General features: G+C 42.0%; 13 protein-coding genes across 20 annotated transcripts; 8 read left to right on the top strand and 5 right to left on the bottom strand.

Moving 5' to 3' along the window:
* Positions 1-8,460: 8,460 nt before the first annotated feature.
* On the bottom strand, positions 8,461-14,773 carry jam2b (junctional adhesion molecule 2b). 2 transcript variants are annotated; one of them, XM_071919747.2, is made up of 10 exons: positions 14,658-14,773; positions 11,757-11,822; positions 11,374-11,484; positions 11,027-11,176; positions 10,543-10,724; positions 10,280-10,388; positions 10,071-10,178; positions 9,846-9,864; positions 9,691-9,742; positions 8,461-9,534 (listed from the first exon to the last, which is right to left on the bottom strand). In XM_071919747.2, the coding sequence occupies exons 1-10, from the start codon at positions 14,707-14,709 to the stop codon at positions 9,496-9,498; spliced, it is 888 nt and encodes a 295-aa protein (XP_071775848.2). In that variant the 5' UTR covers positions 14,710-14,773; the 3' UTR covers positions 8,461-9,495. The 2 variants fall into 2 exon arrangements, with proteins under 2 accessions (XP_071775848.2, XP_071775849.2); XM_071919748.2 differs by having other exon boundaries at positions 9,691-9,739.
* Positions 14,774-25,078: 10,305 nt separating this feature from the next.
* Positions 25,079-29,052, top strand: LOC139927586 (protein-lysine methyltransferase METTL21C). The gene is made up of 5 exons (XM_071919780.2): positions 25,079-25,178; positions 26,457-26,601; positions 26,703-26,866; positions 26,955-27,072; positions 28,340-29,052. The coding sequence occupies exons 2-5, from the start codon at positions 26,469-26,471 to the stop codon at positions 28,735-28,737; spliced, it is 813 nt and encodes a 270-aa protein (XP_071775881.2). The 5' UTR covers positions 25,079-25,178; positions 26,457-26,468; the 3' UTR covers positions 28,738-29,052.
* Positions 29,053-30,767: 1,715 nt separating this feature from the next.
* LOC139927537 (rhodopsin kinase GRK1-like) lies at positions 30,768-35,414 on the bottom strand. Its single transcript, XM_071919710.2, has 7 exons — positions 34,716-35,414; positions 33,073-33,200; positions 31,975-32,132; positions 31,809-31,892; positions 31,579-31,703; positions 31,261-31,462; positions 30,768-31,057 (listed from the first exon to the last, which is right to left on the bottom strand). Exons 1-7 carry the CDS (start codon positions 35,412-35,414, stop codon positions 30,768-30,770), a joined length of 1,686 nt encoding a protein of 561 aa, XP_071775811.1.
* A 1,356-nt stretch (positions 35,415-36,770) lies between these two features.
* Positions 36,771-45,656, bottom strand: LOC139927541 (transcription factor Dp-1). Its single transcript, XM_071919716.2, has 12 exons — positions 45,589-45,656; positions 44,652-44,737; positions 44,306-44,372; positions 43,948-44,069; positions 43,212-43,333; positions 42,878-43,043; positions 41,095-41,241; positions 40,881-40,949; positions 40,392-40,543; positions 38,505-38,671; positions 38,153-38,231; positions 36,771-38,004 (listed from the first exon to the last, which is right to left on the bottom strand). The coding sequence occupies exons 2-12, from the start codon at positions 44,661-44,663 to the stop codon at positions 37,866-37,868; spliced, it is 1,242 nt and encodes a 413-aa protein (XP_071775817.1). The 5' UTR covers positions 44,664-44,737; positions 45,589-45,656; the 3' UTR covers positions 36,771-37,865.
* Positions 45,657-49,604: 3,948 nt separating this feature from the next.
* Positions 49,605-54,450, top strand: LOC139927542 (DCN1-like protein 1). 2 transcript variants are annotated; one of them, XM_071919718.2, is made up of 7 exons: positions 49,605-49,641; positions 50,755-50,971; positions 51,165-51,333; positions 51,670-51,800; positions 51,925-52,007; positions 52,649-52,745; positions 52,891-54,450. In XM_071919718.2, exons 1-7 carry the CDS (start codon positions 49,639-49,641, stop codon positions 52,968-52,970), a joined length of 780 nt encoding a protein of 259 aa, XP_071775819.1. In that variant the 5' UTR covers positions 49,605-49,638; the 3' UTR covers positions 52,971-54,450. The 2 variants fall into 2 exon arrangements, with proteins under 2 accessions (XP_071775819.1, XP_071775818.1); XM_071919717.2 differs by lacking the exon at positions 49,605-49,641 and having other exon boundaries at positions 50,626-50,971.
* Positions 54,451-55,595: 1,145 nt separating this feature from the next.
* On the top strand, positions 55,596-58,786 carry LOC139927585 (growth hormone-regulated TBC protein 1-A-like). Its single transcript, XM_071919779.2, has 8 exons — positions 55,596-55,657; positions 56,321-56,466; positions 56,806-56,964; positions 57,106-57,230; positions 57,795-57,891; positions 57,998-58,170; positions 58,271-58,456; positions 58,586-58,786. Exons 1-8 carry the CDS (start codon positions 55,596-55,598, stop codon positions 58,685-58,687), a joined length of 1,050 nt encoding a protein of 349 aa, XP_071775880.1. The 3' UTR covers positions 58,688-58,786.
* Positions 58,787-59,619: 833 nt separating this feature from the next.
* Positions 59,620-66,123, bottom strand: lamp1b (lysosomal associated membrane protein 1b). Of its 2 annotated transcripts, none has more exons than XM_071919739.2 (6): positions 65,774-66,123; positions 64,143-64,339; positions 62,761-62,889; positions 62,428-62,494; positions 62,003-62,170; positions 59,620-61,301 (listed from the first exon to the last, which is right to left on the bottom strand). In XM_071919739.2, the coding sequence occupies exons 1-6, from the start codon at positions 65,829-65,831 to the stop codon at positions 61,162-61,164; spliced, it is 759 nt and encodes a 252-aa protein (XP_071775840.1). In that variant the 5' UTR covers positions 65,832-66,123; the 3' UTR covers positions 59,620-61,161. The 2 variants fall into 2 exon arrangements, with proteins under 2 accessions (XP_071775840.1, XP_071775841.1); XM_071919740.2 differs by having other exon boundaries at positions 64,143-64,336.
* A 2,184-nt stretch (positions 66,124-68,307) lies between these two features.
* LOC144539849 (uncharacterized) lies at positions 68,308-75,130 on the top strand. Of its 2 annotated transcripts, none has more exons than XM_078285992.1 (7): positions 68,308-68,546; positions 72,936-73,030; positions 73,212-73,253; positions 73,476-73,508; positions 73,647-73,703; positions 73,800-73,838; positions 74,775-75,130. In XM_078285992.1, the coding sequence occupies exons 1-7, from the start codon at positions 68,483-68,485 to the stop codon at positions 74,856-74,858; spliced, it is 414 nt and encodes a 137-aa protein (XP_078142118.1). In that variant the 5' UTR covers positions 68,308-68,482; the 3' UTR covers positions 74,859-75,130. The 2 variants fall into 2 exon arrangements, with proteins under 2 accessions (XP_078142118.1, XP_078142117.1); XM_078285991.1 differs by having other exon boundaries at positions 68,309-68,546; positions 73,473-73,508; positions 74,775-75,126.
* A 20-nt stretch (positions 75,131-75,150) lies between these two features.
* On the bottom strand, positions 75,151-97,699 carry pou2f1b (POU class 2 homeobox 1b). Of its 2 annotated transcripts, XM_078285994.1 has the most exons (14): positions 97,654-97,699; positions 91,046-91,111; positions 90,096-90,187; positions 87,744-87,923; positions 86,195-86,324; positions 85,986-86,077; positions 85,435-85,608; positions 84,885-85,021; positions 84,589-84,745; positions 83,267-83,452; positions 82,930-83,041; positions 82,456-82,795; positions 82,246-82,334; positions 75,151-82,078 (listed from the first exon to the last, which is right to left on the bottom strand). In XM_078285994.1, the coding sequence occupies exons 1-14, from the start codon at positions 97,697-97,699 to the stop codon at positions 81,795-81,797; spliced, it is 2,085 nt and encodes a 694-aa protein (XP_078142120.1). In that variant the 3' UTR covers positions 75,151-81,794. The 2 variants fall into 2 exon arrangements, with proteins under 2 accessions (XP_078142120.1, XP_078142119.1); XM_078285993.1 differs by lacking the exon at positions 91,046-91,111.
* Positions 97,700-99,355: 1,656 nt separating this feature from the next.
* LOC139927529 (V-set and immunoglobulin domain-containing protein 2-like) lies at positions 99,356-105,407 on the top strand. The gene is made up of 7 exons (XM_071919702.2): positions 99,356-99,363; positions 101,455-101,650; positions 102,582-102,795; positions 102,967-103,131; positions 103,306-103,422; positions 103,982-104,105; positions 104,708-105,407. The coding sequence occupies exons 1-7, from the start codon at positions 99,356-99,358 to the stop codon at positions 105,405-105,407; spliced, it is 1,524 nt and encodes a 507-aa protein (XP_071775803.2).
* Positions 105,408-107,266: 1,859 nt separating this feature from the next.
* Positions 107,267-118,893, top strand: LOC139927555 (immunoglobulin-like domain-containing receptor 2). Of its 3 annotated transcripts, XM_078286070.1 has the most exons (10): positions 107,267-107,362; positions 110,117-110,446; positions 111,510-111,629; positions 114,025-114,081; positions 114,858-115,004; positions 115,088-115,249; positions 115,607-115,720; positions 116,505-116,706; positions 116,849-117,533; positions 118,097-118,893. In XM_078286070.1, exons 1-10 carry the CDS (start codon positions 107,323-107,325, stop codon positions 118,130-118,132), a joined length of 1,893 nt encoding a protein of 630 aa, XP_078142196.1. In that variant the 5' UTR covers positions 107,267-107,322; the 3' UTR covers positions 118,133-118,893. The 3 variants fall into 3 exon arrangements, with proteins under 3 accessions (XP_078142196.1, XP_078142197.1, XP_071775842.1); XM_078286071.1 differs by lacking the exon at positions 114,025-114,081; XM_071919741.2 differs by lacking the exon at positions 115,607-115,720.
* Positions 118,894-120,258: 1,365 nt separating this feature from the next.
* Positions 120,259-126,934, top strand: LOC139927556 (immunoglobulin-like domain-containing receptor 1). Its single transcript, XM_071919743.2, has 8 exons — positions 120,259-120,511; positions 121,090-121,260; positions 123,038-123,187; positions 123,839-123,958; positions 124,103-124,249; positions 124,615-124,740; positions 124,888-125,870; positions 126,076-126,934. Exons 1-8 carry the CDS (start codon positions 120,463-120,465, stop codon positions 126,112-126,114), a joined length of 1,785 nt encoding a protein of 594 aa, XP_071775844.2. The 5' UTR covers positions 120,259-120,462; the 3' UTR covers positions 126,115-126,934.
* Positions 126,935-127,659: 725 nt separating this feature from the next.
* me3 (malic enzyme 3, NADP(+)-dependent, mitochondrial) lies at positions 127,660-139,483 on the top strand. The gene is made up of 15 exons (XM_071919711.2): positions 127,660-127,806; positions 128,307-128,536; positions 131,532-131,665; positions 132,737-132,886; positions 133,488-133,563; positions 133,670-133,831; positions 134,091-134,194; positions 134,276-134,385; positions 135,065-135,162; positions 135,350-135,463; positions 135,616-135,721; positions 136,558-136,700; positions 136,958-137,131; positions 137,699-137,797; positions 137,985-139,483. Exons 2-15 carry the CDS (start codon positions 128,312-128,314, stop codon positions 138,144-138,146), a joined length of 1,857 nt encoding a protein of 618 aa, XP_071775812.1. The 5' UTR covers positions 127,660-127,806; positions 128,307-128,311; the 3' UTR covers positions 138,147-139,483.
* The last annotated feature ends 746 nt before the right edge of the window (positions 139,484-140,229 follow it).

Below are 140,229 nucleotides of genomic sequence, written 5' to 3'. Positions count from 1 at the left end.
TAAATCTGCCCTGACTTCAAGCCGGCGGGGAGTGTGTGTGTGTGCGTGTGTGTGTGTGTGTGTGTGTGTGTGGGGGGGGGGGGGGGGGGTCTTAACCCGTTAGGGCTAAGATTAGAGAGCAGATGGGGAGAAAGAAAGTGGTTGATCAAGTCGGGACGTATGGCCGAGTTTAACAACCACGTTCTGTCTGTTCAAAGATCTGAATGGTGTTATGGAGTGGTGGGTCAGAGGAGCGGGGGGTGGAGCAGACACAAAAGGAGATGTGGGATAGGGGAGAAAGAGGGGGTCAGAGCCCCCACACAGAGACACGACAAAAGGGTGAAAGTTGCGGTGGTTTAAGGGGGGAGGAAGAGGGAGGGGGGGGAGGAGGGAGGGGGGGGGGGGGGGGGGGGGAGGGGGGTGCTATCAGTCAGGGTTATAGATGGGGGCGGGGGGGGTCGTAACACAGACTTATCCTGTGATTAAGCTCAAACTGCACGCCTGTTTTCCAAATCTTGTGTCGCAAGGGAGAGGAGTCAGAGCTCAGGGAAGAGACAGATTCATATTATCCATAAATACTCTTTGCAATGCCTGGAAACCATGTGTGGTGTGTGTGTGTGTGTGTGTGTGTGTGTGTGTGTGTGTGTGTGTGTGTCTGTCTGTGTGTGTCTGTGTGTGTCTATCCGTTCAAGATCAAAACATCTCTGAAGAGCAAGAAAACAACACAAACATAAAGGAAGAGATTAAATACACTGACAAGTAGGCTACCAAAAAATACAGAGAGATACATATAGAAAGAGAGATAGTGCTTGAAAAGGCAGCGCACACTAAAACACACAAGGCAGACTTGTGGAATGAGAGAGGCAGGCGGTGACAGTGATTGAAGGGTGCAGGGAGATGGATATGATGGATGGAGGGAGGGAGAAAAGGAAAAAGTTTGATAACATACGTCCATCCCCGCTGAAAGCATGATAAATGATTTCCATTTACGGGGGGAGAGTGACTTCCTTTTGAACGGCCTCCCTGTGGGTCTGCACCTCTCTTGTCCTCTCACGGTCACTTCCCTTTTCTCTATCCATCCCTCACATTCCTTGTCTTTGTTGGTTTTTTTTCCCAGCAAGATGAAAACAGTAAGAAAGCACAGACATATGTAAAAGAGATGTGTCTCTGTCTGTCTGTCAGGGAGGACAAAAAGTGTGCTAAGATTGATGTTGTCTGTACCCATCATGGCCTGCATAGTAATCCTGCTTTGATCGAACCTGCAGAAACAAGCGCACACTGAGGAGCAAGACATGCATCACCGCCTGGAGACATACAGCACATAATCTCTGCACAAGCTCTCTTTCCCGGTTGCTTTTTTTGTTTTTCAAATCCGGTATTTTTTGAATGACACATGCAGCAGTTTGCAGTTCATCTGCAGTCTGCATCTGCATAACCAATTAGCCAAGTCATGCACAACGATGAAAGCAACGGATCTCATCACACATGCAGCCGTGTACTGTGCGCTGCGCAGATAGTTATTCAGTGGCGTATTCATCACTTTTCTTCTCTGGATGAATAGCAGGTACGGGGAGAGGAGGTAAAGTAATCCCTCTGGGCAAACATTAATTTTCTACGCTCTCATTCTCTCCCGTGACACGGTTTGTAGACATAACACACAGTTCTGGTGTTGTCCTTGATGCGATGGATTTCTGCCTGCGCTGCGGTGGAATCATAAGTCTGGAAGTGCAATCAGCAGGAGAGGCGGCTGAGAGGGAAGAGAGAGAGACAGAGGAAGAGAGAGAGAGGGAGAGAGAGAGGGAGGGAGGGGGAGGCCGTGTGCTCACATTCCTAGGCCCTGTTTCCAAAAGATGCATTCATAAGCTATATTTAATTACTTCCGTACACTGATGCTAGCTTGATGCTGTAGGCTGATAGTAGCAGTTAATAGGCTGATGAGACTATTCAGTGAATAAAAACAGGCAGCTATGACTCTCTGATTTTTGAAGAAAATGCCACCTGTTCAAGGGATATCATCTATTTTCTACTGTGCATCCAATATGCCTTTATACCATGCAGGGTGTTTAGGTCTGCAACCATTCAAAACCTACAAATTATATTAAATACCATGCATGTCCCAAGAGTCCCATACTCCAATTAGGCAAAACGTCACTAGACCATTTACATAATTTCCCGGTCTCATATCCTTTCTCTGTAGTCAATTGCTTTTTAATAACTTGACATGAAACAAGACTTTGCTCATTGATGTTTAAAAATCATTTTGATACATTGGCTCGGATTTGAAAATACAAAATTCCTGCGTTAATGGAATACATTTCTTTCCACCAGTAGTTCATTTCTGCGCTTTTGTTGGAGTGTTTCTCATTTGGAACGAGATATATTTTGACGTACTCGGTCGCCAAGGTCACTCTGACTGATGGGGAGGGAGAGGAGAGCACCGGGAAGACGACACTGCACACAAAGACAAGAGGTCATAATCAGAGAGAGAGAAGTTATAATCACACATAGACTTCTGGCAGAGAATAGTCAAAGTGTGACAAAAGAAAGAAAAACACATCACAATCATAGCAAGGCAGGGAGGAATTTGCTAAAAATACATCTGAAGTAGAGGCTGCGAGCACAGCGGGAGAGGGGGGAGAAAGGCGAGGGGAAAGCGACACGGACAAGGAGTTAGAGGAATAAAGCAGAGTAGAGGCAGAGTGGGTGAGATGGACAGAGAGAGGAGAGAGTAGAGAGAGTAGAGAGAGAGAGTAGACAGGGTGGATGGAGCGGGGTAGAGTGGTGGTATTTTTAACTTGTAATCAGGGGGAGCACATCAAAGAGGGCCTGCAGTGAATACGCCCTCTCAGTTAGTCAGAGAGAAACAGAGAGAGAGAGAAAGAAAGAAAGAAAGAAAGAAAGAAAGAAAGAAGATGGGGACCGAGAAGCAGATAGATAGGTACTTAGGTATAGGCTGGTTGGTTGGTTACTGATCCCAGGGGAAAATTGGGAAAAGCCTGGGCTCTGAGATATACTGCATGAAGAAAAGGATACAGAAATGAGGACAAAATTGAGGAAGCTGTCTGCCTCACCTAAATCTCTTCTGCATGAAATGCTCTTCCTGTAGACTCCGGGGTTTAATAAGTGTGGAGGTTGTTTTCCCCCCAGTCTGCCTTCAACTGGCTCAACGGTCTGAGGAGGGCTGAGCCAGGAGAAAGTGAGAGGAGATGAGCTGAGGCTGAAGGCAGGGTGAGGATGGAGGGGCGTGTGTGTGTGTGTGTGTGTGTGTGTGTGTGTGTGTGTGTGTGTGTGTGTGTGTCTGCTCACCTGTACCTTGGTTGAAAGCCACATTGGGGTTTTCTGGGTTGTCAGGGTTGAGTTGTGAGATGAAGTCCCCTAAAGACCTAGTGATCCCTATAGTCATAAATTTTAGATTTAAAACATATTTTCGTTACCAGGTCGGTCATGTCAGCATGTGCATGATAGACAAGTTGTCCTTCATTAAATTTTGTCAATAAACCCCTCCATAGTGTAATCATTGATTAGCTATACCATAACACTGAATAAAATCAGACTTTCTTTATTGCTTGCTTGCTTCTGGAAATGTGCTGCTCTCTCTTCACCTCACAAGCCTCGGGCCGGGACAGTCGGGGCTCTCTTATCAGACCTTTCTAAACAATCCCAGCGGATTAGCAGAGACAATTATTCTAATCCACTGGATGCTCACCCCAACTTGGTGCTCTTTTCATTCACTTCGCAAATCAACTGCAACATCCGACAAAGTACCGGGGAATGTGCAAACTACATCAGTGAGAATGAATGATCTCATATTTAAAATTCCCTGGAAGGCCTCGTGTTTGAATTATAGCATTGTTTTCAAAATGTAGCGAGGAGAGTTTTGGCCTCTGCCTGTTTGTGTGACTAATGAATTGTTTCTGGTGCCTTTTTATGCCTTTGATAAATATTCATCTTGGTGGAGCCTGTGTGCCGCTGCAGTGCAGCGCGTTGCAGTGCTGAGCGGTGAGGGATATTGATGAGCTGTGGGTCTGAGGATGCTCAAATCACACAGCAATCAGGCCTCATCATGGCTCCTGTGGCCAGATGATCAGTCCGGGCGAACGCTCAGGTACGGCTCCCCTCCTCTCCTCCTGGGATCTAACGGGCCGTGAACTTGTGTACCCAGCTAGTGGATGCTCAAAATGGCTGCCGCTCAGCGTATCACAAATTGATGGGATGAATCGTGGTGTTTTCTGCGCTCTGCTCCAGGGACAGCAAGCCTACTTTGGGACCATTCTAATACAGACATTCAGTAGTACCTGGCAAGTGGTAGGACTCTACAGTGGCTACTTTGCAGTAACACACTCCCTGCCAATGAAATCACATGGGAGAGGGGTTTTGCAAGCATTTAAATGTGTCTAGGGGCCGGCATAGCGGAGGTTATTATCCAAAGGATCATGACAGGAATTCAATAACTGGCTTTTGTCCTGTGAAATTTCACTCTTCCCATAAGGATTCCTCTCTTTCTGCCTCCCTTTCGACTCTCTCCTCTCTCTATCCCTCCGCTCCTCTGGGGGAATGAGTTAAAAGCATATTACTGGGAGTACTTGAGTGCTGAGGGTTCCTCTTGAATGCTAAACAGTCTTATCAAATAGCACTGCAGCACAGGATCTGAGGTACTGATGGGCAGTGAGAAGCCGAGCGGACATCTGCCGAATCTGCATACGTAAAGATAAAGGTATAGATGCTCCATCGAAACAACAACATACAGTAGGAATAGACTTTGTTATCATTTCAGTGCTGGGTTACAAACGATGTATTAGTTAGAAAATTAAGTCTGTTAATTGCGTTCAAAGAAACATCACAGACATCAGAAAGACCACTTTTGTTCATAAATTCTTCTTGTTTTCAAACTTAATACAAATGATGGGTGAACCTGGTGAACCTTGACCTTTTTTTCAAAATAAAATATTTTTCACAATAAAAAAAATAGAATCATTAAAGATAAACTATTCATTATAAAAAAAAGTTTACAGCAAACTATTTGAAAACACAAGACAAATGTATTGAATTACATACTTTCAAATTGACAAAATGCACATCCTGCTTATAAACATTCTGCATGAGTAAATGGGTAAATTGGTTTGTTGGCCACAATCCAGACTTTTGTGTCAACATGTTAGTCAATCAATTTGATGGTGAAAAAAAATCTCATCTGATCACTGCACTCTTGCATTTTCAAAATTACAATGATTGTCCCAAGGGAGCGTTATATTTACGTGTGTCAACATTACAAATTTTAATAACCAGTCCTATATATCAGATATCCTTGCTCTACAAACTTGCCATTAATACCACCATTACAGTGTACCATTAATGTATACTGTATTGGATTTTCCTCCATTTTGAGCCTTTTTATAGGCTTTTTCATTTATTTACTGACTGGCCCAAAGGATGACTTCATCATTTGTACAACCAACCAATGTGGGACACCACAAATAGATAATATAAAACACTATCAGACAATGCAAACGATCCAACCAAATGTATTTGCATTGTTACATAACAGATTGGAAACTGTGACGCTTTTCACATTTGTATAACTTGTTACTCATTGGCCCATAGGGTTACTGCATCATTTGTGGATACGGCATTTTTATGTTTTTCCTTGTCTACATGGGATTAATTACCACTAGTCTAGTAACTGCACTTATCTGTGGTCTGTTTATTATGCAGTGTGGAGTGTGTCACCATAAACAGTGACCAGTTATGCTCTGATGCAGAAGAAAGTGCTGTAAGAACTGCAAAATGACCAATGCAATGGGCAACAAACCTTCAGATCCTCATATAACCTTCCACTTAACTGACAAACTGACATATGCAGTGGAGTCCTGCACTAAATCCTGTCATGTTTCACCAGCTTCTCCCCAAGACCTTGAGAAATCAAGAATATTCTATTGCAAGTCATTTTTTCAGTCAAAAAAGTCAGTCATTTTTCATTCAGACTTCTAAAACTTAGAGGAGCGGATCTCTCTTGAGTGGATGTGTTAACCAATTCATTAATTTTGCCATGTATTTTGAATGCATCTTCCATCAGCAAGCCTGCTTAGTATTCAGTGCTCAGATATTGTGGAATGTCTTCAAATTACAGTCTCCCACACTTGTGGTGCAGACACATACGCACACACACACACAAAGGCATTTCATCTACACACCAATCTACCTACACACACTGTCCCTGTTTGCACTCAGATATGTTGCATAGCGCTGCTGTGGTAGTTTAACACCTGACTTATTGACAGGACGCTGTGTGTGTAGTGGCAAAACCATTCTGATGAATACTCTTCCAATTCTGCTGTAGCCTAATTATAAACAAAGTTCTTGTCTGTGGATGTTGCACAGAATTCAGACTGTGGACAGAGAAGAAAACAGAGAGCTCATACTTTCTGTCTCCTGTCCCTCTCTGTGCCTCACACACACACACACACACACACACACACACACACACAGTACATGCCCACACAGAAGGACTGTTGGCATTGTGAGAGAACCTGAGTATAAAGATTTAATAGGACTGTAGGGGATGTCGTCTGGCAGGGTTTAAATGTTTAAATGTTGCTATTTCTCACTGCTAGACTGGGAAGAGAGAATTTCCTGTGCAAATGCCTGTGTCAGTGGTCGTCTTCCTGTGCCCTTTGCCATAATGCTTTCCCCCGCAGCACAAACACATCACTGCCTGTGTGATTTAAGTTTAACTCAGGAGCTATTGAAGTGGAGGACTAAGAGGACTGAAGGGTAACTAGGCAGAGAAGCAACAACAGAAACACAGAAACAAAAATAACAAATAAGTGCTTGCAGAAATAACTGTTGGGCGGAAAGGAGTTGTGAAAATGAGAACGGCAACTCCCTGAGGTTTGTGCTATGAGCCGTGAGCATCATGCCACCTGTTCACAGATAAGAACGAGTGAAGCTGAAGGTTTCTGGTGAGCTCAGCTCACGGCGTGCATTGTGGGTAAGGCATTGCTTAGCATGGCCTGTTTAGTAGGAGTAGAGGAAGGACATGGCTTGGAGGAAACCTGGTTTGAGGCTTAATTTAACATCTAAGAAACAGTGGTACTGACACAGATTCTATTTGACAGCCGCCGCCACCCACACACACACTCAACCACTCTCTCTCTCTCTCTCTCACTTATTTTCACACTCAACCTCTCTCTCTTGCCTGTCTCTCTCTGACAGACACACACTCACAGACACATTTACAGGATGTGATATAACAGTCCCTTAGGACATAATCCGGGGTGAGCATACAGAAGCTGAATTCAGATGTTCAATGAATGATGCACTAATCTACAAACGGTGACTATAGAGAACATCAGAGTCCACCGTCATAAATCTACAGGTGCATCAGACAGGCAGCACCATTCACCAGCCACCTAATGTAAATGTAACAAGGTTCAGTGAGTGTCTGTCACTGGGGTTATCAAGTGCGCTCATCCCATCACAGATGTTTTGTTAAATTAGACCCATGACACCCACAGAAGGCTCAACGGTGATTTCTGGTGTCCCAGAACCCCCTGCACACCAAATACAGCTAAAACCACTTCCACCACCCTGGACCTAGACTTAGGCTGATCTTAGGTTCCCAACATTATAGTAAAAATTTTAATTATAGGTCTCAAAAACAATAGGCTCTACAACAATGGGCTAATGGGACGGCTGACCCTGCTGGCTTGAAACGGCCCACTCAGCAGTTCAGAAATTGAACTGTATCAGCATACAGTACAGCTTAGTTATGCAAGACAATTCTACCAAGAGCTGAGAAAAGAATATGAAGACTCACTGCGGCTACCATATCTATACTGGCATATCGCTGTTGTCACTGCATTCCAATTTTGGTGATTTTCATGTTTTAATTTCAATTTAATTAGATGGTTCTCTATGAGTTGAGAAAATTCTTCAACCTCTTGGGAATATTGAAATCTTTCAAAACCCCATTGGATAAACACAAAAATGCATTGTAATTAAGCACAAAACAAGGCTGTTATTCTTCGTTCCTGTCATTTTGAAGATACAAGGTTTTCACACAGCAATGATATAACTACTTAGTCATAAAATAGATTTGCATATTTTGGACTCCAGCTGACATCCTTTTTTTTCCAGCCAAAGTGGCTAAGGTACGAAGAAGGGTTAGGAATGTTACTAAGCCACCGTACTGCAGACCAGTAACCCAGCAAAAATCCACCTGTCAACAGAGACAAGTAAAGAATACGGTTGTGCTACCAAACCAATATGCTACTACACCGTTTCCCTCATTGAGTCCTCACACTATCGGCATTGTGTTATTTCCAAGCTACACAGCCAAGGACACACAAGCCAGGTGCAGAAACCTGCAAATTATGCATTATCTCTTAAAATACTGTACAAACACACACACACACACACACACACACACACACAATAACAGCTCCTTTCAGAACCGCATCGAAATGAAGCTCAGAAAAACAGTGCATTTCAAGACCTTTAATTTATGGGCACCAGAATGAGGAGAACAACGAGAACAAAAGGAAAAGAACAATAGTGCCACTGTTCATAGACAAATAATGGATAGAGGCTGGCATCCTGTAGCTATGGTCTTGTGCCCAATTGGTATCAAGAGATAGGAGCCAGTAATACGGTGCCATCTAGTGGTCAGTGATCACAGCCAACTACATTGTTGTCTGGTCAGGAGACATAAACTCAAGAAAAAAATTGTCAGTATCAACCTTTAAGAAGCTTCTGAAGTAACATACAGTGTGTATAGACACCTGTTCATTTGTTGCTCAATTCATTTGTACACACAAGTTTGTACAACCAAAGATAAAACATAACAATGACTACATGATATCAATATAGAAAAAAGATAAAAGAATACATGAAAAACGATAGCAAAAACAAAATTCAATATAAAACAATAATTCACATCTCTGCTTCTAAATATCAATAAAAGGCAATAAGGAAAATAGTCATTTGTGGCCCAATCTATGCAGTGTTTGCCATAAGCAATGTAGACATATAATGGTGGTTGGCCTGTAGGCGGCGTAATAGAGCTAAAATTAAAGTTTACTGTCACCCTGAACTTAGCCCTTAAAACCTGGCAAGACTTGGAGAATGACTTGACAAACTCCACTAAAATAAACAAGAACAAATGAGATGTGTTTATTTCATAGCATCTGAAAGATGTGTGGTCCATAAAGGATTCAGAGGAATAGTTGAGCCCTGAATGTTTGTAGTAAAGTTGGTAATAGGAGCCTCTTCCAAAGGCAATACATGAATGCCAGTGTCTAGGAAACAGACATGTGGGACTCCTGTTGGGATGTTTTTGCAGCGTATTTTTTGCTTTCCTATCTGAATTTCAGTCCTCCTGTGTGTCCATCCAGGATACAGTGGGCAGGCGTCCAAAAGCAAAGCTGACAGTCTTGACTGAGTAATGTTCCAGTGCTTTTTAAGTCGACATCTTAGTGTGTGGATGCTCAGACTTGGGGGTTGAGGAGTGCTTCGCCCTCAAATCATGAAGGACTGAGTTTGTTTATAGTGCTTGAGCTGTGGAGAGTGGAAAGACACACAATGAATCATTTCCTTTAATTAGCTAGAGACCGTTGTTATCAGCTACTTATCAACAACAGTTAGTAGCAACCCAAATTCATGGCAGCAACCAAAACAAGCATTGACACGATAGCGATCACTTTGATCACTCACATTACGAGTGGGAGGAGGAGGAGGAGGAGGAGGAGAACTGAAGGACTTGCTGCTGAAAGACAAAGAGTTCCAGTTTAGTTTAAGCTCACTGCCAGTCAATAACACACATAGAGGCAGACAAGAGTGATCATTAAACTGAAAAGTGAAACACTAACCTTTTTGCTTTCTTTTCCTCTGTTCAAAGAAACAACAAAAGGGAAATAGGCTATTAAAACCAGCAGAGGTAACAGTTTTCTATATTTTGGAAATTTGCCCCACTATCCGGAGGTTAGCACACATACTGTAGCCTATACACAGACCAGCCTCTCTCTCACATACACAGAGACACACACACACAAACACACACACACACAAACAGATGGCAGCAGCAGCCTACTTACTCTTGCAGCAGCCCCGGCGTCGGCAGAGACACACACCAAGGCAGCACATGAAGATGAGCAGGAAAAGACCTGCAGCGCCTGCTATCAGAGTCGTCAAACTCAACTGATCTGGGAGGGAGACAGAGAGTATTTGCACAGTATATTATGTAAGCACCAATGAGCAGTCTCTTACCCCAGGCCTTTGCCTTATAGCTAACAGAAATACTTACATTCAATGACTTTCAGGTGTTGGGCCACACAGCTCTTGGGCGCCCCCACGCTGTTGGAGGACTCACAGCGGTACATTCCTGAGTCCGCCTTGGACACACTCTTAAACTTCTGCTCCAGAGAGACGGACACAACGACAGAGTGAAGAGAGTATGTCTGTATGTGTGCTTGTAGAACAAGGAATGTGTCCATGAGCATTTGTGTTTGTCTATTGTGTGTGCATGTTTACATACCTACATGCATGCATACATTAGTGTGTACTCACCAGTGTGCCCTTGTGTGTGTCGATGCTGTAGGGAGTGTCTGCTGAGGCGGTCAGGGCCTTGTTGTCTTTGTACCAGCGGTAGGTGGCAGGAGGCACACTGAGCTTGTCCTTACAGAGAAGCTCCAGGCCCGAGCCCGCAAACACAGAGCCAGGCACCTCGCAGGACGGGACATGAGGAGGCACTGGGGGGGGGGGGGGGGGGACATCAGGTTTTGGTGTCAGTCACTCAGAATCAAAGACCAAGGACTTCTTTCTAGATTCACCACCGTTCAACAACCATACAGGGAGAAATCCACTGTAGAAGTGGAAGAGATACCAATTTCTCCACCAACAGTAGCCTCAATAGACCAGAATGCAATGCAGCCAAAAGACATAGTAAGAAGCGTGACTCTCACTTTTTTCTCGACTTGAAGTCTCCTGTCGACTTGTCTCACACACACACACACGCATACACACACAAGAACATACACCCTCGCTGTCTTACCAAGTACATTGAGGGACACACTAGTCTCTCCCAGGTTGACGTGGTCCTCGCTGGCAGTGACCTCACAGCGGTATTCCCCTGAGTCTTTCTGGGTAACGGAGTGTATCGTCAACGTCGCCCCCTCTATCTTGGCCCGTCCCGCATAGGATCCTAGAGGGGAGGGAACAAGGGTCATAGAAAGGTGATGGGGGCGTGGGGGCTTAATTAAGTGGTGGAATGCTGGGAAAAATGGAAGGAATCAAAGAGGACAAGGAAGAAGGAACGATGCAAAGAAAGGCAGCAAAATATCAGCAAGGCGGTGTTGGAATAAAAGGGGAGGAAGGATGCAGGAAGGATCTGTCGCTCACCACTAAATTTACGATCAAAGTAAACAAATGTCACCCCCTTTCCTTTCTTCTTCCACTCGATACGAGGGTTCGGGTCCTTCTCCGTCTTGAACTCACAGGCCAGGACGGCATCTGGGAGGGCAGGGAACAGAGCGGGAGAAAGGCATTTGTAAAAAAAAAAAGGAGAGAAAAAGAACAAACACAATACACAGCAGATATAGACCCCGATGTCATTGCTGTTCAATTATATTCCCCCCATCAGCTGTTGCACTAAATTTGCTGTTTGTGTACACATGAGTCAAAGTGATGTTGGCAGTGATGTGCTGATGTGGCTCAAAGTCGTAGTTTAAGGTAAAGCTATTGATCCAGAAATGCTGCTGAACACCTTTTATCCCGGCTCTCACCTGTGTGCTCATGGACTTCCACTTTGGGCTTACTGCTGCTTACTGTCACCGACAGGCAGGCCGGACCTGGGGTAAGAGGATCAGTTGTGTTAGGCCTTGAGTAGTTTTGACTACGTCAGGTCAACACATAGCCTATAGTGCAATCTTAAAAAATCTTTCTGGTTGTGTTCTGGAAGACAAAAACAATTACATCTGTTGGTATATAACATGTTAAATATATCTTAAATTTTCAAACAAGAAAATACAATACCAGTCAAATGTTGGGACACACCTGATTGAATGTACTATGTTTTTCCATTATCTTAAAGCCATTTTGATCTAAAGGCTTATGCTTAAATGCTTGAAATTAGTTTCTTAGACAAATATTAAATAGTGAAGTTGATGCCTATGTGTGAATTTCTTTCCAAAGCCTTTGCCTTTCCATCAAGGCAAAGGGTGGCTCCTTTAAAGAATCTAAAATATAAGATGGTTTTGATTTGTTTAACACTTTTTTGGTCACTGCATAATTCCATTTGTGATATTTTATAGTCTTGATGTCTTCACTATTATTCTAAAATGTGGAAAATAGTAAAAATAAAGAAAAATGTGGTGTATCCAAACTTTTGACTGGTGGTGTACGTGCTGTGAATTTACAGATTTGGGGCATGCTAGAGCTTTGTAGATTCCCTTGCAATGAGAGAGACCAGACGCACAAACAGACATGCAGGCGGGGGATAAAGGAGGGCATGGGAGTGAGTATGGAATGACATCACGACCTACACACACAAGACATGGATGTTCCCACATCGAAATCCACTCTCTCCCCCACATCACCAACATAAATAAAGTCACGCCTACATTTAATTCCTACAGCAGAATATGTGCACATGCATCATTTTTGTGTGGACGCACACAGACAGACGCACACTGGGAAAGCCACAGAATGTGAACGTCCTGGTGGTGCCAGGAGCGGTGGAGCGGAGGAATGCAGGTGATGGATGGCTCTCTGACAAGCTGCTGCAGAGTGGGTCTATCCTGACCTGATAACCCCCTCTTGTGATCTGTCCCTTAAACAAGCACACACACACACTTGCAGCACACACTCAGGCACACACACACACGACACACACACGTGCACGTTTGCTCACACAAATATATGCAGATATACGTACATATGTACAAATTAAATTAAATATATTGTGAAAAAATACATAAAACACCTCTAAAGTAAATCTAAAGTGAATGTAAATGAGCTTTCACTGACAACTGAGAACACTTGCATACCATCTGGTTCTTCTTTGGTAGTATGAAGAGAGCATTAGGCAGGAGAAAACTTCAAGGATACTGTGTGTGTGTGTGTGTGTGTGTGTGTGCGTGTGTGTGTGTGGGGGTGGGTGGGTGCGTGTGGCACACACATGCATCGAAAGCATGGTTTTCCACACACAAAGCCCCTCTTTATCACAGTAACCTTACCCAGCTCAGCTGGCCCAACAGAGGGTATCAACACAATCACACTTGTACATATCTCTCTCTTCGATACCCCCCACTCCCCCAGGACATACACACACACACACACACACACACACGCACACACACGTTTGTAGTACTATAGTTATGAGGACCTTCATTGACTCCATTCATTCTCTAACACCAAACACTATACACACATTTTAACCTTCTCCACTAACTCTAAACACCCCTTAAAGAAGTGAGGAGCAGCAAAATGTCCTCACTTTGGAGGGTTTTCCTCATCTTTCTATACTTGTGAAGACATTTGGTCCTCATGAGTAGGGAATACAAGAACACACACACACACGCACACACACACACACACACACGCACACACACATGCACGTCTACACTGCAATTATCGGCTGCATAAAACATGTTGTTGGAACATAGCCTCTGCCTCTTAAGATTCCCTCAGCAACTTCAAATGCATTTTCCAGATAGTAAACGGTTGGTTTCATCTCTGTCCAATTAACAACAGGGTTAATCAGAGGCTATCTTCAAACTGAAACGGTGGGATCTCCTCCAGAGGGCCATGCGATCCGCCTCATCAGTCTCTGGATCTCGGGTTCAAACAGCATCAGAGAGGGTCCAATGTAAACATGAAGCCCCACCACTCCCTGCACCAGCCCAGCCCAGTGCCAAACATCACACATCAAAGTCCTTACATCACACCTCCCCTATAGGCTACATGTGTTTACTCAAATACATGATGAACCTTATTATTAATTATGAGATCAAATTCAATCAGTCTGCCTCGCATCAAATACATAAGGAGTTATCAATACCATCCATTTTTACAGAATATCAATCAAGTCTGCCTTCCGAGATTCACTCTGCCTTTTTCAGAACCACTCCAAAGTCAAAATCTATGTTCATTTTGGAAAACTGCACAAGGCCACTTAGAAAAACATTTTTAAAAATCAGTTTAATCAAAACTGTTATTTTATTAGGATTTTTCAAAAGTCTTTTAATTCTCCTGCATTTTCAATGGTATCTAATCATCTTGTCTTGCTCTAGGAGAGTTTTCACAATTTTTTGTTTCATCGCCTTCGTTCACTCTTTTTGAAACTTTTTCTCTTTTTTTTTTATCTGAAATCCAATGTGCATCCCTTATGAAAAATGATAAGTCCCTATAGGAATATTATAGGAATATTACAAGAATAATAGCGATAGCATGGGAGATTAAGAGATCAGAAGTACCAGTAGGTAATAGTCACTAGAAAATCAGTATTGAATAACAGACACACTAAGTTTACACTTTATACATTACACACTCTAATATCCCTATAATATTCCTATAGGGACTTAGAAGGATATTATAGTGTGTGATAGGCTATTAGGCTATAGTAATTTCCCGACGGGGATAACGGCAGCTAATAGTCAAGTTTGCAAAATCAGAGAATATCTCACTGTGCAGCACGGTGATGAGAAGAGGTAGAGCCAAAATCTTCATGGTGTTCATGTTCTGTCGACCTTCATGGAGAGTTCAGTCAGTTTTGGGAGCAGTGTGTCCGGTGACCCTGACCGCCGGGATGCAACTGGTTTTATTCCAGACTCTGCTGAGCTATACTTCAAGTTTCAGCAACAGCACGCGCGTTCTCGTTAAGTTGGACAAAATGATAGGGGGCGCGCGCACACGTGGGAGTGCTGATATCCCGAGAGAGGGGTTCAAGGAGGCATTTGAGGTCTGTAGACCACTTTCTTCTCAGCAAGGCCATGCAGAGAAAAGATGCGGTCGTTTTATTTTGACGTGAAACAGTTGTTTGGTTTAATATTATGCAGGAGCATTTTGTGAAACACCTCTAATACATGATAATGACAAAAATCGATCAGCTGTTTCATTCCTGCTTGGTGGTAATTAACTAAGCAGCTGTATACTAAACTCTCAAACTGTACAATATGGAAGATTTTAAAATAAAATTTGCAGCAGCTTTGCAAGACCTGAGCGGAGCGCTGAGAGCCCACAGCAGGCCTCCCCACTGTTGTTTAGGTGACACACTGTTGGTATATATCCTGTCTGGTGAAAACATTGTATCTCCAGTATACAGGAGGAACTACAGTAAGAAGCAGTTTGGAGTTTATCCAGGGGGTTTTGAAAGGGTTTCATAAGGCCAAGGGTGGTAGAAATGTATGAACCCGTAGAGGAGCATGTAATCCTTTAACTGAAGCTAAATCATGAAAATCACCAAGATTTTGAGTTATGAGGTTGTCACATGTTGTATGTTGTAATAGGAGGTGGTGTTGGAGGGACCACAGAGAGTCAGGGGGGGACAGCTGGGTGAGCTACTGTGTCCTTGCTCCTCAATATCATGGCTATTAAGTTTCTCACCAGCAGCAGCCACACAACGGCACATTGTCACTCACTGAGGTTCATGTGCGCACATGCTTACATTTGTGGCCATATGCGCACACATGCACACACACACACACACACACACACACACTGGGCCCATATGCAGGCATGAACACACAGAGACAGAGAGACACAAACTCTCACAAAATCTCTGCTGCAGCACCTGTTCAAAAGTAGCAATCCCAGCTGCTATACCATGAGCTGGACCCACTGCTGTCAAGTACCACACACACACACACACACACACACACACACACACACACACACACACACACACTCGAACATACACAAGCACATGTACCACTCAGTGCCCACTTTATTAGACACGTTCCCTTTTACAATGAGTCCTGTATAAATAAAGCATAAATATAACGCGTGCAGACCGGGTAAAAAGGTTCAGTTACTGTTTGACTAAATATTAGAATAGACAAGACACATGATCTAAGTGACTTTGATCACAGCATGATCTTTGATGCTGGATACACGGGTTCCAGCATCTCAGAAACAGCTGCCCTCCTGGGATTTTCATGCACTACAGTGTCCAAGTTGATAAAAAAAATGGTGATAAACAAAAACCTCCAGTCAGCAGCAGTCCTGTGGGTGAACACAGCTTGTTAAAGAGAGAGGTCAGAGGAGAAAGGTGAGACTCCTTCAAGCTAACAGGCGGGCCACAGCTCAGTACAACAGTGATGTGCAGAGGGACATGTCAGGATGCACAACATGTCGAACCTTGAAGTGGACTGGTTACAGCAGCACAGGACCAAAATGAGGCCACAGATCACCAAAACTGGATGACTGAAGAGTGGAAAAACATTGCCTAGTCTGGTGAATCCTGGACTCTGTTGTGACATGCTGATGGATTCCTCCTGTCTGGTGTCTGCGGTGCAGGCTGCTGGTGGCGTAATGGTGTGGGGAATGTTTTCTTCACACACATTAGACCTCTCAGTGCCAGTGAATCATCGTTTGAGCGCTGCAGCAAATATAAACATTGTTGCTGACAAGGTCCATCCCTTCAATGCCACAGTCTAACCTTGATTTTGGGGGATATTTCTAGCAGGATAATGTGCCATCATCTCATGATCATTCCATGAACACTGACAGTGACTTAACAGTAGTTTTCTGTAAATGGCCTGCAAGAACGAAAGAAAGAAAGAAAAAATCAAAGCAAAACAAAGCATAATTTCTGGACTTTACCCATCGCGTCAGGTGATTAATGTATTACTAAGTACCGCTGAAAAGGGGCAGATATCTTCTGTAATTTAGCAGGTCAAAGTTCACATCTAATGGGGCTAGATAAATGTGTGTAAGCTGATCACATGGCAGGTTGTTGTAAGAAATATACATTTCTTCAGTACTGAACTTTCTTCTATCTCTTCTGAAAGCAAGCCCCTGTCTGGTATTAGTTTGTGTGGTAGATATAGTATGACCTATCTTATCTATCTATAAATATATATTTTATTTCTATCCTTCATTTCCTTGTAAATCATTAATTGCCTTCCTACTCTTTGTTCTCCAATCTACATCCCTATTCTTTGCTGCTGCAATAACCCAGTGTCACTTAACTTTATCTTATCTTACATGTCTTGTTTTCTAAGACCGTTAAACATTTGTAAAATATAGGCAAAGGCTGAGACTGAATCATCTCACTTAGCACCTAAAACAGATCAATTTGAAAATGACATTATATTGATCAATTAACAGTGAAACACAATTATTACTAACACTATACTGAGAATCTACATGGATGTACTGTATTGATCTGTCTTGAGGAATGCCTAGCAGCCCAGATTATTATGTATTTTTTAATGAAGTTGTTTCCTTATTTGAAAAGACCTTGGTATTGTGGACTTTCTACTTGCTTAATTATGATGGAGCATACGCCAACAGGAAACAAAAGGGAAAATATGGGGCTTTTGACAAGATAAGGTTGCTGGGAAGGGCCACAGACAAGGACTACTTTATAACTTACTGAAAGAGAGAGGAAATAAAGGGGGGAAGGCTAGAGTTGTTTATAAAGATCAGGAGAATCATAACCAAGCAGAGAGAAACAGCGGTCACTAAGAGAAGACGGTCATAGAGCCACATACAGGTAAGGCAATGACAACAGGCACAATCAACAGAAACAGTAATGATAGATAGTGATAGACTGTTAATGAATTCCAACAAAGACTCTCATTATTCATTATCAGTCATTATTAATTTGCTTTCATTGCAACTTAAGTGTTTTTAATTATATTCTGATTATTCTCCCAACTCTTTGCCTAGATCAAAATGAAGACATTAGCATTGCTCTCACTGAGCCTCGCAGGTAAGGGATTTCACTGGAGCCTTTTGAAGGGTGATCTTCAAAAGGCTGATTTCTAATTCTAATTTTAGATTGTGTTGCTAATTTGTTCTGTTAAAATGTAAATGTATGAAGTTGTCTTTTCCTTTAAACACTACTCTATCATTATAGACTTTGAGTATAGTCTCAGCAAGAATAATTTTCTCAAGTGTGATCTTCCAGAGCTAAGTCACTTGCTGTAGTGGCTGAGAAAGACAAAGCATTAATGTGTGCCAGTTAGTTGGTCTATGTGCCTTCGCACACCACTTTGTAGGTTTATGACAGATTGTGTTTTGTTTACTATCAGTGTCACGTTTCTCTTATCATATCACGTGCTAAATTTTGTTGTTGTGATAGTGTTGCAAAATTCAACCTTAAAAGACTGCACACTTCACATTAACTTATTCGAAGTGAATTTTCTCTAACAATAAACAATAGAGAATGATTAGACAAACTTAAGCAAAGCATGTTTGTTTTTTTGCTTTTTAAAATTAACATCTCAGAAAGTAAAGGTAAGCACACAAGGGTTTAGAAACTCATCTGTCAGGTTCAGTATGAATTAATGGACTAAAAACAACGCATAAATTAGCCAAAATAAATGCACAATCAAAAAAAAAACAACCATTTCCTCTAAAAATTCATTCTATTGCTGTTTATGGATGCTAATACTTCGATCCTCAAAAGGGTTTAGTCAGGTCTAAATCTCATATTCATGTTCTACTCCAAGTCAAGCATGCCAACATGATCTAGTTTTCTGCATTATCAAAAGAGGGGGCCAGGTAGGAGAATCCACTTATATCAATTCAACCAGTGTTTGTTTGTTTGTTTTTTCCGGTATCTTGCAGTGGCTCTAGGGATGCCACGATTTGAGCATGATGTAGCACAAAAACCTGTTTTACCTCAGGAAGACAGGGGCCCTCTGCTGGGAGATTGGGTTCCAGTACAGGGTCATGTGGTGATGGAGGAACCTGCACCACAGGCCAGACTAGACTCCAAGGAGCAGGAAAAAGCATCTGTGGTCCCAGTGAAAGTAGAGCAGAGTCCTCTGGTGGAGGCCAAGGTGGAGCCAGAGGTTCAGGTGGAGCCAGAAGTTCAGATGAAGCAAGAGGTTAAGGTGGAGCCACAGGTTCACATGGAACAAAAGGCTCAGGTGGAGCCAGAAGTCAAGGTGGAGCCAGAAGTTAAGGTGGAGCCAGAGGTTAAGGTGGAGCCAGAGGTTCACATTGAGAAAGAGGTCAAAGTGGAGCCAGAGGTTAAGGTGGAGCCAGAGGTTCACATGGAGAAAGAGGTCAAAGTGGAGCCAGAGGTTAAGGTGGAGCCAGAGGTTCACATGGAGAAAGAGGCTCAGGTGGAGCCAGAAGTCAAGGTGGAGCCAGAAGTTAAGGTGGAGCCACAGGTTAAGGTGGAGCCAGAGGTTCACATGGAGAAAGAGGTCAAAGTGGAGCCAGAGGTTAAGGTGGATCCAGAGGTTCACATGGAGAAAGAGGTCAAAGTGGAGCCAGAGGTTAAGGTGGAGCCAGAAATTAAGGTGGAGCCAGAAGTTAAGGTGGAGCCAGAGGTTAAGGTGGAGCCAGAGATTCACATGGAGAAAGAGGTTCACATGGAGCCAGAGGTTAAAGTAAACCAAGAGGTTGAAATGCAGGAGGACTACGAGGTAGAGACTGACTCAGGCCTGGAGGGTGAAGAAAGGAACCTTGACATGGAGGGGGAATACAACATGATAGAGGAGCCAATCATGGAGTTGGAGCCACTGGATCAGGACATCCTGATTGGAGAGGAACTGAGTGAGGATGAGTTGTCACCAGAGGAAAAGGCTTTGAGGGCACAATTTCTTGGTCAAGAAGAGCCTATAATTTCACTGGAACCACTGCCAGAGGAGGAGGGGCTTGTGGGTAAGAGAGACTACATCTTAGCTGAAGAACCAGTCATGCTACTGGAGCCTGAGATAAGGGAAGAGCCCTTTGTAAATCACCCAGTCATGCCAGATGCTGCCATGCTGGAGGAGGAGCTGGCGGTGGGAGTTATGGAGGATCAGAGCCTACCTCTGGAGAACTACTTCCCAGGTGAAGAACCAATCATGGGGCTGGAGCCTGAAATACAGCAAGACTATTACACAGTGGAGGACTTTGGCTCTCTGGGGATCGAGGAGCCAGGTAACGGGTTTCTCGGGGAGGAAGAGCTGACTTCAGTGGTTGACATGCCTCTATTTGAGGAGCCAGTGATGGAAGAGGACCCAGTGCTTGATGGAGGTGCTCAGATTGGTTTGGTGCATGAAAGAGAAAACAGGGCTTTGGTGGAGGAGGGAGAAGAGAACCCCATAGAGAATAATCCCCTACCAGAACAAGTTCACAAAGGTAAAGCCTGAAGGAAAGATTATATGCACGCACACTCACACATGGTCAGCAATTTTGTGCAGTGATTAGGTACACTTATAAAAGAGCATTAACATGTAAACTGTTGTAATGTCATCTGTTAGCCACAGAGAGGAGCTCTTGCACTGGTGTCGTCCTTGAGGGGAAGTGTTACCAATTCTTCCAAGGACCAAAACGGGCTGCAGAGGCTGAGGTGTGTGACTTTCACATTTTCCACGATCCTGAACATTCCCTATCAAATCTTTGTAAAAGTTAGATTTATCTAAGAAAACACTAACGGTACTGTGCAATAATCATAATCATGATTGTCTTCTCTGTTCCCTTACAGTTCTTCTGCCAGGCCCACTTCCCTAATGGCCACCTGGCCTCCATCACAAGCCAACACATCCACAGACAGGTGATGAACATGATGCAGGAGAAAAACGGAGCATATACACGCACCTGGGTTGGAGGACTACGCTACCTGGAGGTGTGTGTGTGTGTGTGTGTGTGTGTGTGTGATGTAGACTTTTGTCATATATCATACATTATACTGCAAACCTTGACACCGACTTATGGTTCTTATTTCCATGTCAATACCATGTTTGTACCCAGAGAATGACTAGAATGAATGACTCCTGCATCTCAATGTACCTTATTCATCTCCTCTTATCTATCAGACAAGTCACTTTATCTGGTTGGACGGATCCAGCTGGGGCTATGCTGATTGGCTGCCAGGGGAACCCAACAGCCCAGCAGGTGTGGAGGACTGTGTGGAACTGCTGGCAGTCGGTATGAGACACACAGGATACAGTTTTCTGTTAAAATCTGTCCTGTACACACACATACACTGATGTTTTTTAACAAATCTGATTAGTCAAAACTGTGTCGCTGGATTTCTGATTTGTAGTTTCCTTTTCTTATCTTTCAGATAATGGGAAGTTCAATGACTACCGGTGCTCGAACACTCTGGCGTTCATCTGCTCCTATCCTTATTAGTGAGTGTACAGTGAGCTCCCAATCTGCTTCTATGTCTGATTTGATGTTAGATGTACAGAATGTTTTTTTTGCTTTTTTAAGTTAACAATCACATCTTGGAAAAAGTAATAGTACCTACATAAAGGTTTAGAAACTCATCTCTCAGGTCCAGTATGAATTAATGGACTGAACGCAATGCATGAAAATCAGCAGTCCTAAGAATATTCTACATCATATTAAACTATAGTAACCCCTCAGTGGAAATTTGCTTTTAAGTAAAATATGAGAACAGTCTTTTCTTCTTTTGATAACAAGCTGTTGTGGCATGTAATGTGACATTCTGTAAATAAAGACAACATCACTTTGATATTTTGTTCTTGGGCTTGTTGTGATTGTGACAAAATGTGCTTGTTTCACCGTGACATGGCTCCACTTTTTCACTCTCAGTAAGAGCAACACTTTTGGTCGAGAGCAGAGGGCTCTGATGGGCTTTAGATGTTGAGTGTTTACCAGACAACAGTGATACAACCATCAGTGTATGCTCCATATCTGGCCCCAAACCCATCCAGGACCCATATACGGTCTGCTATCCTCATCCAACCCATGGAGTCCAGGCATTCTGACTCATTTCGCAGGATCAGGGAAGAGTCCCTCTGTCCAAGAGAATGATCTGTTCCCGTGCCAATAATCTCTCATGGCGGCAAAGGCTGCTCACACCCAGATCTTATATTTCGCGTTCACTGTCTGCCACATTGATGGCTGGATGTGTGTGTTTGATTGTGTTTGGGTTCTTCTGTCAACGTGGCATTCAGAGCCATTGAATTCCCGTCCTCACCTACCCTTCAAAATTAGAGGAGCTTATCACCCATTAACTGACGCGTTCTCACACTGCACATGCTGCTACTGTAAAGCCTGCAGGGACTCACATGTTGCTCTGTGTGGGTATGACTCACCTTCCACTGGCCTACACAGCCTTTTTTATGACCTCTGTAGGTAGAGGTGAGGATTATCAACTCTTAGCCGACGACTGTCAGCTCTTTATCCTTCTATTTTAATTGCTAACTGTTCCCCACATACATACCCCCCCCACCACCACCACCACCACATACACACATACACACACACACACACATACACACACACACTTCCAGGTAGTGTAGTCCTCCAACCCAGGTATATGCTCCGTTCTGCTACTCATTACTCATTCTCTACTATGAATGCTTAAAGAATACAGTCCTACATAAGCCAACATATTACATTCTCCACACAATGCAGACACACACTCTTTAACCCTGACAAGTGAGCCTAAGAGACTCTCATTGTTCCCGTACCAGGAAATGTGACTTTTGCTGGATTTAAGAGATCACAGTTGGAAGTGCATCCCCAGTCTATTACTGGAGCGATATCTCCAACAGCTTCACTGTGCACTCTGTGGCTACATTACAAAATCATATTTTTAGACTGAGCACATAATCAGATCTGGTAAGTCATGGTCACTAAGAGGATATCTGTGTCCGACATTAAAACTGATGCTATGCCAAACCATTCGCACAAGAGATTTACAAAACGAGATTGATATTGGCAAAACAAGACCGTCTGTGCTGCGCGTCCTCGACCACAGCGGGATTGAGGAATGAAATAGAGGAGAGGAGGATTGCCAGGGGCCGGGCCGTGCTGTTCTGTTGCAATGGAAATCCCCTAATACCTTGACTGAGGTGGCATGGTTATTAGAGTTGCTGTTCTGATGAGAGTGAGTCAGTGGTGCTGCTTGCTGTCTGTCAGTTCAAGTCATTTTCTAGCTTCATGGGGCATAGACAGTTGTTCGCTTGCTTCTCTGTGTGTGTGCGTGTGTGTGTGTGTGTGTGTGTGTGTGTCAAGCACTGAGGCTCTGAATCCAGACACACCTGTTCCTCACTGAGCCCTACAGCCAGGCAACAATACCAACAATACTCAGTAGACTGAATACCACACTATCCATACGGAGTCATAAACTTTTCACTACAGGCTTGACTCTGTCGATGGTTCAAAAACAGACTAAACTGTAGTTACACCACAGTCTTGTATAGCGTGGCGACATATCGGGATTAATCTGTGTGCTTTTCAGCATGTAGGTGTACATGACAGTGTCCTAGAGATATACAGGGGATGGACAAATAACAGAAAAACCTAACAATACATAAATGTCAGATAGCTAATAAGGAATAGAGCTACCCTTTTGCTTCCAGAACAGCTTCAGTCCTCCTTGAAATGCTTTCATCCAAGTCCCTAAGTGTGTTGTGGGATAATGGACCATTTTCCCATAAAGGTTCAATGTTTAGATCTGGTGACTGGGGCCATGGAAGGTGTTTGACCTCATCCTGGTACTTGAAACCACTCTTGCATTTGTTTGGCAGTGTTTATGGGAACAATATCATCTTGGAACATGGGAACATCATGAGGGAACAGTGTTTTACCCCACAGGGTCACCTGGTCCCGGAAAATGGCCTCATATTCCTTGTCTGGTATTCAAGCATGCAGGGAAATCATTGTACCTACTGACTCCCACAATATGGCTACTGAAACCATTCCAGATCCACCACCATTTTCAACAGCTGGCAAAAGTTCTCTGCTTCTTACACCATTTACACATTTGTTTGCACTGGCTTTGGATGCAAATGGCAGCTCTGCTAAAAAAAATAAACAACTTTATGAAACTCATGGCACAGTTTTTGTTGAGACTGAATCACAGAGGTGTTGATTCAATTCTGTGTTCATTTTTGAGGCCTGTTGCTGTCCATCTATCCCAGTCAGTGAGATTTGACTTGTGTCTACTGTTCCTCTTTGCTGATGCAGTTTGTCTATGTTTGGCATATGTTGTCATGATTTTCAAGACTGTTGCCACATTAAAATTGTTTTGCAGTTTTTGTGACCGATCCTCCTGCAATTCAGACACAGACTGAAAAAAATCAGTCCAGTGTGTTTAAGTGCAACACAGTATGTAAGGGAAGGAGAGAGAACGCAAGGTGCACAGGATGAGAGACAGCACATGTCAGGGGGATGGAGAGGAGCAGGATAACTGCTACTGAAGTGAGTGAAGCTGGAGAGTGAACCAGAGGTATAGCTGAAAAGGTGTAAGTGTCAGGTCCAGGTGAGGCCTGGGTCAGCATTACCTGAAGTATTACCTGATCACACGCATTCATTTCCTCAGTCCTCTGCTGATTACATAGTACCTACTTCAGAAATGGACAGTAGCCACCTTGGGAATGCAGGTGGCTTGCACATCCGCTTTAGTGACGACAAACCTCATACTAGTTAGATCCCTGATAGCTTGGTTAGTTTGGTGAATGACAATGATAAACATCTTTACTATATGTTTCATAAATCTGGAGAGATATTGGCATCGTATCCAGTATGCATACATTTTGTTCTCAAATGTGTGCTTGTCCCCCGTGTCTGACCCCTCCTGCTGAAAAGCAGATGTCGGGTTAGATGGGGTTGAGAGGAGGGAATTCTGGGATGCTGACCTCAGAGGCTGTAAAAAACTTTCGGAGAAACAAAATGCTGCTGGATTTGATTTTATGGCCACATTAATCCTATCGACCTATGACCTATACACTCTGAACATTTTTTGTTCAAAAGAACACATCACTTTGACAGCAAACACTTAACATTATTGGGAGGGGCCATGTGTGAAGAGATTGGCAGGGAGGGGTCCAGTTTAACTTCACATGTGTCTGCATTCATGCATCTCTCTCTCTCTGCCATTATAAATCTGTTTCTCTGCCTCAGTCTCTCAGTCTCTCTCTCATTTCTGGCTGCCAGTGGCCCCCAGCCTCCCCAGCCTCTTCAGGGGTGTGTCAGAAATCATTCTATAAACACAAGACCGCAACAGAGAGGCGCAGACACAACGAGCGAGAGAAAGAAGGACGAGAGACCACTTCATACAGGTATGTATCACTGAAGAGCAGCATGTTGTGAAGCCTTATGAGTGCATTGTCTGTAAAACTAAAGAGGGAGAAGATGGAGAGGAAAATCAGTGTGAGTATTGATTTAATAATGTTTTTCAGATCACAGCTATGTTTTGAATTACTAGCCATTTGAAGCCATTTGAGTGACATCAAACTGTGACCTGCATGTATGCATGGAGATATGGATGCGATATGGATGTGAGGTGTGGAGTGAATTTATGTATCCCCTGTATGTAGCTTGTTGGCCGGGGGTTTTAAGCAGCTGTGTCTCTGGGCTCCAACCCAGAGTCCAATGACAGCCAAAGGGACTAGCAGACTAAATCTAGCCCATTCTGAATCCATTCCAACTTCTGCTGGGCTTAAAGCCTTCACACACACACAAATCATTTTAACCGTTTAACAAGCTCACCAAGAAATACATTTATGATACATTAAAAAAAAAAGAAAAATGTTAGACCTTGTGATACTGTAAATATTGGACACATTCTGAAGATATGTATCTCATCCACACAGTTAAGAAGTCTGATTTAAGTAAATCCCCATTTTGTAATGATGTGAAACATATTAAGTCATTCATAATTGGCTATTATGGCATGTATTCAGTGCTTCATAACTCTTAAAATGTAATATGGACAGACCTGGAGAGTTTTATAGAAAGCTTTTATATATTAATGTAAAATTAAAATACATAATGCCCTTTGATCTGTTTACAGTTCATAGGCTTTTATTATTGCTTCAAGAGTTGGACAAACTAAACTTTTAGAATATACCAATGATAAATGCTAATAAGCATATATAACTGTGCTTTTGCTGTAATAAATTATTTATTGGTCTGCTCTGAGTTTTCCCTAAACATGCAACTCAGCATGTTTTTTTCTGTTTGTTTCTGTACAGTGTGTGTGTGTGTGTGGGGCGGGGGGGGGGGTTAACACAAAGGACATGTAGCTGACTATTTTGAACTGTCTTAACTTAAGATAGTTTGTCCATTTATCTGTTTTTTTTCCATAAAATGTTCTATGTGTGGCTTTTGATTGGGTTTGATTTGGCAGAGCCCCATTACATGGTTTTTGGCTCTCTTTGGATATAGTTGAGTTAAAACCACGCCAATACTCAAACACCTTTGGTAGATACGGTAAAAATCATGCAAAAGGCCATATTTATCTCCACCGTGCAGCTGACCTGCTGATGGGCTGATCACTTACTCAGTTCAGTATCCCAATGAATGAAAATGAAAACAAGCTGTGTTAATTTCCACAGTAACTTGTGCTCATGGAGAGATCGTCCACAGGCAGCCAACCCGTCCAGCAGAAGCACCCCAGACAGGAGAGGGTGGGGGACGAGGCTGGGAGGGACAAGACTCAGGATGGGAAGCTACATGTGGAGAAGGGAACCACAGATGAAGGTAACTAATAGCAACATGAACATCATTCTAATACATTCTGATATATTTTGACAGTAAGATGGTGATCAGTGCTGCAGGGATATTAATCCTCTCCTCTGCAGCGGCGACTGACCGTAAAGCGATGGCAGGAGAGGCATTGGACAGGAGGAATGTCTGGGAGCCTGGTGTTTACTACTCACTGGGAAAGGAGTCCTTCTTCTTTGCTGGTCATGACATCAGCATCCGCGAGTCTCTGGACACTTATGGCGCTCTCATCTGGCCTGGGGTAAGTCCTGCCATGACTGTATAGGAACATATCTCTAGATTCAGTAACATGGGTATGGTAGTTGTGATAATGAGAATTTGTTTTGCAGGCAGTAGCTTTGTGCCAGTTCTTGGAGAATAACCAGCAACAAGTGAACATGATGGATAAAGCAGTACTAGAGATTGGAGCTGGAACTGGCTTGCTGTCCATTGTGGCCAGTCTGCTCGGTGAGTCTATTAAAGGACTGTGCCGAGTTTTGGGGAGTTTGGCCAATTGGTCACCTTACCCAATACCAATATCTGATGAGAGGATTGGCACCAAAATCATCTCTGTGTCTCTGGTGGAAAGCTCTGTCTGGTGAGCATGCTAACACTTTAGCATACAGTATGTTAAGTAAACAAAGGCGACTAGCATTATCCATCGTATGAAGAAAGACCTTTTAGTAATCCAAAATTGGTATTGGTTTTCATTCTATGACCTGTAGATTCAAACAAAATCCTAAGCTTCATCATTAGTGAAGTCCATTACAAATCAACAGTGCAAACAGGTCTTGCAGGAAGAGAAAGCAGTTTCAAAGGGATCATTTTTTGGCAAATTTAATGTCTATTTTACCAAACCCTAAACAAGCCTGGTAGGTTTAGACATGTGTCATCAGAATTAACACACATAGGATGCGATAACTCCACCCCTGTGCTCTAAAACCCAGTATTTCCACTGGCTTGCACTACGTATGAACAATGTGTGGTGTTGCGTTCAGCTTCGCACCCTTGTTCAACCTGGTTGAGCTTTTGCACTGCGCATTGTGATGAAACCCTCATGCGTCCAATAGAAACAAGGCCAGGAAGGAAAAGAACATGGAGAAAAAATTGATAGTGACAGTGTCAGAATTTATCCAACATAATTCTGAAGTTGTACAGGGACCTTGACAGAAAAGCTCTCTCCTGAAAGCATGTTTCCTTTTTACCAAGTGGGTATACCGGGTGTGTTTAAAATCACACTGGAAATTAGTAATCTCTGACCACTGTATGTGATATTTTAGATGTTATATCGTACGTTATATACACATACATCACTAACAAGGCAACGAGCTGGGAGTGGCTCCTCTCCCTGCTTCTCCAATTTTTTTCACATCACTCCAACTTCCGTAAGCATCGAGTCAAAAGTTGCGCTGTACCAAGCAGCAAGGTCCGAGCAAACTGCTTCCTATGTGAAAGACCCATTAGAGTCGCAACAAGTTCTCATTTTCTCACTTATAGGATAAAGCTAGCCGCCTATAAGATTACTTAACATACTTTATGCTAAAGCATTAGCATGCACACCAGACAGAACTATCTACTGGACTCAAAGAGATGTTGGTGCCAATCCTCTCGTCAGATATTGGGTGGTGACCAATGGGCAAAACTCACAAGAAGTCGGTGTGGTCCTTTAAGAGTCTGTCCACGGCTCTTCCTCTGTCTTTCAGTTGCCTTATTGTTGTCCTGTACCCTTTTCCAGGTGCTTGGGTAACAGCCACTGACCTGCCAGACATCATGTCTAATCTGACCTTTAACCTTTTGCGGAACACCAAGGGCCGCTGCCGCTACACGCCTCAGGTGGCTGCCCTTACCTGGGGTCAAGACCTGGAGCGAGACTTCCCCTACACATCCTGTCGCTATGACTACGTGCTAGCAGCGGATGTGGTCTATCACCATGACTACCTGGAGGAACTGCTGGCAACTATGCGTCACTTCTGCCGACCGGGAAGTAGAACAACGCTGCTGTGGGCCAACAAGGTTCGGTTCCAGTCAGACCTGAGGTTCACAGAGAGTTTTAAGAGCAGTTTTAACACCACGCTGCTGTCTGAGCTGCCACAGGAGGAGGTGAGGATATACAAGGCCACAGCAAAGGAGTGACGGAGAGAGAAAAGGAGGGATGTGAGAGGTGATGGAGAAACAACGAAGGGGATAAATTGATATTGTACATTTGACACAGGAAAGAGTCCTGAAAAGTAAAAGGGAAAAAAATTGCGCTAAAATGTATTAATTTAGAGGACCACTTGTGATTCAAGAATGAAGGAAAACAGGGAAATCAATTTCCCTCTTGCTGATTTGACTGAATAGAGAAAAGTCCAGGCTTTGAGTTGTGCTTAAATGACATTCCTGAGCAGTGCTATAACCTTTGTTAAGCAGAAAGCAGAAAAGAAGTTCTAGACTCAAATTTCCAGTTCAAAAAGCTATTTTATTTGCCAGTACTTTTTCATACATTTGATACTTTTGACATTATTCAACTTTTATTCCACAATTTATTTTTTAAAATAAATTGCTTTTGCTTTAAACGTGTGGAACAAATTTCTCCTATATTCACGTTTCTCCTATATTAACTAACCTTTAAATAAACACTTAAAGGGTCTATGTGTAATTTCTGGTCCAATGCTGGCCTCTATCGTTCAGCGTTGTCATGACAACAACATTCTGCCCTAGAGCGAGACCATGGTGGCACCGGTTGGACTGTTTCAGAATCAACAACAATAAATCATCATGTTTTAGTGCAGTTTTTTGTTCAATGGACGCTTGCCGTGATTAAGATATGGACATTACCGCGATTCCTGTTGTCTGTGGATTTTTTGAACATATCGAAGGTTAAGGAGTCGCTATTTTGTGTATGAAGTAACACCACTTCCCCACAGCATAAATGGGCCGGTCCATTAAAATTCGAGCTGTTTGGAGGATTATATACATGCCGAATTTACCAGAACACCCTACCGATTAGTAATAAAGTCTCAAATTATATTTTCCGATGTGTGTATTTGTTGATAAGCAAATTGCCAAATTTTTTAATGGACCTTGGCGTGGTAGGAGGGCCTTCAAACAACAGAAGCACAGGCTCGGCCCGCTCCTGTGTTTTTGAATACAGAAATCTCTGCAGCGCGCGCGCCGTGGCTCTTCACTTTGTTTTACTCACTACTATTCGGGAACCTCTGCTGATATTTACTAGTCATACTATGCTTCAGTAAAGCAGAAATATTACACATTTACCCTTTAAGAAAATGTATTTCTGTTTCACAGAAATATGAAACTGCAGTTCTTGTCTCTTAGCTTTTGGTAATAGTATCCAGGAGTTATTGGGTAATAGTACATATACTGACAGCAGCGTTTAATTTATCTAAATATAGTAAAAACTAAGGGACATTAAACTCAATTTAAAGAAACAAAAGTATTTTCCATTAAATGGCATACACTACATAGCAGCGGACATGAGGTGAGGGGAATAAACTTTAAATTACATGTTAAACATGTTAAAATGTGTATTGGTCACTTAGCACCAAAGTTACCACATAACTAAAAACCTGCTTAAAATGTACATGTTGTATTTTGAGTCTAAAAGCATTACAATGATTAGACATTCCTACACATGCACACATACACCCATACACACGCACGCACACACACACACACACACGCACACACAGAGAAAGGGAGAGCGAGAGAGAGACAGAGAGAGAGACAGAGAGAGCGAGAGAGAGAGAGCGAGAGAGAGCGAGAGAGAGACAGAGAGAGAGAGCGAGAGAGAGCGAGAGAGAGACAGAGAGAGAGAGAGAGAGAGAGAAAGAGAGAGAGAAAGAGAGATAGTATAATCACAGAATTCAAAGATGTAAAGAATATTCATTTTTTCATCTCTTCATCTCATCATCTTTCATCTCAAACCTATCCACTAAAGTCCTCTCCAAGTTGTTCTTGTCATTTCCTGTTCCCACTGATCAAAGAAAGTGTGTCTCTGTTTCCAGTGTCAAATTGTTGTAATTCTCTAATTAAAAGTTCAGAGGAGACTTCTGTCTGTCCTGAGTGTCGGACTCTTCCATCCTGTGTGTTCTAAAGACCTGAGAGTCTGTACACTGTGGAGGGCTACACCTGGTGTGTGTTGGACGGGTCTCAATGACACGACTCTACGATACGCAGCAGGTTGATGACTTGGGCTGCTCTAGTATGGACTCCCTCCGCAGGTCGTTAGGAATGGTGCCTTCGGGACCCCACACGTTGAGCTCCCCATAGATGCCCATATCGATCATCTCCTCCTGCCAGGGGATGGAGATGTTGCCTGAGGAAAACTCATCAAAGAAGACCTTGTCGGGCTCGTCCAAGGCCACCCCCTTCACTGAGGAGAAAGCCCCCACGTCATCCAGACTTTTAGCGTACACCACTTTGGGGTCAGGAACAAATGGAGGAGATAGGATACCTGGACAGGTGAGACGCACGGGTTAGAAACTACATCAAACTCTGTTGGAGGGTTGAAATTATCACCAGGGCCAGATGCCTTCATTTAACAAATTTAAGAAGGCCATGCAGAAAATGCAATAAAGGAATTATAACTAGGATTATTTATTTGGGACACAGCACTAAATCGTGACTATGTAAATCTCAAGTTCATAGATAAGGTACCTGCATTCAGTTTCCTCCAGTTGATGTCACTGAAGAAGGGGTGCGCTCTGATATCATCACAGGTGTCATTCTTAAAACCCATTCGCTTATCAACTTCTTTGGCTAGCAGCCCAGCACAGAGGGACTTTGCATTCTCACTGAAAGTCTCTGGATAAACCACTACCCGATTCACGATTCGCTCTTTCATATCGTCACGTTCAACCTGAACAGAAGACAAAGAACAAAGTGAGCTCAAATGTGACTCTTAGACTCAATTCCACTCATTGATTTCACTAAGTTACCCATTCTGAGCCCATAATTGGATAAAAGACAAATAACCTTCTCCCCTCGTTCCCTGAAGGGGTTCTTGGCAGCAATGAACTCGTACAGCGTCACTCCCAGGGTGAAGTAGTCCACTGAGGTGTCATACTTCTCCCCTTTCACCATCTCTGGTGGCATGTACCCTGCAAGGAGCAAAGTCAAATAGTGACAAAAAATCGAATTAACTCTGATATGGGTGACGTTACACCTATAAATGTGATACAGTATTTGGTACAGTTGAGACACACCTGGGGTTCCAGCGTAGCCTTTGGTCATCGTTTTGCCTTCTTTTAACTCCACAGCAAGCCCCAGGTCAGATATACGCACATTCCCTGGTCGAAGACATAAAGATATCAGCCAGTATTTATGGATGGACAGATATATATGTGCCTGTATTTGCCTCAAAATTGGTACCTTCATTATCTAGCAGCACATTCTCTGGTTTGAGATCTCTGTAGATGATTCTTTTCTGGTGGAGGTGCTCCAAGCCCTGGATGATCTGAGCGGCGTAGAAACAGGCTCTGGGCTCGTCGAACCCCGGGTTGTTCTCATCCACCAGGTAGATGTGGTACCTGAGGCAGAGCAGGAGAGAGACAGCAGGCGTGTTACATCTGCACTCATGTTTAAAACAATTTGTAATCTACATACATGTGCAATACCATACATATGCATCTTGCCAATATGTAGGAGAGACAGTTGTAACATGGGTTTCTGTTATAATATGCTAATTTCTCCATGCTGGAGCAAACTAGAATCATGTAATTAGTTGTGTATATGCCTAGTGTCCTGGCTATGCAAACATTACTTCTTTTTTTTTTCATTTTTTGCTGAATGTGTGTGTGCTTTTTCAATAATGGTCCAGTATATTGGGTTAAATTTGGAGAGTTGCCTCATCAAAATGAATTTCTAGCCCTCAGAGAGTTATGTCACTGTGGTCACTGTGAATAAATGTTTGTTTAAAGCCTGTAGTCCAGTGTATATCCTCAGCAACTGTGATTCTGAATTTTGAACACCTGCACTCATGAATGTTATTGGAAGATACTGAATATGACTGGTGACTCGCTGTTTTCTCCACATGTGTAGCCATGCCCATGTGCTTGCTTACAGAGACACGCAGCATGGTTCAGCTGTTGAAAACACCCAAATGAGCATATTATTATGTCTAATTCATTCCATTGTAATTATACTGTAATTAGGAATTATCAGTGTGGGCTCCATTTTAGCACATTTGGGTGATGACACATTTAGCTCCAGCTGGCATCACAGCTCATTATGGGAGAAATGCAACATGCCTCTTACATCAGTCTTTGAGACGACGGCACACCTTCTGTTGGCATTGGAGATGCTGAAAAGATCATTTGTGATCGGTGTTGTGTGCCAAGTTTTGAAGGTTGTAGATAAAACAACCAGAATAGCAGGGGGAAGAGGTGTTACAACTGTCTCCTCTGGGAGCTCGTCTGCGTATGTTTGTGTATGTTTGAGATGTGAGCATGTTTCAGACTGTGAAGTTACTTGAGATCCCCTCCGTTCATGATGGTCATGACCAGGCAAAGTTCCTCCTTTGTCTGGAAAGCGTACGCCAATGACACAATGAAGCGGCTGTGAACCCTGGCAAGAATCCTCTTCTCCACCATTGCCCCCTGCAGGAGAAAATCATGACAGACACAATTTTGAACACTACATTTCTAATAAGGCCATCTTGAAAAGAAAAATTAAAAGGTTAGTTGAAGGAGGAACTCATACACGCTCCATTCTACCACTGGGTTAATGAAAAATGGATGTAATAGTGTTAAATTGCTTATTTCTCCTCTCCATTTTGAAAAACTATTAAGAGGTGAGAGTAGTTTTCAAACAATGACCCCCAAACAAGTCAAGGGCAAGATATAACCATGCCAAGCAGTTCCATTCAGAACGGCTTTTCACTAAAGCTCCCAGTAATCACTCTATCCCTGTCTCAGTGTTTAATACCAGGGGCTAAGGCCAGAAGAGACAGAGGCAGGGACAAAGATGATTAGCACCATCGCAGCCTGCTCGTTGCAGGGCACCAGGGCACTTTCTCTGTAACAACTTTATTAATCAAGATGATTGAATGTCACCTAAAAAACATTTTCATCCAGGGAAACACAACAATGTCCAATACTATACTCGTGTTGCAGCAAGCTATGTAAACCAAGGCCAGGGACAAATGTCAAATTTTGATCATCCAAACAATTCCAGAAAGTAAAAAAAGAATCTCCCATTTGGTCTATTTTGATCCAATTTAATCCTATTTAATTGATTTTGAGATAACTTGCTTATAGTTGGCTCAGGCATATTAACAAAGACCAAGGGTGGAGGTAACTAATTACATTTACTCCAGTTACTGTAATTGAGTAGCTGTTTTGTGTACTTGTACTTTTTAAAGTACTTTTTTTTATTGTGTCTACATTTTAAATCACATCCATTACAGAGTACAAATTCTGTGGCTCTCCATAAGCAACACAAACTGGACAGTTGTAAATTGGCCAATCGTGAAGCCAGTCAACAAAGAAGAGTAATCTTACTTTGCTTTGTTTGTGCACTTTATTTTGTAATTTCTAATTCTTCCAGTTAAAAGAAATTAGTTTGATCTCTGTCCTCTCGTCCTTTTAAAATTGCATGGAAAAGATCACATCTAACAGCGTTTTCTTTTCTAATAAGTAACTCAGTAACTTTTACATTGAGTACATTTTAAATGAGCTACATTTTACTTTTACTTAAGTAGATTTTTAGCAAGGTAACAGTACCTCTACTTGAGTAGGATGTTTTAGTACTCTCTCCACCCCTGACAAAGACCATCTTAATATAAGACACCAGAAACTAATTGCAACATACTACATTTCTAAATCAATGTCCAGTGCCTGTGGAATACCATCCACGTTTCATTTTAGTCCTTGGCTTGGCAAAAAGTTTGGCACACCTGCTATAAACCGTAACAGCTTCAATGTCAGCAGTCTCCCTTAAAACCATAATGTCTTCATTCAAACTACCCAAACTGGCCTAATGGTCCAAGGAGCAACGCTTGTAGAGACTTAAAGTTTAAGGCTAAAGGCACATAGGACTCATCAGTGGAGGCATGATGACTGAGTAATGATGGAGCATAGTTAAGTGAAAATTACTGCCATTTATTCTCTCACCTCAAAGCCTTTCCTCTTCTTCAGCCGCTTCTTGTTGAGTTTCTTACAAGCATATAGTTTTCCTGTGGCTTTCGTCTGACAGGCGGACACCTCCCCGAACCCTCCTTTCCCCAGCACACGGAAGTCTAGGAACCAGTCTGCATCCATAGGCTGCATTTCAAGCCACTTCCACTGCAGGAACCTCTTCAGGTACATGCTCTCCAGGAAGAAAGTATAGGGGGCCTCTTGGAGGAAATTCAGAGTTTGGGCCAATGCCGCGGCAAACAGTCCGTCCCCGGCTGCCTCCAGGCCTTCCTTCACCTTAGTTATGATGTCCTCAGGCAGGTGGGGGCAGTAGTGCTTGGCAGCGGGGTCCATGTAGCGCTGGACAATCTTCGAGGCCTTCTTCGCCCTGTCAGAGTCCTCCGCCAGGTCATAGACGTCGATGTCCTTCCAAAGACGGCAAGCCCCATTATAGTCCGGAGTTGCATCCAAGAATTCCCTGAAGAGGCGCTTGCCGATAGGCTGGTCCACACAGACTGAGTCAAAGGCCAAGTCCAGGGTTTCCCTCAGGTCCTCGCACACGGTGATGTGGGGTAGTTTGAGGCGAGCGTGGTACTTCTTGTCCCGTGCAGCTGCTGGATTGGAGCCATCAATGCTCCCTCGGGCGTTAATGTAAGCAGAATTGGCTACCACTGTGGTCAGGCCTCCAATATCCATGTTGAGGGCAGGTGACTGCTGGGCAGCTCAAAGGGAAAACATTGTAAAGAGAAAAATAGAGGGAGACAATAAATACTGCTAACTAATGTGCAGGGGTGAGGAGGTAAAAGGAGAAAGCAAGGGTGAAAGACCAGAAGATAAAACAGAGATTAAAAAGTGACGGAGCATACAGAGCGAGCATGAGAGAGAGAAATGGGAGACCTGAGACTGGTGTCTGGACTAAATCTCAGCACACTCTGATGAGAGCTTTACCTCCCTTCACACAGACATATACATACATACACACACACACACACACACACACACGCGGAGACACACACACCTGAGTCAACACCTTTCACTAATCCATTAACACCCTAATGCCCCAGACAAAGTGAGAGCACAAGCAGGGACAGAACAATACAGACAGCACATGCTGCACCTCAAAAGCAAAACCACAGTTGGCAGCCAAACACTACTTAATGTAGACTGTGATAAATCAGTTTTAAAAGGACAGCTCCGGAAGCTTGTATGTTTTATCATTACCTGGGAGGCCTTTCAGACAAATCCAATCATTACAATGAGTTGGTTTCACCATTTATATATATATATAATATTTTATTTTAAAAAAATGTATGTATATATATATATATATACATATATATATATACACTTAAGTTACCATTTCTTATCATTTCTTACTGGCTTGAGTCAATAGGGCTGAAAATAATTGCTTTGAAAAATCCTATTTTAAGTATACATATTAAATTATGCTGTGAAATTGGAAACACTCTAGAATGTAGTGCATGTGATTTTTTTAAAAATGGTTCTCAGCTTCAGGAATTTCGGTCTTGCTGCCTGCGGAACATGGGCAAGCAAATTCAGCAAGCAAATTTTAATCGTTTACTGCATCTCTTGAATGTATTTCCTAATTTATTTTTTTGGCCTTCTTAAATTTGACTATTATGTGTGTTGTAATCAATGTTTTATCATCATTAATAGCTGTCAACAACTCTTGATATCTCAAAAACCCAAATACTGAGGCTAAGGCTTTTTTGATGGACTAAAGCAGTGCTTCCAAACTCTGGTACTCAGGACCCAGAGTACTGCTGGTTTTCTACCCTGCACTAACACAGCTTCATAGGTTAAATCAGTCCATATTAAACTGCTAGAATGAAAAGCAGTTGGGGAACTACTGGAATGAGTAGGAGTCCAGTTCAGTTAGGCTCTTAAAGATCTGAGCTATTCCTTCTACAGATCGTTCAGCACCTGGGCCATGTGAGGGACCGGGTACGGGTCTGTGCCTGCCAGCAGCTCCAATTAAAAACTATTACAAAATAAATATAAAATTTGGATGTCGAAAATCCAAATCATGACAATAGTTGACCCTCTAATTGCAAAATTTAGCAACTCACAAAATTTGTGGATACAAACTTATTAAAACAATCTATATTTAATTTGCAAACTTATATTAGATTACAGAAAAAGGTATTTGTAAGAGTCAGTACATGTGTTGCTCAGTTTTAAAAAGGAGATCTTTGAAGGGAGTACATAAAGACCTATACAACCACATATTTCAAACATCAATAATTTTCAGGTCTACCTTTACCACTGGCCTCTAAAGGATACTATAAGCTACAATCATCATAGGATCCATATACGTAATTAACAAACAAAGCTTATTTTCCTATAGGGAGCCTGGGTTATGGAGGTCTTTACCTTGCTGGTGCCATTCTTATGTAAACACTACCAAGGTGTGACAAGGCGGTGATGGAGAAGTCCTCAACTCCAGAATACAAAACGAAAATAAACAAGCAAACAAGATCAGGAAAGCAGCTGCCTACAGAACAGAAGGAAGCCAGCCCAACACAGTGGGGGATAAGAAAATGTTTCAAATTATTGTCCAAAACACAAAACAAAAAGCATCAACACATTTGATGGAGCCCCATCCTGGGATGCCATGGTCATTCTGGATCCATGGAGTTGCACTGACACAGCATGTCAAAGCAGACACTTTGGCCATCTTGGAACATCGGATCATCATAAGGTCAGCCAAATGTAATCGTAACATAATAGGGATAACTATTTCACACGCAGTACACTATACATTCTCCAACAGCAGTGGGTTGTACAGAGGGTTTTTGCTTTATTTTTCAGTGGGATGGCTTATTGAGAAGTGGACCAGACATACAAAGACTTCAGCATGGTGCCCAGGCCATAGACTACAGTTCCCCCAGAGCTGTGGTGCAGGTGCACATGTGATTCAGGAGCAGAAAAGGTGAGGGTGCGACGCACACCTCTGTTACTCTCCATTCATCTACACCCCTGAGAAAGCCAGACTGAGAGAAGTACAGGGAGGGGGAAGAGAGGGGACAGGGTTGAAGGAGCACACACGAAAGGGGACTAAAATCCCATGGTGACGGTGGTTTGAAGGACTGTGCTTGTTGGAGAGGCGAGGCGGAGAGAGGCAGGTTAGTCTTCGTCGTCATTTTCATCGTAGTCATCCTCATCGTCGTCATCCCCCATGTAAGACACTGGAGTCTCCACACGAGACCCACTGTAGTGAGAGTCGTTGGAGCTGGAGGCCATGGTACCATCAGCGCCACTATCACTACAAGGAGAAGAATGGTGATTTTTTTCATTTAGTTACAGAGGATGGTAAATTGAGGGAAAGGGTGAGCATAATAAGAGATGACATTTAATGAGAATCACATGTCCTGTCACATTTCATAGCTTGCATTATATTCAAGGCCTCTCACCTGCTCGCAGGATAACGGGCTCCGTTAGCAGAGGATCCTCCAGTGATGTAGACATTACTGATGGGACCCTTTGCCATCTCTGAATAAAGAGAAAGAAGCATTTACATAAAGAAACAGACCTACGATGCCTGAATTCATCATTCTTGTTGTTTGTGCAGAGCTATCAAAATTCAGCCACATAAGGAAAACAGGACATTTTCCAGCTTGTTTTCACATGGAAGCCAAGCGAAAATGAGTTTCAATTATCAATTCCACATGCTACATGACAAGCCCGTGAAGACTGTGGCACAATCATGTCACGATTCAGAAGACAGTAAATCCACGATGGTATAACAGGGGCCCTGGCTCTGACCTGTGACGTAGGGCTCCAGGGCTTTGGGCACCAGGCTGCGCGCCATCTTCAGATCCTCTGGAGAACATTTTCCAACCTCCAAACCACAGGCCATGCCCATACGTTTCAGCACCTCAATGTCATCGTGGATTTCAAACATGCTGTCAAAGTTGAACAAGTACTCAAACCTGCAGATGGGAGGAAGAAAGAGATAAAGGGGTGGATTATCAGTAATTTAACGCAACAGAGTAATTTTTTTGTCTCCAATACATTAAAGCTCAAATGAATCCAGTGTGCGGTCAAACTCAGCAGTGACATGGGGCAGACATCTGAACTCCAAATGTCTAGTGAAACTGTATGCGCTTACATCTTTCAAGATATCCAAGAGGTGTTCTCATACCTTGTTGTTATTATCTGAAGGATAGTGTCGATTGGGTATAACGTGGCTCCAAATGCTCAATTAAATGGCGAAAGCCCACATTTTTCACAACCGAGAGGGGCTGTTTATCCAGTGCAATCAACTGAATCCTTGCATTTCTTTTTAGCTTTTTTGCTGTTGTCAGATAATTTATCTCATTTACTCAGTGCATTGTTTGCTGCCTGGGCGCAGACTTTTTCTAAGCTACTACCTGTGAGAATTCATTGTACTCCTTCGAATGGTGTTTCTTCAAGTGCCTGATTAAATTAGAAGTAGGGATGGGTATCGAGAACCAGTACTAAATTGGTACCGATTCCTGACTGGTCAGTACCGAAATATTGATAAGCTCCTGGATAAACGGTGCTGCTATCGGTATTTATGTAACCTTAATTCATTCTAACCGTCCCCTAATGATGACGAAGCTGCCAGCGTCAGGCGATTACGTTTGACGTTGCGTAACTGCGTGTTTACGTTCTGTGCTCTCCAGTCATGGCCGACAGGGCAAAACGTTCAAAAGTGTGGGCTCACTTTACTAAATTGAATGAAAATGCAGCTAAATGCAATATATGTAAAAAGGTAGTTGCATGTAAAGGGGGTAACATCAGCAACCTCATGAAACACTTACAAATCCAACATTCTATAAATCTGACAATCTAACACTAAAATCTAACAACCAAATCTAACACTCATTATCGTTATAAAAATAAGTCTGTAGTTATTAACTCAGGACACAGTTAGCATCGGTTTTAAGCACTTCTAATTTATGTTCCTAAATAATCCCATAGACAACGTCAGTCAAGCAGCTATCTATCAGCTATCTATTTCTGTTAGCTTCTGAGAAGCTCAAGGACTATAGTTCTTTGGTAATTTGTAATATTGTTTAAGTTTAGCTTCTGGTAGTGAAGCAGCATTAAGGCACATGACCACCAGACATTTGTAGCAATGGCTCCTCCCTCATATACAGGAAAACAATTTAACTTGTTATTTCTGCAAAAAAGTAATAATAAAATAACTGTTGAATCTTTTCACATCTTTTCATGTCATGTCTTTATTTTTTGCACCAAATTATGGAGAGAAGTATCAATAAGAGTATCGATAAGTATCGGTATCGATAAGCAGTATCAGTATCGATATCAATAAAATCCTAACGATACCCATCCCTAATTAGAAGTATTGTAATTAGCTCTGCTGCGGCAACCCCTCAAAAACTTTACAACTGGGGCATTAGGGTGTTAATGGATTACAATTAGCTTTTTTCAGTCCTCAATTTAAAGCAATTCGAGACTGCAGACATGACTGCTGCCCAGCTGCTTTTAAACCATGCGTAGCACTGCAAACTGCAACTGTGGAAAACACTTGTTATGGCAAATATTTTTTTACGTTAATATGCATAAACGGATGGGGGTGTGTACGAAGCGGATCTGAAGCCGTTACACCAAAATTTGCAGACTTACAACTCTTCACATAACTAGGCCAATACAAACACGTACTTGTCATTGGAGATGCTACAGTCGATGACCGTCTTCTTGCTGGTGTTGACAATAATGAAGGGAAGGTGGATGACAGAGTTGGGAGGTGGAGGTCTGTTTGTCTGCTGCTCTGTCTGTCTGTTCCGCTGCACCAGGTTCTTAAAGGCTATTTGCTGTAAGATAGCATTGAAGGTAGAGAACCATTAGAATTATTACATACTGGACAAAACTGGATATATTTTAAGAAGCAGATTAAGCATGGCAGCAGGTTGTAATGTGGTCATGTGCTTCATAAGGAAAAATCTCTTTTAAAAAGTTACACAGGTAAATATCCCTTCTGGACTTAAATTATTCTGAACAGTGAGAGTTCATGTATTTATTTTCACTGTTAGCTGGGTATAATCCATTCTGAAATAAATTTCAGCTTTTAAGCCGACAACATAGAAAAGCATTCTTTGAGTAAATCTGCATCCTGATGGACATGATGTGGCACATCTGATTTATTCCCACCTGCAATATGAGCTCCTGAAGCTGTGACTGTTTCTGCTTAATTCTCTCCAGCCGCCTTTGTCTCTCCACCTGTAGTTGATACAGGACAGAAGAAGAGAAGACTCATGTGTGATTAAGAGTCATAAAATAGAAAAGAGGCAGAGGGAAGACAGACCTAGGGCAGGCTGATGTGAGAATGATTTTCACTTATCAGTTCAATGTGCGGTGTCCGTACCTCTAGGTTTTGGCACTCCTGTGCAGAGTTGGTGGGCAGGCCAATCCATTTGATTTCTTTCTTCTCTTTAGAGATAATGTTCATGGCCATGAGCACATTAAGTGCATCGTACACACGCCTTCGAATGTTTTTCTGGTCATACACATGCTAAAATGGAAAGACATGAGCAGGTGAGAAATTTTAGTCAACGCAAATTTCTACATGGCAAGATGCTTGTGCAATTAAGTACAATGTAATGCAATCCATCAGTAGAGATAAAAAAACATATGAAACGTTTTATTAAAAAAGTGTGTATAAATAAAATGAGGGAGGACGCTTATGTGCCAAGCTATAATCTACACAAATTACTTAAAGAAACAAGAGGCACTTGAGCTGCCTAATGTCCCGATATAATCACCATGATATATTAAACATAACCAGTTAGACTAATGAGGTCATTAATTAAGTGAATTAAAGCATAAATTAGCAAATATGTGCATGTCAACATACTTTTCTTGACACAGGTGGTATTAATATGAACTCCGTATCCTGAAGTATTAAAAGAGAAATGACACCCATTTTAAGAATTCAAGTTATTTACGTGTCGCAGGACAGTTCAGTTAGTGTTTGTGAACTTGCACCACTCTTTCCTACAGCTAAAAATCAGAGACATTTGATTTGGGTTGTTTAAGATTATTTTTCATGGCTTTTCTGCTTGTTTTATTATTGGACAGCACAGTTGAGAGAGGGACAGGACATGCGACAAATGTCCCAGGCCAGATTCGGAACCAGGACGTCACGGTTGCATGGTATGTGCCTTAGACCACTGAGCTACCAGGACGTCCCCAGAACACTTGAATTTGTGATGTCACTGGGATGTAAAATCAGTGGCTGCTCCATAGACAATGAATGGGACACTGACTCTGTGCAGCCACAAGATGCTGAGTTCAGTTGTCACACCAAAATGAAGTTTATATTCTAGCATTGCTAACAGGTATGGATCAGAATTTAAACCTCATTTAGGTGCAAGAACTTATGAAAATCTTATGGGTCAACGAATACTGTGCCCCATTCACTGTCTATGAAGCAGTGCCAGATTTTACACCCCAGTGACATCACAAATTCAAGGGTTAGTTCTCCAGTTTCTAGCTTTAGAGAAGAGTAGAGTATATTCACTAGTATTAACTGAACTGTCCTGGGGCACAGGAAAAACAAATATGAATTCTTAAAATGGGTGGCATTCCCCTTTCAAGAAATCTTCAATGTGCAAAATTATGCAGCAAAGTACTGCAAAACCTAATCAGATCATCTACACTGCAGGGGGTCCCTGTGGTGTAAATATGAAGTTTCTATCATGTATTGTTCTTGAGTTATTGTGTTCAGAAGAATGCGTCTGCACACATGCAGACAGATGCCACCATGACATAATGTCCCGTACCATGCACGTCTTAGCTTTAATATCAGGGATTAGCCCTCAAATCCAGTCACTGTAGCCTTTGAGTTGGACCTTCTTGGGTACTTTGGCCTCCAACTCTTCTCATCAACACAAAATTAAAGGATACTTTGTGTATATTTTCATTTTTATGTCCCAAGACCAGTTGAGTCTGATTGTTTACATCTACTTCACAGTCTTGTGCATGGTGTTTCCCAACCAAGTATGAGGTAAAAAAAAAAAAATGAGGCCACAGTGTGAATACAAGGAATTCTGACAATTTTTCAAACAATCCTGTCCTTTGGTATGTAGGTTTGCATCATCCTGAGAAAATGTCATGTCAAAGTTCTATTGTTCGGCTGCAGCACTCACTGAGTCATTGGGTGACATGTGGTTGTCTGTAGAGCTGAATTCTGCAACCAGTTCATCTGCCACTTCATTGTAGGTGGTGACTCCTTTCTTCTGCACTTTCTCGCACACCTTCATGGAGAAATGCCTCAAGCCCTTCCCGTTCTTTTCCCCTTTCTTACCACGCTTCCTGTAGACAGAGGAGATCCCTCACACCATTGGGTTCTCACATCAACTACAATGATCCTTCTTATTAAAATCTCCAAATATAACAAAACATGACACTTAAACCGCATTTCCATAGAACACTAAAATGATGTGCCAAGCATATAAGGGTTAGGACCTTTTGAAGACTCACCCTGATGACCATGGAGAGGCATCTGGTGGTTGGCTCTGAGTTAGGAACTGGGAACTGGGTGTATGTGGACTGTTTACCAGTATGGTATTGGAAACAGTAGGTCTCTGAGGTGTCCCAATCACCTATACAGGAGGGAGCAAGAGGAGAGAAAAAAAAACCCAAACACTTAAATAATACTCCACATTGCCTCTATTATTGAGAGGCTCCATGCATAACAAAATGAGCATCCCACCTGGTTCTCAAACAAAAATAGGTGCTGGTCTGTGATATAGCAACTCGGGTTTATTTTTTCCTGGAACTACGCACTGAAAAGATTAGTCTTTATTTAAGCTAGCAGGTGGCATTTAGATGGTAATGTAAGAGTATTCCTGGTATTCCTTCACTCAGGTGATACCTAAGCTGATTTCCGTTATGTATATATTCCATGTATATAATGGGATGATGGGAGTAATCCTGCTGACTGTAGAGTTGATAAGCTTAGGATCAACTGCTCCCACCCACCCTCCACCCGGTCACCTCACAATGATAATTGGGGGCTTACACAACAGTAAGGCACACAGAGGAGAAACTCAGCAAGCAGATGTATACTTCTTTCCAGTCGTGTGGCTGTGAATAAGTGACAATTCAGACAGCCAGACAGAGAGGTTCTAAACTGATTAAATGTGCTTGTGACAGCAGAGAAATTCTGACATTTGAATGCTGTACTGGTTTGGTAGCTGTGTGGAACATCACTCACCATGTGTGGCACGTGTTGCATGTGTGGAGCGATGTTCACGTTGGACGGCCCAAGGGTTTTGGGCAATAGCTGTTTGGCCACAGGGATAGCCGTAGGCTGAACAGTAACCAAAGACAGGACACCTGATAGAAGGCATAAGAGAAGACCAGATAATGAGACTAGAGCTCTTGACTGAAGCTCCATTGCCCCCTGTTGTCCAGCTGCAACCATATAGGCCTACACTTTAAGATTAGAGCTAGAACAAAATAATATTCTCTTTGTGATTGGTACTAAATTAAAGTATGTGAAATAGTTAAGTAAATGTAGAGGCCTTGTGCACATGGCTGCAGATAGATAAATGTTTAGTAATAACTTTTACCTTTACTAGGGCTCAGATTCTGATCGATGAAAACCTTCAGCTCTCCATTTGTTTCAATCAGACCAGCCTGTGGAGGAAGAAACACAATAGGTGCTCTACCAAAGTCACACCATCTTGCTCCTGAACTTAAAATGCACTGACTCAACTTCTAACAAAACAAAAAGAGCGCAGAAGAGGAAAGCTGAGGTTACAGGGTGTCCTCTGTTGTCTTCAAGTTTTAGGAACAAAATGCAGATATCCCCACATGACCATAAGCTACACTGCCTCTAGGATAGCATATAAACCAAACAATGCATTTTGGTGAAAACATTGGCCTCATGTTGTCCAAGTGTCTGTAGTTACTTACATCTTTAGCCATGATCCCAAAGGACCGGGGAAGTAAAGCTTCAGGCCGAAAAGAAAATCTTCCTCTATTTGTCACTAATCAGACCCCTGAAAGAAAAAAGAGGGAACACAATTAGTGACAGTATTTCTCACAGTTGCACCCAAACATAATGTTAGACTACTTTTTTTAATTTTAAAGAATGTTCAGACAAAAAGTATTATTCTGTTAAGAGTAAATTAACATTAACACAATTTTAATACAAAATTATGTTAAACACTGAACAACTTATTTCTGAAGTAAGGCCCATCTGATCTGCTTGCAGCCAACACATTGTACAAAGCTACACCACTAACGCTAGCTTGACTAGCCGGCTATTCTCCCAACAAGACCAAAATGACGGGAAAATGTGTACAGTGAAGACCAATCGCGATTGTATTAAACTTTGAGTTCATTTCAATGGGCTTTGTGTACATCGAAAAACAAGTTAAATCCTCCCAAGATGCTCACAACTTTTACTATGCTAACTGTGCATAAGGCCTACTTCAGGTATTGACCACGTCCGGAGGAGAGGCATCGTCGAACTTCTGCTACAGGTCAACGCTAACATGCTAACTTTAGCATACCATCACAAAAAATATTGTTGTGATTAAAATGATAGTATAATATCTGTAAATGCATTAAGGTTGCATGTGGTAGTAACGGCATCCGTATCGCAAGCCGATGGCAATGAACAAGCTTTTGTTGAATTCAGCTCGCTACTGCTAACAGTTAGGTTAAGGTTGCTGACGTTAGCTAGCTAGTTAGCTTCTACACGTTTTGAAAGGATTCGGATATAATTTAGCAAGTATTGATTCCCTATTCCATATTCCAGCCCAACTTTGAATTTGAGTTGACGTTTCAAAAGCATGCGTGCATTTGCACGAAAAGTAAAGTTAATATTCTGGTTCTGTGCACTTACGAGTGCACTCTCTTGCTTCTTCGACGGCTGTTTTTGTTGGCATTTGAGAATGGAGGAAGAGGAGGTCTAAATCCCTACCGCCAAACAGGAAACAAAACTAGGCAATGTCGAACTACTTTCTAATCAATTCACTAAATCCAGGGTAATAGTCAAATACTCTGTCAATGTTAAGTGATTAACCAACTTTCTGCCATAGTGTTAAGTTTCTGCACGTTGACGTTAACCATCAAGCCATGTTTTGCCTGCTGGGTTTAGTATGGTATGTAAAGAGGGATCCTTTTCAAACCAAGAAAGACTGAATTAGTAAATAGGTTAAGTAAAATTACCAACCAAGTAGTAACTACCTATTTCTTTTATTCAGATTGTACGGGCCCCTATTCGTTTAAAATTGACACTTAAAATAATTCACCACAACATGTGAACTACTGCCTTCTGATACATAGATTATGTTTTATTCTGCTTAATTAGCAATCATGGACCTCTAATTTACAGATACTAGTTGTCCCAGTGTCAATTAATGCCACATACTCGCAGTCATATTAGTGGCAGTCAGCTGGATATCCATACTTTGCCAGAAACCTTTAAAAAGGTAAATGACGTTATTACGTTATTCTTCTGTACGGTTCAGCTACCTAACCAATTGGTTTATTTGACAACAAACATTAGTAAAATATTAAATTAGCTAACTGGGCTAGGTTAAAGTTGGGATCACAATAGGTTAGTTGAAAACTTTGCTTCATTTGTATTACCCAAGTTACCCGACGTTAACGTTTGAAAAGGCACTGTAAAGAGCATACATAGTAGGCTAGCTACGTGAACGTAATGTATTTAACGTTAACGTTAGTAGGTACTGCACTAAAAGCCTGCAAACGACTCCGTTAACGTTATATGGCTAAAAGCAATTTGCCAGAAACTACGCTAACTCATAATGTACAGGCGACGACTATTTCATTGCTAGTTAGCTATGAGAACTGGCTATTTAGCGACGAGCTAACGCACTATTATGGCTAAAAATGTACTAGGTAACGGATGAGAAAGCACTAACGGCGCGGTGTTAGCCAAGTGACGTTAGCTAGCTAGCTAGCTAGCTGGCTGGCTAATCCACAGCTGTCATCGACAACACTGCCAGGACCTAGCGGTAACATTACCGCGGTTAGCTGCTTGTCGGCTAACCATATATTTTAAAAAGCTTCAAAAAAAATTTTACAAAAGTGAAATCTCTGTTTTTAATATGTTAACTAACGTCAATAACTTTCTGTTTTATAGGGCAGCTAGCTTGCTACAGCTCGGTGAAGGCGGCTTACCGGTGCGGTTCACAAGTTAGCTAATTGTTTGTTAGCCTTTTCAATCCACTCTCTGCTAGCCTGGCTGTAGTGGTGCTTCTCACAATCTGATCTTGGCGGTGTCTAGCATTAGCGACATCCGATTGGACAGCATCGACGTGACGAAGGCAAACCAGTCAGAAAAGACCACGCCCAGAGCTCTGTCTGGTTGGCTGGAGCGTTCAGAGCTTCTGGGCCAAGGTTTTCCATTGGTTAGTAATATTTAGGACCTTGCTGAAAAATTAAAACAAAATAATAAATATAATATACATATAGAATAGAATAACGATAGAAAGAAAGTAAAGAAAGAAAGAAAATGATGAAATTAGTGACAAACTTATGTTCCTGACCAGACTTGTTAATACACTGACATGCCACCTGTCATGTTACTGAACAGGCAACATGAGTGTCTGAAGCACAGAATGGTCTGGAGTCAAGGGACCTTTCTCTGACTGGTTGCAAAGCTAGGTATCGACCTCCGAAAAGACAAGGAGTTTGCTCTGTTCTACTCTGACACACACACACACACACACACACACACACACACACCCTTTCACTCAAAACTATGGTAATGTCCAAGAAGACATTTTTCTCCAAAGATGATAAGCTTATTCCTTCAAAACTGTTTGCCTTTAGGTGGTCCACTTGAATTGGTAAACTTATGTTTTCTTCCACTGTGAGCACATCTGATACCTATAGCTCAACCAAGGTTATTATACTAAACTAAAACTAAGAAAAACTAGGTGTTAAAAAACATAGTTATAAACTGAAATAAAAATAACTAGACTTTCTGAAAAAACTAAAACTGAACTAAAACTATCTTGTCTACTTGTAAAATTAACTAAAATAAAATAAGAATATAGAAATGTTTTTAGTTTTCCTCTTTTTGTTTATCTGCAGGGTGAAAAAAGAATGAATTGTGGGTGTTTTTGGCTATTTCTACTGAACACTAAGTAGGCCATGAGATGGTGGTATCCTGTAGACCTACTTGCCCTCATGAGCACCTGTTGCTCTCACCGGACGTGCCAGTGTTGCCAGTGCCATCACCATTTGCAGAACTCATGTCGAAAATACTTGGGAGAAAACGTCTTGGTTAAATTACTTTTAAACATTTTCTTAAATTATTATTTTACTATTATAACCCTGAGTCAAACTGGGCACTTTTGACCATAGCACCATTAGTTAGTACAAGAAAAACTTACCCATGAGTGTGCACCTGAAGGTATGACATGTGACTGACCTTTGACATTTCCAGATCAACAAATTCTAAACAGTGTTTTGTTCATGCAAGAAATGTCATAAACATCAGTAGTAATATACTATAATATGGGCCTTTGATGTGTTTCCCAAATAGTTATCAAATCACATCAAGAAAAAAACTGCTGAATTACATAGTTTGATTCAATACTTAAGATCACCTTGGTCCCTAGTTTTCCAACCCAACCCAAACACTATCACTTTGTAAATACGAGTTTCCATCAGGTCAATGGATCATTGGTTTATTAGGTGACACAGTCCAGCTGAATGTGCAATCATACAATTCCCTCCAAACAGATTTTTTTTAAAAGCCATCAGAAAACAAATCTTATCTAATATACATTGCGTATGTAAATCATAAAGCGCAGGGTCAGTTACAGAGCAGCAACCTTTAACAGCAGGGCAGATGCTTGCTGTCACAGGGGCTTGAACCCTAATCACTATGCAGCATTTGTTAACTGAAATTCAAGGTGGCAAATTGAACAATATAGTCAACCATTGTTTTTCTTGATGCATGTAGTTTGATCATGTATCACAATATTCCAGTAGCCCGTGAATGGTGATATAACACAGTGTTTCATACGCAAACATTGCTTTGAATGACGGGAGTTTTCCCTCCACAAAAGTTTAAAGATCACTTCACCTACATGTTACACCTGACAAAAGGGAGTGTCAGTGAACTAGCCTGAGTGCACCACTCAACTCGGCTTGCCATTCAAGTCTTTACATAGCACAACAAAAAAGAAAGGCTGACATCCACAGATACTGTATCAGCAACAGTGCTGTGTGCCATTCATAGCCTACTTGTTAAAGGGTGGATTCATTTTCACGAGATAAAACTCTTCTCAGCTGAGCCTCCCATCTGTCCATATGCTCCCTCCTCTCCCAACAGACATTATTTTATTTTTGCTGTAACGTGAGCACTTATGATGACTTCTGGTTTTGCTCATGTTATATGGGGGCTCAAATTTCTTCATTGTTATGACTACATTTCACAGAATAGTGAAAACAAAATATTATGAAAGACATATTTGATTTCAGGTTTTTTTTAAGGCTAGGAAGAAAGTGAGAAAGAACACCTGCCTATACTCGTAGGCTAGGCTATGCCATAGGATAGGGCTATGCACATCTCTCTCTCTCTCTCTCTCTCTCTCTCTCTCTCTCTCACACACACACACACACACACACACACACAAATAAAGTTAGTTGTCTAGCACAATAGTGCATTTTGGGACATGTAGCTTCGATTATTTTTATTTCCCCAAAAAATTGACCACCAAGGCGACATGCCAATACAGACATATTTTTGTAGAGATGCTTGATGATCTATCCCAGAGTAAAACGCAAATACAAAGGGATGGTCGCAACGCTAGTCCTCTAGCGACAAAGAGCTAGCTCCCCGACTACTTCCGCGCAGGCGCACAAGGAACCACAGTCAGGCTATCAAACTGGTCAAACAGCGGGTGTGAAAATGGTAGGTAACCAAAATAAACACAAACCCAACCATTGGTTCTGGTACTTGTGAGGCTTAACTTCACGACTATAGCAGTGTTATAAAGGTCGAAACTGTGTCGCGTTTTCGCAAGTCTGTATTCATATTGTATTCCAATATTTAGCTGCCATTAAAAGGAAGGTCAGTTGCTGATATTTTGAGACCAGCTAGCTAGCTACATCTCCCTTTTTGGTAGCCTGGTAAGTTTGGCTGTGAGCAGGTCAGCCGCTGAACCTGAAAGAGAGCCACACGTAATGGTGTTGGAGGGAAATCCAGCAGCACTGACAATGTTTTTTTTCCATGTTATGCCAAACGTTACTGTCAGTGACACTTAGCTAACGTTAGCCTTGATACTAGCTGGCGTTATGTAGATAATGCTAACTTAACGTTATCCATCCGTACGATTATCCGTTCTGTAATAACGTTAGCTAATGCTACCTTATTTAACCTGACGAGTTCGTTATTGAGATAAATAATTAAAGTTGACATAACACTTGGGAGTTCAATAACACTACTGAATGTTGGTGGTAGGTGAACTTATCACAACTCTTAGGTTTCAGGAAATTCTGTAGCTTAGTGAAATGTAAGATCCCCATTTTAACCCAGGTAGTGTGAGGAGATTGGGTGGTGGATATTGAAATGATTTCTTTATACTGGTAGGGTGCTTGTGTTACACTCCAGACTTGTTGCACCTCAAGGTCCTGTTGATGGCATCTCCCTGCTCATGTTACATCCCTGACTCTACTCATTTGAGGGGCCCTCTGGGGTGCAGCACGTGCTTCGAGAATACACAACGTCCACCCTCAGAATAGTCGGTGTTGCTTTTGGACAGGACATAATTACAACAGCTTTTTTGCTCACCTTCACTGATGTCTGCTTCTCGGTGTGACTGACTAACCTTGTGAAATATGTGTCTGAGTGTCCCGCTGTCTCCCAGTCTTTCCTGTCCTCATTACCGCTGTCTGAATGCCTGTGGATGTGTGTGTCTCGCTGTGCGTTCTTGTCTGCGTCTCAATCTGTGTGTGTGTGTTGCTCTCTGTACTCCCTGGCCTGTGTGCGCCGGTGCCTGATAGCCCGTGTCCTGTATTTGTTCAGCATAAGTTGAAGTCTTCGCAGAGGGACAAGGTTCGGCAGTTCATGTCCTTCACACAGGCAGGGGAGAAGACGGCTGTGTACTGCCTCACGCAGAATGACTGGAAACTAGAAGTGGCTACAGACAACTACTTTCAGAACCCAGATCTCTATTGTAAGGAATCCATGAAAACTTCAGTAGACCGGAAAAAGTTGGAGCAGCTCTACAATCGCTACAAAGGCAAGTGCAATAGCTAACAGTTTGGGTTGTTAAGGAAATATTTACTGGGCTAGAGTTGTGTGCCAAAAGCCCCTGACATGACTTGTGTCACAAAAGATAAGTACAATGTCTCATTATATTAATGCTAAAGCTTGTATTTTTATGGTGGCAGCTGCATAATGTGATACAAGGACAATGTGTGTTGTTTCTGTAGATCCCCAGGATGAGAATAAGATTGGTATTGATGGGATCCAGCAGTTTTGCGATGACCTCTCACTGGACCCAGCCAGCATCACTGTCTTGGTTGTTGCGTGGAAGTTTCGCGCTGCCACTCAGTGTGAGTTCAGCAAAAAGGAGTTTCTGGATGGAATGACAGAGTTGGGGTGAGTGATGACATCAGTGTCTTGTGAAATGCCCTGCAGTGGGACATAAACACCGCACTATCTTAGCATAGTGTTTGTTTCTTGGTGTTGCTCCATGAAGGGGAGGGTGTCTATATATAGACTCACTCAGCCACAGCTTGAGTATTTTATGTCTTGGTGGAAGAGCTATGCAGTGTTTTGACTTTTGAGGTTCATGTGTCAGAGTTAATTTAAGCCAGTTTGTATGTCACCAACATTAACAATGTTTGGGAGCCATATGTACAACTGATGGGGTGTTTTATGTGTAGTCATGTGGAGGTTTATTTTTTACTTATGGCTGAAATTGTTCCTCTCCAGGTGTGACAGCCCAGAGAAACTGAAAGCTCTTTTGCCAAGATTAGAACAGGAGCTCAAAGATAGTGGCAAGTTCAAGGACTTCTACCAGTTCACCTTTAACTTTGCTAAAAATCCTGGACAGAAGGGTCTAGGTAAGCAGGGTGACACTAAAGTGTCCAAATCAATTTCTCAATCAAACGGCTTGCAGAATGGTACCATTCAAGTGCACTGCAAACTGTTTATCTTAGTCTTCTGCTTTTTTGTCTTTGTCTTCAGATTTAGAGATGGCTGTAGCCTACTGGAACCTGGTTCTGACGGGCCGATTTAAGTTCCTGGATCTTTGGAATAGATTCCTATTGGTAAGTCAAGGAAGTGAACTCCATTTAGACTAGGGATGCGCCTATATACTGTATCTGCAGAATATTGGTATTGGCCGATATCAGCTTTAAAAAGCAATATCGTTATCGGGCCAGTATTCATTTTACTGCCGATATTTGGCCAATTGTGGAATTGGACTCTTGTTTAAAAACCATGTAATTATCTTAAGGTAGGTACGTCTGAAAAGCTTAGCCTGTTTGGCAGCTGCATTTGTACTAAGATCCTTACAGGCCGATATGGGTGGGAAAATATTGGATATCTGTATCGGCCTAAAAAAAAACATATCGGTTCATCCCTAATTTAGACCAGTGGTGGGCAACCATATCCCATGCAAGGCAAAGGGTGTGCCGGTTTTCATTCTAACAAAACACTACAGCAGCTGATTTTACTGAGTAGCACAACTTCAACCAGAGAGGGGGACTAACTAGTGAAATCAGCTGGTGTATTGTTTGGTTGGAATGAAAATGTGCATACTCCTGGCCCTCCATGGCACATGGAGGCCCACCACTGATTAAAGGGTTAGAAAACAATGATCATTTCTGGGTAATAGAGGTGAAGAATCTGAAAGAATCAAGATGCTTGAAACCTTGTGTATATACTTACGTTTACTTGTCCATTACAGGAACACCATAAACGATCAATTCCTAAAGACACATGGAACCTATTGTTGGACTTTGGCAACATGATTGCAGACGACATGTCAAACTATGATGAGGAAGGTGAGTTTGTTATGACAGAGTGATTGAGAATTCCTTTGGGTTTAATATTGGTCCATTTGCTTTTGAGGTAATGCAAAGAAAAATGGATTTTGATATTTTAATCACTGTGACACTAATGATATCTCTGTGGTGTTTTTTTTCTCAGGTGCATGGCCAGTCCTCATAGATGATTTTGTGGAATTCGCTCGACCAATTGTGACAGGATCAAAACGCAAAACACTCTAAATCAATTCTAACTCCGGAGAACCAGAACTTTGTTTCTCTTACAGTGACTTCATAGTTTTTTTAAAGACTTGTACAAAAAAGTGAAAATTGTAGACTTCAGAGGAAAAAAAAAAACAGAAGCACTTGAAACTATCAGGAAACCACCTATCAGGGAGCTGAGTAAAAACAATGAGAACAACTGGCTGTGTTTCTGTCCTCATGAGATTGAGGCGTCACATGGACATTGCCAGGTTTCCCTCCATCAGTCCTGTTGGAGTCTCAGTATCCTGGACACCCTCTCTTCTGCTCCAGGAGGAGCACTACCTGTCAGGCACAGCCACAGCCTTTCAAGTGGGGCTGGACAGAGCACTGAGAGCAGGGCACTGGCTTTGTGTACGTGGAAGGGACTGGAGAGGAGGAATCTGTGTGTTTTACAGTCGATTCCTCTTAGTCAGCTTTGTTTTGTTATATGGAGCTCCGAAGGACTGTGGACAGATCCCGTGTCTTACTCTGACTTTGGGACAGAGTGCTCACTACACCAGCACCAACAGAACTGTTGCAGTTGTTACTGTACATAATGTATCTATTGAGACAGTTTACAAAGAGAGCTATATGAAGAATAATATAAAAATATGTTACATTTATAAATGCAAAAGATTCTTTTATGTACAGTAAGTGTTACGATCTCTTACAGGATGCCTCAATATCATTTGAATGATATGCTGTAGGTGTAGATGTCAGGTGGATCTATCAAGTCATTGAATTGTTCAGCTACTGATTGAAAGCATGTTAACCACATTTCTGTTCACCTCTGTCCGGTTTAACAAATAAATTTGTCATTTAAGTAAAGACCGTGATTCAATTTAGATAAGTGTTCCTGCTTTGTGGGATTTGTGTCTTGTCATTTGCTGACCTGTTAGGGTTCTGTCAGTTGTTAACGCTGAGTGTTTAATTGTTATGTATATGTAGAACAAAACCAAGGGTTAGGGTTAGGGTTTAGGGTTGTCAAGGTGACATCAATACCTGATACCTATAAACTCTTAACACCAAAATTTGTGGGGTTGGCCTTGAATTTTAAATGTAATGTTCTCGGTCCTATCCACAGTACCTTGACTTTGCTTCAGAAAAGTCCTGTCTCTCAGAATGTGCAGCTGTTAAGGAAAGACTATTTTTTTCTATCTGTTCTATATCTAGGTAAGCTGGTAGATCTCTCCGAACAATCAATGATACCACACTGATTCATCAGGAGCATTTGTGAGAAATTGGAAGCAGTGAAACTACTGACTTTTAGAATTTACATGGCACACATCTGTATGTTATTGCAGAGTGAAGCTGTCAGTCCAGAAGCCAGGACACAGAATGACAAATATGCCTTAGGATAAAACACTAATCTGTTAAATATTTGTTTATCCTTAGACTCTTCATCTGTTCAGTATTACTGTAGGTAGTGCAAATGAGAATATATTGTTGATACATCATGTAAGTATATTGTTCATTTAAAAGAGACTTGAATAAAGCATGATGTTTTCCATGATCATACATGTATTTAGCCCTTTTATTATTGATAAGACAGATACTGGGCACAGTGGAAATTACACCACACATACAGCTAGACCAGATCATGAGTGTAAGTTACATATTCTGAATAATATGTATATACTGTTAGTGCTCTATTCAGTCTAACCCATAAGAGCTACTGGAGGCCGATGTGCTCATTCCATGGGTTTAGGCCTCTACAGCACATTCATAAAGTTTCAAATTCACCTCAGAGTGGTTTTATCATCATGAAGCCTGGTACTGCTGTTGGTTTATTCTACCAACACCAGGCACTTCAAACTCTTGAAATCAGATTAGTGTCTACTGCCTGTTGTGTCTTCCTTTTGTGAAACATGTTTACTTTGCACGTCAAAGGTTTTCTCTCTTTTTCACAGATGATTTTAAAACATTTCTGCTTATTATATAGCCTAATATACAATTGAGAATGACAGGAAAGATAAGAGACAGAGAGAGGTGGCGATGACATGGGAGAAAGGCCAAGAGAGAGTATCTGGTGCAGTTTAATGTATGGACCTTTATTTGGAGTAGCCAGTAAATTCTGAAAATTAAATATAATATAATTATATAATAATAATATAATATATTTATAATATAATCTGAAAACTACACATTATTTTCCAATATGCAATCCTATGGATGAATTGATATGGTCAGTACAACTATTATTACTACTAGTCTGCTACTACTACTATTACAACGACTACTAGCCTACTACTACCACCACTACTACTACTACTACTACTACTACCGCTGCTGCTACTATGACTACTACTACTACTAGGCTACTAATAACGACAGACTGGACTTGCAAAAAGGCAGGTGACAGCAAACATTGTTCTTTCACCTCCTCAAAATGTTTTGCATGCGCATACCTGGATGTACCTGGATCTACCTGGGTGTCTCTTACAGCAGCTCCGCCCCCGAGTGATGGCAGTAAGATGAGGAGGTGTGTGAAACTCAGACCGCTACGTTTCCTTTATTATTTAAGCATTGACTTCTTTTCCAAGGACTGTAAATTAAAATAACGTCTACGGTGCACGTTGTTTATAGCCGAAGCTTTGGTGTACTACCTGCATGATGTCACACACAATGGAAAAGGAGATGAAAGGAAATGTTTCCCAGCCTCTTGCATGTAGCAATGCCAGTGACAGGTAAGCTTCATGTTGACATATGTTCTGTCTGAACTGCATCTTTCACCTGTCATGTACTGAAACTTGTGTGTTTTATAGAGATACTTTGACAACACTATCTTCCAAGATGGTTGTTAGGTCATTATTGGTTTCTACCTGAACCTGATTACCTATTATTTACACTGCCATATCCTTATTGGAGAATTTTTAATTTGTTTGTTTTGAGGAGGAGGGGGGTACTACAAATTTACTCATCTAATTACACACAAAGATGATGGGATCACACTGAATATCCACCTCATCAACCACAACAACACCTCTAGTGTCCAAATTTTACATTTTATATTTTACAATGTAAATTTCTAAAGCAGCCATTGAGCTTGCTGAAATGTAGCAGCCAAGTGTGAAAATACATGTAGTTTCTCAGAAGCATATGTCTTGAATTTTGCTCCTTGCACCTAGTCCCACTTGAAAGTAATGTAATACTTCAGGTTCGTCATTTGATCTCCCAGCTGCAGAAACCCTACCCACTAAGTGGAGGTTATTGTAATGTCAGTCATTGGGGAATAGGAGAGAAAGATGGGTGGGGAGAAGAGATATCCTGCTCTGTCAGTCTTTTCTTCGCAGTACTCATTAGTGCTTTGTGCATGGGACTGGACTGACTTGAATTGCCCCTGCCTGCAGGATTGACCCCTATGGATTTGAGAGGCCTCAGGATTTTGAATCCTACAAGGAGATGATGAACGAGTATGTAGTTGTCCTCAACAGAAGGTCCATGAGATGGTCCAAGCTCCTTGAAGGGAAAGCTGATGTGGAGAAGAATTTGACAGGTAGAAGAGACACACACACACGCTCAAATATGCTCTGTTTTGCTTGTATGCGTTCTGGTTGTCTGTGGTTATGTGATGTAACTATCACGGTTGGGGCCATTCATGAATTGAACTGAGAATGCGTGGTAAATTGCAATTCAATTCCTGGAGCTAGAATTGGAATTGCACCAAGCTCTAAGGAAATGGAATTGAATTGGAATGACAGGAAACAGAATTGAATTCCGTTAAATTCCACTTCTAACAGAGGTTGTCTTGACTTGCTAAACACAAACATTGGAGCTGATGAGTTCATTCATGATATGACCCCAATCCTAGTAATGATACAATCTGTTTTGGAAGTGAAGAGGTATGTGCGTAAAGGCGTGCCCAATGAGCATCGTGCTAGAATCTGGATGGCAGCCAGCGGCGCCCAGGAGCAGCTGCAGAGGAACCCAGGTTACTACCACTCTCTGCTGGCCGCCGAGCATGACACCAAGCTGGAGGAGACCATCCACACAGGTCGGTTCTCTGTGCACTTTACATTGTGACAATCCTTATAATCAACAAAAGCACAACTCGGCTTGGTGTTCACTACAGACCAGCCCACACATGAAACACAGGCGTAACATGATAGAACGATTCCTCTGTGTTTATTGGCAGACATGCACAGGACCTTCCCTGACAACGTGCTCTTCCAGAACAACACAGAGCCATGCCTACAGGGGGCGCTGTACAATGTGCTGCTGGCCTATGGACATCACAATAAGGCAGTGGGGTACTGCCAGGTAAAGAACAACCTGTCTCAGAAAGAGTATACTGCCCTCGCATTTTACATAACCTCTGTTTACCTAAAGAACAGGACCGGCTAGTTGCTTATTCTACTAGGATCTTCTCTAGATACAACATTCACAACAACTTCCTGCACTACATTCACTAGCTTCGTGCAAGCTGCTGTCTATCAGCATATTTACTTTATTTCCAACTGTTATTGTTTCCAACCAGTTTACCATCAACTGGAGATCCATCCTGGAAACTCCCAAATTAGACCAAATGAAAGCAAAAACAAATCATTAGGTTTACTTATTGTAAGAGCAACAGTCATACCTGTTTACCCCTAGTCATTCCAGTATGCCATCACAACTAATTTCACAACACATTAATGGGAAAATCATATGTATAGCATCTTTAATTGAGCTCCCCTTTCTGGAAATATGATGTTCTTGGTATTGGCATGTCCAGCATCAATTCCATCATGTGTTTGTTTCTGTCTTTCACATCACAACAGTGATGTGACAACAGCTTAAAAATTGCATGTGCAGCTAGATCTTCTCTGTCTCTATTTATTCTAGGGCATGAACTTCATTGCAGGTTACCTTATCATCATCACCAAAGATGAAGAGAAATCCTTCTGGCTCATGGATGCATTGATAGGCAGAATACTCCCAGGTAGACATTATATGGCTTCTATTTCTTTCTATGTTTTACAATTTCCTCTCATACGCACATACACAGACACACACAGGTGCATTTCTCTAACTGTGGGATGTTGTAGACTACTACAGCCCGGCCATGCTGGGGCTGAAGACTGACCAGGAGGTTCTTGGGGAGCTGGTGAAGGCCAAAGCCCCTGCGGTGGGCCAACTTATGGACCTGTACCCCGGCATATGGACCCTGGTGGTGTCCCGCTGGTTCATCTGCCTCTACATCGACATACTCCCAGTAGAGGTGAGAAGTGAGGCTTTGTGGCAGGGACATATTAGACTATTCCTTCCTGATGCTCAGTAAATTGTTTTTTAATCTTTCGTCTTGTCCCCCGTGCTTCCAGACAGTTCTGCGGATCTGGGACTGTCTTTTCTACGAGGGTTCGAAGGTACTTTTCCGTGTGGCTCTGACTCTCATCCGTCACCACCAGCCTGAGATCCTGAGGGCCCGCTCTCTGCCCGATGTGTGCGAGTGCTTCAAACAGATCACCCGCGGGGCCTTCACCCTGGACTGCCACACCTTTATGCAGGTGCGATGGAATGGGGCGAGTACAGTCAGAGAAACAAATAAGGAAACAGTGTGTGCGCATACATCTGTCATGGAATAATCTTGAACCTTGATCCGTTTGGTGACTATCTCTCAAACTTTCCATTTACAGAAAATCTTTGCAGAACCTGGAAGTCTGTCTATGGCAACCATCAATAAGCTGAGAGAGACATGCAGACAGCAAATCATGGCGGAGGAGGCTAGACAACCATGAGGTCTTGGATTGCTGTTTTTTTTTTTCCTACCGTACTGTATTGGACTTCTAAAACTAACAGCTTTTCATCATTATGGGAAAGTTGCATCATACTACCAGCGACATCGAACTCTCCCATAACAAAATGGGCATACCGGTAGCTTTCTGGATACTTCCATGATGAACATGCTGTTTTTTTTGCTGTGATCCAGTTACCTCTGGATAGCTGAATATTGGAAGAAGTGCTGAAACTTGGCAACTAATTCAGAAGTTACGTTTCCATGTTTTCTATCTTTTGAGGTCCTGTGCGCCTCAGAATGTCTGTGTTGCTATGGATTAGTACTTTAATCTCAAACTGCATAGGACCATACACCTCACCTTGCTATGCTATTGTAAAAAAAAACCAAATATTTAAATCATTCATGTTTGTACTATTTGCACTTTTGCTATAGTAGTATGGAGGTAATATGTTTTGTTAAAGCAGAGAAGTAAATGTAAATGTACATTTTAGTGTACTCCCAAGACCGCTGTCAGACCTCAGGGATGTCCTATGGAAAAAAATAGAAATCAATGTCTCTTTCACTAGAAATAAGCTTGCACTTAAAATACCTTTGTCTATTGTTAAACTTTTTAGATTAAAATTCAATCTTCAGAATTTGGAATGGCGATTGCCGTCTAGATTCACTGATCCCGCTTTCCTTAACTTAGTATTTTACTTAATTTCTAGTGGTGTCTGTGCCCAAATGTGATGAAGATACAGTATACGAACAGTGTTCCCAATCCTGTTCTCAGGACCCAGAGCCCTGCTGGTTTCACTCTAGCCATCTAATCAGGGGTTTACACTTGGGATGCAAGATGAATTCAATTCACTAGCTGGAAGGATAGAAAGCCCAACTATGGAACAGGTTTGACTGCTGATGACTTGTTTGAAGACAAAAATAGTCCAACACAGCCTGGTTCTTTCACTTTTATTGACCTCTCCTTTAGAAAACAGTTCAAACATTCCATTAAAACCTTATTAAATCGCTACATGGATATTAACACTTTAGATGAGGGAGAAAAATTCAACATATTTTTACCTTCCCCTTTCACTTCAAACAAAGCATATTTATGATAATAACAGTACAAGTAGGCTAAGTGAGACACAAAGAAAATGTCCCAAACATGGCAGCACGCACTGTGTCAATGGGCGAGCGAGTGAGTACCTCTGTGGTATTGGCATTTCCTACATCCCATCCATGTCACAGCTGGGAAGGCACTGATGAAAATTGGCCAGGGCATTTTGGCCATTTTAAGATTAAATTGGGCTGTCTTTCAGGACTTCAGTGCAACTCCTTTTCCCTTCAGTGATAAAAATCCCAATTGGATGCCTTACTTGGTAAAAATCAACAAAACCACCCAGTGGATTGGAACAAATCATCAAATATTAATTGTGTTTCTACTGATCGCAGTGATGTCCTGAGCATTTTCATCCACCTCAGCCAACAGTAATGTGTTTTTTAGTTTGTATCAGCAACTCCTATTGTGCGTGTATTGTAACAGCAGTATCCGAGAGAGTGCATAACAGCCATAGAAAGGTCAGTTCAACTGGTCAACAAGGATGCCTCATCTGAATCGCATTTACCTTGTAAAACCAACTGCATCCACAGTCTGTCCATACAAAATGTGTAGGGTATTTCTGAGGGGAAAGCATTGCATGTTATTACTAATCCCACTGCAAAAAACAACTAAATGAGTCTTAACTATAGGGGGACTGCTCACATTTCCTTGTTAGTAGCATAAGGTTACTGCCGGGCGACAGTGCACTTCTTCCTAAATCCCTACGGTCTGCATACTTGGGCTATATGTAGGATTGCAATATAAATTGTCAGAAGGTTTGACATCTTCGCTGTCTGAAGTGGATTAAATAGAGCAGCCAATTAAGTATATTCCCTTTACAAAAACATAACAGCTCCTTTATGACAAGACCACTAAAATGGCCACCAAAAACAACACATATGCAAACAATAAAAACAGGTACAGTAGCAATTATTGAACAGACAATCCCTCAAAATACCTTTCTCAGAAATCAATAAATAGTACATATGATTGAGGCCTTAAACTACACGCTGCAAAGCAAGTCAACATTGTGGAATATCTGACCTATAATTTCATGGGTGCTCCAATCAACATCCATCCCCTGCTTTACATGGTACCGGTAAAGAGAATTTCCTTATTCCATTACAATCTCTCAACAAAGTCCCATTTTATACAAAGTCCGGAAAGCGCATATCAACCTCCAACAAAACCCACAAGCTGGTAATGACTCTTGCTAGTGTTAATGATACGGGCAAAGGAGGGGCAGCAAGAAGGAATCTAGGACATACAGAAGGAGAGTGAGCTGAAGGTTGGAGGGACTGGGAGGAATGTGGGAGGGTGTCAGTCTTGTAAAATAGTGGTTAACTGCAAGGGTGAGATAGCGCTCTCTGGCCTCTGGGGGCAAGTGACAAACCACCTCAGATGGTCTGGTAGCCAGCATGGCTCCTCTTCCTGCCGATGAGGTAGGCCACGAGGACGATGAGGACAAGGCCGGCCAAAGCTGCTCCAACTATGATAGGGATCAACATGTCATCTTCATCCAGCTGGCACTCCTCAGCTGGACACATGCAAGGCAGGACACATTGAAGTGGGATTGCAGGAGATAAGAGGAGAGACAAATAAGTTGATGTTTTCGTCACATTGTACTATAAAATGAGAAAACCGGCTTTTAGTTCATGACTAAAGCATCAACAAATCCTATGAAAATAACAAAATCAGCAATGATTTTGTTTTGCCAACAAGTCTCGTCCATGTAGCCGGTGCCCAATGCAGCCATGTCCCAGCAGCCATAGAACTCCATTGTATTAAAAAAACGATTAAAAACACGTCACAGAGCCATGCTGCTGCTCTGGGCAACATATTTCATCATCACGATGCACCGGGCCAGCCAACTTTTTCCTCAAACAACTTAATAAGCCATCTCAGGAAAGTAGTTCCGTAGCACCGAAAATAGTCCCCGGCGTAATGAAGAATTTGCCATTTGAATTTGATTTGGTAATAGCTACAACAGCCTGACTTTTCGTGGTAACAGTTAGCGATTTTAAAAATTGAAACTATGTCTTTGTGAGCTGTATTTCAAGGTTTTTAAGCTTACAATTGGAGCCAATGACTTCCGGGTAGACGGCTAAAAACGGTACGTGGGAAGTCAGAAAGTAACGGGAGTAGAGCAAACGCATTGCTGATTTTGTTATTTTCATAGGATTTGTTGACGGTAAGCAATGCATTAAAAAACACCAGCCTTATCCTTTAAGTGCGTACCTGCTCCAAACTGATCTCCGGTGAGGCCAAAGGGCTGCACCTGCAGCTGGAAGGTGTTGATGGAGAAGTCCTGGGCCACATCCAGAGTTTGCTCCTCACGACACATGTATGAGCGCCCTAGGGTGCCCCGCAGGTAGTCCAGGCTGCGGTTACCGGCTGTGAAGGGCCCTGGGAAAGAGGAGTGAAAAGAGGGGGAGAGACGTGTCAGGGATTGAATGAGATGGAACAAAGGAGCGAGTTCAAGAGAGGCAGCACACAAAAAAAGAAAAGTGAAGAAGAATAGGGAAAATAGGTGTATTTATAGAAAATGAGCAAAACTGACTGATTAAGATCATACAATAGGTTGGACACATCATCATGCTTACTATTCATCTGATTACAGGTAGCTAACATGACATATTAAGAGGGTCAGGATGTGCACTCACCACTCATGTCAGGCAAGACTGCTGACAGCGATACTCCACTCAAGTGGTATTTACTGGATGTGACATTCTGGAGAGAAACAATCAGTAACACAAACATAACTCAGTCACACTGCAGTCAAGTAAGCAAGTCAGTTGTTTACTTCATGTTCTTTAGCTGCCATCTAGTGGCTGTTTCAGTAAATACAAGATGAAAAGGAAACTGCCTGCAAAAATGGCAAATGGAGAGAGTAGAGAAGAGGATAAATAGCACTGCACAGAGGCCACATTTTCTTTACATTTTTAATGGCCAGGGTAATTAATTACAAGACAGAGGGGAGAGAGAAGGCAACTTACCAGGGAGAAGATAAAGGTAAGGTTGGTTTTATCCCCATCTGCTGTTAGCAGCAAGGTGGCACTGTCTGCGTCACATGACCCAGAGCTCTTTGTCACATTGGGCTGAAGGTTCACAACATCCAGCACAGTCTGTAAATACATCATGGACCATTAAGCACCTCAGACATGTGTGCATATGTCTACATAGACAGCTCTACAAGTATTTAGACAATGGACTAGGATACATTCTTTGATGTTATGGCTCCTAACTTAATACTTTGGAGCTTAAATAACAAAGGCTATGAGGTTCAACTGCGGTGTTTTTGTTAAAGCCCACTATTTCGGTATGTCAAAAGTATTAGGACAGATTACACGGTTGTGTATGTGAATACAAGTTAAAAAAAAAAAAGGGGCTTTGGTTGTCAAGCCATCATCAAGCTATTATTGTCCTGCTACAGTACTTCAAGAAACATGAACAACTTTAGCAGTCGTTTCTCCTGAGCTTCAGATGACATAAAATGCCTGACGTTCCAGAGAATTGCCCTGTCTCAGTTGCTTGCAGTACCTCCTGAGCAGCAGAACATTTTAGTATACTGAATTTTAAAAAATGGTCAAATCTGTCCTCAAGTGTTAGGATGTTAAACCAGTTTTTTTCAGGTTTGACGAAGAAAACATGGCAAAATGCCAAGCAAAAATAAGTAAAATACAATCCAAAACGATATGCAACATGGATCACAGAAAAACAAACAAAACAAAAATCATCCAAGCGGCATTAAACATGCATCAGCCTCTGAGTTTCACTATGATTTAAGGTGCAGTATGTTGAAATTGCCAGGTGGCATCTTAAAAATGTTCTTATGCGACAGCATAAGAATATTTGGTATGTTTAGTTTGTTCCAGCTATGTAGGCCTATGTACTGGAATGTATTTGGACATAGCAGATATTCAAGGCTTAGGCTGGCCCCATCAGCCATCCATGTATTCATTGAAATTCCAAGGCTAATGAGACAACATGCTTATCATCCTCTGATGGATGACCAAGTCCTAAGTGTGTATGTGTGTGTATGTACAGTATGTAGAGGTTGTCAAGTTGTGTTGGTTTCCAGTGAAGGAGCCCCACAACAAGACCACTGGCAGATTTCTAGCAGTATGAAGACAGATGATGGAGCTATATATTACTGCAACACCAATAACTGAAAAGCAGATTTCAAAACTTTACTATATAAACAGGGGAGCCCGTTTCTCATAGACACAACGAGCCATCCCAAGCCATGTTAGTAAAGCTAGGTGGAAGGGCAGATTAGCGCAGGTGTCCCGCATGTTCTGGGATACACTGGAGGAAACCCTGGCTCACCTGCCCAGTCAAAACTACCTGCCTACTGTGCGTGTCTGTGTGTAAGCACCTTGTTCTGGGAGGCAGAGCTGAAGGAGATGTTGAGCTGGAGGCCCATGCGTGCCATTAAACAGGCAGTTCCATTGCTGCTGAGGACAGTGTAGTTTCCCCGTTCTGGTCTGCCTGGGTCCTTGTGTGGTGGAGCAGTGGTTTGGGGAGCAATGGGTGGGGCATCAGTGGCAAAACTCTGGTGCAGGACGGCAGCTGCTTTGACAGTAGAAAAGGTATTGAGTTGGTGAGATTTATGCTCCTGTCTTTGTACCAAATTCAGTTGTCTCAGGTGACTTAATCCATCTTGTACCAAACCTGAAGAGTAAAACCTGTCATATTCTCTGACAGATTTCTCTTCAGTTCCTGACACCTCTTTAGCAGGCAGGCATCAATGCACCTTCTAACTTGTACTAGTCCTACTTTGGCTTAGTCAAATTATTGCCATGTTGGAGGGTTTGTGAGAGGGTCACAAGTCAAACCATGACGGGTCACATGAAAATTCCTCTGGTCCCCACAAATCACTAAAAAGGAATTTAAAAACCATAATCAATGGTGAGGGTAACATAATGTGGACATCACACCCACAAACATATGCAGCATTTGTTTTCTATGGTTTCAGACGGTGACGAGCACTCCTAACAAGTGTTGAGAGTTTTTGGAGTGTTGTGGTCAATCGACTATAAAACCTCCTTGGTTGCCATGCATGACACACAAGGTAGCCTCAAAATAGTAGGAAGTAACAAAAAACTCAACTTTCATCGCTGGTTTATGGGATAGCAAATTGTAAACAAAAAGTCCATCCATATCTCCAATATACAGTATAAGAAAATATTTTTACTATCCGTTTTCATAACTAAAGTTTGTTGTTACCATATTGGTTGATAGTGACAGTGTTTGTTTGTTTTTTGTTTCTTCATTTACATTTTTAATAACGAAAAAAGTAGGAATAAAACACTTTTCCTCTGGAATGAAGGGTGACTTCCCGCAGATTCTGACAAAGACTTAACTCGAGGGGAACGTTAAGTTTTAAATCAACATGAAAGCTATAAACAAATTCGACATGGTGAGTACAAAGCTGTCCTCCATGTTTGTTTGCGCTCCGTATCTCCCGTCAGAGCGAGCTATGATATTATAATACTTCCACTGAGCGAGCATGCTGGTACGTTGTTCAGGGAGCGGAGATTGTGTTGAGAATGACGCTACGCTAAAACAACGAAGCGGTTGAGAGCCAGCTAATGCAGGGTGTCTGCCAGTTTTATTTGGTTAAACTGACTTTTTCAGGCCCTTTAGCTCCAATTAGGATGACATGGAAGACCAATTTCAACTGAAGCTGAAAGAAGTGAAAAAGAAACCATCAGTAGCTAACAGAATACCACTAACGTTACTGCGTGACTGGGCTGATGTTTCAACGGAAAACAGCACACCAAGAAATCACATTTCAAAGACCACTGAAACTTAATTTAAGACTTACGTTAAATGTTATAGTTCGCTGTATCCGTGGCCATTTAAAGCCTTGAGTTTAGACAATAAAAATTAAGGCATTTTAAGACTTTTTCAGGAACCGACCCTGCTAACGTCAGCGTGACCGCTGACTTGGCATCGTTTAGCTCGCTGGCTAACGTTGGATAAATTACACATAACGTTACTCACCTAAAAGCAACAGTATTCCCAGGGACCACCATGACTTGCTACTGCCGAGCTGTGCCATGTTTCTCTCCGTCTGCTTCAGCGCTTGTCAAGGCGAATCACAGCAACACAACAGACACGACGGAACTAGCTAGGAGCTGTTTTGCTAGGCTAACGTTACAACAACAGGAGTCAAGCGCACTAGTTGGCTAGATTACAACGAGCGAGTCTTTGTAACGAGAACCGCTAACGTTTCAGGTAACAATTTTAAACTCTCTAAATACTTGTTTTTCAGCGATAAAAGCTGTTTAACATGCTATACGACGAGTTTTGCTCGTCGTTGACACTACCACCGCCACCACTGCAAAGAATGACTTCAGGGTCATGTGATTGAGGGTTTAAGAAACGCCCAGCCAAGTCACATGATTACATACAGTAGCTAGTTATTTTACATAACCTTTTTCTCCAAAACATATTTATATAATGGATGTATCAGCCTTGTGATTATTACTAAAGAAAAGAAAGCAAAAAGGCTACATGTCAACTGTTTTGATAGTATTAAGTCAATCTATATTTATCCAAATTTTAATTTAATGTGACAATGTTTCTTTTATCCTTTTTAATGTTTCATTTCCATTCCCCAGGGTTGTAGTACACTTGTTTGCATATGCTCTGTTCTGCAAAAAATAATAAATAGCCCTAAAGTCAATTACAAATATCCCTCTCTTGTTGCAGCACAGGGTCCATAAGCTTGGATCTGGGCATGTAATTAAAGGTCCCTAAGGTCAGGCTGCCAACCAGCTTCAGTCAGGTGACACTGAGCATTTCACGTGCCAATGTCAAAATGTATTCTCCTCTCAGTGCAACTTAGCCCCTCTTCACCTCAATTATTGACCCCTCTGCTGTTATTTCAATAGCCAGCTCAGTCTCACAAATCAGTGTGATTAGGCAAGTCATGACAAAGATGAAGCTTGGACCACACCAGATAACCTGAAGAAGCTTCATGCCGAGGCCAAGATGTTATGTCTGTCTGCAAAACCCCCCCCCACCCCCACCCCCGCTCTCTCTTTCTCTCATACACACACAAGCACAAACAAAAAACACTCAAGTGTCATTAGAACAGCCTATCTTGAACACAAGGTAGATACTTTAGATAGGCTGTCACTGGATACAAATGTCAAATCAATCGTAACTGTACCCTTTTGATAGATTATTCACATTGAGTGATTGAGTGTTAGCAAACAAACAACCACAACACTTTTACCTTTCACCCTCATGTAATCTGTAGCATTGTTTTTTTTACCGTCTGCTTGGTAACCTGTGGTTTGTCCTGTTCACGTCTTCAAACAACACAGACTGTATTTTTTTTTTTTAACACTTTTTATTGATTTTATTAGGTCTTCTTGACAAAAACAACATCGTTGCCAGGCATCATGGTATCCACAACATCCAGATAACAGACAATATATATTATGGATTATGAACAAGGGGTCTTTATACAGCACTACATAATTTGTATATAAGTTTCCTTGATTGGTAGAGCATACAGCAGAAGGAAGGCAAGTGACATTTTAAACAGTGAGGATGAGGGGGAAAAAGCCACCAAAAAAAAAAAAAAAAAAGCCACGTAGTTCTATGTTCCTTATTCCAACAAATATATTATCCATTTTGTCCATCTTGCGCAGTATAAGTCATTTCTCAGTCTCATAGGAAAGTCAGTCTTTCCATCTCATGAATCTCTTTGATGATTTCAAGCCAATTATCTACTGTAGGTGGATCGGCCTGTAACCATTTACGAGTGATTGCTTTTTTTGCTGCTACAGTCAATATTTTCAGGAGGTATCTGTCATTTCCTGTTATTCCTTCTGGTAGATTGCCCTAATAAAGTGACACGCACGTCAATGGAATCTGCTGCCCAAGAATATGCTGCATGATTCTCCAAATACTTTCCCAAAATAGTTGTATTTTTGGGCAGCTCCAAAAGATGTGGTGGTGATTTGCCCCATCATCCCCACAATTCCTCAACATGTATGGTCTATCAATGTATAGACTGTATTTTTAATGTATTCTTTTGCTATAACCTTGGAACCATTTCACCCAAACTCAGATTACCTAAACCCACTTTTTTAAGATGATAAACCCATAAATTCATAATATGCAATATAGTGAATACTATCAGCCTCCTGTAATACTATCAGCCTCCTGTAAATTGTATGAAATATGGTCTGTTCAAGAAAACATAAGTTATAACAGTATTCAATAAATTGTGATTGAAGATTATAACAGTTTACCAACCTTTTATTTTACCACCACATTACTGTGTAGATCTATTTAAAGAAGTCAAACATCCAGTCAAAAAAACAGCCATTCTATTCTCTAATCTATATGATCAGAAAGAACATATGAGGCAAAGGACCTCATCAGCACTGCTGAAATGAGCCAAGAGGAACAAACAGAGACAGGTTTCGGGGAAACAGAGTGGAAAATGACACAGAAAACTACTGCAGGTCTTGAAGGTTGTAAGATGCTTTGAAGGACAGACAGAGAGGAACTCAGAGCGTCAGTCCATTGACAGGTAGTGTGTATCGGTGTCAGTTCAGCCACTTCCTGTGATCAGAGTGAGGGGAAACGGAAAAAAGTGAAAGTTAGGTAACATTAACTAGAGCCCAGCAGCAACGCAGGAGAGAGAAAAAAGCCTTAATTCTCGAGAAAGAGAGACGAAGAGGGAGTGCGATGGACACACTGAGGACTGGTGTGTTTGTGCTCTTCGTGCTCTTGTTGCTTGTGTCTTCTACAGGTAAGTGCTGCGCATCCAAACAAGCTATTTTCCAATTGGCAATACTGAGTTTGGCAAAAGAGACGATGTGTTTGTATTTCTGCAAAAAAGACAACTATAGCTGACTGACTCATGGTTAAGGATGCAGGTGTTTGCCACAGTTTATAGGCCTTTGTTGAATTTATTTAGATTACTTACTTCCAGTGCGCGCCATCCAACACCCCATTATGAGCTCATTTCCATGGGTTTCTCTACAGAGGCCTTCTGCTGGTTAGATGCAATAGACAATCCAGGGATTTGCGGCTCTGCAGTATATCCCCCCCTAGGCCTTTCAATTGATTTTTCATTTGTACAGTGTCTTGATAGAAAGATCTAAAGGCAGCATGGTATTATGTGGTCGCCTTGCTGATTTCTGTATTACCAAAGAGCAAGAGAGTCAAAGAAGAGATGAGAGCAGATATTTTCTCTACACAGCATTTTGTTGTGGAAAATTACAGCTGCTTGAGGTTACGTTACTAGGAAAAGAAAATATAAGACATGATGGAACAATTGAATTTTCCATTTAATGTAATAAACATAGTTGTCTGTTTTTTGGAACATAAAGTGACAGAAAATTATAAGCATGCTTACTATCAGTTGACAAATCACAAGTTAAATCTACGAGAAACAAACTAAATATACTGTTTAAAGCTCTAAAGCTTTATGTACAGCAGGGACTTGCACTTTGCCTATTTTATTGTTCTTACTCTGCCTTCTTGTGCCTTTCTGCAAACAGTCATGCTGTCTCCTAGAATCACCTGTTGGCCTGTATGTTGTCACCTAGAATAACTAAATCTATATGTGGCTGGCTGAAATTCAAAGTACAGCATCCTGCTGCAATAAATGTTGGTGACCTAAAAAGATCCTGTAGGAAAGCTGAAAGAACATGTAGAAAACTAAGCTACATGTTCACCGTGCCATTCTAAAGGAAAAAATTGCTACTTATAATAAAACTGTTCGAAGTGAGAGAAGGGCCCACTTCTCTAAAATTATTACAGAGAATAGTGGAAACTCTAGGGTTTTATACTCCACCATTGATAGACTACTAAATCCAACCCCCTTCAACACACTCAGTCAGGCATCTGCTTTGAAATGTGAAGAAGTCACCTCTATAAGCATTGCTAATACAGCTAATACGATTGGTGACACACCCAAAAACAGCCCCCCAAAATTGAGATGTTTTAGCAATATTACGCAATCTGAACATGTGCTCTGGATCCAGTCCCTAGTACATTCCTCAAGAATGTATATGATAGTTTGGCTCCCTCTATTCTTAAGATAATTAATACCTCATTGGAAACAAGTATATTTCCTACTGCCTTTAAGACTGCTGTAGTGAAACCTCTACTTAAAAATTTGAATCTAGATAACACTATCCTTAGTAATTACAGGCCTATATACCTTCATGAACAAAGTACTTGAAAAAGTGTTTTTTAATCAGCTTAATACCTTCCTCAATGAAAACAATATCCTAGAGAAATTTCAATCAGGTTTTAGATCCAATCACAGCACAGAAACAGCCTTAGTCAAAATAGCAAATGATCTTAAACTTGCTACTGACTTAAACTTAAAAGTGTCAATCCTTATTCTTTTAGATTTTAGTGCAGCATTCGACACCATTGATCATAACATTTTACTTCACCGCCTTGAGAAGTAGGTTGGTCTCTCTGATAGTGTTTTAAACTGGTTTCAAACCTACATTACTGGGAGAGAATTTTATGTTAGTCTAGGGGATCATGTGTCTGTAAAACATGACTTACCTTTCGGTGTAGCCCAAGGGAGCTGTCTTGGTCCCTTGCTATTTTCCCTGTATATGCTTCCATTAGGTAACATCATTAGTCAACATAATGTTAATTTCCACAGCTACGCAGATGATACCCAACTTTACATTTCTGTTGAGCCAACAAACCCAGACAGCCTTTGCTCCCTGACCGCCTGTTTGGCCTCTATAAATCAGTGGATGAGTGACAACTTTTTAAAACTGAATGAGGATAAAACAGAGATACTCTTACTTGGACCAAACCCTTTTTAGTAAGCTCGGGAGCCTGGCTCACCAGACCAAATCACAAGTTAAGTCTAGGTGTCATTTTAGATTCGGATTTAAGTTTTAAACCCCATATTAGTAAAGTGACCCAGACAGCTTTCTTCCACCTGAGAAACGTTGCCAAAGTACGGCCATTTTTAACACAACAGGATGCTGAGAAACTAATTCATGCTTTTATCACTAGTACATTAGACTACTGCAATGCACTATTTACTGGTCTCCCAAAAAAGTCTACAAAGAAACTGGAACTCATACAGAATTCTGCTGCTAGACTTTTAACTAAGACCAAGAAGAGAGAGCATATCACTCCTGTTTTAGCTGAACTGCATTGGCTCCCTGTTTCTTTTAGAATTGATTTTAAGGTCCTTTTAATTACCTACAATGCTCTTAATGGCATAGCACCTTCATACATCTCTGACTTTTTAATATCCTATCAACCACAAAAAGCCCTTAGATCCTCCAATGCTGGTCTTTTAGTCGTGCCCAAAGTACTCCACAAACAAAGCGGGGAAGCTGCTTTTATGTATTATGCACCAAAATTGTGGAACGCCCTGCCCAAGTATATCAAACAGGCAAGCTCTGTGGACATTTTTTAAAAAGAGCTTAAAACTTACCTTTACTGGAAGGCTTTTAGCTAACTCATTTTTATCTTGTGATTTATGAGCTGCATTTTATGTATGAAAGGTGCTATACAAATAAAGTTTTATTATTATTATTATTATTAGTAGTAGTAGAAGTAGTATTCACATATTTTAATTTTCCACCCCAGATTTCATGTAAATTTTCATGCATTCACTGAAAATTGACAATTGCATTTACACTGCAAAATAATTTCACAAAACATTTATTTGGGTTGTTTTGTCTTGGGTCAATACAAACTATTCTATGAAAAATGAAATGGAAATTCTTGAATGAATTTGAAATTCTCTGAATTTCCTGTGAAAATATAAAATTCAGCAAATAGAAAACGTGATTTGTAAAATAATTTAGTCTGTTTATTTCATTTGGGCTTAACTGGCTCAGAAGTAGAAACTTGTGAACATTTCATGTTACCCACCTAATCGTTCATGCTGTAGTTAGGCATTTAGAAACAAAACCACTTTCAGTCCTTATTATATCTCAATCAGATTTATTATGATTTTCTTTTAAATACATCAATAAATTACCTCCCTCCAGACGCTATATATATAAAAACACTGCAGGTGTTCCCCAGTGACTTTCATTGTAAAATTAGGAAAATCAAAACATCCCTCAAAGTACGCAGATTACATTTGAAATAATTTAGTAAAGTATAAAGAATTATTATTTGAAGTAGATAATCAGTAATCCCTATCTGGTTACACGGAAGGTTAACCTTCCCAGCCCCGATGTGGCCCTATGCAGGATTGTTGTTTTGCATCTGACATTATGAGCCGATTAATGTTATTCTGTCTTGATTTCACCAGGTAATGTCCAACTGGCTGAGTTAGGAACAATCAGTAGGGACCAGGGAACCAGCAGCTATAGCAACAACACCCAAGAGGCCGTTCATTACTGTGATGTTGGCCATCACCAAACTACAGTACAGAAACATAATGACAGTAAACACATGTGCACTGACTGAAAGTTTCCTTCAAAGTAGTTTACATACATAAGAATGAAAAAGAAGAGAAGAAAGAAAGATCCTTGGTTATCACAAGGGTTGGCATGCCAACCATTATGGGAGTTAGAATGTGTCTTTGACCAATCAGACTGCTTGGTTAAAATCTACCAGTTCTGTAATACTAATTACAAATGTGAATTTTTGAATTATAATATACATGTAACACCACAATAAACATTTTGCCAACTGTGATACACATTTGGAACATGTTTCACATGTAGGTCAAGAACAGCTTCTTGAAGCAGTTTTAAATCTATTTGAGATCAGGAAGTTATAGCATCAGTGAATCGCACCACCGCTGGCCATGTTCTCACAACATGGCTTCTTTTCCAACCACAGAGAGATAAACTGAGCCTCTCCTAAACCACAGCGCACCCCGACTCACTGACAGGAAGAGACTTAATGTATTGAACTGCAGATATAGGTTTTTTTATTTCCTATTTCAGGGGACTTGCGTAATTCTCTGATGTATTTCTGCAACATTGCTGTTTTTCATTCCATGTATACTAATTTGATATATCTCATTAAATAGGTGCACACACACACACACACACACACACACACACATACATACATATACACACACACACACACACACACACACACACACACACACTGAAGTCCCTATGTCTCAGTCTCAGTCTCAATGTCTCAATAATTCTTTTCTGTTGTGTGTGTCCTGTAGAGGCTTATTTGACTGAGCCGGTCATCTGCTACATTCTGGATGGCTTCCTGATCCTTTACTGCATCGTTGCCACGGCATTGCTCTTCAGAGAGAAGGTGAGTTACAGTACAAGCACAGGTTTCAGTGTTTTCAAGACTGGGGCTGAGCAAAGGTAACTATAAAGTGCAGCCATATACAGGAAGTTATAGTGTGTTTGTTAAAAAACTGAAATATTATAAAGTACAGGAAATGCCATTCCTTCCTTGTCTGTTCTTTCATCTCTTCCTCTCTGTGCAGTTTTCTGCTCTTCCATCTGAAGCTGTGGGAGATTCGGCAGGTGTAAGTCTCCATGTCTAATCCCAAATCACAACTGTGTTTGAGTTTGATTTTATTGACATGCACTTGCATGATCTTCTCCATGTATTTGTTTGCCAATTTGCTGTTGATGACTATAAAGAGGTTTACACTGATACAAATTTGGGGGCCACAATATAGGTCAATGTGTATATTTGTGTGTGCATGTACGCATTTCAGTTTATGTTTGTGTATTTCTCACAGAAGCAAAAACAGGAAGCTAATGATGCCATTTATCAGGTAAGGAGGACTGTCTTAGTGGCGGCAGTAGTTACGCAAATTGGGTCACCTCCTCTAGTCTTTAGAGATAGAGTTGAACTAAACTATGCCGCTCTCCTGTGTGGTATTTCTTCTGTTTTTTTAAATTTTCCTCTCTAGGATCTTCAGAGACCTGAGGGCACCGATGCTTACCAGGTGATTGAAACAAAAGGAAGGGTAAGTAACTTGTGTTGATAAAGAGTTCAAAAAATTACCTTCCCATTCTGCCTTGGCTCCTACACCATCAATTATCATGTTGTATTTTGTCTCTAGAAACAAGCTCGCAAGAAAAAGAACACCCAGGTGAATGAGGTAAGAAGCTAGAGTTAGCCTACTCTCTTACAAAGATCTCAAACAAACAAAAAATTTGAAACAAAGCTATAGGGTATGGTCAAAATAAAGGGAACGCAAAAATAAGTAAGCACCACAGTCTCTCCATTAAAATGTTTATAAGCTGCAAAAGTTAAAATGGTATTGTTCCAGCCACTGGGATCTTAATCCAACAACCAACCAATGTTACATTTCTGAAAACATTTCCTCTAAGCACAATAAAGAAAACACCAGCATGAATATTCTCCAGAATTCCTCATTCTGTAATGGTGTGGCACACATTATCTAACATGGTTTCTGTCCATTCATCTCCTAAAGGGCAAAGCTAATACTAATAAATTTAGACATTGTGAATTTGGTCTCAGATGTCATTTCAGAATCCCCTATTAATGCCCATTTTGGATCATATCTCATCACTATTACAAAGGTTTGGCAAATGGCTGGCATCACTGCTGTGCTCTTCAAACCACCGTATAACAGCTTGTGCCTTGTTGATAAGGGATAACCCGGAACACAAATAAATGGATGACAACATCACTGAGAATTATTATAGTATTTACTAGAAATTGCCATCTTAGAGAAGACTTGATTCATTCCAGGCCAGGAAATGTTTCCTAATACAGAACTGCTACTGGAATGGATTACTATTGCATGTTTCCTTGTTATCTTGACCATACCCATTGTCTCCAAGCATGTGACGTCAAGGTCCAAAAGTCTGCAGGTTTTCATTCCCACCAAACACTACACCAGCTGATTTCACTGATTAACACACCTTCAACCGAATAGGGGGAACTACAGTGAAGTCAGCTGCTGTAGTGTTTGGTGGGAACCTGCAGACCCTCGACGGCACATGATCAGTGAGCACTGGTCTAGCCATTACAGAACTTCTATCTTAACTCTTTTCCCCTCCATCCATAGTCTCTCCCAGCAGAAGGCAGGGATAAGGACGCCTATGAAAGTTTGATCCCCCGTGCCTCAGCCCCACCTCTGCCTGCCCAGTGATGTCCCCTATGGTCAGCTGTGTGTCAGGAGACAACACTGTTAATTCCATCATAAGCTCCTCAGCTCTGTCCCGAAGCCATCAGAAACAGCTCTCTGTCTGGAGTTTTTAATCTATCTCTGATCTTGATGCCCTGCCATGTAGTAAAACAGATGTAGTAGTAGTAGTAGCAGATGTAGTAGTCTTAGTGTCACTTCTACATTCTTAGCAAGTGGCTGTTTATGCTGTAAATTATTATACCAGTATGACACATCATGTACATTGTATTCCAATAAAAGACAGGCTACATGTCAAAACACTTGGAAAATGGTTTAATGATGTTTACAACAAAAGAGAACTGTACAGTTTACAGTAAAAGATTATCTTTTATATGTGTATAAAAACAAAACAAACAAAAATACAGCAGACAAATGCATCAAAATCTACTATGTATCCTGATTCACATACTTAAAATTTCTACACAATCTTTCAGTTCTACGCCGCCATGACTGGAGGCTTTTTTTCTGTAGTCAGATCAGAGGAGTGTCCCTCAATGTCAGGTGAGCAGTGTTATAGTCCATAGTGGAACCCAGGACTCTTACGTCACAATGACGGTGCGAGTTCTAGAGTTCTAGAGAGTCGATTCAGAATTGACTGCAGAATCAGAAAACAGGAAAACGGGGACACATTCCTTTAGTTTAGCCCAAGCCTCCAAGTGAGAGTAATAAATGTTTTACAGAATGCATTTCTTGAGTTACACAAACAGAAGTAATATGTACATGGTTAGCGTTTATTTTTATTTTTTTCGTATTATTTTTCCTATTATTCTCTTGTTTTAAATCATGGTCACTTGGGCCGTGAACTGATATCACACACATGACACACCCAAAACATACAAAAATACTATATCTTTAACCTACCAAGAGTAAGACAGTTCTGCAATTAGTTCCATGCTGTGACAGAAAAAAGAGATACAACAAACAAACAAGAAGTTAAACAGACTTTTTCACTTAGTTTTCTCAGAAATATACCAAAATATACATCTAAGCTTTGGAATTACTGAGGCTAGGACTAAAGCCAGTGCTGGGTTTGTCTCTTAATACACATGCTGCGGGGTGAAAGAGAGAGAGAGAGAGGCAGAGAGAGAGAGACACAGGACAGAGAGTTATCTTTGGTATCTGCATTTGTCAAAAGTTAAATATTTGGATTTTTGCTTTGGGATAGCGCTTGTGAGATCCTACAACCTCACTTGGAATAAAGCATTAAACAAAGTGTCACTGAAGCCCATTGGCCAGAGTTCTGAGCCAGAGGGACACAGTCCATGCAGAGTGAAGGACCATGATGCATAGTGTCACAGCTGATCAGAGTCTGTAGAGAGAGACAATGTCAAAAGATAGAGCAAAGACAGAGAGAGGGAGAGAAAAAACAAAAAACAAACAGCGGTGAGACAGTGAATTGTAGAAACCACAGAATGTGTATTCCTGGAGACAACGCGGTATGTCCTGGGACTACAGTGTACAGATGAGGAGAGACGGACGCACTGTGAGAGGCAGGAACAGAGCATTTTCACGACAATCCTTGAGAAGGAAAAAAAAAAAAAAAAAAAGTAGATCCTAGCAACAGCGCTGAAGACAGACAGACATCGAGTCCTGAGCATTTACAGGGTGCACAGGATTAACCCTCAGTGTGTATTAACAAACATCACCCAGCTACCACCAGATCGGTTCATTTACGCGTCCGTCAGAGAAGCCCGCTTAGCCCTGAACAAACTCTACCGATCCCCACCCACAGGCACTGATACCACTGCATTGACAGGTCAAGTGTTTCCACGGAGTATACAGACGCATGCAAACAAACACCTCTGCCATACAGGCGTATCGAGAAAGTCGCGGTGCTCGGGTGAAGAGTGCGTAGCCGTTTGGATGCTGAGCAGTGAGGCAGGGATGGGTGAGAGATGGTGTAGTCCGTATACAATCACTAGAAGTCTTTGGTTAATGTTGTTACCACAGGAAAGAGAGAGCGAGTGAGAGCTGTGACAGCACACCAACATGTGAAAAGACACTAACATACCCACTCAAGAGTCAAATGAGGCAGGATTGTCAAATCAAAGAGATGCTCAAACGGGAGACCCTTAAAATGTCTATCTATGTTAATGTACATCAATCAATCAAAAAATCTTTTCAGAAGGGTGTATCTTTAAAATCAAAGTAAAAGAGTAAATGAAAAAAATCAAATACACTAAATAAATTATATATCTTTAAACAGTTACAACAAAACATTACTAAATAATGCTGAAACATCAGTGTGTGCCATGAGAGCACTGACTGGTGAAACATTAACAATGGGGGAAAAAAAGAAAAGAAAAAGCAGACATTCATGAGTACTGGTATGTATCCTGTCTCCCCCTTGTGGTGGCATTTTCCACAACCCTTCACTACATACAGGTAAGCGGGCTTCTCCAACGAGACCTTTTGTGTGTTTTGCTTTTTTTGTGATATTTTTAATTTTTTTTTTATTTTTTTTATTATTTCTAAAGTAGATTAAAGCAAGTTCCACTCAGTCTTGAGTTAGAAATGAGGTATACAACAGCTCCTTTGCCTTACTGGTGCTCCACGCTCCCTTTACCAACGCTAAACCAGCAAACCAATGTGGTGGGTCGACGTACTAAACAGATGCATGACTGATCCACAAGAGCATCTTAGAAACCGGGGATCCTCTACTGAACCGAAAGCATTAAAGCTAAGACAATGCCAAGGAGATCCTCAGGCGATGGCTAGTAGAGATCAAAAGGTTCTGTAAATTCTCTGAGGAAGAACTCTGACAGGAGTAGAGATGGATCGACTCAACACGGTTGCACCATCGTCTACCAAAAGCTTTCTTGGCAATGGATTGCTTAAAGGCTTCAGTTAATTCGTAGAGGAACCCCCTCTGACCAAAAAAACAAAAACAAAACAAAAAAAACCCCCAGAGTATTCTCATTTCTCACTTCTGTTTTAAATCACTCAAACATCCTCTGGAAGATGGGGAAAAAAATGCACCATAATGGTTTGCAGACTGCCTTCCCTATTCTCTCTCTTTAAGACACTCCAACACACACGCGCGCACGCACACACACCTGCTGGAGTTATTAGTAAAGCTTTTCTCACAGGTATCCTCAACCTGTCTGGGTCGTACCTACAAACATAGGTAGCGACGTCATCATGCCAGGACAGCACACGCCAAAATGCCCAAAGTACACTGTATTGTTTCAGTGAAAACAATGCACCAGGTGAGCTCAACACCAAGCCAGAGAGGAGTTGCCCTCTCGCTTGCTCTCACACACGCGCACATCAACAACAATGCTACAATGCTCATGTCTTCTACGTAACAATAAGGCATAAATGATAATGTTAATCTTCTTTGTCAAACTAAGAAAGCCAGTGATCTTGCCCTCTCACACTATACAAAACAATTAAAGGCATAAAGTAATATAAAAAAAATCAAATGATTGTTAAAGACAGCACAGCAAATCAAGTCCACAATGACTCAAACAAACAAATAAAAACTATTAAAGTTAAGATCAGATGCTTCAGAGTCTCCTTTTTCCTAACAACCACAGGACCTGTCCATCAGGAGAGCCTGAACAAGCCCCTCCTATTGAAAAGACCACGCCTATACACAACAGACACAGGTGTCAGCGACTCACGCACCGCAGAGGCGTGGTCCAAGATTTTTTTGGTCTTGACAGTTTTCAAAAATTGCTATCTTGCAATAATAAAAGGAAGTATTCGGGGAGGGGGGGAGATTTTGAGTATAAGTATGATAAACACTACATTCAGTCTTGATAACATACTGGTTCAAATATAAAATATGAATATCTTACATGTGTTGTATATATATATATATTTATATGTATAGAATTAAGAAAAGATCATTTCTCTAATTCTTAAGTCTTTCCTCAGATAAATATTTCAGTAACATCCCATGGTGCCGATGGCTACTGGTTCACCTTGCTAGCGCACTTTCAACTCTTAAGTAACTACAAACAGCACTAAAACAGGACTGAGTCCTTAGGCCTTTCATGGCCTGAAAGACAGGGAAACCAGCAAAATGAGCAGCGAGACACCTGCCTAGCTGCAAAGAGAAAGGCTATTACTTTGGCAAGAAGGATCTCAAAATAATATTTAAACCTGGAAATACCCCATAAATAGTAGTACTAGAAAATAGCAGTAGTAGGTTGTCCTATTATCATGTATGGTTCATCATTATAAATTTTGAAATGGCAAGCCAGACAGTACTTGTACATTCTACACTGTTCAGTACACAGAAATTCCTAATAGTGAACCTTGTGTTTAAGTGCTGCTGAGGTATATTCAGTCAAAAGTAATTCATCAAGAGAAAGAAGTACATAAAAGGATAACATGGACAAATTTCACTGCTTATAGTCTCAGTGATTTAACAACCACTGTGGTTATTAATTTTGTTACTTTGGAAGTCGTAGAACAATGCTACTTTTGTGTGGGGTTGCTTAGCGCAGGGCAGTTGAATGGGTACCACATGGTCTACATTACTTAGCCCAACACGTTAGGTAAGGTCATTTGGCAGGTCCAAAACTAGCTCACATCCAGAATTGAGCAACAGCATTTTGTTACATGCTGGTTTAAATGGGTGGCACTAAACTTAAATGACAGGAGGAGGGTGGTACGTTATCTGATGACCAGATCTACGCATTTAAATAGTTGAACCCTCCAGAGGAGAGGGGGTAAACCACAAAACCTGAATTTCACAGGATGTAGTCATAAAGCTATAGGAAAGCATGCAGGCCTCTCAACAGCTCAACTCTATCAGGAGCTTACAGCAGCAAGTTGTTAAAGCTAAGTTTGTGTGATCCTTATCCAGCAGCACCAAATCAGGAATGAATAAGGTATTGACAGAGGTGGGAGTAGAAGAAAAGAATTTGTCAGCAGTGTGGAGAGTGGTGATCATGTGAACGGCAACTTGCGTGCTCGCACAGGCACAGCAACTAGTGAGAAAAACCACTTTGGTTCAAGCTTTTGTTTTATGGCTGAATATTAGTAGAAAACCAAAAAACAGACATCTCTCCCATATAGACAACAGTCCAAAACTGCTACCAAACTGGCCAAAACTATTTGAAAGGATCAAAACAAACCATCAAATGGCTTGGAGAAAACCTTGCAGGAAAACAGGATAAAGCCTTAAGGGCAAGGCCCCAGTGATATAACCAATTCAAACACAGCTAAATTGTATTAACTATAGGAAAGGAAACTACCTTCTCATGCCCCAACCTGCCAATCCCTTTCTTTTTGGTCACTTGTGCTGCCAATTAAAAGCTGACTTAGGAGACACTTTATCAAATTAAAAAAAAGTTTCTTTGGAAAATGATCATCAAAATATTGCATTTCTATATTCTTGTTGACTATGAAGAGAGATTTTGTACTCATAAATATATTGACTAGGCTAAGCTACACTGACTATACACAGCAATTGTTTTAACAAATATTTTTGGTATATCTTGAAGTAAGCCAGTCAAATGACTGCAGACAGATTAAAAAAATAAAATAAAATAAAAACAAGACAGAATTTCATTCCTCCCAAAACAGGCAGACTGCAGCTCATCAATCCAGTTTTTTTTGGTACAGATACTGTGCACAAGTAGATACGACGGTACTTCAAAAAGAACAGACAATAACTCCATCAAGCCAATGCCATCATACAGTTGGTATGATGACCGTGAGCCCAAAATAACACAAACAAAAAGAGAGACCAGTCAGCCGCAGAGCTGAGTAGATCCTACGTTACTGAACTCTCAGCATCTGCCTGAGCTGTAGAGAACACCTATTCAGACACATGCCGACTTTCTGACCCCTGAATCCAAACATACTGTACATCTTTCCATTGAATATCACCATCCAGACAAAAAAAAAAAAAAACACTCTTAATCGGACACGGGACTGCACGTCTGCAGCTCCTTTTAAAGCTCTCAACGTAATGATTTCAGTCATTTCCTATCAGTGTCTATGGTCCGCGCCTAGACTTTTACAAAAGCTCCGTGGCCACTTTGCCACTGCTGCAAAATGTAAAACTCAGTGTTTCCAGACAGAGAGACCCAGAGAGACACATCTGGTCCCTCTGGCCCTTAAAGCAATGATAACCTTTATATCGGCCACTTATTACTTGTTTTTAAAGCCTTATAACCACGATTAAAAATTGATATAGGAGTTAAATCTTAACTTAATATTAGACTTACAAAGTTCTGAAAATGTCAATAAGTACAGACAGTAAAGAAAATAAAACAAAAAAAGTCTCTAAAATATAACTTTGATATGACTTATGTCAAGGCCTGTCCAACAGAACCCAAAAGAGATAATTATAGATAGGGGTGACACACAAATCCCCATTAGTGATGATGAATATTGTGAAATTAGTAGTAAATCAGTTTGGTTTGAACGTTATAAAAGCAAAATCCTAAACTTTTTTGGTTAGAAGTATTTCAGAGGAAATTCTGACCTGGAAATAGGAGGATATATACACAAAATGTGAAGTGGGAAAAACAAACGGCTTGATGGTACCATGGTTATTTTCTTCCTGGACACTTGTCAAGGTTCATGAGGAGCGGCAGGCCAACAACAGAACCAGTCTGGCTACTGTTTGTGACACTGTAGCAAACAAAAAACATCCAAGAATCAGAAACTCATTTAGTAGAGAGAAAAAGACGGGAAACAAACTACAAAAGAAAAGTCAAACCCAGCCTCATTAGAGGAGGATTTCTTTTTGGTGGCAGCAAAAGGATTAAATAATGATAGATAAAGGGGAAAAAAAGGTGGGGTGGGGGGTAGGGGTCGGGGGTGAGTGAAGCACATAGCCTATATCAAACAACCTCCCTATTCCCTATATGGTGTGTTAACAGTAGTGCACGATATAAGAAATAGGGCGTCATTTGGGCTTTGGCCTGATCAGCTTCACTGAGCCTTGGAGGCAGTGGTAATGGTGGAGGCCGACACAGGCACAGCAGCTGTGGTGACTTGATGATGGGCGTCAGCAGTGAGCTGCAGCGCCCCTGCCGCCGCCGCCGCGCCCGCCGACACCAGACTGACGGGGTTGCTGGTGAGCAGCGACAGGTTCTGGGGGTTCAGGAAGAGGGGCGCAGTCACCAGGTTGGGCGTGTTGCCAGCAGACGTGTTCGCAAACAGCAGGTTACCGCCGTCCAGAGAAGTGATGGGGAGCGTGCCGCCCGACGCGAGAGCTGGTGAAGAAAGAAGATAAACAGAAGTAGTTGATGAAGGGCAACTAGATGGCTGACAGTGAGGATCAGCTCAATGTAACTATGTAACTGGATTTGTATATTATCTAGGACTACAAAAAGTGTTATATCTACAGTCGTGAAATAGATGCACTAGCCATCCTACACACCTTGGATGGTGGCCAGGGTGCTGTTGCTCATGAGGGCAGGACTCAGCGCACTGCCTAGGCCGCCGGGTGTGAGACTCAGTAGGGCACCCCTGGACACACACATACAGTCGGACATGATGAGACAGATCAACAGAGAAGGAACCTGAACACTTGAGTGAAATCCATAAAAGAGATAATTAATGGCCCAGTTTAGAGGCGGCCAATACTAACCCTGGAGCGAACTGGGAGGAGGCCATCAATCCTGGGTTGAGCCCGGCAGCAGCAGCCATTGCGGCAAAGCTGGCGCTGGTGGGCAACTGGGCAGCACTCTGCAGCGCTGCGGACAGCCCCGGCGACGCCACCATCACCTGACCCGTCCCTAAAGTGGTGGCTAGAGATGTCGGGGCCTGGGTGACAATGGCTTGCATATGGGAGGCAGCTTTGCTAGTCTCTGCGGATGTGGACTGAATAGTCGTCAGCGACGGGCTTAAAGATGGAGAGCTTGTTGCTGCGGTAATCATAGGCGTAGTGGAGATGACGGATGGCGTGTTTGTCACTCCAACAGTTGTGCCTTTGGGGGTGGGGGTGGGGGGCAACAGGGAACATTTTTGAAAACATAAGTTAACCTCAAATTCTACCAGTAAATGTGATACACATACACTCATTGAGGCAGACATACATGTGCACAGACAAGCAAACACACACCTGTGAAAGACAAGCTGGAGACGCTGGTGCTGGTGAGAGGCATCACTGGGTTTACAGTCAGAGTGGTGGGTGTGATGGTTGGACTGCTCACAAGGCTTGCTGTGCTGGCCACCTGGACAATGGAAGAAGAGGGAGGATTGAATGGGATATAAACAAAAATACAATTTACAGTCATATATCTTGACAAAAGTTAAATATTAAATATCCAATTAAGAGATATTGTTAAACTGCAACACCTACTGGAACTGTTCCTGCTCTCACAACCAAAATTATCCCCACATCTACAAAAAAACATTCTACAGGTGCACCGTTTGTGTGTGTGTGTGTCCATCCTTACCAGAGGGCTACTGGGGGTGAAGATGGTTTTGATGGGGGTGCTGCCTCCAGTGTTGCCACTGCTGGGGGGGTTAATCCTCTTCTCTTTCTGCCGGCGATTGCAGAACCAGACCCGAATCACCTCCTTCTCCATGTTGAGCTGGTCGGCGATCATGGTGATCTCTTCAGAGGTAGGTTTTTGGTTCTGCTTAAAGAGGGCAAAGAAGCCAGAGATTCCATTTCAGCACCGGGTAGTCAACTTCATTTGCTGGATAACATATATTACCCCAACACAACACACTGTAGACAAAAGAGACACCTGAGACGCAGCTAAAATATATCATTGGGCCACTGGAATAAAATGTAATAAAAGTATTCTAAAGCCAAATATACTTTGTTTTTGAATTTCAATATCAGACTGGCCATTTTGATCAAATATAGATTTCTTAATATAAAGGATGTCTTTTCTGGGTGAGCTGAGATGTTTTTGAAACGCTAACTGAATAAGTAAATATATGGCGTAGTAGAATTTTCTGCTAGCACAAGACGGAATGGGACTGGAAGATAACAGATTATGGAAGCAGCCCAAATTTGCTCATTTACAAAATCAAATTGGCTTATCATAGGAGGCCTATTCCCAATCTCATTTAGAGTGAATATCTGCACTAAAACAATAACTGAAATTGAAAAGCAGTCCAGTGTCATTAAGCTCTAAATTTGGCTATTGCGCTGTGATGTGGCTTCTATCAAAAGATGCGGCAGGTTGGCCTACTGGTCGGACCACTCAGAGGACCCGGGTTCACCCCTGTGTGTCGGTAAGCATCCGCCCTACTGAAGTGTCCTTGAGCAAGACAATGAATCCACACCAGCTCCAAGGGTGCTGCTCTGTAGCTGACCCTGCACCCTGACCTCCATGTGGAGATGGGCAAGCAAAAAGACAATTTCCCTACCCAATAGGGATGGGACGATAAATCAAAAGTCAATATATTGCAATACGAAAATGTAACAATACAAATCGTGGGGCAGAAAAATGAATCGTGACATTTTATTCTGCTGTAGTAATTACAAATGAGGCAGCTTGCCCATCACAATATTACAATGCTCTCCATCCAAATTATATAATTTTTACTTTGTAATGACATTTCTAAATAGTTGTTTACATTCTAGCAAGCCAAAGCCATTGCTAGAAAGATTTGTGTCTCAGAAATAAACATAATTCTGCAGTCATACTTTATTTATTACATCGTATCATGGTTTTATCGAATTGTGAACCCCGTATCGTGTATCAAATCGTACCCATCCCTACTACTCAATATTATTACTTCCAGAAAGTGAGTCTCTCACCTCCAGAAAGCTCTTTTCTAAGGCCACTCGGATGTTGGTCTCAATACTGGTCCTCTTCTTGCGTCGGCGGTTGAGCCCCTCTATGCCCATGGGGGATCCCAGGGCACTGGGGCTGGACAGGGCCTGGTCAGACGTCAGGTTCTCTGCACAAACAGCACCGACACAAGAGAAGGGGAGAGAGGTAAAGACGAGGTACTGCGTAGACACACAACGCCTGCCCATGCCACCATTGCCCATAACACGAGACAAGTAAAGACTTGACAAAAGCTGCCTCTCAGCTCAGGGACAAACCTGCATCGTTGAGCCACTTCTCCAGCAATGGCTTGAGTTTGCACATGTTCTTAAAGCTCAGATTCAAGGCCTCAAAGCGAGAGATGGTAGTCTGGCTGAAGTCATTCCCATACAGCTTCCCCATGGCCAGGCCAACGTCACCCTGGAGAGAGGGAGGGAGAAAGAATGGAGAGGTAGAGAAATATGAGTAAGTAAGCAGCAGCTCTGCCATCATGACATTCAATTAATTTTTATCTGGTTCTGGATATGAAAGTGTTGCAGGCAAAAACTTAAACAAGCCCTTTTTTTAAGCTCCATTTCACCACACACAAACACACACCTTATAATACAAGTAGCTAATGATGAATATTTGCACTTCTGGGCACATTTGTGTACATATGTTACTTTTATCTATAAATCTGTTAATGTGACTTGTTAACAATGCATATTTGCACATATTTGTAAATCTGACTATGTAAATATCCGTCGATGCACATTTGCAAATTTTTTTTTACAGATTTACAAATTTGACTATCAACCTGAGGATCAATGAACTTTATCCTATCTTACACACACCTGTGTGAAGCCCAGTTTGATACGTCTCTGTTTGAAGGTCTTGGCAAACTGCTCCAGCTCCTCCAGATCACTGGGCTCCTCCAAAGTGGGGGTATCCAGCCGCTTGGGTGGTGTCTGACTGTGGGGCAGGGACTGGATGGGCGTGGCTGCTATCGTGCGGGTTGGGGTTGCAGGCTGCAGAGGAAGGCAAGATATACAATTGATTATTATTATTATTATTATAATTATTATTATTAGCAGCAGCAGAGTTTGCAAAGTGCTTTACAAAAAGGCATAAAATCAAAAATAATAAAAATGGAGAAATGCGTTCAAAAGAAGTGGGTAAAAAAATAAATAAAAACAGAAAACCGAACAAGATTAAAAAGTGGTAAACAAAAAATGAATAAAGCAAGTCTATATAAATGTGTCTTGCAAAGTGATGTAAAAGATGATACTGATGTAAAAAAAAAACATTAAAAGATGATTTATGCTAACTTATTCAAACAGCCTGCCTTAGATGAGAGGTACTTTTTGCACAGTTTCAAAGAAGAATTGCGTGCATCATTACTGACCTGAGTTGCAAGGGTGATGCTTGGTTGAGTCGGCAGGAGGTTGGCTTGGCTTTGAGGTAGTTGAGTTAGAAGACTCTGGGCTTGCAAAAGGCCTAGAAATGGGGGAAAGAAGAGGAGGGAAAGAGAAAAGTCACATAACAGTTCAACACTTCTTCTCTTAACTGTGCATGCAAAGGAAACACTGCTGGCCCTGTATGGGCAGTACGTACTCTGTTGGCCCTGCGGCGTCTGTGAGATGATGAACTGAGCGGGCTGCAGTGGCGTGGCGATGTGGTGGCCGGGCTGCACCAGAACAAATTGGGGCAGACTCAGATTCTGCTGCTGTAGCTGCTGCAGCTGCTGGATGAAGAGATGAATGAGAAATGAGAAATGATCATTAGAAACATATGAAGAAATAAGTTGTCTATACTGTATACCCTGCTACGACGTAACATTGCTATGGTTTTACCTGACATCAAACCAACATAAGTCAGTTGTTATAGAATTATGCATTGATGTGCAACTTCACTTTACATTTGTAACTATAACTGTTACATTTGTAACAGCATCAGCTACTCAGAAACCTAACTAGAGTCATTTATCACATTTCCATATCAATTAGTGAACAGCTGCCTCATATTGCCTCCAGGAACACAGTCAGCAGCTGAGTCAAGCAGCCAGTTAGAAAGGATAAGACCGAGGACAGGCAATTTCACCTTCAGAATAAAGGCACTTTTGGAAAAAATGTTTTGTTGTGCATAAAACATTTTGGAAAGTAACAAATTGTTGTCTTCATTTACTACAGACTCCTCGCCAAATGTTTATTTTCACTTTGGCACTTTGTATTACTCACAAAATGATGTACGTCCATCAATAAGAGTTTTATTTTGAAAAGTGTGACTCCTATTTCTTTTATTCTGGCTTGACACTGGAACAAGTTAGTTCACTTAACACTGAATCTAACCCTGCCCTGGAAGGCTACTACAATGCAAAAATATTCACAATACTAACAATACTGGGTCAATTGCCCTGTCTTGATCTGCATCTTCATCTACAGTAGGTAAGTTCAATCAAAGGAGGAAATTAAGGATATACCAGGAAATTATTACTATTATACCAAGTGTTGTGTAGCTTTGGTATTCTCATAGGGTTTGTTCATAATTTGAAGTTAACCTGAACACCTAGCCTATGTCGCCAGATGGCAATTTGATGACCAACAGGTAAAGTTAGGTATGTACCATCAGAGCACATAACTACAACGTTGTGGGTTGGTAAGTCTGACATGGGAGTGGAGGTGATAAAATTACCACCATAAGACGTAGCCACACAGTCGTCATTTGTTAAGTCATTAAGTTACCAAAAAGGTCTGATAAGTCCATTACATATGCGTTGGCTGGGTATGTGTATGTATATCATTGTGCCTGCAAGTTTCATCAAGTTAACTTTTTAAGACATTTTTAATGCCAGTTAGAATGAAATATAAGGCCAATTTCACTACTGAAATGAACATGAAAATAACTGTGGACCTATGATAAATGATAAATAGGTCTGCATGACTGGGCTGATTTCTCACCAGGAAACAGAGTACCAAGAGCCTGAAAGATTTTCAAGACCCCTATAACTGAAATGAATACTCAAAAAGTCATCTGTATTCAAAACTTGTTAATGTTTTGCATTTAGATAATATATAGTTTAAGAATTTTTTTAATTTTTTCAGGACCTGCAGACACCCTGGTGTATGCGCGAGTGTGAGTGTGTGTATGTGAGAGTGGGTCTTACGGAGGTGATCTGGATGGGCTGTGACAGGGGCAGCTGGGTGATGGGGGTGGCTGCAGAGGCTGAGATGCTGGCCCCAGTGGTGCTGTTCTGCTGGCTGGCTGAGTGCTGCACGGCCGCAGCCAGGAGCTGAGCCTGGGCCTGCTGGATCAACAGCTGCTGCTGCGCTGGGGTCAGGGTCAGCTGAAGAGGCAAAAGGGAGGGACGGAGGAAGACAGTAGGCACAGGAGGTGGCAGAGAGACAGCGAGAGAGAGACAGGAGTGAGAAAGAGGATAAAAATTGTTTCTACAACTCAGTGTTGTTTTAAGGTGTCATCACACAGATTATATGAGTCAGTGTTGTCACGATACCAGGCTTTTGCCTTCGATACCAATACCAAGTTTAATATCTAAAACTTGATCCTACTATAATACACATCACACTAGAAAAACATCAAGTAACGAGTTACCAGATTTGACTAGGAAAGCTTAGTAGCAACTTTTTCACAGAGGTTTTGATATGTTGGTTGGGTGTCTGTCTTTATCGGCTCTGTAAGCTAGATAGTTTCATTGTCTCCTCCTGAAACCAGTTTTGTCAACAAGTTTAGGTGGACTTGGATTCAGTTTTAGGACGTGGTGGTCTGTATAACTGTTGCCGCCAGTTGTTTGACTGCTGCAGTCCACTGTCAAAGCCAGACTGCAGCTCTGTCTTTTCCAGTTCCTCTTCTTTTTCTTCTAATTATTCCAGTCTGCATGTATACACCCTCTGAGATGACGTTGAAGTGGAATTTCATCTTGCAGAACACATTTGGTCCTAGTATTGAATGTTTATGAATTTTTATATCGAATTCAATCTTTAGCAAAGGTATCGAAGTAGTATTGAAATTTTGGTTATCGTGGCAACACTAGTATGAGTCCAGACAGGCAAATGGAGGGAAGACACATGCGACTGAGCCAGGCACAAGTGCAAATGAGCATGTTGATGTCATGTACAAACTCAAGTCCACATGCATGACAAACATTCACACCCGCGCAGCACAAGTGCAGCCAAAGACATTCAACCTCGTCTTCACGACTTCAATATGAGCCCAGCTGTAGATGGAAGAACACAGATATGAAATCCGGGCAATGTGTCATGTGGTTGGCCTGACTGCGAGCGTGCAGCGACACACCGAGGCTATGCCCAAACACACCGCTCCATTTCTGCTATGGAAGAATTTGGACATAGCCTGACAACCACTGGGATAAACAGGCAGACAGGCAGATGAGAAAAGAGCCTTAGCCAATGAATCAGGGCGAGAGATCATTTCATCACCCAGATTTTCACCCAGGATGGATGAGGTCAAGATGTCATCCCAGATTTGTGGCTAGGGCCAAGTTCTAACTCAAAGCAGGGAGGCAACATGCCACTTACTCCAGCAATCTGTCCCCCAGCCAACATTAGCTGGGTTTGAGGCAATACACTCTGCTGGACGGAGGTCGGAAGAGCACTCGAGTCTTCCAACTTAGACTAGTGGGGGTGAAGCAAAGAGTGGGGCACTTAGAGAAAACCTTCCCAGAGGTATAAATTATCCAGATGGTATAAACTAGGCCCAATCAACTAAGGTACTTAATTGTGTATCATAGTCTTAAAAATGACAGCAAGCTGGGCATCCCAAAATCAAGTTTTAATTAAAAACCAAAGGGATAGAGCATTTAATTCAGACAAATAAAAAAGTACCAGTCTAAATACAAACAAGCATAAGCCTGGAAATGCAAAGAAACACCAAATCTCTCTGACACCTGAGCAGGATTCACAGAATGAGGTTTTCGTCTTTGAGCAGGGAGACGATTTGAATTAAAAAGCAAGTGAGAAAGTGGGTGTTTAAAATGTACTGCAGCCTTCAGAGACAAGGAAAGTGGAGGGAAGGGAGGGGAGAGTTGAGATGCTAATTAAAATAACTGTTATGCAGTGCATGTAAATTCTGCATAGATTTGCATATTCTCTGCCATCTGTTTCCGAGCAACCGCAGAGCAGCTAATTAGCATACAGGGTTGATTAATCTGCCTTGTTGCCAGGCGACACCAAGAGAGCCTTGCTCATTTAAATGAACTCTTTCTGCTTGTGCCTGCGCGTGTGCGCGTCAGCATGCCTCTATTCAAACTTCATAGCCAATCTTCATTTTAACACAATCAAACTACAGCGTACAACTAAACTGTACAAAGATGTAGGGCAAACGGACAGAGGGAATATCACAACACCAAAAAATTGTACTGCAGCCCCTGTTTGGCCACAGTTCTGGCCGTGGTTAGACCGCTGTTCCTTCCACGAAAACAGGAAAACAAAAACACAGGTGTCACTTAAGGTAGGTGTGTGTGTTGTGTGCGTGTTGTTACCTGTTGGAGGAGGGCTTGTGCGTGTGCGTTAGTGATTGCACTTGTGGTTGACACCGTGTGCCTCTGAAAGTCCAATCCATTGGTTTGGACTCCTAAGGACAGAAAAACAGTCAGGTCATTAAAGATGCCGCCAGAGAAGCTGAAAGACACACCTGCCGTTCAGAGCCGGTGTGGTGTGTGTGTGTGTGCGTTTGGAGGGAGGGGGGTCCCTGACTTCTAGTGTGGCTTATGTGGTAACATCTCCAGGGTGGTTGGTTTGACACAGAAATGGGGAACTCAACACTAAGGAAAACATAAAAAAGATAAATGGCGCAACAATTCACATTATATGGTATAATTCACACCACCTAAGAGGTGCGAGGAAAACCTTGAGTATGAGTAAAAACATATATTTTTTTAAATGACAGCATATGTAATGGTGATCACAATTCATTACACAGTTGCATAAATCTGTTCAAATGTTGGCTGGTGATTCATAACGCTATTAAATATTAACACGATATGCCTATGTGAATATTCACAACATACAACATCATTAATATTTACTTTATACATCATTACACAATACAAATGATCCACACTGTAAAAGTGTGCATTGAATCTACAATGTTCACTTTTAGTTCAATAATTTACATCACTGAAGAACCAAGACAGAGCAAATTAGTGTGATATTCAATAGGCACAAGCGAGGAAAATGGCTCAATGGGAATAACACTTCAATTGACAAAAAGGACTGCACACAAGGGTTTTGGAATGCTGCCGTCTCTTTAATTTTCAAAATGAGTCAGTGATAAAGAGGTGGACAACACTAAGCTTCTTCAGATTTACTCTGCAAAAATGCTAATTTTGGCTTTGAATTTGAAACCTGTTGCATCAGTCAGTAAAACTTTGCATATCCTGATTTCGACCCTGGCTAAGGGAAAAGCAGAGAAAAGCTGGAGGTCACTCACCGGTGTTTCCGTCACCACTCTCCATTGCACATTTAGTAGTTTCTGACTGATTACTCATTTTAGAATCTGGAGGAGGCACACAGAGACAGACCAGTAAGAAACCCTCACACCCACTGACAAAATAAAAAAACAGCCCATGATCAATTATTTGAGAAGTGCTTTCACCTTAGTCACCAGAGTATCCCATATCCTGCATATCACTGCATGGTACTGAACAATTACATTTCAGTCACAAGATGCTGTGTTCCAACAGACATTACCGAGTAAATTTCATCACCAATATTCACTAATTACTTTTACATCCAAAGGCATAAGGGCAGACCAAGACCAATGCCAAAAAGGAGCTATATGTGACACACCAACTGATGCTACATAAATACAATTAACTCTTATTTATAGGTGATATTTTAATGTAAAGTGTGGCACAACAGCCTCCCCTAATTAACACCAGGACACTAAGCGACAACAAAACCCAGCTAAGCTCCATCAAAACTCATAACTCACCCACTCCTGCTCCACCTGTGTTCTCCAGCATGGTTGCAAAAGCTATCAAGGAAAATTGCCTCTGCCGACCAAACCCACAGACAGGGTGTCCGGCACTCCGTTCCTCCTCTCCCTCCTCCTACTCCTCCCTCTCTTCACTCTCCACTGGTCAGCGAGCAGAGTCCAATACAACTAGAGCTACACACAGACACAGTGGCACTGTCCAACACACGGTTCACTGAACAACACTGGGATACGCACACTGGGAAAGCCAACAGGGTTTAGGCAAACAGTTCTCCTTCCCTCACTCCCTCTCTTCTTTTTTCTTATACGTCTGTCCCTCTCTTTTACGCTGCCTACTTTGCACTCACTCTCCCTTTTCTTTCTCTCTCTCTCTCTCTCTCTCTCGTGCCAAGATTGTCACTACTTCTGAAAAAGTTCTCTCTCTCCCTCTCTTGCTGGAATGAAACAAACGACAAGTGCAGCTGGCAGCCTCCTCCAACTCTGCTCCCCCCTCCAACAATATAATGAAGCATAATCAGTATTCAGCTGATTAAAGCCGTATGCAAATCTGCCCCTGCCTCGTTAGCGATGCAAGGCTTTGAAGTCCTGCGAGCGACGCATTTCACACCGGGCTCTGAAAGCTTTCTGCATAATTTAAACCCCTATAAATATTTATCAGCTCATTAGCATATTAATTGGATGGCTTTTGGAGGACGATAAAAAACAGGGGAATAAGGACGACACAGAGGGAAAAAAAGTGCTCAAACCAGCACTCGGCACAGCGGAGGCAGGGGAGGCAGCAGCACAAGACCAATTATTGTATGAGTGCATGGCAAAAAGTAATTAGCTAAGAGCAGGTAAAGGGTTGAAGATATCCCAGAATGCAGTGTGAGGCCTGTCGGCGGTGGTCTGAGCGTGTTTGCGAGGAGGAATGGCGCTAATAGAATGTCTAAGACTGCTCGTCCAGAGCACCTCCAGGAGTCATGGAAACCAGGCCTAACTACTAAGAAGGGGGGTGGTGGGGGGGGTCTGGGGTATGAGTGGGAGGGGGACTCGCTCAATCGGAAATAAATAACTCCACATTAATCCACCACAAGCCTGTCATTACTGCTAGACCCCCCGTGGCTAAAGCATTCCACAGTGAGCGACTACAGAGAGTGGGCGGCGGGTTATTGCGGTCTATGTTTATGAAGTGTTTGGAGATTAGCATATTTAGATTAGCTTTAAATTCCATTAGTATTTCATTTCGGAGGCCTTTTTAATTCATTTTAAACATGCTCTGAGAGTTGATGTGGCAGGGAAACAACCCTGCTATGGTGAAGCACAGGTGTTAAGCGAATGTAGATTAGAATGACTAGACTGGAATGCACAGCCTTATATACAAGTCTACAGGGGAAGGGGCTTACCCGCCGTTTCCAAAACCAAAAAACGGCACTTGGCTAAAACTCCAATCAGCCCCTTCACTTACTCCATGCCTGACGAAAGGCATTTATAGACTAGTTGACCAAAACAAACAAGGCCAAGAGGGCACGGTGGGGTTGACATGGGGCACGCAGAGAACCAAACACAGCCTTATCAGACCAGGAGACACACACAGTAAGGTGCAGTGTGAGGAAACGCTGGGCAAGTCCCCTATAAATCAGCAATGTTGGCAGAGATTTGTTAACAGTGGTGTATTTTATGATCACCCACAGGCCCACATGACACTGTAGGCTACTCAAGAGCGTTCTCCTCTCCGATACCCCGTTCCTCTAACCAGCAATGCATTTAGTTCATCAATGTAACTAAAGGATTGAACTCCAGGCTACTGTTGACCAAGACACCACATTAGTCTGAAACAAATCTGGAAGGGGTCAAGCCCAATAAAACATGATTGAGGAATCAAGAAAACAACCCCTCTTTTTAACCTCTTCAAAATCACAGCCGGCAGGGTCTGTTCTTCAACCAAATGAGAAAACAAAGGAGAGGACAGGGCAAAAGCAGTATCAGCAGTGCGCTCCAACACATGTACAGTTACTTGGTTGAATGGTTTGCAAAACCCTACTGTGGAACAATGCATTATACAAATATCCTGTGTTGAGAATTTTAAATAGGTAGCTCATTAGCACTGTAATACGGAAAGGCTGGCTGAATACTGCAGAGCCGTTAATGTGAGCTGAGAGATTCAACATGAGAGACAGAGCAAAAATTAATTAGCACATCCACATTCCGCTCAACTGCCCATATCCACAGTCTTAAACATGGGGCACAGGTTTTTCCCTCTCATTTCAGCCCAATTTGGTCATCTAGACAACTTTTCCAAATCTGGATCAGTCTGAGCAGGTCTGAGCACTAAGCAGATTTTGGAACAGTCAGAATGGTGTATGGTGGCGACTGGCGACAGATAGCCTAATCTTTCAGCGTGAGGGAGTTAACCAACCAATCTCAAGCCTCCTGATCCAACTGTAGAATCATCAGGGATGTCCAAATAATTGTAAACAGATGTCATATTTGGACTAGTCAATGCATCGAATCCGAATAGGCTCAAGCAATGTATAACGGTCACCAGTGGAAATAGCCAATGAGAACTGAGCCCACAAACAAACAAAGAATGTAGCATAATTTGATGAATAGTGATGGGGCTAACAACAATGTAAGCTACCATGGAATTCAAGATTTTATGGGGTAAAGTGTGGGAAAGAGTGGGAAATTTAAACTAAACACGTTTAACACGAGAGATGGTGAGCAGGTTAATTGTTTTCCTTTACACACACTATATCCAATCCCCTTCCAAATCACCCCTTGCAAAGGTCTGCTGTGGGAGGTGCCATATTTAGTGTGATTCCCCCACCTTTGCCTCATTATAAAGTGGGCACATTTTTTGCGACGGCAGAAAAAATGTTCTGATAAGACCGGAGATTTAGTACAAAAAGGCCTCTGTTCCCACAACCTGCTTTGGGTTATAAAAGTGTTCCACTGTGTTTACAACTTTAAAACCTTACATGAAATTCTGGCAAACATTCACTGATTCACTTTTTTTTTTTTTTTTTAACCTTTATTTAACCAGGAAGTCCCTTGAGATTGAAATCTTTTTTCCGAGGGAGACCTGGCCAAGACAGCACACCAGTTACAGTTTAAATAGAAATAAAACACAACAGACAGGGCACATCTTTACAACAGCGGGCACATGTAGAGTGAAGTTTCAGAGACAAAGTGGCAATTGCAGCCTCATAAATCTTACCAGATCATCCAACAATCATAGGTTACTCAGTTATTGACTAGTTTCTCTACGGACCCCCATATTTGTAGATTAGTTGTTTCCTGTATCTACATGGTACATAATTGTGTACCCTCACTTGTACCCATAGATATTATCCAAAAAGCTTTACAAAATTACACATATTCCAATTGTTCAAGATTCAGACTCTGATATATTTAACCTGACAGGATAGTCTGTTACGTTATTTAACTTCTAACAAGTGTCTATGGTGTTTGTGACAGATATATCTTTGAGCTGGACATCTGCTTTACCGTACTGCATTCATAATAGGCTAAGGCTTTATTGCTTTGCACTGCCTTTGTCCTGAATGCCTCTCACTTTACCACATTCCAGAGGAAACAAGTAGTTATCTTTTTTGTGCATCACACAGCGCCATTAGTTATGATTCTCTTCCTCCACTCTGAAACAGCTTGTCTGACTGGAGCCTTCATGTAGGCCTACTCAATACTTTGAGATGCCATGTCCTGAATCTATTACTGGGAAATGATGCATTATTCATGACAACTGTGTTTACATCAATGAATATTCATGGTGGAACTCCAAGGATGGAATGAGGGTGGAACTGTAAAACTGATTAAATGAGAAAAGTAGCCTAAGTGTGAAGATGACAGAATTATTTCTCATCTGTTCTTTAAGTAGCCTGGGTTAATAAATCAATCATATTGTGAGTAGGAGGCCATTTTCACACAGAGGATATAATTTCACACAATGTCTGTCAATACTGGGAAACAATGTATTAGGCTACTCATACTCCCACATGTTAACCAGATCAGCAACAACACTGAAATAATGCGTTAATATGGACTTTAAACAAAGTGCCTTAAGTTTTAAATAAAACAAACATGGAATGAAATCTCTTCTCTCTTGGTTTGCCTTATAATTAAGGTTAGCATTTATTAAACCTGTAACAACGCAATTTATGTATGAAATTAGTATCTTTATTGGTTCAGAAAGAAAATGACCTAAATCATGAGCAGGCCCAAAGTTTTAAACTTAATTTCTTTAACAAAACAAGTCTAGCAGTGAATAAACTTACAAAACTGCTGTTCCACTCAATATGTTCTACTGTTTCAAATTGTGAAGACAGGTAGCCTATGTCTTTGTATATCTGTCTCATTCAAGAATATCAAACCTCAAAATAAACTGTGTAACCCTCTAACAACAAATAATCTTTTTTTATGGTTACATGATCTGTGCCACACAAGGATTCTGACTGGCTATAAGGACATTTTCTCCACTTGCACTCAACTTTTAACTTGACTTTTAGGCTTTAGGCTAGTGGAGTCAAAAGGCAAAGATTTTTATTTATTTTTTTACTTCAAAAACAGTCTCTGTGGTGTACAACAGTAGAAAATCAAGCTTATGTTGATCTAGGGTTGATTCCTTTAAAGCAACTGTGTAAAACTACAGCATGGGGGAAAAACGTGCCATCATGCTGTGTCTTGCCCGATCATGAAACTGAATTAGAATGCCCTGCCTGTTATTGTGGCCTTCCGGAAGTGGGCCTCACTACCCCTCCCTAGGCCCGGGGCAGAATGCACAGGTAGAACCGTTGAATTGTCCAACTACACTCAACTCAGCCTACTTCAACAGCTCATAACAAAGAATGCCAGAACATGTATTGACAAAGTATTAACAGTTATTCATAACGTGGGATTGAGACGTTCCTAAACGTGAGTGAGTATTCTAATGAGAGGAATTCATATTTGGGCTGAGTAAACAAACGCCTCCCAAAGCGGCACGAAACCAATGCCACACTCGCACTTCAAACTTCACTTGATGGATGCAAGTCAAGAAAGAGTCCAGGTTAACTTAAATCAAAACGTATTCTTAACTGAATAAAAACTGGCAGTTCGGAGAAGAGGCAATGAGAAATCATCGAGAAAGTAACGTTACATTACTTTACATAGCTAGCTGCTACAATAAAACTCGCCTTTTAGTTAATGCTAACGTAAAAGCTAGCTATTTAACGTTAGCACGACCGGACTAAGTTCGACAAGGTAGCTAGTTAGCCACTCCAAAGAAAACTCTTTAAAAATGTAATAATGTTAGGCCAAAAGTAAAGAACGTTCTGAAGTCGTCACCAAAGTTTTCCGTTGACATCTATTTATTGTGCAGCGCGAGCCGAATTCCAACTAACAGTTGATGGAATATGCTGAACTCCGCATTCTGGTTCGGGCAGGCCGACATGAATAACACAACAGGCTGTACGCCTGCATCGAGCACAAAAGGCTGAGGGAAAATGTAGGCTACAGCTATAAAATCACGTCGAGCTAAAGCACACTGATGATCCTCTGTAGTGAACTAACATCAGATATGGTACTTCTCAATTTATTCCCCCGTATATATGTTTGCAAAGAAACAAGCGCAGTCACTGCCCCGCTCACCAAAAATGAATATGCAAACCTCTTTCAAAAGGTTCATGCCACTGTGTGCATCAACACAAAGCCGACCTGCCCAGCGTTAGCAGGCGAGCTAACGTTAGCTTGCTAGCAACCTCATTTCAACCAAACTGCGTTAGTGAAATGTCTAAATATGTCATATATCAACCAGAGTCACGTCGGCGATTACTAATAAAATATGCTAAATTGTATTTGTCGACAGAGGTATGAATATGTAGCGGCGTACAGCCGTCTAATCACACAAAGGGAGGCATGTTTTCCCTGTAATTTGCCGTCGCACTGCAATAGCCCGTTTCCTCCTCTCTGTCAAATTACACCTGGCTATAAATAAACTAAAACAACGCCGAATAGCACCCCTTTTTGTCAGTTAATCTTCGATTCGCCTTTATTCTGTGCATTTTGGATTGTGAGTAAGAGAGTTTGAATATGAGTATGAATATGTAAAATGCTGTAATGATTACCTGGTCCTGAACTCTCATCTTGACTCGCTGCTCCTCCGTCCGCCATTTTGAATATTTAACCCGAAATCCCAGCCCCGAGCTTGCTACACACACTACACAACACACACAACACACACAACACACACAACACACGCACACGCACACGCACACACACACACACACACACACTACACGACACACAACAAACACAACACGGAGTCCCTAGGCCTGGGCGAAGTGGCGAGTTTGAAATGGGGTACTTAATGAATGTTATGTGCTCTAGCTTATTTACATAGTTAAATAATCATCTAGCCTTTCTTAAACTATTAATTTGGACCCAAAACGGGATGCGGGCTTGTCTATGGTGGGTCCTACAAGATATGACCTATCAGTGGACTATTATCAGGGAACAGAAGAATAACATGGATGGTGACTTATTTGCCAAAGTGTGCATAAGCCAGTGATAAGTGTTCCCCCGCTTTCTAATGCGTTTTTTCCCCATGTTAACCATAACATATTACATTTTCCTACTTTATGCATTACAAGCGCTTTCCCTCCTCCTATTATTTTGGACTACAGTCCAAAAATATGTGATTAGACGTTGATTATTTTGAAATATCACAACTACACATAGGCTGTATTGTTAGTATGCCTTTTAGTAAACAAGTTCAAAATCACTGATCAAATATGATTAAGATGCATCAAAATAGACACAATATGAAATAACGTTAATCATAACCATATAGAAATAATTTTGTGGGAGCCATATTTAGCCTATGGACCCCATTTTGACCAGCCTTTTTACAAGATTTATCTCCAAAGAGTCTTCAACATATAAGAACTGAGCAGCTAGCACAGTATTGTAGCAAATTGCACACAAGGTTGGAGGAAAATAACATGCATACCGCTCATGGACGTCCAGAAACATGGTGCATCTTTAGATTGTCGGTGCAGCCAGAAAACACTGATTTTGTGTTTTTGTCAGCCTGTCAGTACCATATTGACACAAGCATACTTGGCTGTCACCACTGCAAACCAAATGTACTTTAATTGCAAGTAACCACTGAGAAACTGGGTCCATTGATATCTATCCAAAATGAGTAATTTTTCATTTTTGACCAGCTTAGGGAATCCCCCTTTGTTGCTTTGTTTCTCTAAAGGGCATCTTGATAGAGTGTTTTATTGCAAACACATGTCTAAAAACATTGTGATGCAGACCAGCTCCATATGGATCAGCTGTAATAGGCCCTACTCATGGAAGTTATGAGTAGCTTTATAAGGCCACAGTGACTGGAAAAAGCTGTTTTATGTTATTCAAGGTTTAAAATTGCCAGAGACACTGGTGACCTTGCCTTGCCCAGAGGGAGAAAACTTAACTTCTCTAATATGTAGGGAGATAAGTAGGGAGACATTTCCTGCATCTTGCCCATTGATCTGCACTGAGTGTGTACCAAGATAACCCATTATAACATACATTTTCCTAGCCTAATTTATTCACCCTGTAGTCAGTTTATTTAACACGCCTAAAATGTACATTTTTTAAAGCATACTTGTGTATCTGTGTGCGTGTGTGTGTGTGTGTGTGCGTGTGTTCTGCATATGAGCATGCAGGTGACTGTCTGTGTCTGCATCTGTGAGAGCTTGTATGTCAACATCTTTGTTATCAGTCTCATTTCTTAGGCTTTGTGTCTGTGACAAATTGTACAATGAAGGTTAATGGACCATGGAGATGTATTGTTATCTGACAAATTCCCCATTATACACCCAAATGGAATTCCAAACACCATGTCGAAACTTTTTTTTGTGAAAATGTGGATCACTTACAAGTTATCTGTAAGCGGTTGCTCTTTGGTTGGTTATAATACTTGTGCCCATGTCTGTAAAAGGTCAATAACAGTAATCAACCAACAATCTCTACACAAACATATCATTCAGGACCTAGGTGGTTATAGAAGGGGCATTTATCCCACACTGATGTGTGAGGAGGTTGATTTGGTTTAGTTGTAAGTTTTCATACCATTTGAAATTTACCTCAAGTTTACCTGGCTCCAGATGCATTTGCCGATATTAGATTTGGGAAGGACAATATAAGGACAATAGTAGGGTATTCATACTAGTGTTGTTGTTGTGACGAAATGCATTATTCTGCCGTTCTGTCTCTTAGCCAGCTGATTATGAAAAACAGTTTTGGATTGATCTTTTTAGTTTATTGAGTGTGTGTCCCCTCCCCAGAGATGCAGACTCTTGGTCTTCTTGCAACTTACAACATTATTATTGAAACTTAATCTGTTGATTGCATAGAGTTCTAGCCAACATTAAACATTTGGATAACCAGCAGTTTGAACCTATAACAGACTGAATACTTAAAGATAGCTGCCATCTATGTAGTATTATAGTATTCCATCATTGTTCAGAGTTGAGCCTGAATCTGCAGCCTCATGCTACCTAAGCCACTTAATGTGGCACAGTGTGTTTTTAGCAGGATTGCACGGTCTCCCCTGATACACTGCGAGTCCCTTATAAGGTTCCACCGCTGAGATGGCAATCAAGAACGTTATTAGTCTTTTAACACCAAACCATCTGCTGGAGTTCAGGTTTCAATTCGTGACCTTCCGCCTTCCAGCCCGCCACAACAGCTCTGAAAGAGAGTTCATCGCAGGTTCAAGCAACAGGAGGATCAAGGGTCATTATCTGATTCAATCACATTTATGACCTTTTTATATGGGCTATGCAACAATAGATTAGTGGACCAAATGAAAAGCTGTTCCCTCATTGGATCGATCATGTTCAGCTTCATTAGATAGTCCAACACTGCAGCCTGCAGGTCAGATTGAGCATGGCAACAGACAGAGACATAAACAGCACAATATGACTTACTGGATAGGACAAAATCAGTCAAACAAAACACTAATTGTGATGGGAAATGGGAAATGAGTATTTGCAAGGATTTTTTAGGGTGGGCTCACATTGTTTCTTTTAACTAAACCCAGTCGTAGTGATGAATATGAAGCCAGTAGTTTTAGCAAAACAAAGATACTCTATCTTTATGCTGTATTATTATTGGCTATATCAAGGGATCATGAAAGCTCTATCTATCTATCTATCTATCTATCTATCTACATACCTATCTATCTATCTATCTATCTACCTATCTACCTATCTATTTACTATCTGTCCGTCCAATGTATTATGAATTATACAGTATATTATGGCCTTTTTGTTGTATATGCCCCACCTTATCACACCCAAAAAGGCAGGCGTAATCAAGGGGATATGGGATCAATGATTGGCTCTCTGGTGGCATGTGACCCATTACTGTTAACTTATAACCTGGAAGAGCCAACTTCACCATACCTGAAAGTCCAGCGTGAAGGTTAGGCGGGCTGCTGCTGTGGGACTGGAAGCATCAAATTCAGATAGATCTTTTTAATGGCTGGGCCTTTTTATCTTCGGTCACTAATGGGAAAAGAAAGGCGGCTTGGTTTGCGACAACTACTTCTGATTCTCACAGGTAGGCTTACGCTTGTATTCTTCCTCATTTCTGAAAACTGCTACCACACCTTTACCTTATTATCACTCTTGTTAATCATTAATCCTACACCGTTTGCCACTTACCCGGAAGCAGGATTGCCTTTTAGACCTGTGGGTGAAACCATTTAGTGGATTTACATATTATTACATTGGTAGTATGATTATAGTAAAGTTTGAGTTGTTCATATAAAACTATATCTCATTTTGTGCTATCCCCCACTAACACTTTATGCAAATGGAGGTCATTAATTTTCCAAAATCAACATATAACTTACTGTGACTGAGACAAAGATTTATTATCTTTCTATTTCTTTTAATTTCAGCACTGCCCTGCTGTAGGAACATGCAAGTTTCTATTCAAGAGAGAGAATATGAGGTTGCAAAAGGAGATGATATTGCCATGACATGTTCGTTCATCCCTGCCAGACCAGACTTCAATGTGCTCATCCTCAGATGGGAGACTCTAGCCAGTAGCCAGAATCCAACGGTTAGAGGTTAAACTCTTAAACTGACCACAAAGAATTCTAAGGCACATATGCAGTGAATTAATGGTTAGCTATAAGAAAGTCCAAAACGCATGACTCCAGAGTATGTATTTTTGTGTTACTGTAATGTTTCACTAGGAAGGCGCATTGTGACATTGTGAAGAGATTCTTAATAACTAAACTAACATCCTATCAGTAAGGTGCCAGTTTAAAAAATACCAAGTTTTTGTGTGTATTCCAATCTTTCACCAATCTAGACTTTGAGTACAATGTTACTAAGAACGCATTCATAGCAAACTTGTGGCACAGTCGGTGCGACTGAACAGGAAGGGTGCTATACACAAATCATCCACTGCAGTGTGTAATGTTTATCACCAAGAGGAAGAGGACATCTTCTGTTTTCATTCAACAGATTATACTTGAATATTGTGCACATTGCATAACTGTGCAGTTTCAAAATTAGAATATGCAAGTACCCACATAATGGATTTCATATAGCGGGTAGGGTCATGCCTTTGGTCCAGTGGATAATGCATAACTGAAGATTTCCACTGCACATTATCATTGCAGCATACAGTATATTAGCTGGTACTAAGACAGAGAGGAGAAGCTTAGCTTTTATTCTCTATTAAACACTTGTATAGCATATTCATTTTGTAAGTTGCATTCATTTGCATGTTTAGATATGATAAATAATATCCAAAACCATTTATCCAAGACAAAACTGAAAATGGAAGTGAAAATCAGAATGTGTGTAATAATTAACACTGCATACAGTATATTTATTCAGCACACATAACACTGGCACATAACATGACATGATGCTGGCTCATAGCATGGCATTGATGATATTGACTTATATTCATATGATACTGTTAAATAATGAGTGGGCTGTATTTTTGTAAACTGCGTTGTTTATGTGTGTTCCTGTAGAAACTCGTGGCCACCTACTTTTTAAACGGTCCAGTTAACATTGCACCTGACTATGAAGGCAGAGCATCTCTGTCTGTTGACGTGGCCAAAAAAGAGAGCATCCTCCGCTTATCCAGGGTGACCCAACAGGACAACCGGACTTTCCAGTGCAGCGTCATTATCCCCAATGATGATGAGGGAAACACAGCTGCCACCACTTCCCTTTTGGTCCTGGGTGAGAACCAATGGCTGCCATAATTTATGTTTATTTAACCTCTCTAACAGCTTTTGTCATCGTGAAAATAAATGTCATGTATCGTATTTTGGCTTCATGAAGATGTAAGATCAATACATATTTCATGATTGTAAATGCTTATGGAAATCGAGTGCGTTTGCTTTATTCCAGAGCGTCCCTCTAAGCCCATCTGCACGATGCAGGGCAGTGCGGAGTACTGGAGTGACATCAGTCTCACCTGTATGTCGGAGGAGGGTTCCCCAAAACCCACCTACGCCTGGCAGAGCTACAGCATCCAAAACATCCCCAGACAATTTCCACTTAAGACAACTGAGAGTATGTATTATAATAATATTCATCCATCCATATTTCTTCCATTTGTTTTGTGTGTGTGAGCTTCAGATTGAACTAAGCATCTGTGCATCTAAGTTCATTATCTTGGTCAGATGTATCATATTGCCCTGTCTTCCAACATCAGATTTTAGCCTAATTCTTGTCATTGTTTTGTAGAGGATGGAGTTCTGTCTCTCTTCAATATCTCAAGGGAGACGTCTGGATTCTTCATCTGCATGTCAACAAATCGACTTGGCTCTGCCAGCTGCAACTTCACCCTCGCTGTGATGCCCTGTGAGTGTTTGACATGATGCAGTAATGCATATAATGTTATATAAATCTGTAAATTAAATACATTTCATTAGTTAAATACTTTTTTACAATGCACCACATGCCTAGACAATTTCTGAAGAGCTGGTAATGTGAACATAACGCACATTTTACACATCCTGCAAATACACTGTAAATTCACAAATTTGTTGTCTTCATGTTCTCACACTAATACTAATTTGTTATATGGTGCATAAATATATTGCATATTTTTTATAGCATTGCATCGCATTGCTTTCTATCTTTGGTATATTTTCATATTGTATATATTTCCATTCATTTTTTCTTTGTGTCTTTATGCTGTTATTTTGCACACCCTCATAATACTGTAGTTAATTTTTTCCATAAATTTCATTTTCACATTTTCCACCTAACAAATTCTAGTGTCTTAACTTATCTTTACCTTTCCTTACCTTATGTAGCTGTGTATTAGACCTAGTGGCTACTTGAGTATCAACATGTAAAACCATCATCATCTTCCCTGTCCCATCTTTTCTGCACTTTGTCTTTCGTTTCTGTCTAGCCACCATGAACATTGGGGCTACTGCAGGAATCATTGGGGGAATCTTAGCAGGTATCCTGTGTCTGGGGGTTGTCATCTACTGCTGCTGCCGGAAGAAGAACCAGAAAGACAAGTATGCTGAAGGGTATGTACTGTATGTACTGTATGTTTCTCCCACTGCCTCCTCAGTCCTCAGTAAGCCAATTACAACATGTAGCCTATTCATGTGTGAATAATGCCTTGACCATTAGTATTTGAGCGGTGTGTACATGTGCTTTCGTTCATTCATCCAGCCATGCAGCCTCTACTTGAGTAGTGTTTTAGTAGTAGTAGTAGTGTTTGAGTAGTTTTTCTATAGGAAATTTATTTTTAAGCCCCCCCAACCCCTACACATTTATCAAATAAAATAAAATAAATTAAGCTTAATTTCACATCTAGCTATGTTACCTTGTAGTTTGCCCCAAATTGCAGCAAGTGGTGGCTTACCAGTCAGCCTTAAATGTGCTAGGCCTACATAAAGTTGGACTTGACACTAACATGCCTTTAAGTAATCTTTTACAATTTAATATGGTTGTTAAATTGTTCAGATTATATGTTGTCATATCGGCAAAGGTAGAAATAATGTCAGGTTATGGCTCGATGTCTGTTGCCTTGTTGGCCTTATTGATGCAGGTTGAGTAAATGTTTGCTGGCCTTGATCTGTGGCCAACTGGTCATGTGTGTGTTTCGTCCCTGTGTGTGGTTCAGGTCCCCAGGAGAGGTGGAGTTCCATGACAGAGCCTCTCCTGAAGCTGGAGAGCCGTACTGGGATGACAAGTCGAACCAGACTCAGCCACGCATTGAACAGCTCAACCAGTCTGAGGAGAAAGGCGTCCCGCATCAAAACAACTACAGTGACGATAGAGGAACAGACGAACGTAAATTTGAGGATGACCAGCACAGTTATGATAGTCGTAAAGAGGGGTATGATGGCAAGGGCAATAATGTTGACAACCAACATCACGTCGACGACCAACATGATCGCTATGGTGGAAGTCGTGATCGCCTTGACGATCAACGTGATCGTTACCGTGGCAGTCGCGATCGACTTGACGACCAGCGTGAACGTTACGGTGGAAATCGCGATCGACTGGACGACCAGCGTGAACGTTACGGTGGAAGTCGCGATCGACTTGACGACCAGCGTGAACGTTACGGTGGAAGTCGCGATCGACTTGACGACCAGCGTGATCGTTACGGTGGAAGTCGCGATCGCCTTGACGACCAGCGTGATCGTTACGGTGGCAGTCGTGATCGTCTTGACGACCAAAGTGATCGCTATCGTAGCAATCGCGATGACCAGCGTGATCGTGGCAGTCGCGATCGCCTTGATTACAACGATGATCGTTTTGTTGAGAGCCGCGAACCTTATGTCCAGCAGGATCGCTACGGAAACCGATATGACTAACCATGTCTTGTTACTGAATGAGATATTAATGCCCAAAATATCATTATTTTTTCAATGCATTCCAGAAAGTTGCCATTTTTTAGAGAAGACCTAGACCTAGAAAAAATATATATTGTATCTCAGTAGCAAGGCACTGCTGAGAAATGCACCAGTAAAAAGCCAACATGACAACATGCCCCGGTCTCCCCTATCATTTCACTTCACTGTGTAACAGTAATGTCCTATGCATTAAGCAGTCATTCTCTGTCTTGGATCACCAGAGCCCAACATTACTGATAACTCTTCCTGTGAAGAATTCTCAGTTTGCAGGAATCCTACCTTTGCAGGGGTGAATTTGAATTCCTACCAATCAGAACCTCATTGAATATGGCAGAGAGGTTTTTTCATGCCCAAAGGCTTGAGTGCCCATTACCTCATTTAAATGTATCAGCAGTATCACCAATTTATACACAACTGGGTTTTAAGGGACACATCACACAGGGCCCATGGCCTCTCCACAGACTGGGAGCATGAATCACTCCTGACTGGAATCAGTTAGGAACCTGACACGCCACCTGAATTTACACATTGCTTCATTATTCAATCTGCAACTACGATCCTTGAAGTAGACTAGTTGTAAATGCTGTCAACATGTATAACTTTGAATGTATGTATTTTACAATGCTTAAATGTTTCCTGAGCAATCAAAGAATAATCCTAATTTACATATGTGAGTTTGTAGGACAGAGATAGAAAGACAGAGAACAATATCAAGATATTAATCACTGAGTCTGGCTATCCAGTTATGATAGTCATGGCACAATTTGATGTACTGCTTTCAACACTCTTACTGTTGATATTATTTTTGCTGAAAAAGTGTTGCGGCCCACAATCCATTTAAATTGTGACAGATAAGATAATCACACCAGACCCCTGAATCATTAAGACATTTCAAGTACTAGCCATGTGTTCAGGACACTTGTCCATTTATTTAGCTCAATAAGTTTGGCATTGTTGTATTAAATTGTTAATTGTTGTTTCAGACAGCTTTGTTATTTGTTGTCACTCCACCATCTGAACTGTATAGGCCTAGATTATTGGTTGTAAGTACTCTCATCTAACAATGTTTCAAGTGGTTTGTGGCTTTTCTTGTGTTCCCACTTCCTTTACACCGAATCCTCACTACAAAGATTCAGTGAAATGCAGCTGAACTGGAACTAGGATATATGTTAATAATATAATTTGTGATGTAAATCTTTTTGTATTGCATATGAAATTGTTGTTTGTTTTTGTTTGTTGGGCGGGGGGCGTGGTTTGTCAGCGCTTGAACTCTGTCATTCGTGTGAAGAAGAAATGTTTATAATGAATTTAACTTTATACTTAAAGTGATCATTTGTTAGTTCATGCTTTCAAGTTTTTGTATGCCTGCTGAAATTCTCGTTGGATGTTAGAAATAGATTTTTACAGATGGACCGAAATCAAATAAAGAGCTCAATAAAATTTAAGAAACTGGGGGGAAAAAACAAAATTGTTACCTTTTTTGAGTCTTAAAATTCCTCAAGACTCGCAAGTCTGACCTGATTTTATTAATAACCCCCCCCCCCCCCCCCCCAGCAGACTGTTCCACCCTGTTCAATAGTGCTACCTGTTGCAGACAATTCAAATTGACAATATGTACATCACTGCTATATGTTACATACTTATACTAACGTTGCACTTGGGTATCTGCTTAATACTGAGAGTCAAGATATAGGAGTGGAGTTAAAATATTTAAAAACAATGTTGGCTTTGTGTTGGGACTCACCCACGGGTGAAGTGGTACAGTCCCGTTAGTCGCAGGCTGATTCCTCCTGTCCCGTTGCACCAGCAGTCGGCGGAAAAACGGGAATCACCATCATGTAGATTAATTACACATTACTGTAAAACGGACTATAAAATGAACTTTTACCGGCTGGCTATTTTACTAGGAGCATTAGGTAAGTTTTACTCTCCCCACCCATCTCCGTGAAAATATCTTTTTCTTCTCTGCGAATACAGCAGCGGGCGTGCAACAGGTTGATCCCGCAGTATGTAAATTCACTTATAGCTTATCCCAGGCATTTATTGCGTCCCCAATCCCTCTGTAGAGGAATTAGTTGTTTCTTTTTATTGCAGTGGGCCTACACCATGTGTAGCTTTTAAAATACTGTCCTGATTTTATGTTCTGACTTACTCAACACCTGCATTTGTGTTCATAAACGAGACGGATAGCCCTTTATGGGTTGTCCTATTTTCATTGAATGTGAATAATAGCCCATATTAGGGGGGACGGGGCAACCCTGATGCAAAGTCACTCTAATAATCCTACAGGGATTTACAGTATGGTATTCAATAGTGGATTCATAGTGACTTGATTGTGCTTTATGATGTTCTTTACCTCCTCTGATAACTATAATATCCCGTATGCCTTTAGGGGATTAAACTATATAATATGGGAAAAATAGGATTACTATAGTTCTGTAATACAGACTTTTGTTAGCCTAACGTGGAGACTATTTGGCCTTATCAGTGCTGTTAGCTAAGTCAGTGTGAAGGAATGCATGACAACAGAGAAGTTAAAGGCAGGAAATGTGACAGCTTTGGGGAGGAAAAGTCTGACCGTGTTCAGGAAACATGGAACATGGAGCGTCCTGTTGCACTGCTTTGACTATGAATACATAAAGGGACCGCACTGGTTAAACGGTGAATCTACCCTTGAAATAAGGCCTTTACTCTTTATGCAGGTGGTGGGAAGGGAAGAAAAAAAACATGCCGTCTCTCTAACCTCTTCAGTAATCTATAGTGAGTCACACCTGATGACAGACTTGAAGTAAACAGCCTTAAATGAATGAGTAGATGACAAGTGAGACAAGCCAGTGTAAGACTTGGTGATGCATCCTGTGGTTTCTGTTGTTTCACCTTATCTGAAGCTCCACTCACCCCAAACTGATGGCGTGCATCATGTAACGGTTTGGTTTAAATCTCTAACAGTTAATTGGTCTGTTCACACCCAGCTGGACTGGACCCGATATTCTCATTGGTTGGGAGTCGCTGACCTCCTCCCCCTCTCAGTTCCCCTAATGGGACAGGAGGGGGAGATTTTCAGCTAAGCCCTAACAATGGGCTGGCCCATGAAAAAAAGAGACAAAGGGAAGACCAGAGCTACTCCGTGGGAGGAATTTAGGGACCCAGTCTCACCCCCCCTGCCACCCCATATATCTGTGCTGTTGCCCTGTAAAATTATTTGGCTTACCCACCACCATCCCCACCCTCCTTATCACCCCTTCTCCCTCCAACCTCTCAGAAAAAACTATTGCAAAAAATCCTAACATTTTGTGGAGGTTTACTCTTGTTAATGTGCAGTTAAGCTGAGAAACTGCATCTGATCTGACTCAGTATGACATGTTATTAAAATGATTAGGCAAAGCTTGATTAGGTAAAGTCTTATATCATGAATCACTCTGTCTCTTAAATTGGCCAGTACACATTTTTGAAAATCACTGCGATGCAATATGGTGGCTTGAAAGTAAGTGGACAAGCTTTCATATCAAAAGAGGGTATAAAGGAACTGGGAAAAGAGGCCATTTTAGATAAAAGCGATATACTCAGACCCAGAGTGTGTGCTTGTCAGATCGGTCCTAAGGAGAGGGCCGGTGGGCTTGCCTTTGTTTTGATTTCCTGTCTTCTGGGAAATGTTTAGAGCGAGTTCCTGCCCCACCCAGACTTAACATGACTAGCCGCACAGCAGAACGCACCCACAAGCCTCTGACTGCTCCCCTCCATGATGACCAGCCCCCGCCCCCCCACAGCCCCCTCCCCACAGACCTCCCCAGCCCCCTACGCACACTGGAATTTAACCTTCCTGACCCTGGTACCGAGCAGGAGAAGACCCACCCCCCCACCCTCTGTCTTTACTCCAGTTTTGATATTACGCAAATCAGTACTCTGCTAGGTAATCTCCTGTAATCTCCCACTCATGAGTCAGCCACACAAGGAACAGACACAGCTGTTTTTAGGGCGATCAAGTTGTCATCGCAGACGCTGCATCCTCTTACGCTGCATCCTCCAGTCGTTTCTTTCTTTAAACTGTTTTCATCTGTTTTCTGTCTGATGCTGATATTGATAGAAACACTTCTCTTTGGGGTATAAAATGAGCAAACTCTGTGAAGGAGCCTGGTTTACATACTAGATAGCAATGGAAATTTGGCTCAGATGTGGCCCACATTTCCAGTTTTCTTATGGCCAATGCTGTATCTGAGCTGTGAGTGCCAAAAGTGGCCCAGATGAGGCCCAAATGTGTCTTCTATCTGGGATGCCTGTACCCATAGGCATGATTCTGCCTGTTTAATATGAATAAGGAGAAAGAGAGGGAGGCTTTTTTTTAGAGGGTATGTTTGTGAACTGTGTAGGGGAACCTGGTATTTCTCAATGTTGATAATATGCTCTGTTTTAACTGAACATATTTTATCTCTGGGAAACATTTGCATATCCCTCTGAATACTCAAATCATGTGTCCAGAAGTCTTACACAAGACTTGTAGCTGTAGAAATGTATCAGTTCTGTAAAATTATTGAATATGCTTCTGTCTATTGACAATCAACCACAGCTGTATTACATGTTTGTTCCTTCTCAATAATTCATTTTTTCTGTATTTGGGGTGTGTGTGTGTGTGTGTGTGTGTGTGTGTGTGTGTGTGTGTGTGTGTGTGTCAGTCTGTGTGTGTGATGGTGTGGAGGTCACAATGCGGGAGAAGCAGCGGTTTGCCATGCTCTTCCAGGCGGTAGTCCTCCCGTGTCAGTACCACACCTCGTCCACCCAGCCCCCGGTGGTGCAGTGGTGGTACAAGTCCTACTGCCGCGACCGCACACGGGACTCCTTCCGCTTCCCAGAGAGCCTGGGCGTCCAGGCCTCCGACCTGGGCGCCGCGTCCCACCTGGAGTGCTCCGACAGCAGCCGCACGGTTCGTATCGTGGCCTCCGGACAGGGAGCCTCCATGACGCTGGCCGAACACTACAAGGGCAGAGACATCGCCATCATAAACAGTAATGTGGTGATTCATGTCCCTTTGAATTGTACCAAAGACAGAACATCTATTACTATCTATTGCTAACAATGCTTGATGACAGGATTATTGGTGACCGCAGCACAGTGTGATTCATCCCCAAGCAGGAATCAGAGCTGATTGTGCCGTGGGTTTCCTGTTCTCTAAATAGTCCTCTTTTGTGTTTGTCTCACAATACAGTGGGCACTATACACACATTATTAGCACAGCCCCCTGTTCTCTTATCCACCTCTATTCATGTATGCACTCCGTCCTTATCAAGACGAAACACCCATCTTCTATCCAAGCTTCAACAATGTCCTCCTGTCATCATTAATTACAGTATAATGTAAACATACATTGACGTGATAAATGTATTTATATTGTATCACCGAGTGCAGCTAGTAATCATTTAATATTAATATGTTTACTTTGTTTGATATTATTTTTTTTGTTGTATACAGGTCAATCATATGCATTTAGTTTCCTCTTGGCTATGCTAAAGCTATGCAGTAGGCAGTGTGCACACTACAGCACCAACAAGTGGTATTTATACCATTTATACCTGTCACTTGGTGCAAAGTGTCAAATTTGTTGTGCACTGATACATTGCTATTCAAGTGTCAGAGTGTACTGTAGCACCAAACTGGTATGATTTTAATTCAGAGCATTGTCAGAAATCCTGTTGGTATATTCAGCGTTTAAATGTTAAAAATGGTATCCAGCTAAACATCAAAGCTTGTTAGCAAGCAAGGTACCACTGTACAAGATTAAAATAACTTTTCCTCAGACCATAACTGACCACAGCCTTTGATTTTCATGCTAGAAATTTGCTAAATGGTGTTTAACTGACAGTAATTTGACATCTTTTGTAGTATTTGCTCTCTGAGTCTGTCCAAAATCTAATATCTTTTGTTCTGCTACAATGGAACCAAAGTGCTACAGAGGATCAAATTGGATTTACAAATGCACTGATTAAATACTGATCACATACTCTCAGGCTGCTTGACCTCTCACCTTCACCTCTTACAGTACATGTAACCTTGTTTCCTCTCTGTGTGCAGAAGCGGACTTGCGGATTGGGGAGCTGCAGTGGGGCGACAGTGGAGTGTACTTCTGTAAAGTTGTCATCGCTGATGATCTGGAGGGGAAGAATGAGGCCCAGGTGGAGTTACTTGTGCTTGGTATGCCCACACTTCATTTCTATCAAAGCAATGACATACAGGCCCTAAGCAAAGAATTAATTTACCATATTGGAATATGTATTTTGTTGTTACACGATAAGCTGTGTGCATTTTGCTTTGTTTGTTGTTGCTCTGTGAAGTTTCTTTTTATTTACTGTTCGTAGAGGTTTTAGAAGTGGCCTTTTTGTGTGTCTGCGTTCCAACGTGTCCGTACAAGAGCTTCCCTGGAGACGGCCAAATGGTGTTTCCCTCTTTACATGGTCCTGGTCCTCTGTGAGAGACTCTATTGTTTAGCTGAGCTTACACTTTTATAGCACTGACATGGCCTTGGCTGGACTCTACTTTTGTTACAACTTAAGTCAATCAGATACAATGTCAGTTGTTGTCCAGAAAGACTATGGGATCATATGCTCAGTCACAGAAAAGTGTGTTTGTGTTATATTTGCTCATTGGGGTTTGTGTGTTGTTGATTAATGATTATACAAGGCTTCCCAAACCTTGGTTGAAGAGTGAATATTTTAGCATGAATGGCCAGTGTTTCACCATATACAGTCAATGGGACTTTAAGTAGCGTATCCATTTAGTGAGAGAAGTTCTGTGGGCTTTTGTTGTCAGAAACGCAAGCCACTCCTTAAGCTGTTACTATGGCAACATGCTTTTTCTGAAGAGACTGGAGCATGTTAAGGGTCAGTGGTGTAGACATGTAGAGAGAGACACAGAAATGGACTGAACTAGATTTGACTTTGGCCCTAAACATAACATGATAGGCGAGTTACCCAAAATAGCTTTCGTCCTGTGTAAGTTTGACTTACCTACTGTGTAGCGTTGCAGTAAAGACCGCTCATGTATAAGGCTCTCCTCTGCTCTGCACTAATCTGATTATAATCAGCTCACAGGAGAGAGGGGGGGTGGAGGGTTAAATTTATAAGAATAACAAGACTGACTGGGTTTAGCACTAGATTTCTTAGCTTGGCCGCACTGCAACTACAGAGTTGGAATTAGAAAGTTTCTAAAACAACATAAGTTGCCAGATTGGCCTTTCCTAAAGTTCCTAAAGATGCTACAAACTTCTGGGTTTAAGCCACAAATTGTGACTCTCTTTCTCTCATCCTCTTCCCAAATCCTGGTTTAATTTTTCTTCCTCTTTATCCCTTTGCTCTCCCTGTTCTCTTGCAGAATCTCATAATCTACTCCTCCATTTCTCATTCCTTGCCCTTTAATGTTCTCCCTCCATCTTTCACTACCTCCCTCCCTCTCGCGACTGCATAGCTCCCTGTCTCTCTCAGGTTACTTAGCGTTACTGAGCTTCATGGTATGTAGATGAGTGTGCCAGCAAGATGACTTTTTTTATCAGAAGGCAAGGGTATGCTGTTTTTCTCCATAGTAACTGCCTACTCAGCACACACTGGAGCCTGACTGCCAGTGGGTGTATCGTCTACTCCTGTAGTCAGACAGATCTGACAGTGAGCGGGCTTTACTTTAATAACAGGCCCTGAAGACCTCACACAAACACATACTGGAAACACGAGAATGAACACTTGTAGTTGTCTAGACAAACACATCATTTAGATTCTGCGTCCCACCTGTTCCAAATGAATGCTGTTCCCCCTTTTCTCTATTTCACTGATTACTAACCTCCTTCATTTTTTGCTTTCACTATCTCTCTGCCTGTTTATCGCTTATAATAAGCACAAAAGAGGCATTGTTTCCATGACGATAGGACTTGCATGACCTTTTTTTGATGAGCTCCAATCGTAAATTGGTGTCCCAGAATCCTCCAGCGCTCTATGTGCCCCAGTTTCCCAAGCCCCCTCTTTGTGCTCCCACACTCCCATATACACCCTCCTGCCCCCTCTCATGGCACATCTTGATATGCGTGTAGTGTGTGCATGTGTGTACAGCTGCATGTGTATGTATTCATGGGTGTGCGTGTGTAACGCCATCAGAGAGGCACAGGTTCCGTGTGCACCACATCACAGAAATATAGCACTGCCGGCCCCCTGCTAAAATTAGATTCAAAGTGACATGAGTTCGGCCTTTGAACTCTGAACCCTGACTTTTAAGACTTATGTCTATGTTCATCAGTTGGTATGTTTGAGAACCCTTCTAGGAAACTCTCAATGGCATCATAATTTAGTAGCATGAACTCTGGACACCAAAATATATCTACAGTATGTATGTGATCATGTATACAGCGCGTGTCACGTCTAAATTTGTCCCTTGACTTCATTGTTAAACGTTGATGGTGTAACAAGTTAGTCTCCTTGGTCCCCCAGTCTACTGCATGACCATTAATCAGTCACTCTGACCCCAGATTTGCTAATTTGCCTGACCTTTTGCTCTTGCTTTCTGCTTCCTCTGCCAGCGCTCACCTCTGCTCTCCCTCTCTCTGCAGGTAGGACAGGAGAGAAGGACGATCTCCTACCTGAGTTTGATGTGGAGATTATGCCAGGTACGGCACTTCACCCGCACCTCTGTCTCCCTCGCTGCCATCTTCTAGCTTACCTAATGCCTCGCGTTTTATTGTCACTGTCCAATCAAAATCCTCTTCCACTAACAAGCACACATTCAGTCTCTTTATATTCTCAGTCTACAATCGGTTTACGAAGCTCAAGCATAAATATGTGTATGTAAATACGTTAATACTTTGTTAATACTTTGTCAATACTTTACTATATTTTCTCAAATAGCTATGGAAGTACATTAAGGAAAAATAATCTACGCTACCTAGTCACAACTCACAACCTTTACCTCCGGCTATCATTTAAACTCTCATTTTCTATGTGATGAGATCCACAGAGGATGTGTGTTGACTTGGTCGGGGGAGTTGAGTGGATTGTCATTTTCGTCACACCCTGAGGAAGTTTGTCGTTAGGGTCTGGAGGCTTTAGAGATGTGATGCTGGATAAGAGTGAGAGCGTTCCCTAGAGTTCGCCTGAAGTTCACTGTGGTTAGTGCTCTGTGGTCTTAAGACACTTTTTATGGGACAGAGAAAGATACATTAGCGTGGTTGTAAGTACCGTATAAAACCTTCTTTATGATGGCGGAGATTGTCATGCAGAAAGTGTTGCCATTTACAGCGTGTAACACTGGAGCGATCATTCCTGAACTGATATGCGGGACACCGTTCTGTAAAAACGGACAATAAAGCTTATCTTGCTTATCTATTGAAGGGAGCAGTGTAGTTATTTACCTGTGTGTGTGTGTCTGTTTGTGTTTCTATTCCAGAGTGGGTGTTTGTGGGATCTGTAGTCCTGGGCAGTGTGTTGTTCCTGTTGCTGGCGGGGATCTGCTGGTGTCAGTGTTGCCCCCACTCCTGCTGCTGCTACATCCGCTGCTGCTGCTGCCCTGACACCTGCTGCTGCCCGCGCCACTGTGAGTAACACACACACACAACTATGTGATTTCCCTAAAAATGTCAGTCAAGTGTCTGAACACGTGTCTGTTCCCCCGTACAGTGTATGAGGCAGGGAAGATGGCGAAGAGCGGCCAGCCCACCCAGGTTCCCATGTATCCCTACTACATTCCTGGGGTCCCCACCATGGCCCCTCTTGCCCCTTCATCCCACGTGGAACCAAAGATTGCCTCTATCCCCTCAGTGGAGACCAACCTGGCTGCCGGTGAGTGTTATCCAAACAGTTCATAAGGTCCGGACATACCAGAGAGTACTGTGGGAAAACAAGCCTGTTCTATTTCCTTTCAGCAACATTGACTGGACTAACCCTCATCTCATTCTGTGTCATTCCTCACCCTCTATTTTGTTCCTAACCTGAATGGAAGGCGTAGGAGAAATGTCTGTTGGCCAGATGCATGTTTGTGTTTGTAGATTTAGTCTGGTGTCTGTGTGTTTGAGTGTGGTTGTATGTTTTTGTTTTGAATGAATGTGCATGTCTGATTATTTACACGTGTGCCTGTGTGTGTCCTTGCATGTTTATGTCCCTGTGTGTGTGTGTGTGCATGTGTGTCCACATCCACAGTGCGCAGTGGTTATCGACTCCAGGCCAACCAAGGCCAGGACTCAATGAAAGTTCTGTACTACGTAGAGAAGGAGCTGGCTCAGTTTCCCTCTGCCAAGATGGCTGCTCTCCAATGTAAGCCTGTACAGAGTAGGCACGTTTCTCTAATCTGTGTGGCAGTGTGCGAGTCTGTGTGTGTTTGTGTCTAGACTAAGTGTCCAAGGTTTGCGTAAATTAACTGCCAGTCTCCATCTTATCCTTACATTCTCTGTCATAAGTTAAAATACTAATACTAAAAAAATAGTTTGAAAGGAACATTTGTTAACTTGTATACTCTTTATCAATGGTTATGTGTTTATTTGGCAGGAATACAGTAAATCAAAAAGTAGAGCATCGCTCCTGATTGTTTTCTATGTCCTTTTCCAGAGCAGTTATTTCATCTTATTTTGAAAATAGGCTGCCTAAACATACACTGTATACTCCATCTAGCCTATGTCTAGTACACATTTAAATTGCTTTGTGATACTAGCAGTAGGTAGCACACAAAATAAGATGTTTCTGTTTGTCCTCAGTCACAATTAACTTTTCCTGCTTTGGATGTAGTTTGCAGTAAGCTATAATCAATGCTCACAATAGCATACTTGTAGTCACGCCAAAACAGAAACTAGGTGATGTACAGATGGTACCATATTGTTATCCCAAACACCTAGTCCTTTAAGCTGACCACATCTGCCTGTGAGACTGCATCAACATTTCTGCTCAGAGTTGTTAAATGTGGTCAGGCACTGTTCGGGAAAGTAGTTGTGTATTCCAGTAGGAGCTTTGTGATCCCTTCCAGAAAATTGTGAAATGTATTTTTACAATGAGCTTTATGAGGAAAGCAGCAGCAGCCTCTATAGTGATATATCTGTCCCAACAGCCAGTAGCCTGTCAGAGCTGAGCTCTCTTCATGATGGAGGGAATACAGACTTCAGACACACTTATCACACGGTCCAGATGAAGGCGCTCCCACCCATAGCAGACCTTGATGAGCGGTCAGTGCTGAGAGCGGCTCCGCACACCAGGGGCCGCAGGCACAGACGGGACAGAGGCCACCAGTCAGATGATGAACTGGAGAGCAGGTACAGTGTGGGTAGATGGTATTATTGTATTATTATTACTATTATTGCTGTTTACATTATGTGTATTCTCTACAGACTGTACAGGTATTATGGGCACATGGTTGTAGATGTGTGCTGAGTTGTGTGCTCTTCCCTGCCCCAGGTGGAACCCTCGCTCGGAGCACCTGCAGAGAAAGACACTGAGCAGCAGGGGGCGCACCGGCTCCCTGGACGAGCTGGAGGAATTTGCCCGGTCCTACGGCTCCCGCCCTCGCCGGGTCGAGCCTCGAGACCGGGCCTACGACCGCGACTACCTGAACGACAGCCCTCCCAGGCGTTTCTACGGAGACGAGGATGACGGCTGGCGTCGCCGCAGCCCCTCTCCTTTTCTGCAGAAGAGAAGGGACACGTGGGACAGCGACCGCCCCTCTCGCCCGCCCCACCGCCAGGCTCAGGGGGGGAAGGGCTACGACGACGCCTTCCTCAACAGCGTGCTGGAGAGCAAGAAGAGAGGGCGGGGAGGGGATAGAGGGGCTGGGAGGGGCGACGAGGACAGTGACACTCCCTCCAAGGGAAGTTCTAGAGGCAAGGGCAGCGACTGTTACTACAGCCGGTCGCCTAGCAACCGTCCTGAGGAGGAGGACCCTCTGCCTCCGTACTCCGAGGTGGAGCGGTGCCGCAGGGTCGACTCGAACTCAGACCGTTACCGCATAGTAGAACCTCCCGGTACAGAGCGGTACAGGACCACTGACCCTGCCATGAGGCCTTTCTCCTACACCCGCCCCCCCCAGGCAACGTCTCACACCTTACAGGGGGTCAGAGAGGAGCGGGACAGGAACCGAAACATGGTGAGTTACTTGTAGTAGGAAAAAGGACTTCCTTCCTCTGCAGCTCTTTGGTAAAGGAGCCAACAAATATTCTATTACAAAATTCTGTAAACATTTAATGACATTTGAAGTTGCTGTCTTATACTTGCACATAATCTAAATGTCTCTTTTTTGTCAGTGGGCAATGTACATAGATGATCTTACACTGAATCATTATAATTTAGTTTTTAAACATGATTTTAACTAGATAGCTGTAACAGTTTTATGCTTAGCAAGTTGACAGTGCCTGATAGCAAGGAGAAATTACATTATACTGTCATTCAAATATGCATGTTGCCGCAAAGCATGCAGTCATTACACTGTTACAAATGCTTACTTTCTGACTAACTAAATATCCAAAAAAACATTTGTGATTTGCACTCTGGAATCAATATCACAGTCACTACTAACAGAGCTTGAGCTGCATGATTTCTGTGAACGGTAACCAAACTTTGACACCTCAAGGACCAGGCAGGACTAACCCAGCATGAGCAGCATGATTGCAAGGTCTCTAATGTGTGGCTCTTGGTGTATTTCCTTAACAGAGCACTGCACTGAGCAGGGATTCTCTCATAGTGTGACACAGCAGAGTTTCCCAGCCTTGGCCCGCACAGCACTGCCAGTGTTGAGAATCTCGCCACACTCATTTAAACCGTCCTGTTGCTATGCAGGAGGGACTAACTACTGTTCTACCAGCAGCCACATGAAGTGTGGCTCCTCTCACTGAAATAACAGCATTGGAAAACAACAGTATTGCATGGAAAATCATAAGAAATGAGAAAGGACAAGGCATTATGTGTCAGTTCTTTTAGTATAGGACAGTTTATGGTTTTGTGTGTGTGTGCATGTAGCATACAGATGGTATGTGTGTGTGTGTCTGTGTGTGTGTGTGTGTGTGTGTGTGTGTGTTTGAAGCCACGGCCTTACATATGTTAAGTGACTGGACTTGTACCTGTGCCAAGATGTTTGTTTTTTTCAATTTTGCCAATTTCAGAATGAGTCTGGTCTGAGTTTGTATTTCCATGTTGTATAACACCAAGCAGGAACTTGTATTTTTCCCTGCACACTTCAAACTTCTCACTCAATACGCTGCAACTCAGGTTCACTTTGTGTTTGTGTGTTTCTGTCTGTTGTGAAAGATATTGTACTGTATGTATGTACTGTACCTTGAATTTGTACTGCAGATTTTAATTGCACTGTTTAAGTACCCAAGCCCACACATTACATAAACCGGCCTCTGGCTGTATGGTGGGCTTTGACACTGTGCCATTGCATACATTTGCATTTCAATTGTTTTGACATGAATGATTTTGATATAAAATACCTATTGTCTGTCATAGAATCGGGTCTATGTGTGGTTATTATGTCTGATAATGTGCTTGATAATGTATGTGTACCCTGGACAAAGAGTGTGTTTCTTATCGTGGCTTATCAAAAATACACAGCTAAATACACACTGCAGTGCTGTTCACAACCTTCATCTGCAGTACAGTACACAATCTGCACAATTATGTCATGTAAAGCACGGGAATGCTTTAAAATGTATTCATTAAATATGTTAGGGTGTAAACAGGCTAAATGGTGCATCATAATCTCAAACCTGTTACCTTTCACATAACAACTATGATTTATCATCATTTAGTTAGAGCAAAATGAGACAAAATGTTTAGGGAAATAAAGCAGAAGTACATTTCCATGATGGAAGATAGATACAGTCCAAGAGAGCAGGAGACAGAAAATGAATGACGCCTCCCTCCCATATACAGACCGCACAATACCAGGAAGGAAGTGAGAAATTGGAGCGTCTAAAGGTTGAGAATGAAGCCACAGTCAGAGACAGATGGGATGGCAGGGCATTTCATTCATGCAGCATTTTTCACAGGATTTCAAGCACACTTCAATGAGTAGAGATGAGTACTTGAGTTCAGCTCAGGCGGGCATGTTTTGTGTAAACTGTAAAGCTCACTGGGGCCTATGTGCTCAATAAGAGATGTAAACATCCACACACAAAGAAGTCCAACGCTTGTCTAACGTGACTCATCCTGAGAATGAACTTTAAACTGAGCCTGTTTGCCACAGTGAATAAACTAATTTGCAGGCCGTCGTTCTGCGCAGGCTGATCTGCATCCTCTTACCTTTGTCACTGTGGCCTTTCCTTTGTGTCTGCAACACACTCAATTTACATTCCAATCTCCCAGGCTTCAGCTTTGTGAATGTAATTATTATACTTCTCACACTGCTGTGAGGAGAATTAAGTTTTTCACTGACCAGGGTAGAACACACTAGTCGAGTCATAAGACTAGATGGACTAGATGTAAACGTTCAAATTGTGAATACGAATCTGCCATGTAAACAGGTTTTGTTAGTAGCCTACTAGAAGCACTGGGATCACCAAGCAAAGACTAACAGCATGTCTACTAATCAAGCTCTGTCTCTACTTTGTTAGTGTTTCAACTATTCCATACTTTCTTTGACAGTGGATTGTTACGGATGGAACCATTAAAGATGAGAATAAACGACTGTGAGTTCTTTCAGCTTTGTTTTAAGGGAGATAGTAACGTTTGTCTGTGCTCCCATCGGGACAGTCAGTACCAGGCGCTCTTCCTGCTCTTCCTCCATTGTGCTGCACCTGTTACGAGGCGGGGTCAGTGATGTCACCTGCGGCTGGGGGATGGGATCCGTCTGTACCACGGACTCTGCGTGGGAACGCCGTCCAATACAGGTGGAAACACTCGTAGTCCACAACAAGGAATTTACACAGACGAATTAATATGCGGTCCTAAATGACAACCAAGGTTATGCGGAGTGGCGTCTACGTAGCGTTTTTATCTAAATGTTCCGTTTTTTGAGCAAGTCGAATCGCCTAAAGGATAGATAGCCACGCTTCCGCGATAGGCTAAAGAACATCGAGATGGGAAATATGATATTGGTGGCGCTCCTGCTGGGTTTCCTACCAACAGGTAAGGCTTTGAAATCTTTACAATAACCGTAGCCGATGTTTCTTCATTTATTTAGACGTCTATAAACATGGATATAGGCCTAAGCCACTTTGGAAAACTGTTGAAAGTAAGCATGTCTTCAAGTTAATTATCGACAGGTGTAAACAGGACAAGGCCGACCATTTGTCACGTGACTAAACACTGTTAACATGTTGAAAAGTTACTGTAGAGAGCTCGAGACAGGCCTGTTAAGATTTTCGAAAAAATATTCAAAAGGGAAAGTCTTGACATTCAGGCTTTACACCTTAAAGTAGTGATTTACTCAATTAATATATCGGCCTGTCACCAACTTGTCTTCATAAATATATATTGCTGATCATGATTGACAGCTATTATTACATGTTAATGATGTCACTTTAGTATGTGAGCAGTTTAAAGACTTCTGGAGTAAACTGCTACCAGTCCGGTCAGATTCCAACTTACAAGAGCAAAACTTTTAAACTAAGACATAGCCTCATGTTTTTCTCCAATGTTGCAGTAAGATCATTTGACTTGTGCTTATACTGAGGTTGCTGTTTACATATCCTCCTCTGTTTTAGAGCTGTTGTCCATCCAGGTGATTGTTCCACAAACAGAGAGGAGTACAACTCTGTTTGCTTCTGTGATCCTACGCTGCGACTTCTCCACTTCAGCAAACCCTCAAGAGGTCCTGGTCACCTGGCGATACAAGTCCTTCTGCAAAGACCCAGTGTTGGAGTACTACTCCACAGGTGAGGCTGAGCTGGAGGGATACAGAGGCATCAGCATGCTGTGATGATGCTGAACCACAACACTTAGTGGGAAAATGGTGTTGTAGTAATCTAGGCTGCTGTAGCTGGGAGATAGAGAATAGAGAGTGGATTTTTTTTTAGAATGGGACTGAGGCTACTCTTTGAAGGACTTAAACAACAACAACTAGTTTCACTTTCAATGGAATGACTCATTCGTTGTCATTCTTGGCTTGACCCTTTGCAATTAATATCAGCATTGTCATGATGTAAGCAAAATAAAGCATTCAGATTTTGAAAGAACTACCAAATTAATGTTTTCATAATTTGTGCGTGGAGGGATGTTGGGAGATTCTTAAAATTGATATCATACTACACTAATGAAAAAAGGCTTTGGGGATTGTGTGCACCGGCTAGTCCCTGGCCTAGGACTTAAAGAAATTGGACTGATGCTGTTCAGGAACAGGCTGTGTAAATATTTTGTCAGGTGCAATCAGTCCATACAATCTGACATTCTTTTGGTTACAATGGGCTTTACAACTAAATGTTTTCCTAAAGGATATTACAGTATAAATGTATAACATCAGTACCCAACTGTCCCTAACACCACTGGATGGGGTGACTGGTGGATGCTTGTTACATTGGAAAATTACAATTGACAAGGCCACTCACCAAAAAAGTAAACAAAAAGTGCTGTCGTTCATATGTAAAATAGTTAATTTAAAGAAATTGTTTGACTCGATTTAAAGTGTCATAGAACATTCATATTGCACTCATCCTAAAAAGTTCCCTTTTTTCTAAAGAGTCAGGCAAAATACAGAATTTTCATTGTAATCTAGCCTGAAGCAGTTTGCAGTGTCCAAGATTCTTTTTGAGCTTTAATGCTTTGTGACATCATCTGTCATCATTTGTGATGCTGGTCTTTGTGATATCACTGTCCTACCTAACAAAGAGAAAATGCCCTGATTTCTGTGCCACCAGGTTATCAGGGAGGAGGAAGCGATGACATTCAAATCTTTGATTTTGTTGTCAGTCTTAAAACAATGGTTGCATATCCATTGTAACCATTGTCCAACCTTTCCTTGACAGGCCTTAATTAAGGCATTCTAAAATAAATAGGGGTATCTTATCAACTTTACCCTTTTGTTCCAATCATAAGTGCTAAATCAAATGTCATATCCTTTTGTTCAGAAAATCACCTGGTTTACCCAGAATTACAAACACCACATTAAAGGAAATTGTTCAGCCCCATCCCTCAACAAAGGATTATTCTGTCAGTGTCAGGCTTGATTGACAGCTCCTCCATTAGGATAGGTAATTTGAATAATTTGAGTAAATTTCTTGAGTAATTTTTATTTATACTGCACTGAAATAGCAGTGCTTCTACATTGCGTTTCACACCTCCAGACTGAATAGTGACATCAAATTAGCATCATTTACTTTGTAATGTCACAATCTGTAGGGAAGAATGCTGATATCATCATAAAGCATTCAGACTAACCTTCAAGCCATCAAGAGCATTACATGTCCTTTTTATAGTGTCCAGGTGACTGCTGTTTTCACATGATCATTATCTAATGGCTATCCAGTGATTATCCAATGATTTAGCTTGATTATCCAACTGGCAGCACATTGGTGGGTCAAAAAATTAAAAACTGGCTTTTGTTGTTATTCTCCTAAAGGATTTGGTGCTACTGTTATGATGGGGCTTTGAGCATTATGAGGACATAACAATAATGAATTCAGCATCCTTCATCCTTCTATCCCTCTATCTCTGAAGCCTATCAGGCGGCTCTGCAGCTGGGTCAGGACCCAGCCAACGACTGTCCGGACCGCCAGCGCACAGTCCGCACTGTGATCCAGAAGAGGGGCACTAATGAAGCTATGCTGGGTGCAGAGTATCGAGAGCGCAAAATTACCATTCAAAACAGTGAGTTTTGTCCCATCATAATAACCATGTCACTGTTTCAGTCGGAACTGAACTTCATTAACATTCCATTTAAAATCTTATGGAATGAGTTAATGTTGAACAGTGTTTCATATTACACCACAGCCTGTAAGTATTTTTATGTCCCGCCACCATGGTAATACCACCCATGTGTTATGTGGAGGCAAGTACATTGACATAGAAATATTTGCTAATTAATTTGCTAATTTAATGACATCATTAGCATAACTAGTTGTGTTCCATATATCATGGTGATTATGGCGGGACATTAGGCAGCTCATTAGGCAGCTGAAGTGCCTCTTGGTAGAGAAATGAATGTAGTTCCATCACAAATGCCTGTAGTAAGCATGTATTAACACACATACAGTATGTACTGTGTGGCCTCTTACTGTGTGGCAACTAAAACAAAAGATACTCCAAAATACTTACAAAGGTTGGGGGATTTTCTTATCTTGAATATGTTGTATTTGTTGTATTGTGTTATTTTTGTTGTAATTTTATGTTGTATTCAATACTTGTGATATTCTTATCTTATCCTTATCTTTGCCGCTGCAATCACCCAATTAAACCCAACAAACAAGTCTTATTTTATATTATCTTAGGTAATGCTAATGTGTTGGTATGTGTCGACAGAGGCTGACCTGGTCATTACTGAGGTAATGTGGTGGGACAATGGTGTGTATTTCTGCTCCATTGATGCTCCTGGTGACACGACAGGAGACTCAGATCGTGAAGTCAAGCTCATCGTTTACCGTAAGTGACCACAGTCACTCACTGACTGTCATATTGAGGTGTTTGTTTCCTAAAAAGAGCTGGAAATATCACAGAAGCATCACATTCTTCCCAATCTGTGACGCCCCCTCGATGGTGACCCCTGACCTTTTAACGCTGTTCCAGATTGGCTGACAGTCTTGTTAATCATCATTGGTGCCTTGCTGCTGATCATGCTGTTCTGCATATGCTGCTGCCAGTGCTGCCCACAGAAATGCTGCTGCTATGTCCGCTGCCCCTGTTGTCCGCAGACCTGCTGCTGCCCAGAAAAAGGTAATGCAGTTCATTTTTCCCCTCAGCGGGTTAAGAGGCAAATTCACATCAGTCAATCAGGTGGCAGGCAATTCTCTCCTCTGTACCAAAACCATCAGACTTCATCACAGTTTACAGCCCCTGGAAAAAATAATTTTCATTAAATGGTGTCTGTGTTGTTTGATATTTGCACTTTTACAACGGGCTTTGAAATCTTTTTTAGCTAACTAGTTATTGCTTGCAAAACCAGGAACGCACTGTGGGACTGTAGAGAATCTGTACTTGTTTAAACCCATCCATAAAAATCAACTCGATGCTTACAGATATCTCTAAGCCCTGTAATGTAAGCGGCCTCTCACACCCTCTCTGCTCTACTCTGCTCCCAGCGGTGATGCAGCACAGGATGCTGCGAGAGGCTCAGAAGGCGATGGCTCCCTGGATGCACGGCCAACCCATTTACGCTCCCATTAGCTCCAATGCCTCATCCCTGGGCAACCCTGTATTGTACTCAGGTGAGTCACACAACAGCACAGTAAGACCTATTTTTGATGCTTTGTTGCACCTTTTTTGCTTATACTAACCAAAGTATGAATACGATTATTTCCATCTCTCCAGATTCTGTTGTAAAATGAACCCATTTGATTTCATTGTCATTTCAGGCTCATTTTCAGATCACCCTGCCAAGCAGAACTTTGCCATGGCTCCCATGGGACCGTCACCCATGTTCCTCCAGCAGCAGCCCCCTCCTCCTCCACCCCATGGCTTCCATGGAAACGGCAGTATGCACAGCAGCATCCATGGCACCAACCAGGTGCTGGACTACCTGGAGAGCCAGGTGAGGGGGATGGATGCCGGGCCACCTCTGATGTCTCCCCACAACGTCCAGCATCTGCCCCCGCTGCAGCCTCACCCTCAGCCCCAGCCGGCTCTTCAGGCTGTTCCCTTCACTCCCGGCCCCCCAAGCATGCTGTCGGCCCTGGATGAGATGGGGGTGAGAGGGGTGGAGAGAAGGGTGATAACCCTGCCTCCCATTGTCCAGCGTGCGCCCAACCTTTCCTTCCACAGGGGGCCTGGAGGTGGAGAGGCAGCCAGGGGCGGACCCAGAATATCTAGCCAGTCCAGTGGGAGTTCAAATCGCACTGGTGGTGGAGGAAGAGGAGGAGGAGGACGGGGAGGAAGTCACCGCCGTGACAACCGTGGCTACAGAGACCCCTCTCCTCCCCGCCGAGGGATCTTGCGTGGCTACAGCGACGACTCCGACTGGGAGAGCAGGCGAGGAGGAGGAGGAGGAGGAGGAGGAGGAGGAGGAGGAGGAGGAGGAGGAGGAGGAGGAGGAGGAGGGGTGCGTGGGGGGGCGAGGGACGAGAGAGGAGCCTCAGCCGGGAGGAGAGGAGGCGGGTCGAGGCCGCGCTCCCGCAGCCGTGACGACCTGATGGAGGAACTGCGTCGCTCCGCCCCGAGGAGGGACAGGAGCTACTCGCCTCCCGCACATCGGCGAGGGTCCTGGAGCTCCGATGAAGAGGACAGCAGGAGAGGAAGGGGGGGCAAAGGGAGGGAATGGCCCGAGAAGCCGCCCAGCTACTCCTCCATTGAGAACCAGCCTGGACAAAGTAATGGCAGGAGGAACTATGACCGCTTTTCTGTAAGAGCCACACACAAGTACTGAATGATCCACACACATGCACTGACACACACTCCACTCTGTATCATTGGACTGTTCATCTCTTTCTTTCTTGACTTCTTTGTCTTGATTTTCTGTCTTTCTTTGATTCTTTCTGTGTGTTTTGGCTCTGTCTGTCTCTCTCTTTTACTTACCCTCACTTCTCTCTGTCACTTTTCTCTCTTAGGATAAAAGCTCCCGTAGCGGCACCAGCGTAGTGATCTGAAGCCTTTCTATGCTTTTCTCCGCTTGATGAATATTTCCACAAAGGTGAAAATGAAGACAGACAGTAGGTACCTTGATTTATTCAGTCAGGGTTGTAAGGATATAGCTGTGAAATCTGATAGTGAGTGCTGAAGATTTAATGTATGGATATAGTTGTATAGTGCACTGTATGTAATTGCAATGAAAATTAATGACTGTTTTTATTTTTTAAAAATGTGCAGTTATATAAAGCCTGGTCTCTTTTGGTATTGGAATAGTTAATGAATGTGTTTTTGATGCTGGTCCTAGTTGTATCAATTTTTGTGTGTTTTCTGACTGGTGGTGGATAAATGTGTCCTGCTTTAGGTATTTGTGAAGTGAAAGTTATTGTTTTTTTTACTTTGTAGTCATGAACCGTTTTAACAAGCAGATTGTTAGCATATTATCAAATGCTGTAAGTGGTTGAAGTTTGTCATTTCAGCGGCAAAGACATCAGTGACCACGTTTTGTGTGTGTGTTTGCGGGAGCAGATATGTATTCATTTGTATACTTTTGCCTAATTGTATGTACTATTTAAAGTGTTTTTATCTTGATTACAGTAACATTTTTAAACAATAATAGCAAAGAAAGGCAACCCTACATGAACATGTTGATAGGGAGATGGACAAAGTAAGAGGACATGACTGTTTAAGTTGGGAAACTCATACCTCTCTGACAAACAGCTAGTCAACTCCAAAGCTCATTTTTTTACTTCCATTAATGTTTGTTTTTGTAACTGGAACAGGAGCCGAGATGTGTTGTCATGAAATGTGCATATTTTCAATAAACCTGTTTAGATACAACTATTTTGAACTCGATCATTTATCTACTTACACATTAGATGAAGTGGAGGGAGTTGTGCTGCAGCATGTTATGTAAGGTCAAGTCTGCAGAACTGATCACTCCCTGCCATGTTAGATGGAGCAAAACATCTACATGGCAGGCATGCCAGTCTGGTTTAACCACAGGGTCTAATAATCAGAGTTGAAAGGCTTTTCCCAGGACTCATAGTATGTATGTGGACTGTATCATATTTGGCCAGAAGAGGGAGCCACAGGTCATTGAATATTTCGACCTACTGAGATGTTTTTGTCTTTTGTACGATTCAATTAGATTAATTATGTTGTTTTCTTTGTATGATCATGACTAACAGTCAAATGACATTTTTGTCATCTGTTTTCCCAGCTATAAGGAATGTTTCATGAAGCTGAATTAAGTATGTTGCGTGTAACAATTAATACAATGCCTTATTTTTCATGGCATACACGGCTCTTTGGCCAGCATGAAAAGGCTTGGCCGTTTCGAGACGTATCCAGGGAGGAATTATTATACTACATTATCAGTGTAGATGTTCATATAGGAGAGAGACAGATTCAGCATCTGTTTATGTGAGAGGAGGAGGGGGAGGAGGAGGAGGAGGGGGAGGTGGGGGTTGGGACTCCTGTTTTTTTACTCCGTCTGATTGGCGGGTCCAGAGAAAGGGGCCGGCCCTGGAGAGGCAGACTGACTGGGAAGTGAAACTCCCAATGTCAAAGGATCCTGGATCAGCTGTTTGTAGTCGACTCTCCTACATTCACTGATAATAGAAATATTAATTGGAGAGTCGAGGGCCGAGCAGAGTGCCTCCTGTGAAGATTGGAGCTAGGATCACACGGCAGCTTCAAATCGTCTTCAGGTAACGCCAGCTGATGAAGACTAGCTACCAGCTAGCTAGTGGCTGCGCAGATTCCTCTGTAAAGAAAATATGTTTATCATAAAGCTGCAGCTAGCTAACAGCGGTTAGCTCTGCTGCTGCTGCTGCACACAGCGAGCTTTCCATATGAACTTGCATGCTAGCCGGGGATTTAGATTCTCCACAGCCAAGGAATCTTTTGTATATTATTAATTTATTCATGCATTTATTGCCCACCCCAAATAAATGACTCCTGTGATCACGGCACCTGTTGTTTATCACTGTAAAAGTGACTCAGCTCTGGCGAGGCCGACCATAACTTCATACTCCAAGCGAGTTGTTTACTAGGCTAACGTTAGACTTGCTGAACTTGAATTACCTGTGGTATGCACGGCGGTTCTAGGTCGTGTGTCCTCTTTTTTTTTTTAACTGTGCAAGGTGACTAGTCCCACCAACATCATATGACCGACGCTTGTGTTGTTGTGTCCCCTTGTCCCCTGCAGGCAGCATGAACTCCCTTCCTGGAAAAACGGTCCTGTCGCTATGCAGACGCACGTCGGCGGGAGCTCTGAGGGTCCTGGCCGGCTCCCCGGGTCACCCTGCCGCGGGCCGTCCGGCCGACAGGGCCTGTTTCCAGGCGGTGCGGGTCTGCCACTCGGGGAACAGCCGCAAGGGCAGCGTCAGCACCAAGAAACGGGGCTACGACATCACTAGAAACCCCCACCTCAACAAGGTTAGCATAACAAATGAAGGGGTTCATTCCAAAATGCAACATAATCCATTTTGGAAACATTTTGCTACCTGAAATTCATCAGTCATCAGACAATTTGCTTTATTAGCAAATAGTTCTATGTCAACATACTTGTCTTCACACTGGTGGTACTAATATGGACCCCATATAAAGCATCAAGGAGCTATACTTGTTTAAAAAAAATATTAATATGCAAATGTATGCACCAAGCTGCTCCAAAATCTAATTGGATCATCTACTCTATAGGGGGAACCTGTGTTGTAAATACAAAGTTTCCATCATGTATTGTTCTTGAGTTATTATGTTCACCATAATGTGTCTACATACACACAGACAGATGCCACCATGATAGCATAACGTCCCACACACCATGTACCATGGTGGTGGAACGTAAGGAACAGTGAATACCATATAAGTAGAACAGGAATGCCAAAGCTCCCGTCGTAGTGAGATAGTCGAGTGGTTAAGGCCCCCGCCTCTTGAACTACATATGTGCACCACAGAGCTTTCTCTTCTGTCTCTCTGTCTGCTTTCCCTCTGTCTTAACAAAGAATTAAAAAAAAACTAAAGGTGAATGGACTGCCTACTCTCCTTTAATATTACTGCTATGGTAAATAGTCCCCAAATACACACAAATTTCAGAGAACAACAAGAGTACCAGTGCATGAGCATGGTCAAGTACCACAGCTTCTGCAGTACTAGTAAGTGATAGTTGTATTTTTGCAAGCGTTAAATCTAAAGAGTGCTCTGTCTTAATGTGCTGCAGCTGCACTGACTGGCCTAGAACCAGTCTAAAACAAACATTCAGAAAGTGACTCACCAGAGGTTTTGCTGCAGTTTTTGTTGCACAAATCAAATAAAGATGTTCTCCCAGTATAATGTAATTAAATGCCAAAAGTTCATGGAAACCACTTATAAACAGGCAATGGATTTTTCTGCCATGCCAGCTCCCCCGGGACAACAGAATAGATACTGACAACGTTTTAGGTGACTGAGTGTTATAGTTTTTTTTAAGGCCAATACGAGGTCGGTCGCAGTTCCTTCCACTGCTGGAGCTTAGTCAGCAGTTGGGAGCCCAGAGTCGGGGTTTTCATTCTGACTCACAGGTCAGTTAAGTTGACACTAATGGTCAGGAAGTGAGCCTGCTCAGAGGAAAAAACACTGTTTGAGCAAAACCAAGAAGCACTTAAAAGCCTCTTAAAGTGAGTTTCATTACAGCTTAGTTTCAAGTCGTGCACACTAAAATAAAAAAAAACATTCTCAACCTCTTCACCAAGGCACATGTTGGAGATGTGCTTTGACATTTTTGCCCAAATGTAAAGGAAGTCCAGGGAAAGTCGAGAAAAAGCCTGAGCATGCTTGCTCTTTTGCAGCGACACCTTGCTTCACATTCACACACAGTTTGTCACACACAGTCCCACTTCTCTAACTTCTGCGTCACTGCCACCCTGCTAAGTGATCAATCACACTGATTAAACAAACTTCTCTAACATGTAAAGAAATCAGCTTACCATCATATTTCCTGCCCCATCAAAGTTAATGCAGCGTTTTCCTTGGCTGATGGGTCTTTTATATTTGGTTATCTCATTATTTGCAGCCCTATTTTACAGTATGGGAAATTTCCAAGTAATCCATAATTAGGTTTGGCTTGGAATGTCGTGTCTCACATAAGTGTGCTGCAGTTTAACTTCTCTCTCACCCACATTGTGTTTCACTCTCTCTTTCTGTCTCCTGCTGTGTTGACAGATAGTGTGTAGGCGGGGTTGATTACAGGTGCTGGTCAGGCGTATCTCCTTAATGGGTTTACTTTAGTGCCTCTTTAACTCTTGACAGGTTTAGCTTAACTCTGTTAATCTGTGACTCTCTCTCTCTCTCTCTCTCTCTCTCTCTCTCTCTCTCTCACTCTCACTCACTCACTCACTCACTCACTCATTCACTCGTAGTTTGTATGCCCATTTGTACAGTATTAATCTGATTTGGCATTTCAGCTACCCCTGTATCAGCCTGCCTCCTTTTAATGACCTCTGGCAGATCTTTTGTTGTTCAGTGTATTGTATATATACAGTATATGGCGCTATATTTAGCTGCTGTACATGTCGCTTTACTGCCAGGCATTTAGGCTCAGGCTCTATCATTAATATAAATATTCTTAAATGAGCAAGAGGCACGTGGAACAACAGCTATGTAGAATACTGACATTGTGATTGAAGGGCAGTCACAGTGTACTTTTGGTCACCACAAATCAAAGGCACTATCACATTTCACAACCTAAACTTGACGTCAGCGACACACATAATTTACCATGACAGTGGTTCGTTCAGACGATGCACAGACCCACAGTAGACCCCGCTGACCCTATCGGACCGGTTTGTTTCCCATGTAGGTCATATATTTGCTGGTGTGCAAGAATGCAGAGGAAGTGGAGGGAGAGTGAAACAGCAGGGAGGAAGAAAGGGAAGTGGAGTTGACAGGGGAGGGGATCCAGGCCCCCGTACTATTGGACAGAATAAATAGATTAAACCTCACACTCCCCTCCAATCACCCTTTGGGAAGCCTGCCAGTGACAGGAGTGTAGCAGCACTAACCGAAACCAGAGGGCAGAGGGGAACCAGGCAGTTAACCAGACTGACCGACATGGTTTCATATTGTTTGCTGCTGTCAGTTAGCAAAATATTTCCAGTACTGCTGGATGTCGCCTCGCGCTATTTTACCTTTTCATTGGTTAGATACAAAGAAATGACAGGTGATTTATAATTAGGAGAAAATATCAAAAAGACCACTGTGGTTGGATGGGTGTATGGGTGCATGAGTCAGATCTAACCTCATGTTATTATGACTAACGGATGAGTCACTCTGGTCTGGATTGTGGAATTCGGATTTCTTATTTGGATTGTGGGCTTTAGCCTATTGGAGCGAATACTTTCCAGCGAACGTATCGTGGTATAATGGCTCCTCCTCCTCCTCCTCCACCCTGTAGGGAATGGCATTCACCCTGGAGGAGCGCTTGCAGCTGGGCATCCACGGCCTGCTGCCCCCCTGCTTCCTGTCCCAGGATGTCCAGGTGCTGCGGGTCATGAAGAGCTATGAAACACGCACCAACCCCTTGGACAAGTGAGCACAGACGGAAATGTTTACAGTCAAGCTGTAATTATAAAGTACATGGACATCATAACATGTCTGCAGAGACAGATGCATTGAGAACGCTCTTTATTAGGGCTGTCCCAGGACTTGCTTGGTCAAATTTTCTTTAGCATTTCAAATCTCTTGCCAGTGGACAGTTTGCTGTTTTTTTTATGTATTATATGGTAATGGTTTTAAGTAGTCATGTCAAAAGTTTGTGCAGTCTTTTTAGTGTAAAGTATAAAGGAAAATCCTCCCTAAAACACGTTAACACTGTTTAAAACAGCTACTACTGATATGCCTCGTTGTTTGAAGTATTTTTCTTATGACGTCATGTCGAGATAGTTTCAGCTCAGCTATAATGGAGCTAAATAGGAGAACATTTTCCACTCTCAAGCAAACAAGGGCTTCATTTTGCACTGATGTTCAACAATCAATCACACAGGGAGAAATCCATTGTAGAAGAGCAGAGAGACCAGTTTCTCCTCAGCCTCAATAGACCAGAATGCAATGCAGCCACAAGTGTTGTGCTATGAGTAAGGGGCGCGGTCGACTGGAAAAACTGTTGCTCTCTTGCTGTTACCATCACTATGGTTACTGCCCTCTCCGCCTACAAGCACTGAATACAACAAGTTCAGACAGAGAAGTTCTCTGGGGGTTGTAGAAAGTCATTATGGGAAATGTAGGAAATCACTTACTGAAGCAGAAGTAGACGTGGCAGGTTGAGGGAAAGTGGATCCAGCAAAAAAGTAAATTACAACACAATCACAAAATAACTCCTGGAATGCATTGAACATCACAGACTGATGATATCTAACAGTGTAAGATTATCTGCGGGTGGAATTTTCCTTTAATTAAAAAATGGAAACATAAAACAATATAAATATACCTCACTCCCTTGAAATGTCTTATTCCTTTTATTTTTAGAAAGACCTTAAAGAAAAAATGATGAAATACATGAGGCAGTGGCAGTATGACTAATTGGAAAATAGTTTCACTTGCTTTCACGACTCACTTGTTTTCTTCCACAAATTGATTATGTTTAATGATTTTCTCTCTCAGATACATCCTGCTGATGACTCTGCAGGACAGGAATGAGAAGCTGTTCTACCGCCTGCTGACCTCTGATGTGGAGGAGTTCATGCCCATCGTCTACACTCCCACTGTCGGCCTGGCCTGCCAGCAGTACGGCCTCGCCTTCAGGAGACCACGGTCAGACAGACACATCCACGATATACATGTACCATTTCATTTACACTTCACTCTTTGTTTAATTATTACGTTATTCTTTCATTCACTCAGTTTATTACACTAAAATTCACAATTTAAAATTTAACTTGGTAAAATAAGAAATTGGACTCTAAGTGTTCCCTGATTTAGCATTTCTGTAGTTATGCTATATAGTATTATTGGTTATGTCATGTTGTAGCTCTGTTTGTATTTACATTTTTTAGGTATTTAGCTGACGCCCAGAGTGACTTACACTGAGAATGACAGTTTTATAAGCTTCAGCTCCTGGAATCACCAACATTACAAGCAGCCAATAGTGAAGAGTTCAAGGGTCAGAGCCACAGATCCCGGACAATATCCTTGTGAATAGGCAGGTCCAGTGAGTCACAATAACATATGACATTTAGAGGACTCTGTAATATAAAGCACTTTACAGTACCATGAGTGCATACATGTTTAGCATGTGTGGCCCCAGTGGGAATAAAACCTCCAACCGTGGCATTATTACTGCCATTCTCTGCTCGCTGAGCTGTACAGCACCTCTGATGCTGAAGCCATAACCTGGTAACCTAACTGTTCACAGAGGACTCTTCATCACCATCCATGATAAAGGCCACATCGCCACCGTGCTCAACTCCTGGCCTGAAGAAAACATAAAGGTACCCCCCCACACACACACACACACACACACACACACACACACAGCAGTTTGTATCTGAGTATTTGAATGTATATCACTGATCTGTGTTTGTTGTCTCCATCTAGGCCATTGTGGTGACAGACGGGGAGCGCATCCTGGGCCTGGGTGACCTGGGCAGCTACGGCATGGGCATTCCTGTGGGGAAACTGGCCCTCTACACGGCCTGCGGAGGCGTTTCCCCCCAGCAGTGTCTCCCTGTGCTGCTGGATGTGGGAACTGACAACCAGGTCCGTCAGAGCGGAGGGAAGCTTGTATTCAGGCTTTATGGGCCGCTGAAATACTCCTAATCTGCTCCTTATCAGGCGTGACATGACAGATTCAGTGTCAGAGTGGTATAGTGCTGTAGTACAGTAATTACTGATGAGATTTGGCAATGATTTATGGGTTTAGGGAACATCAAATTAAAAACACAAGACACATAGTTAGAAATAGTGTAGAAAAGAATCATCTGAAGAGCGATGACAAGTTGTGTCTTTTTCTGAGCAGACACTGCTGGACGACCCCCTGTACATCGGACTGAAGCACAAGAGAGTCCGAGGAAAGGAATACGACGACCTGATCGATGAGTTCATGCAGGCGGTGACTGACAAGTGAGTAAAAAACACCGAATGGGAAGTAATAAGACGTGTGAGTGATCTTGCCTTCTAACTGGTCCCTCTGTCGCTCCACAGGTACGGGATGAACTGCCTGATTCAGTTTGAGGACTTCGCCAACAGCAATGCCTTTCGCATTCTCAACAAATATCGGAATCGTTACTGTACCTTCAACGACGACATCCAAGGTAACACTCTGTCTCTCTCGCCCTAAAGTCTTCAGACACATTTTTTCCTGGCCTGCATGTCGGGCATCTTTTGTTGTAGCTGTAACTTTTCCGACAATCAGATGAGGTTTCAGATTGCACAGTATTAGGACTAGAGCAGGGCAACGTCTGAATGCTGCTGGCACAGACTGAAGCCCAATCCAGAACTGGGGAACAGCGCCAAGATCACCTCACTGGCTCATCTGGCTTTGTTCATGGTTATTTAAAGATGTTTTTCAGTCTCAAAGTGATTGAAACAATGTGATATCTAAATATGAAAAAAATAAACATCTGAGGGGACTGATCTGCTTTAAGATATGATATATTCCATTTGTGTTTTTTGTGTTAGTTTCTAGACATTCAAATTTGTTTTCAGACTCAACAAAATTACCATGTTTAAAAGTCAAAATTATGTAAATGAGGAAAACAAACACACAGTCTCTTTCGAGGTGCTGGCTTCGGCAAAGAAATCTTGAAGATAAAAAGATGAAAGCTGCACACTCTTGCTCCAATATATAATCTTTAATTTTCAAACACCAAAGTTTTGTTGTATTTTCATATTTCTTTATTGTCTGATTTCCACAGGAGATCTATATTATGGCACTACAATGTTAAACACGCTCTCTTCAATGAATTACCAGTAGTACTTCTTTCCCTTCAGGCACCGCCTCAGTAGCCGTTGCCGGGGTCTTAGCTGCTTTGAAGATCACCAAGAACAAACTGTCGGACCACAAGTTTGTGTTCCAGGGGGCCGGAGAGGTGAGAGAGCAAAGATCTGCTTGCTTGGATTTTATTCTGTTATGAAATAAAAATAACTGTCCTAACTGTCCCTAATCCCTGAGAGATAAACCTGTGCCTCAACCCAGATGACAGATTTAAAGTTCCTGAAATGGGCTGAAGTAGGAGTTTATGAAGCAGGACTAGAATTGTCCTTTTTCCCTCCCAGGCTGCTCTGGGTATCGCTCACCTGCTCACCATGGCTATGGGCAAAGAAGGCATATCTAGAGAAGAAGCTGCCAAGAGGATCTGGATGGTTGACTCGAAAGGTCTCATTGTAAAGGTAATTTCGGTCTATATATCTCTCTATCCTCTTCTCTCTGTGTCTCTATCTCTCACTCACATTCCTCTCAGATGTCCCCTGGTTTCAGGTTATGCAGGTCACCAAACTATGCCATATAAAGTTTTGATTGTTTTTTTTTTTACCCAATACAGGGAAGAGGCCATCTTAACCACGAGAAGGAGGAGTTTGCTCACGACCATCCTCACCTGAAGACCCTGGAGGAGGTGGTGCACACCATCAAACCCACTGCTATCATCGGTGAGTTCAGCTGCCCGCTCCACCCGTTTCATCCTGGAAGGTCGCTGCAAACGCATAACGGAGACAAGTGCTGATTTCCCCAAGCATTTGTAGCACCGGAAATATCTCTTGAAGAACATTGTTGCTTTCAAGGGTGTCTCTGAAAACCCCTTCATAACCCACATTGTTCTTCCTCTCATCCATTCACGGTAACCCATGACCAGTTGTGGAACAACAGAGAAACTTGAAAAAGGTGAAATATCGCCCTCCATCTTTGCTCGGCACAATGACAGTTTTCTAATTTGCTACAAATATCCAGAATCAACTAATTCAATCTGTTTCTCTTACATTAATGTTTAATACAGATTTTAGTTGCAAATATCAATATTCATGGGTCTAATTATTATGCAGTCATACATTGCATGTATGATGAACATGCAGATACTTTCTTTTTGATCCAAACTGTTACACTGCTGTGACAGCATGACTGCATTGTTGGGAGTATCCGTGGGGTTTCTGTTTTTCCACTGGCAGATATGATGAAATGAAAAAGTAAAAACTGATCCATGGTTGGCCTAGTTTTAAAACTTAAATTGGGAGATGAGTAATTTTAGCAAATGTGGCTGATCAGAGTGCAGTGATTCTGCTTTACCCACTAGTTTATAATTGACCCAAATTCATCTGAATCCCGCTAATGACTTTACAGATCATCTAAGCTACAAAGTGCATTAGGAAACTCTCTCCAAATGGCTACGGGATACATTGTTCACATTGTATCACTTTTTCAAGTCATTGCTATTGGGAAGCTCACCATAAGATCTGATGTATTCTCCCTCTGTCCTGTGTCCTGTTTGAAGGAGTGGCTGCCATTGCAGGAGCGTTTACTGAGAAGATTATCAAAGACATGGCGTCCTTCAATGAGAGGCCAATCATCTTTGCCCTGAGTAACCCCACCAGCAAGGCAGAGTGCACCGCCGAGCAGTGCTACACGCTCACAGAGGTGATGCTCAGCCTCTCTGCAGTATGGTGCAGTGCAGGTTACAGTGCTGTATTTATGTGACAAACTCATTACAACGTAGTTATGCTGTCATCAAACTGAAAATCCAAACTATTCCTTTAACTTTTCAGAAGTGGATATTTCTACACAAAGTCCTCTTTCTGTCCGACTTTTTGAAAACTCTTTCTTTTATCTTTTCTTATCTCTTTCTTTTCTTTTATCTTGCATCTCTCCGCCCCCCTCCTCCCTTCCCTCGTTAGGGCCGGGGCGTCTTTGCCAGTGGAAGCCCCTTTAACAAGGTGACCCTGGCTGATGGGCGCTCCTTCTACCCTGGGCAGGGTAACAACGCCTATGTGTTCCCTGGGGTGGCTTTGGGTGTTATAGCCTGCAGGGTGCGCCACATATCTGATGACATCTTCCTCACCACAGCAGAGGTGATTTCTTTATTCATGTATTTTTTATGGCAGAGAAAGCAATCATGACATTTATGAATGTAGTGTTGCAATATACGGTATGTATGCATATATATGAAGAGGTTAATTCCAAAATGAGATACTCACCATTTTAAAAAAGTGACACCTAACATTACAAAATGATTGACATGTCAAGTCAAGTTTATTTGTATTGCCCTTAATCACTGTTGCAGTCTCAAAGGGCTTCACAACAGCCACAGAATGAAACAATAAATGGAAATGACACTCCCAACCATAGACCCTCAACTCAAGAAAGGAAAAACTCTCATGAAATCTTCAATAGGAAAACAAAAAGAAAGAACCCTACCAGGACGGTCAGGCTGCAGTGGGTGCAGAGAGTGGGCAAACACAGATCAAATGTTAAAGATTCACAAAATACACAGAATAAAAAGTATGAATGTTTGGGTGAAATGTCCAGATCTGGTGCGGGGCATCAACAACAGCTCTCTGTGTTTACCTCAGTCTCTACTCTACCTACTTCTACTCCAACCTAGCTTCACTTACTTTCTCTCTCTCTCTCCCTCTCAGGCGATAGCTGACATGGTGACAGAGGAGCACTTGGCAGAGGGACGACTCTATCCCCCTCTCAATAACATAAGAGAGGTTTCCTTTAAGATTGCAGTGAAGGTAGGTGATCTTTCCACATGCCCTAACCCCTCAAAATAAACTGTCACTTCACTCACGCTATTAAAATATACATGCATCTTGTTACTTTACTTGTTACGATTTCTTGTGTACCATCTCTTCTATCATGTTTTCTCATTTGTTCCTTTTACATCTTTACCAATTCTTCTTGTGTTTCCTTCTCCGGCAGGTTGTCAACTATGCATACAAACACAACATAGCTTCGGTTTACCCTGAGCCGAAGGACAAGGAGGCGTTTGTGCTGTCTCACGTCTACAGTCCTGATTACGACTCCTTCACCCTGGACACATACAGCTGGCCCCAGGACGCCATGAATGTCCAGGACGTGTGATGACATCGGCACTTTCCGTCGGCATCCATCAGATTTCATATGCTGCCGTGGCGTCGCATACAATTCCTGCATTGCCTCCATTCACAAACGTCGCCAATCATCCTGGCCTTTTGTAGATTTTTTTTTTTTTTTTATAAATGCCAATATGTCGCTGCTCCCTCCGATGTCCACCCAGAAACTCAATATGCCCAATGGTCATTGCAATTCAAATGCACACTGGTTAACCAATCAAACGATGCATAACGTATATTAAGAATACTGAGTGCCTCCTGTGGCATGTCTCGTTACTTAGTGTTGTCACGTTAGTGTTGATATTTCATGTATAAGTTGTTTTCTCTATCAGTGCTGTACTTTTTATCAGTGCAGTGTACCTGACTGAAAAAATATTTATTACATCCGCACAGCATATCAAATCCTATAAGTATCTCCCGTATACCCATGCATCTTAAACTACACTCCTTTCACTATTTTTTCCAGCTCGACTGTTGTGCTATACAGTATCCGTAATAACTCTAAGTATCTTTCTTTTTTTGAGGGCTGAATAGAAGACGATGCATAAAAAAACCTCCCGGTCTCCCAGCAGCCCTCAGTAGTTACCTAGCTCCCTCTTGTCTGAAGAGAATGAACTGATGACTCATTTTAAAGATAAAAAAAGATGCAGATCTAATTTAGACACAACGCACAAACTCTCATAGTGCCTCTTTCTGTGTGACCTCAGGGTGTCACTTCCATATTCTGAGTTAAAACCTCCTTGCTCGTTTGATGCGTAGCCAAATAGTTGTAGAAGCCACGTGTTTTAACTGAGGACTGCAACATGTTGTTCATCCTGTAGTTGCTCCATACTTTACACTCCTGTCAAGGCCTGCAAATGTATAACCTGCACATCGGACTGAAAAACACTCCTTGTTCACCTTGTATTTCTGTTTGTAGACATTGTCTCCGATTCCCTGTTTCGATGCTGCAAGAATCAGCGGTTCTTCATGAGAGGCACAGCTGTTTGGATCTGACTTGATATGCGCTAGGTGCTGAATGGTTGTGCACGGAGGAGGCTTTGCTAGCAATTGAGTGTCACTGTCATGATTATTGTTTCACTCCGTTGAGATGTTTTTTATACAGTGGGGTGTTGTCTTTTCAATTAGTTTTGTACAAAGCTCTGCCTGTTTCAGTGTTTTTGCCAAAGTTACTGATATAGACGTAACGCATCCTATCTTTCGTTTCCTCCCAGACAACATGATGCTGTGTGAGCGGTAGTGCACTGTGGAAGAGTTTGTTTTAGGGTTTTCAAGGGAATGAAATGTTTTAGAAGGGACATAAAACTTTTGAAATAAATATTAAAAAAAAAAAACCTAAGGGATTTACTGTTTTGTCTATTTGTGATGACTTATTGGACATACTTTTGCATCATGGTGTGTATGCTTTCCTATCTGAGGAGAGAGGAAGTTGAAAGGTCAAGTCATGAAATGGGTCCAGTGAGAACCGCACGCCCTAAGCCAATAGGAAATGTGACGGAAGTAATATAACACTACTATTTCATACCCAGTGTGTCGGCCTTCAGCAATTATCTGTTGCAAGTCCACGTTCAATGTGTGATGTATGGCCTGGACATGATTCACCCTCTCCTCTCCCTGCATGTGGTCTGAGATGGAATAGATCAACATAAGGAAGCAACTCCAGCAGCTAAAATCTTGTCACTTCCAGCAAAAATAAGACACTTGGATCATGCTTTCCCCACATTCCCCTCTCACTTGTTGAAGTTTCCTTCCTCTTGCTCTCGGACTCTTCACCTCCACGTTGTTTTGAAGCTCAAAATTTATGAAAGTCAAGTGCTTTCCCCCTTTAATTCTGCAACAAGCTGAACTTAACTGGGGAAGTCAGAACAGTAAAAATCATTCAGAAAACCTTTCAATATCTTTCAATATACTGCCGATGTGTCCCAATGCGTAGTGGAAGATTTTTGAATAACTTTTCAGTGTTCTACTTTATTTATGTTCAGTGTTACAGGACCATATTGACACTATTTTGCTTCAGTGATGCATGCTTCATTAATGCTGGCTCTAAGTAGTGTGTATGTAATAATCACATT

Source organism: Centroberyx gerrardi, chromosome 10, assembly GCF_048128805.1.
Source record: "Centroberyx gerrardi isolate f3 chromosome 10, fCenGer3.hap1.cur.20231027, whole genome shotgun sequence".
In the NCBI taxonomy this organism is placed as follows: Eukaryota; Metazoa; Chordata; class Actinopteri; order Beryciformes; family Berycidae; genus Centroberyx; species Centroberyx gerrardi.
Note: the sequence above shows the minus strand (reverse complement) of the source record. Positions and strands in the feature narration are given on the sequence as shown.

Bases quoted from the DNA above. Each gene is read 5' to 3' on its own strand.
- jam2b (XM_071919747.2), bottom strand. From the start codon at position 14,709: ATGAACACCATGAAGATTTTGGCTCTACCTCTTCTCATCACCGTGCTG. The intron at 11,485-11,756 runs GTGAGAGCCGGG...CTGCCCTCCCAG, and splicing joins GGAAGTCCATGAGCACACAG to ATGCCGTCCTGGCCTGTGAG. The intron at 9,535-9,690 runs GTGAGTGATCAA...CACTCTCCACAG, and splicing joins CTCCTCCTCCCACTCGTAAT to CTCAAGCACTATAAACAAAC.
- LOC139927586 (XM_071919780.2), top strand. From the start codon at position 26,469: ATGGAGAGATCGTCCACAGGCAGCCAACCCGTCCAGCAGAAGCACCCC. The intron at 26,602-26,702 runs GTAACTAATAGC...TCTCCTCTGCAG, and splicing joins GAAGGGAACCACAGATGAAG to CGGCGACTGACCGTAAAGCG. The intron at 26,867-26,954 runs GTAAGTCCTGCC...TTTGTTTTGCAG, and splicing joins GCGCTCTCATCTGGCCTGGG to GCAGTAGCTTTGTGCCAGTT.
- LOC139927537 (XM_071919710.2), bottom strand. From the start codon at position 35,414: ATGGATATTGGAGGCCTGACCACAGTGGTAGCCAATTCTGCTTACATT. The intron at 31,463-31,578 runs GTTATTTGTCTT...TCTTCTGTTCAG, and splicing joins TCAGGGAACGAGGGGAGAAG to GTTGAACGTGACGATATGAA. The intron at 31,058-31,260 runs GTACCTTATCTA...TCACCTGTCCAG, and splicing joins CTGGAGGAAACTGAATGCAG to GTATCCTATCTCCTCCATTT.
- LOC139927541 (XM_071919716.2), bottom strand. The intron at 41,242-42,877 runs GTGAGTGCTGCA...TTTCCATTTTAG, and splicing joins ACATGTCACCCAATGACTCA to CATGTGTATGACCAGAAAAA. The intron at 40,544-40,880 runs GTGGGAATAAAT...GCTATCTTACAG, and splicing joins TTCAGGAGCTCATATTGCAG to CAAATAGCCTTTAAGAACCT.
- LOC139927542 (XM_071919717.2), top strand. From the start codon at position 50,626: ATGCCTGTGGATGTGTGTGTCTCGCTGTGCGTTCTTGTCTGCGTCTCA. The intron at 50,972-51,164 runs GCAAGTGCAATA...TTGTTTCTGTAG, and splicing joins GCTCTACAATCGCTACAAAG to ATCCCCAGGATGAGAATAAG. The intron at 52,008-52,648 runs GTAAGTCAAGGA...TGTCCATTACAG, and splicing joins TTTGGAATAGATTCCTATTG to GAACACCATAAACGATCAAT.
- LOC139927585 (XM_071919779.2), top strand. From the start codon at position 55,596: ATGGAAAAGGAGATGAAAGGAAATGTTTCCCAGCCTCTTGCATGTAGC. The intron at 55,658-56,320 runs GTAAGCTTCATG...CCCTGCCTGCAG, and splicing joins TGTAGCAATGCCAGTGACAG to GATTGACCCCTATGGATTTG. The intron at 57,892-57,997 runs GTAGACATTATA...GGGATGTTGTAG, and splicing joins GATAGGCAGAATACTCCCAG to ACTACTACAGCCCGGCCATG.
- lamp1b (XM_071919739.2), bottom strand. From the start codon at position 65,831: ATGGCACAGCTCGGCAGTAGCAAGTCATGGTGGTCCCTGGGAATACTG. The intron at 62,890-64,142 runs GTGCTTACACAC...ATGTATTTACAG, and splicing joins GCTCTGCCTCCCAGAACAAG to ACTGTGCTGGATGTTGTGAA. The intron at 62,495-62,760 runs GTAAGTTGCCTT...GTTTCTCTCCAG, and splicing joins TTACCTTTATCTTCTCCCTG to AATGTCACATCCAGTAAATA.
- LOC144539849 (XM_078285991.1), top strand. From the start codon at position 68,483: ATGGACACACTGAGGACTGGTGTGTTTGTGCTCTTCGTGCTCTTGTTG. The intron at 73,254-73,472 runs GTAAGTCTCCAT...TATTTCTCACAG, and splicing joins CTGTGGGAGATTCGGCAGGT to AAGCAAAAACAGGAAGCTAA. The intron at 73,509-73,646 runs GTAAGGAGGACT...TTTCCTCTCTAG, and splicing joins CTAATGATGCCATTTATCAG to GATCTTCAGAGACCTGAGGG.
- pou2f1b (XM_078285994.1), bottom strand. From the start codon at position 97,699: ATGGCGGACGGAGGAGCAGCGAGTCAAGATGAGAGTTCAGGACCAG. The intron at 84,746-84,884 runs TGCAGGTTTGTC...CTCTTGTGTCGG, and splicing joins CTGGAGAAGTGGCTCAACGA to TGCTGTTTGTGCAGAGAACC. The intron at 83,042-83,266 runs GTAAGGATGGAC...TCCATTGTCCAG, and splicing joins TCACCCCCAGTAGCCCTCTG to GTGGCCAGCACAGCAAGCCT.
- LOC139927529 (XM_071919702.2), top strand. The intron at 103,132-103,305 runs GTATGTATTATA...ATTGTTTTGTAG, and splicing joins TCCACTTAAGACAACTGAGA to AGGATGGAGTTCTGTCTCTC. The intron at 104,106-104,707 runs GTATGTACTGTA...TGTGTGGTTCAG, and splicing joins AAAGACAAGTATGCTGAAGG to GTCCCCAGGAGAGGTGGAGT.
- LOC139927555 (XM_078286070.1), top strand. From the start codon at position 107,323: ATGAACTTTTACCGGCTGGCTATTTTACTAGGAGCATTAG. The intron at 110,447-111,509 runs GTAATGTGGTGA...CTCTGTGTGCAG, and splicing joins AGACATCGCCATCATAAACA to AAGCGGACTTGCGGATTGGG. The intron at 115,250-115,606 runs GTGAGTGTTATC...CCACATCCACAG, and splicing joins GGAGACCAACCTGGCTGCCG to TGCGCAGTGGTTATCGACTC.
- LOC139927556 (XM_071919743.2), top strand. From the start codon at position 120,463: ATGGGAAATATGATATTGGTGGCGCTCCTGCTGGGTTTCCTACCAACA. The intron at 123,959-124,102 runs GTAAGTGACCAC...ACGCTGTTCCAG, and splicing joins AGTCAAGCTCATCGTTTACC to ATTGGCTGACAGTCTTGTTA. The intron at 124,250-124,614 runs GTAATGCAGTTC...CTCTGCTCCCAG, and splicing joins CTGCTGCTGCCCAGAAAAAG to CGGTGATGCAGCACAGGATG.
- me3 (XM_071919711.2), top strand. From the start codon at position 128,312: ATGAACTCCCTTCCTGGAAAAACGGTCCTGTCGCTATGCAGACGCACG. The intron at 134,386-135,064 runs GTAACACTCTGT...CTTTCCCTTCAG, and splicing joins CTTCAACGACGACATCCAAG to GCACCGCCTCAGTAGCCGTT. The intron at 135,722-136,557 runs GTGAGTTCAGCT...TCCTGTTTGAAG, and splicing joins CAAACCCACTGCTATCATCG to GAGTGGCTGCCATTGCAGGA.